Raw genomic sequence first — 129142 nt, forward strand, 5'->3', positions numbered from 1 at the left:
GGTACTTCTAGAGAGTTTGTCATCACTGAAGAGGATTGTGGGTAAAATAAGTGATATTAACATGAAGAAACTGTGGGAAAATATCTTCCTATGGAAAAAGGATGTTGCCCTTAGGTAGGGCTATGGAAAGTCCGGAGCTCAATTTTTGTAATGTTTCAATCACAATTCAGTCACTGTCCTTTTTTTTAGGTTATACATGTGCATTTATGCAAAACACTTTCATAGTAGACATGTTGTGAAAAACTAACTCTATTTCCCTTAATCCTATCCTGCCCCCCCATTTATTCTATTCTTTCTTTTGACCCTGTCTCTCCTCAGAAGTATTTGCTTCAGATTACCCCCTTTCCCAATCTGCCCTCCTTTCTGTCATCCCGCTACTCTCTTGTCCCCTTCCCCTCCTATTTTCCTGTAGGGTAAGACAGATTTCTGTACCCAATTGAGTATGTATGTTATACCCTCCTTAAGTCAAATCCTATGAGAATGGGATTCACTCATTCCCTCTCACCTTCCCCCATTTCCCCTCTACTGTAAGAGCCTTTTCTTTTCTGTTTTTTTGTGAGATAATTTACCCAGTTCTACCTTTCCTTTTCTCCTTCTCCTAGTATAATCCTCTCTCACCCCTTAATTTTATTCTCCAGATATGACCCCTTCATCTTCAACTCACCCTGTGCCCTCTATCTATCTATCTATCTATTTATCTATCTATCCATTTATCTATCTATCTATCTATACATACATATAATTTTTTCCCTCCAACTACCCTAATACTGACAAAGGTCTCATGAGTTACAAATATCATCTTTCCATGCAGGAATATAAACAGTTCAACCTTAATAAGTCTCTTATGATTTCTCTTTCCTGTTTACCTCTTCATGTTCCACTTAAGTCTTGTATTGGAAAGTCAAATTTTCTATTCAGCTTTTGTAATGTTTCAATCACAATTCAGTTACTGTTCTTCTAACTAAACCTTTATTAGTCTCCTAACATTTTACTTCACTCTCACAGCTTTGTACAAACCCCCTTTGTCTTCATAAACTCCACCTCCCCCAATTTATTCTTTCTCTTCTCAACTGAGTTGTAAATTGATACACTTCACTCGGTTGGATGGAACACGGCTCTGAGATGTGCTTGCAAGTCTATGTTCTAATTCTCCCCTTCTATACACAAGTAATAAATATGTCTTGGCTAAGCCAGAAAAATTCAAAGTCCTGAGTTAATTCTCAACATCATGCTCCATTTTCTTCTCCTTTGCTCCAGCCTTGGAGAAAGAGGTGGCTTTTCTCCTCACCAGTGTCAACCCCTTAGTTTGTCTCCTTGATCTTATCCCCTTTCGTCTGGAAGCTTGCCTCTATGATCCTTAATTTTGTCCCTGTAATCTTTCTTTATTTAATTTTCCATGTCTCCTCATCTTCTTATTTCTTCCCTGATGCCTATAAGTATGCTTAATCTTCCCCATCATCGAAAAAAACATTCACTTTACTGCCTCTGATACTGTCATCCTATATCTCTCCTCTCTTTCACAGCCAAATCCTTTTATTTTTTTGAAGGTTGTCTGCATTCCTTGCTTCCACTTTCTCAACCTCTGGCAGTCTGGCTTCTGTCCTTCTCACTGTCCCCACTGACTCTCTCCAAGATCATCACTGATATCTTTATAGCTAAAATCTGGTGAACTTTTCTCAGTCTTTGTTGATCCCTCTAGCAGTGGTTGATACCATCAACTACTCTGTCCTTCCTGGATTGTCACAACACTGATCTCTCTTGGTTTTCCTACTACTTGTCTGACCACTCTTCAGTCTCCTCTGCAGGATCATTATCCTGCTCCTTATCATGGAGGAATCCCAGGGCCCTGTCCTGAGTCCTCTCCTTTGTACAAATTCTGCCTTGGTGATCTCATTAACTCTCATAGGTTCAACTGGCGTCTCTATACAGCCCTCTTTGAGTTCCTGGCAGTCAGTCTCCCATCTTCAGCTGGGCCTGTTTGGTAGCTTATATGACCTATGAGTATCTTGACCCCAACATACCCAAAGCCAAACTTAATATTTTTCTTCCAAGGCCACTGTTTCCCTTGACCTTCCTTTTTCTATCATGGCACTACCTTCCAGTCACTCAGATTTACAACCCACCAGTCATTCTCGACTCTTTTGTCTAACCTCCTTCCCCTAAATATGTAGTCAATTTCTTTTTTTTCTTTTTTTTATTAATTTCTTTTGATTTATCAATAATCACTTCCATATGCTTTTGAGTTTAAAATTTTTCTCCCCCTTCCTCCCCATCACTGTCCCCAAGATGGCGCACAATCTGATATAGGCTATACATTTACATTCCTATTAAACATATTTTCACATTAGTGATGTTGTAAGTAACAATTAAAACCAATAGGAGGAGCCATCAGAAAGAGGAAACAAAACTCAACAGAAGAGAAAAAAAATAGCACTTCAACTTCCATAGTTCTTTCTTTGGATATGGATAGCATTTTTCATCACGGGGCCTCTGGAGATGTCTTAGATCCTTGTATTGATAAGAAGGGTTAAGTTTGTCAATATTAGTCATCGCACAATGTGGCTGTTATCGTGTACAACATTCTCTTGGTTCTGCTTACTTCACTCAGCATCAGATCATATAAGTCTTTACAGGTTTTCCTGAAGTCAGCCTGTTCATCATTTCTTATAGCACAATAGTATTCCATCACATTCATATACCACAACTTGCTTAGCCATTCCCTAATTGATAGCCATCCTCTCAATTTCCAATTCTTTGCCACCACAAGTCAATTTCAAACCTATTATACCACTTCCACACTGTCTACTATAATGGTCTCTTAGTTGGTCTGCTGGCCTTTCCCATCTCTAGTCCATCCTTCACATAGTTTCCAAGCTGATATTCGTAAACCGTGGGTCTGACCTTGTCACTCACCTACTCGGGGATCTCCAGTGGCTACCTATGGCCTTAGTATAAAACCTAAACTCTCCTGTTTGACGTTTAAAGCTCTGCACACTCTGGCTGTCTTGTGTCTTTCCAGGCAGATTAGACATTTCTTCTCTTCACATGTCTTTCATTTACTTAGCTATAGACATGTTGTTTCCCACCTAATTGGCAGGAATTGTCTCATTTTTGTGCCTGGAACATAGTAGGCATTTCATAAATACTTGATTGTTTATTTCTGAACTTTGGCCTATTTACCTCTAGGTGCTTGTTAAATATTTATTGAATTGAAGTGAATTAGCCTGCCTGACACTATAACAAGAATTTTCCATTCATTTATCTCTTTCCTTGGTTATGCTTATCTTTCTTTTCTTGTGTGTGTGTGTCCTTATAAATCTGAGCTCATTCATTTGGGGAAATGGATACTATATAGCTTTAAAAGACACTTATAAAGCAACATGAACAAACAAACTAATATGCTAATTCTTAGGTTAGAGACTGTTTTAAGATTAGAAGAAAAGAGTGATCAGCAATTTGGGGTTAATGCAGGTGTATGATACCATTTTAGTTGCTTATGTTACATATTAAAAATAGACCTTGTTTACTTCCTTCCAGGAGTCCCATAATCTAATTGAGACAGGATAGACTAACATATAATCAACAGAAAAATATAAATACAGTCAGTGTCTGACTTAAAAACACCCACTTTCCTAGTCTGAGACATCAAAGAATTTCTGGCCATAATGCCTGCAACACAGGCAGTAGCCAACTTATAAACAGGCTTTTGACCTCATTTTCTTCTAAGAGCTTATATGTACATGTGTGTGTACACACATAGACACCCCAGTACATTCCCAACTCTCTTCACAAGGACTGCATAATAATGACTGAGAGGTCCATCTGTAGTAACCCAAGTGTGGTGCACTGGCCCTGGTTTCTATTCTAATCCCAGGTACAATATTCAAAGGATATTCTCCAGTAAGAGTGCTGGCTCCAGACTCAGGCAACCAAACCCCAGCTCTGTTACCAAGTCCATAAGATAGTTACTTCATCTCATTAGGTCTCAGTTTCCTCATCTTTAAAATGAGTAGACCAGAGGTGAGACTTGAAACCAGGTCTCCTACCTCCATGACACCATGCTTCCTCCCGATAAAAAGCCCTTTTAAGGATTACCTCAGACCCATACAGTGCTAGCTTTAGGATAGTTGTACACACTTCTTTAAGTTACTGAAGTATAAGAGCATTCTAGATAAGTCATTTCTTGTACACTACTGAAATCCTACTAATTTTTCAAACTTCAGGTATGAACTCTGACCTACTCCCCATCAGTTCACTTCTGTAATTGTAGTAAAGACTGTCCCCAGCTACAAATGGATTGATCCCAAAAGTTTGTTATGTAACTTAAGTTATTTGTTTTGGCATATCAATAGACTTCTCCCTTGTTACAAAAAGCCTGGTTAGACAGAACAAACCTAATATTAATTATGTCTTTCAGCTAATAGTACTATAGATTTAGAACTGGAAGGGGAATTAGAGGTAATCTCATCCAATGCCCTCATTTCCCAGATGAAGAAACTGAATCCCGGAGAGGTTAAGCTGCTCATCTGAGGAGGGGCACACGTTTCCCTGGCACCCTTCTGAGGTCAGGCTTGGCCTCTGCGTTGATCAGAGTGCTGTGTGGACTTGGAGTGTTGTATTTGAAATGTATTTTCCCCTGGGGATAATATTCTCTTCTATTGGTTTGGTTTGGTTGGATTTTTTAAACTAGTTTTTTCCAGTGGATTTTTTGCTCTCAATTTTGTTCTTTGATTTTCAGGATTTCTGTTTTGATGTTTAATTGATAGCTTGTAATTTGTCAGTTTTCCAGTGTTTTTAGTTGTATGCCTATGTCATTGATCTGCGTTCTCTCAATTTCTCTGTGTCTGTCTTTCCGCCTCCCAATCCCCTTGTCTCTCAATGAGGGTGTTCAGAGATACAAACATTCCCCTAAGAAACTGTTTTGGCCGCATCCTAAAAATTTTGGTGTGTTGTCTCATTGTTATCATTATCTTTCATGAAATTATTGATTGATTTTATGATTTTTCTTTGATTGCTTTTATGATTATGATTGACCCTCCTATTCTTTAGTATTAAGTTAGACTCCAATTAATTTTCATTCCTTGCCTCAAAGGCTCTTTTATTGAATATAATTCTATTGCATTATGGTCCATAAAAGATGCATCGAATATTTCCACTTTTCTGCATTTGTTTGTGAGGGTTTTGTGCATGAACTCATGATCAGTTTTTGTGAAGGTACCACGTACAACTAGCAGGAGAAGCACTCCTTTCTTTTCTTGTTCAATAATCTCGAGAGGCCTAGACCAAGTATTTTAAATGGTGGTTACATTTCCAAGGCAGCACACAAAAAAGCCTGTTTAACCCATAATGTATGTAGCTGAATAGTACTTATGGTACTAGCCTAAATTATAGGTCATATGAACAGGAAGTCATGCAAGGCAGAAGAGACTTTATAGTCATACTTTTGTATTGTTAACAAGCATCCAGTTAAAACAAACAAACGTGTTCTTGGAAGACAAGAAGTTCCATAAAAACTTAAATAGGGAGTAGACAGGAGAGTTGTATGTTATCAGTCAACCAACAGATGTTTACTGAGTGCCTATTATGTGAAGTATAAAACATGGTCCCTGACTTTAATGAGTTTTAATTTAATTGTAATGGTTAAGGGAGGGTGCCCTGCTGTGTTCCTGTGGACTTTTCCATTGTGCTCTCAGGAACCTCATCATCCTGCAACAGTCCAACAGCCTTGGTACCCACCCCTCACCAGAAGCCTTTGCTTCTCCAGTTGGGAGCTGAAGGGCAGAGCTAAGAGCTCCTCCCAGAACCTCCATTAAGGAGAGCACCCATGCCAGCCATCTCATCTCTTCCTTACCTGTCTGGCTGCCCTTCTTTGAATTCTTCATCCTGCCTTCCATGCAGGTACCTTCTCAGCTTGCCTTTGTGTGTCATCTTCCTCCATTGGATTGTAAGCTTCTGAAGGCAGGGACTGCCTATCTTTTTTGTATTCCTGTCTCCAGCACTTAGCACAGGGCTGGCACATAGTAGACAGCTAATAGATGTTTATTGACTGACAAAATTCACACATGCTTGCACACACACATGTCAGGGGTTTCTTGTATTTGTAACTAACCAAGGAGTTTGCACAAAATTTATAGTCAGCTGCAAGGGGAACTTAAAGGTCTTGTTGTCCAACTCCCTTGCCAGAAGGAGGAATACTTTGTCTAGATCAAATAGGAATTACTCAATGATGTTCCAGTGCAATATTAGCCAACCTTGGATTGATGGGCAGGGCCTTTCCGTGAGGCATTTAGCCATTAGGTTTCTCTGTTATCATAGTCCTCCCTACTGTGGAGGCAGTAGAGAACTTGTATCACTGCCAACCAAATTGGAAATACTTTGGGCCATTAAGCGACTTTCAACTGGTAGTGCTGTTGATCAGTGATTACTGATCTGTAATCATTTGAATTAATTAGTACTATCTGTTAAATAGTACTATTAATACTATTTTACAGTATGTAGAAAGGATATGTTCTGTAGGATTTTAGAGATCTCTAAGCCTTCTGCTTTTGTTAACATAAGAGATTAGGCGTGTGATGAAATCATTAGGAATGGCTTTCAACCATATTAAACATATTAGTCATATAAATCAGTAACTCAAGTGTCCCAGTTCCCTAGTTACTGTTGCTCTGTGCTAGTCACAGCCATGGATTTAGATAAGAAGGGATGGGGAACAGTACATGTCATCATTTTCCTTAGGGAAAGCTATAAGGGAAGGGCCAAGAACAGATTCGTGGTTTATGTGTTGTGTTTATGCATTTGGCTGATTAATCAAGTAGCTGTAAAGGAAGTCTTATGAAAGATTACCTATCCCAAGAAATGTATTTTGAGAGTATTTGCTTATTCTGTGAGGGAAAGATGACAAAAGTTCCAGGTACAGGAGAATTGTGAAATTCATTTAATGTGGCTTAACAGCACTAAATCAAGCACATTCCCTCCCCAAGTTGCAGGTTAAATTTATATGTTTAAAAAAGGAAAATAATTTATATCAAATAGGGATTGTTTTTGTATTCCTGTTGCCTAGCCTAATGCCTGATGCATAGTAATCATTTAGTAAGTGTTTATGCATTATCTAGTACAGTGTATTGCAGTTATCCAGTGTGTAAGTTCCATTTGAGCAAGGGCTTTGTATTTTCTGACACCCAGCACAGAAATCTTTGTAAATAAGCTCTTAATAAATGTTTGTCAATTCCCATCCTCGTCTCAAAGATTGTTCCTACTTCCATTGCTTCCTTAATCATTTTTTAAAGGGAGAATACTTTATGTTTGTCAAAAACAGCAGATTGAATGTAAATGTTCATGACATTAGCCTGACTAGCATGTAATAGGTAGGCATCCAAGTTACTATTTTTGAAGGCACTTGTGAAATGCAGATGATAAATAGCAGTGGTTCAAAAGTATATATTGGTACACAGTGCATATTCAAAGTACACTAATATTTTGGTCACTTGGGAAGCTAGGCTTTCACTTATCAAAGGCTAGATATTAAGTATACTTTTGTTGACCAGTCCATTTTCCCAAGTTTATTGCATAGCTTTTCTTTTTAAAACAATCTCTGCCCTCAGAAGGCTTACATTCTAGTAGGGGAAACAGGAGAGTAGATAACAGAACATATATAAAGTAAATAAAAAGTAATTTGGGGGAGAAAGGTGGTAGCAGCAACTGGTAGAATCAGGAAAGGCCTCATGGAGAAGGTAGCATTTGAACTGAGCTTGGAAGGAAGTTAGGCATTCTTAGAGGAGGGAGACCATTCCAGCCTTGTGCAAAAGCATACAGATGGGAAGTGGTATGTTGTATATGAGGAAAAGTAAGAAGGCCAGTTTGGACTGCAGAGAGCATGGCAGGGGTCATAATTTGTAATAAAGCTTCAAAAGTAGGTTGGAACAAGAGTATAAAGATATTTAAAGACCAAATAGAAGAGTTTCTTTTGGATCATAGAGGCAATAGGTAGCCATTGGAGCTTCTTGGGCAGGGCAATGATTTATAGTTGGACTTGTCCTTTAGAAATATCACTTTAATATTATTAATTTCAGTATTAGCACAATGTCTTGCAAGTGTTGATGGAATCAATGTACTATTTAAATTCAACTGGATGAAATATTAAATAAACTCAGATTGAAATGAAAAAAAAAAGAAAGAAAGAAATATCACTTTGGCAACTCTGTGGAGGAATGGACAGAAAGGAGAGAATCTAGGGGCAGCGACAGGTAGATTACAAGCATTTAGCAAGTGTTTACTACGTGCCAGGCACTATACTAGCACTGAGCAAGCAAAGCAAAAAGAAAGGCAGTTTCTGCCCTCAAATCACTTACGTTCCAGTTGGAGAAGACAATACTTTAGGGGGAGTGGGAAGGATAGGTATGGGTACCTGGGCAAAGGGTATGGTGGCAAAGTCATTCAGGTCAGAAGCTCAACTGAGAGAAGAATGGAGCATGGCTACTCTGGGCTTGTTTCCAAAATGGAGTCCAGGAAAAGAGCTCATGCATGGCACATAGGAGCTTGGCGTGGCAGAATGATATTGGAGGGTGATAAGGCCCCAGGTGATAAGTGAATTTCTGGAGTGAGTCACGGTGACAAAGTGGTTAGAGTCAAAAGCACAGCCAGGAGGGGGAAGGGAGACCTTTTTTTAGGCAATTGGGGTTAAGTGACTTGTGCAGGGTCACATAGCTAGTAAGTATCAAGTGTTTGATCTGAGGTCTGATTTGAACTCAGGTCCTCCTGACTTTAGGGCTGGTGCTCTATCTACTGCACCACCTAGCTGCCCAAAAACAGGTGATTAGGAACCTGAATTACATAGTAGTGTGTGACAGTAGAGAAAAAGGAACAGACATGAGCAGTAGGAGGTAACATGGGATAAGGGATAAAAAAGCCAATCTCAGATTCAAGAAAGCCAGAGTCCAACTCCACCCATCTCTACATATACTGACTAGTCACTTAACCTCAGGGCCCTAGGCAACTCTGTAAAAGTATATATTGCTTAACATTTGCCAGCCTGTTAGTGGAGGAGGTTTATTCATGAGGAATTCTCTGCATCAGTAAAATCCCAGGTATAGATGCCTTGTCTCCCCCAAATTATGTGATAAACAAATATACAAGTTGCAGAACAAATTTCTTTGTAAGGTCCAAGGTAGAAGGTTATTTCCTGACTGGGAAAGGGGAGGTTGACAAGTATGAATGAACAGGTAAACATTCTGAATGTTTTAAAGATTGTTTTTGTATTTGTTCAAACTTCTGGAGTCAAGGGTCATGGACATTACTCCAGTACAGTAATGAATTGTTTAGTAAAAACCTTTTTTTTTTCTTCCAGACAAAAATTAGTACCCTTGACAAGGACGTGGGTATGCAAGAGTTTAATTTGGAAAAGGTATGCACTTGAAGATACTCTGAAGAGATTTCAGAGGATAAGTGGACATTAATGTTGGGCAAATCCTGAATTTTATTCCTAGGCCTCTCATTGATTTATGAGGTAGCTGCCCTTTGCCTTATCCTACCCTTATAAATGAATAAATAGTCCTTGCAGGAATAGGGACATGGGAAGATTTGAGATGGTGGTTTCCTGTATGCTTTTATACTGCTCTTTGGAGTGACTAGAATTCTTTTCTGTGGTTGGAAAGGAAAGCATACTAGGGAGAAAATTTCTAACATCACTAAAGCCCCTTGACTTAATAAAACATAGCATGAAAGAATTATTTCTAATAGGTTAGTAACATTAATAGTAGGGAATTCTAGTTGTAAGAGTACAGACATAGTTAGCTTTTAGTGCAGCCTCTCTAAAATGCACTGTTCATTGGGATGGCATGCTGTCTTTAGGGCAATTAGAATGGGTGATTAATGATTAATGTTGCTTTGTGTTCCCAGGCCCGTTTGGAAGTGCATCGGTTTGGGATCACTGGTTATGGGAAGGGGAAAGAACGGATTCTGGAACAAGAGAGAGCCATCATGCTGGGTGCTAAGGTCAGGTGCTCCTTTCTGCCTTCCTGTGCCACTTAGGGGGTAATGGGGAAAGATTGACTTTGAGGGGGACTTAAGGGAAAATACATTGGGAGTTGTCTAAAAATTGCCATTGAGTTAAGGTCAGTAATGTATGTCCTCCAAAAAATTTCATTGCAGCCTCCAAAAAATAATTACGTGAATTACAAGGTTTTGCAGGAGCAGATCAAAGAAAAAAAGGCAGCAAAGGAAGAAGAGAAAAGAATGGTGGGTATGATCTTTTTCCTTTATTGATTTTTATACCTTGAAAAGATTTCGTGTGTTTAAGTCACCATAGCCTACCAATTTAGCTCTGAATGAGAAGTCTTATCAAGTTAACAAGCATTTATTAAGCACTAACTATGTGCTAGGCACTGTTTTAAATACTGGGGACACAAAGGCAAAACATAGTCCCTGTTCCCAAAGAGCTCCCAGTCTAATGAAGGTGACAAAATGTAAATAACTGTGTACAAATGATATGTCCAGGATAAATTGGGGGTGATTTTAGAGGGAAGGCACTAAGATGATGATGATGACAGTGACTCACATTTATTTAGCGCTTGCAATGTGGCAGGCACTGTGCTGAGCACTTTGACAATTATTATCTCATTTGAGCCTCACAGCTACTCTGGGAGATAGGTTCTTTTATCATTATTATTATTATTATTATCATTGTTGTTGTTGTTGTTATTTTTTTTAATAAATGAGGAAACTGAGGCAAACAGCATAAGTAACTTGTCCTTTCTCCAGTAGACAGGAATCTATTTTGTTTTCAGTTCTTTGCTACCATGAAAAGTACTACTATAAATATTTTGGTGTATTTGGAGCCTTTCTATTTGGTAGTGATCTCTTTGGGTTAAATGCTTAGCAGCAGAATACCTGGGCAAAAGAGTGTGGACGTTGTAATAATTTTATTTAAAATTACAAATTACCAGAATGGTTGTGCCTATTCACAGCTTCATCAGTGGTGCATTTGTGTGCCTATCTTTCCACAGTGTTCCCAACATTTACTATTTACTATCTTTGCCAATTTGCTAGTTGTGAGGTGCAATCAAAGAGTTGCCTTAATTTACATTTCCCATTATTAGTAAGATGGAACATTATTCTATATGGTTGTTAATCATTTGACCACTTCTCTATGTAGAGCAGCTTTTTTTTTTTTTGTGAGGCAATTGGGGTTAAGTGACTTGCCCAGGGTCACACAGCTAGTCAGTGTCAAATGTCTGAGGCCGGATTTTAATTCAGGGCCTCCTAACTCTAGTGCTCTATCCACAAGGCTTTTGTTCTTACACGTTTCCATTTGAGGCCAATATGTCTTGGATATCAAACCCTTATCAGAGATAGTTGATAGAAAGATTTTTTTCCCTAGTCAACTGCTTCCCTTCTTAGCCCAGATGAAACAATTTTGTTGTTAATGTAAAAGCTCTATAATTTCATGTCATCAAAATTATCTATTTTGTCTTTTCTAAATATCTCTGTCGCTTTATTTGGTTAAGCATTAATCTATCCACAGCTGAAAAAAGTATATGATCTACTTCAATTTTCATTTTTTATAGCATGATCTTTCACATATTTAAGTCATTTATGCATTTTGAATTTGTTGTGGAATATGGTGTAACATGTTTGTTAAAACCTAATTTCTCTACTTTTCCTAGCAGTTCTTATCAAATAAACACTTCTTTCCTTTGTAATTTATTTTCCAGTTTTCTGGATTATTGAGTTCAGTTATTTCTTATTCTTCCTTGTCTAGTCTGTTCCACTGATTTACTTTCATAATTTTTGTGTGTGTGTGTGAGGCAGTCGGGGGTTAAGTGACTTGCCCAAGGCCATACAGCTAGTACGTGTCAAGTGTTTGGTCTGAGGCTGGATTTGAACTCAGGTCTTCCTGACTTAAGGCTGGTGCTCTATCCACTGCACCACCTAGCTGCCCCCCATAGTTTTTTTCAGCCAATAGATAGAGCATTGATTGTTTTATTATGTGCCAGGTACCATGCTGAGAGTGGCAGATAAAGGCAAGCAAGACTGCTCTCATAGTTTACATTCTAAAAAGCTTACATTGTTTAAGAAAACAATACATAAAGGGGAAATAGAAAGAAGAGTGGGGGGGGGCCTGTGACCTCAATGGCGTGGTTTGGAGCCGGTAATTGGAAAGCATAGTGGAGGCTTGATATCTGGGCAACATAAGATAAGAACCCAGGATGGTTCATTGGGGTACAGGTTCCCCTGAGGAGCAGATTAGGATGAAAGCCTGAGTGGAAGTGGCATAATTTGGAGCTGGTGACTATGAAATATGGTGGAGGCTCAGTTTCCAGCAAGATAGGGGAAAAGTTCAAAGTTCAGGGTGGTTCTCAGAGTTGGAGTTCTAGTTTAGGGGGAGGAGGAGGTGGGAAAGGTCAGAGGGGAGTTAGCATGATTTGCAGCTGGTTGCTAGGAAATACCAAGAGGTTTTGATTATGGCTGCTTCATTGTAAGAATTTGAGGTCTGGAAGTGCTATTTCCCTTTTAATTCCTACCTTTTTCTTATTTCTCTTGATACTAGCTCTTCTGCTGAATTTTATAAAGTAACTTTACACTGTAGATTCTTAATATATATTTGTTGAATTGAATGACCCATTAGAAATGAACTGTGGATGTCTTTGTGAGAATCGGTGTTTTGTAGGGACATTGGAACATGAAGCCATCTACTTTAACATTTCTTTGAAATTCTGAAATTAGGCCCAGGTCACAGACACTCTCAGAAAAAAGAAGAGAAAAGGTTCAGAGGATAATCGGTGAGTGATAACCTTTGTTTCAAAAAGTCAGTACTTAAATCCCTATTTATGAGTCATAACAAAATCTTGCCACTAATATATTATTTTTTACTTCCCCAATTATAATTCTACCTCGTCTGGTTTTGTCTTCATGATAACCTTATTGGAAGTATAGGTAGGGTAATTATGTAATGCCCAGTTTATATGCAGAGTTAGAGAAGGAACTTCCCCCAGACAACGTATTTATCCCATTTCCATCAAGCTGTACCCCTTCTTAGATTCCCTGATTCACAGATAGTAACTGTAGACAGTCTCATGAACCTTTGAAATTAGCCCTTGGGCATACATAGCAGTCTAAGATAGACATAGACCCAGATTGGCATTTCCAAACTCAGGACTAATTTCAGAGGGAAAAATAAGGTAAATTATTAGCAAATTTTGTTACTATCTGTAACAGCACAAGACTAGAACTTCTAGAATCCTTTCCTCCACATCCTTTGCCTGAATCCCAAACAATTCACTGTTTTATTGAGACTGTCTTGTTAATAAGGTCTTGTCTAAGACCTTGTTAACCTGCCATGGTTGTGTGTTTATCCTCTTCAGTTTTATGTTTCCCAGACTGTTTCAACCTGACTCAAAAGAAGACCGTGACCATTTCTTTCTTTGTTTTTGAAATGGAATAAGCATTTATTAAGCATCTACTGTAAGCACCTTCTATGTGCCAGTCACTATGCTAAGCTCTTTACAATTATTATCTCATTTGATTCTCACAACAATCCTGGGAGGTAGGTGCTATTATCATCCCCATTTTCAAATAAGGAAACTGAGGCAAACAAGGATTAAACGACTTGCCAGAGTCACACAGTTATTAAGTGTAAGATTTGAACTAGGGTGTTCCTGACTCAAGGTGCAGTGCTCTGTCCACAATATCACCTGCCTGGCTCTGCCATGTCTATGTGGTCCTGGACAAGTCACCAAACCTCTGGGCGTCTCAGTTTCCTCATTTGCAAAATGAAAGGTGACTGTTTCTTTAAAGAAAAATATATTTTATTGATGCCCTTTTTCTTTATATCACACTTATCTCAATTCCACCCCCGACCCCTACCAGTAAACTCCCTTGTAAGAAAGAAAACCAATTAGGAAAAAAAACCTGATACAGTGACCACATCTGACAATATATCCAGTACTATGTCTTTGTGGTCTGTTATTGCTCTTCCATTAAAGGAGAAATATGTTTCAGTATCTTTTCTTTGGGATTTTTTATGATCTTGAGCACACAAACCTTTCCATTTTCTTTGACAGAATACCATGCAATATAGAACATCAATAATTTTCAGTAATTTCATTGTGTTACCTTTTGCTCTGATTTTCATCATCTCAGTAACCTTTTATTCAAAATAGTCTTTTCTCATTTATGTGCATGTTAAGATAAAACTTTGGCTCCCCTTGAGTTAGGACCATTGATAGGTGCTTTGTGTGCCTTCTTCACTCGTCTTAATTATATCCTCTTTCCTCTTTTTTTAAACATAGGAAATCCCAAAGGAAGAAATTGGCTCCCAATATTTTGTCAACAGGATCAGCGGGACAAATTGGAAAATTCAAAAATGGGACCTTGATTCTGAGTAGTGTGGATATTAAGAAAATAAATTCTTCAAAAGTGACTAAATGAAGCTTATGCTGAATTAGCTAAAAAGATAAGAGAAACTGAGATAAGCCCCATTGTCTTAAAAGAGTACATAAATTCATTCAGAAATTTCCTTTTCACATTTTTGTTTGGGCTTTTTTTTTTTTTTTAAATTTTTATTGGTATCTTTTGTTATTCCGTAATCTCCATTATATCCTTCCTTCCTCCCAAAGAGTTATGCCTTCTGACAAAAGGAAACAAAAAAGAGGAAAAGAGAATTCATTTAAACTAAGGAACAAACCAGAAGTCCAGTGTTGTGTTCTGTGCTCCACAACCAACGTCTTCCAATTCTGTCTGCAAAGAAAGAGGGGAAGTGCCTTCTTCTACCTCTTCTCTGAAGCCAAACTCAGTCATTATCATTTTCAATGTTTCCATTTCTATTGTTTTATTGTTGCTCTTTCCATTTCCAATGAATGTTATTTTCCTGGTTCTGTTTTACTCGGTATCAATTTATATAAATCTTAGCACGTGTCTTCATCATTTCTTTCAGACTTGTACCGTAGTTTCTTTAGCTATTAACCCACCACTGCAAAAAGTGCTACTGAAAAAAACATAAGACATCAAGTGTGTATGTGACCTTTTTATCATTGACTTGGGACTGGAGGAAATGGGAGGTGGTATATGCCTAGCTATGTGATCTCTGCATTTTCTGAGACTTTTTTACCTTTTAAGGAAAGAAAAATCATCTAATCATTCATGTCACATTTCAGAGTAGTGAGACTATGGTGGTCAAAGTCCAGAAACGGCCAGTGGTACTAGTCCTGAAAGACTAATAATGCATGTTAGTTTCTTAAGTGTTTTATAGAAAGGGTATGTTGAATGTTAGAGCTTAGAAGGACCTTAGTGATTATCTAATTCAGTCTGTTTATTTTATAGATGAGAATACTGAGGCTCAAGAGGAAAAGCAACTTGCTCAAGATTACATAGGCAGTAAGGGACAACGTTAAGGATTCAAACCTAGGTCATCTTACTCCAAATCTAATTCTCTTTCCCCGCTATATCATCATTTTCTTTCTCTTCTAGGTTATGAAGTATAAATTGGCCTTAAGAAAGCTCCCAAAAGCTTTTACCTAGTTAGCATGATATTTTAATTTTTTAAATTTTGAATTCATACATCCAAAAAACAATGAGCATTCCCACGTATATAGTAGTAATAATAGCTAACAGGGGCTATGCTAATCACTTTACAAATACTTTCTCATTTGATCCTCATAGTCACCCTGAGAAGTAAGTGTTATTATTATCATCACCATTTTACATATGGGGAAACTGATGCAAACAGAGGTGAAGTGACATGCTCAGGGTCACACAGCTAGTATGGATCTGAGGCCAGAATTGAGCGTAAGTCTCCCTGACTCCAAGCACTGTGCCACCAGCTGTATATATACAGGGCAGAGGATTGTATGTGAAACCATGAAGCTCCATTTCAAACCTCTTACTCTTCAAGAAAGCAATCAAGTACATTACTTTCAAAAGTTCCCTGCATATCTGTGTTTCTTCTGAATGTTGTTTTGTTCTTATTTACATTTTTTTTTTAATATTGAATTACACAGGGCTAGGGCTGGTGACCTGGTTGCTAAACTCTGCCTGCTTACCTGTGCAGCATATGTCAGTGCAGTGATCTGTGATTAAAGGCTTTAAGAGTAGATTTCTGTCCAGTACAGCTTATCTTTGAATCATGAGTGTCTCAGTTGTTCCCAGTTTCAGTAGGGCGTTGGATGACCTGACAGATAGGTTGACCTTATTTGCACTGCTACAGGTCAAGTAGATTGTTCATCTCTCAGTTCCTCGACTGTTTCATAAGACAAGGAGATTATATATATTGTATACAGTATCATATATGTATATTTTTGTTATGTACCAGGGTGTGTGTGTGTGTGTGTGTGTACATCACCATTCTCCACACATGTAGTGGCTCCTTGGTTTTCAGAACCCCTCACCTCTGAGTTCCATGGGAACATACCTGTCACTAGAACATTCTCCAACTGGGAAACTCAAAGGAACCCTTCAGAGCTAATGATTTAGGCTAGACTAAGCTGGAGAATGATTGGTGGTGGCAGCCTTTTACATAGTTGGCATGATGGGTCAGTTAAAGCACCAAAAATCAGCCCAATAATAATTAGGCATTATAGTGTAAACAGACCATAAAGGCTCACACAATTACATAGGATAAATTAGTCAAGGCATATAATAATTCACATCCTCAAAACAGTAGCACTTTGTATAATTTGCATGGATTTCCAAAGATGTAGTCTAGCAAAATCCTGCCCCCTATACTGGTACACCATATTACTGTGCTTGCATCCAGCACCTGGGGATTAGTGGGGTGGTATAACACTTAGGAAAGTAACTCCAGGAGCTAAGTCCTTTTGAATGAATGAATAATGCCTTTATTAAGCGTTTATTATGTGCAAAGCACCGTAGCAAGTTCTGGGGATACAAATTGAAAACTAAGACATTTCTTGCTCTCAAGAAGCTCACATTCAAGTGGGGAGAAAAACAGTTTTAGCTACTGGTCAGGTGGAAATGTTTTCTGATGTTGAACAATTTGATAGTGCCGAGATGGCAACAGCTTCCCTTTGTGAATCTTCAGTAGTCACAGCTGGAGCACCTACAGGAGTGGCTGCCAGGCTGCATCTCCACAGGTGATGTTTTCTTTTCTTTTTTTTTTCTTCTGTATACTTTTATTTATTTATTTATTTTTCGGTTTCAGCATTCACTTCCACAAGATTTTGAGTTCCGGATTTTCTCCCCATCTCATCCCTTCCCCCACCCCAAGATGGCATGCATTCTGTATACTCCTTCCCCTAATCTGTCCTCCCTTCTATCTCACCCCCTCTTCTCTTATCCCCTTTCCCTTCTGTTTTCCTGTAGGGCAGGATAGATATCTATAGCCCATTTCCTGTATTTCATAGTTCCCAGTTGCATGTGGAAACAATTTTTTTTAAAAAAGTGTTTTTAAAACTTTGAGTTCCAAATTTTCTCCCTTCCTCCCTCCTCACCCACCCTCATTGAAAAGGCAAGCAACTCAATACAGGTTATACATGTGTAGTCATCAGGTGATGTTTTCTAGGATAGTGGCTGAAGGCACTGAGCTGGAAGCATTGCTGTTCCCAAGGCTCTTGGATTTAGGTCCAGGTTTCTGATCTGTCTACAGTAGAGGATGAAGGGAGATGGTGGACAAGGCGTTGGTAGTGGTTTGACTTGCCTGGCATATGCTGTTTGCTGTCTCGCAGAGTGCCCAGTTGCTTAAGCCAGGTGGACATTGTCCCACTAGGTGGTGCGATGGATGGAGCCCTCAGCCTGGAGTCAGGAAGACTCATCTTTCTGAGTTCAAATTTGGCCTCAGACACTTACTAGCTGTGTGACCCTGAGTGAGTCATTTAACCCTATTTGTCTCGGTTTCCTCGTCTGTAAAATGAGCTGGAGAAGGAAATAGCAAATCACTCCAGTATCTTTGCCAAGAAAACCCCAAATGGAGTCCTGAAGAGTCTGAAATGACTGAACAACAGCAAAGGTGGGCTTTACCTGCACTGTCAGTGGTAGTTGGTTGTCATTTACTGGGGAAAACTGGTTACTTCTCCACAGGAACTGCTTCCCCAGGTGATGTCTGTACAGACTGGGCTGGCAGCAGGACAGGGTGCTGCCACTCCCAGGGCTCATCTGTTGATGGCAGTTGGTCAGCACTTATGGCTGGTGATGATGAGCACCATAGGTGCCTTCTCCACAATGATTTCTCCCCTCAATGGTAGCTACAAGAGCTGACCTGGAAGAAAATCTGGACCTTGCAATGAGGTCACCACATGCAGTTGACGTTGGCTACTTCACAAAAGTCAGTAATTCTGTCCTTGCCTGTTTTTCAGGGGAAGCAGTCTAGAGAGATGCTAGCTTTTTCTGGGGCAGGTGCCATCTAGTGTTTAGGAAATGGCCCCACAAATTTACAACTGGGCAGGTTTGAATTGCCTTTTAATTAAGATGATGAGAGGGGATGTGTTGGGTAGAGCAGTGCCCTTGATGAGAGGATAGCCTATTGCTGGAGAAAATCTGAGTTTTGAGTTATGGTTATCTTCACAGGACAAAGGAGGCTACAGCTTCAATGCTAGCAGGGGCAAGATGCTTGAGATAAACCGTGAGAATGGGAGAAATGGGCAAGTGACTGGACATTTTATTAAGAGCAATTTTGGGCCAAGGGAAAAGAGTTTGAGCAAAAATTTCACTTAAGGATTTCAGTGATGAATTCCAATTTTGCCTGGAAGAGCACTTTGCCCTAGGCAATCAAACAGGTAGGATGAACATGCAACAAGATTTATTCAGTATCTAATATGACCAAGTCCTGTGCTAGGTGCTGTTACAGAGACAATAGCAAAAACCCTTTCCTCAAGGAGCTTACTTTCTATTTATGTACATAAGTATATACAGAACAGGTGCAGTACTCTGCTCTCTCTGGTACAAAACAGGTAGAAAGGCAGATGTGAGGAAAACAAAAAGTCTCCTGCCAAAGCCAAGTTCTTGAGCCTAGTCTTATAGAGAACCCGTGATACCACAACATGGTGGTGAGATGGCAGTGCACTCCCGGCAATGGAAACAGTGAGTACAAATGTATGTTAATGCAATATGGAGTGTGATGCATGAGGAACACCAAGAAAACAAGTTTAGCTGGGCCGCAGAGTCCACAGAAGGGAATAATACGTGATAAGCCTGGGAAGGTAGGACAGAGCCTGGTTATAAATGCCAAATAGGAATTTAGATTTGATCCTAAAGCTGATAGTGTGAAAATGCATTAAAAACTTTTCAGTTTCTCTAGAAATATTAAGAAATCATATTTCTCTACTCTAAAAAGCCTTTTCTGGGAAAGCCTCTTAGAAAACAAGGGTGAGGGGTCTAAGACAAAAAGGTTCTTAGGAATGTGGATTCAGAGTGATGACCGAATTGGATTCTCCTTCTTGGGCTCCCGACCCACTTGAAGTAGTGGCTAGGATCCACCCTTCTCTTTTGAGAAAGGATTTCTTTACTACAAGAGACAGGAGTTGCCCAGGCGGGAATGGACTTGGTTACTAAACAATTCCAGAATGTTAACCCAAACTGTATTGTGATCTTTCCTTGTTCAAGATGCCTATAACTTACCTGATGTCTTCGTGGGCCAGAGAAGATAATGTTAGACACATAAATAGCTATGCCAGTTTGGACATGTCTCTCTCCAAGCTAGAAGTTATGTTTGTGTATACATACAGATTATAGATCATAAATTATTTATAAAGATTTTATAGAGATTTAGCATTAACTAAATTAAGTAAATTTGTAAAAAAAAAAGTACATTAAGTAAAATTTCTAGTCTAAATGTTGAGCCTAGAGTATATATAGTATTAGTATTAGTATTTTTTTTCATTGACGTTAGGGGAACTGTTACAGTTTACTAGAGCTCAGAAGGGTAACATGGTCAGAATTATGTTGTAGGAAAATCACTAATGGCTATGTGGAGGCTAGATTCGTGTAAAGAAACTTGAGTCGGGGAAGTAAATTTTAAGAGGCTGTTCCAGTAATACATTTGAAATATAATGAGGACCTGAACTAGTATGGTGGGCATGTGGACAGTGAGTCGTGAAGGGATGTGCTAGATGTTGAAGTAGAAAGAAAAGGATTTGGCAAGTAATTAGATAGGTAGGGTTGAGTGAGAGTGAGGAGTTAAGGATGACACCAAGGTTACAAACCGGGATGACTGGAAGGATGCGGAACAGAGCTTTGTAGTGATTGGGAGAAGATAAGGGATAGTTTTTGAGAAAATAGTATACAGTTTTGGACCTGTTGAGTGTGAGATGTGTATGGGGCTTACAGTTCAAACTATTCAACATGCAGATTGTGATACAAGACTGGAATTTGGGAGAGACTTAAGTTTGAGAGTCATCTGCACAGAGATGATCGTTAAATACAGGAAAGTCCCTTGGTTCAATGACAATCTCTCCAAGTGAAAGAGTATAGGGAGAAAAGAGAAGAGGTTCTAGGAGCTTTGTACAGTCACGATTAGGGGGAGCAATATGGATGATAATTTAGCAAGAGAAGCTGAGTAGGGGTTGGACAGTTAGGAGGAGAAGCAAGGAAGAATGGGGTCATGAAAACTCACCAGGGAGAGAGTGCCCAGTGTGACAGGGTGGTCAACAATGTCACATACTGCAGAGAGATCAAGAAGGATGAGAACTGAAAAGAGGTCATTAGATTGGGTGTTTAAGAGATCATGGGTTACACTGGAAGGTGCATTTTCCATTTCCTGATAACGTCAGAAGCCAGATTGCACTGGATGTAGAAGAGTAAGAGGAAATGAAATAGGAGTAATGAACATAACTTTTTGTGGACAGGACACGGCACTAAGTTCTGAACACAACTGCAAGCAAGACAATCCCTGCCCACATTCTAATGGGGGGAGGGGAAGCATAAAGGAGAACTGGAAGTGAGAGGATAGTGCATGCTATGGAGGTGTTTGGGAAGTGGTACTGGGACTTGGTTTGGGACAAGATGAGATGAAAGCTCACCTACAGAATCCAGCTTCCCAGGGGCAGAATCCAAGATTCCCATGAGAAGGAAATGAGGATGATGACTGCCAGAGTACAGGCAGCATGATATAGAAAGCTTACTTAACAGAGAGAGTCTAGCTTCCTGGGGCAGAATGCAAGATTCCAGTGGGAAAAATGAAAGTTCCAGACCATTTTTTCCTTTAAACATTATTAGACTGCCTATTCACAGTTTACAAAGCACTCTTGCATTGTCCCATTTAATCCTCACAGACTTGGTAGAACAGTTATTGCTCCCATTAGAGAGGAAGCATGTGCATATTACAGTGATTTTTTTTTTCCTATCAAGGCTAGTAAGTGATACAGCAGGGTCTTTTCACCCTTTCAAGGAATCTTGAATGATTTTGATGTGTAGAGAAGAGTCTGTGCAGTATTTTTGTTCTAAGGAAAAGGTTTTTTTGTTTTTGTTTTGTTTGTTTTTTTGGAGGCAGCTAGGTAGCATAGTGGATAGCGTGCTGGACTTATTATTTTCCTTGGTTAAGCTTCTGGATAAAATTATTGTAACCCTTGGCTCAAAGGGTCATTTGCATGGGATTATCCTCATTGCTGAAGATTGATTGCTCAATGCTCAGTGTCTATGTGAGTGGAAGAAAGGAGAGATCCTGGTCTTCTTTAGACTTCCAACTAACTGAAGTGTACAGCTCCTCTATGTGTCAACTTCTATCTAGAACCTTTCTTTCCCTTCAGGAACCTGAAGAAAGTCTAGAACTTCATGCTTTCTTCTCTCAACAGCTGGTGCAAACTCTCGACTCCTCACTCCTGGAATATTGCAATATGCTACTGGTGGGTCTGCTTGCTTCCAGTCTCTCCCCACTCCAATTCATCCACCAAAGTGATTGTCCTAAAGCTCAGATTCTATCATGTCACCCCCCTGTTCAGTAAACTCAAATGGCTCCCTATCACCTCCTGGATAAAATATAAAATCTTGTTTGGCATCCAAAACACTCCATGAACTATCCCTCTCTTACCTTTCCAGTTTTCTTATATTTTACTCCTCACCATGTACTGTTTGATTCAATGACACTGGCCTCCTTGCTGTTCCACAAACAAGACAGTCCACCTGTCTAGACTCTGAACATTTTCCTGGTTGACCCCCATGCCTGGAATGTTCTCCCCCATCTCTATCCAATTAGCTTCCCTGGCTTCCTCTATGTCCCAACTAAAATCCTATCTTTTATAGCAATGGTGTCAAAGCCAAATAGAAAGAGGGCCACTAAACCATATTCAAAGATCCAAGAGGACCAATGATATCACAAATGTCGTCTTGACTTGTCTGCATAAATTGGATTTAAGTGAGAAAGAATTGCACAAAGTCATCAGCCTCATTCTCTCTTCCAGAGTCATGGCAATTCAGTGTTAGGACAAAAGTTGGAAAGACTGGTGATGCCTACAGATGCAGTGGATGACCTTGGTATCTTTAATGTCTGACCAAACTCTAATCATGCCACATCACCTGCTTCAGCTGCCTTCATGGCCATCGGAGCAAATTGTTCTCATCTGTCCATTCTGCTAGGGAAAGTTTTCACATGCTGGGGTAGACACCCCTCAGCTCACTGACAGTTTTGAGGTCTGTCTGTTACCCCCAGCCTGGTTTAACCAGTCTGCTGAGACGGTTTACTAGGGTGTGGCCACTGTGCATGCCATAGCTTCTTGGAGCCACAGGTGAGAGTTGGGTGAATCAGGTGGACACCGAAGGTAGATGAGCAGCCCTGAAAAGGGCTTGGCAGGCCCTTGCACCTGAGGTGCTACCTGAACACCCCATTTTGATGTATATATACTAGGCATGTGCCAGAAGTACAGAAGTAGCTTTCCCACCTCCCCAGTGTGGCTTGGAGAAAAGTCAAAAGTCATGTGCATAAGAAAGAGAAAGACAACTTCTGGGTATAGTGGCTGCAATAAACATCCTGGAAAAGCAACTCCACTGGCATGTGCCAGGAAGTTCCAGATCCAAGACAAGAAGTCCAGGTGGAGACACAAAGATAAAAGGTTTGGGAGTGATGCAAGACATATGAAAATGGGATCAAGAGAGCAAGCAGCCTCCAAGGGGAATCAGACAAGCAGTGAGATCCCATGAGTGGATTCCACACACATTACTGGGATCCTCCATCAAAGTCTGAACAATGATTGATAATGGGGGAGGTGGAGGTAGGCCTGTAAGGGTCATCCCATGTAACACATACTGAGATACCCTAGCTGCTTTAGGGCAGCTAGGTGGTAAAATGAATAGAATGCCAGCTCTGGAGTCAGGAGGACCTGAGTTCAAATTTGGCTTCAGATACATGTGTGACATTGGGCAAATCACTTAACCCATTTTGCCTGAGATTCCTTATCTGTAAAATGAGTTGGAGAAGAAAATGGCAAACCAGTCTAGTGTCTTTGCCAAGAAAACCCCAAATGGGGTCAAGAAGAATCAGATTCCACCAAACAAAAACAACAGCAGCTGCTTCTAGCCAACTATGAGTGAGAAAAGTTTTATTGCTTTGGATTAACAAGGAAATCCCTTTATTAACCCCTTAGTCCTGTGATAGCAGCAAAGGTTCAGCATCAAGGGCATAGTCTGCTGAGCCAGGAAAAGATACCCACTTGTAAAACGGAAAATAGGTCCATGGACACATTGCCACATATATTTGATGAACTAGACCTATACAACAATACTGTGTTGATGGAAAAAATATAGACAACAAAAATGTAAAGTGACATCTTTGAGGAAGATCCAAGTGTATCCCCTCTTTGTCTAAGATGCAATTTCCAGCATTTCTAGATCTCCTTGATATGGTCGGGAGAAAAAGTGGAAAAGATGAGGGTGGGTGGGATATAAGCATAGCAATTATAGAATTTTAATAAGGGCTTGAAATGTTAAGTAAAAACTCTAGAATGTTTCCCTTCCATCCTAGGGGGTAGGATCTTCCCTGTCTGTTTTCCTTCACCTTTCACTCTTGTGCCACTGCCCCTCTGCAGCGCCCACCATGATAACAAACCCCTCTCAGAGGGCAGGAATAGTACAAAGGAGAAGATCAAAGGGGAAGAAAGGTAACAAAGGGGAGAGAGGAGGGCAGAAAGGACTGGTGAGTTTTTCTGGAGAGATTCTCTTCTCCTCAAAAGAAGTTAAATTATGAAAGCCATCCAAAAGAACTGGAAGGTCCTTCTACTTTAAACCTCTCCACCTTAATATTTAATTTGAAAAGTTTTTAAGTATCCAAATGGATTGCATCATTTATGCAAAAGCATTCTGTTTTAGGTACACATTTCTCCTGGGTACATCAGAACCAGTTCCTTATGTCTAAAGGGACGCTAGTCTCCCGCAGCTACTGAGGCAAGCCAGGTTTCTGTGAGAATGCAAGAAGATGGAAGTACGAGAGATTTAAAGTCACAGGGGTGGTGAGGTCAGCTCCAATAACTGGGGAGAGCTAATTGTTAAATTTTCAATGTGAACACATCATCTCAGAAATTAGCAAATGCCATAAATCAAGGCTTGGCTTATTGTCTTGCTGATTATTTAGAGTTAAGAAAATGATGGAGAAACTATTAATAATACAGATTAAATTTAAAAGCATGCTGAATGTACGTTTCTCCCCCTCCCCCAGCAAGTCAGTTGTTAAATATTTGCCAGCCCATCCCTGTCTAAAGAGGGAAGGGAGGTTTTGTTTTTAAATAATAGAATGGTGTTCAGGAGGGCCATGACAGATATTCTCAGTGTCCTGTGGAATTCTGATGAGCAGGGGGCATTAAAAGTCACTGTCAACAAGTACTGTTTATATTAAGAAATAGAATAATGTGAGAATGGCCTATCACCAGGGAAATCAGCTGAATAGCTGACATATTCCTTCCCCCAAAGTGAGTGCTTCTGTCTAATAACCTGGCACGAAAGCATCAGAAGGGAAGATCAAGGGGCAGCTAGGTGTCATAGTGGATAGAGCACCGGCCCTGGAGTCAGGAGGACCTGAGTTCAAATCTGGATTCAGACACTTGACATTTATTGGTTGTGTGACCCTGGGCAAGTCACTTAATCCCATTGCCTAGCCAAAAGCAAAGGGAAAAAATAAAGAAAGAAATGGGAAGATCAAGGTAGGCAGAACATCCAGGAAATAAAGCTAGTAATGGCTTATTCTAGGGCCAAACAACATCTCTTCTCCCTACGATGTTAGTTTCAGAAAACTAAGAGGAAAAAAACCAGTGTGCTTGCTGGTCATGTTTTGGCACCCCCTTTGCTCTTATTAGGGAGAGGGTTTATTATTTAGAAAGTTGACTGTGCATCTCTGTTTTGGTGGCTTATCACTCAGCTTTATCTTGGCACAAAGATCCCAGGTGAAAGCAATTAAAATAATAACTTGTATTAATCTAATGCCTTTCCCAGAAGAGCTTTGCACTGTAAGAGCAAAATCCAATTGGAGGAAGGATTAGTATGCTTTTATTGCCTCTGGAAAACATCTTTGTAACTCCTACCCTGGAGCCCAGCTACCTTGCTTGCTGAATGAGTGCAAATTTACCTAACCTACTCAATCTAGCTGGCCAGTGGGCCCAGACCCTAGACCTTATGTCACCTTCAAATTTGATCCAGCTATCTCCCAGGCCATCTTGGAATCTATCTGCTACTGCCGCTTAACCACTTCTTCCCACTAAGATTAACATCCTCAACAGACCTGCAGAATATGTACTCTGAGCTGCTATGGAAATTAATCCAGCCCTCAATGAGCTTACATTCTAACGGGGGAGACAACATATATATATACATGTAAGTATATACAGAATATGAATGTGACAGCTGTTTGGAAGTAATCTTCCAAGTGCAAGAAAGGACCTACACTGAGAATTCTGATGCTTATAACATTTGCTTCTTTTCGTACCCCTGCAAAATATGGAAAGAGTATCACATTACTTGGTATTGAACTGTGGCCGATTATGGAAGCCTTGTAGAAGGCTTGCATGGAGGTGTTTGGTGAGAATTGATGCCATAGATGTAGTGGAAAAGAATGTGACAGAGGCAGCAGCAATGGGCTCAACACCAGAGTGACCAAGATTTTTGTCCCCTGCAGGCATGACGGTGCTGCCCCAACCCCCACAATCCAGGTGGCTGAGAGTGTCTCCTCCTCTCTTTCCACTTTCCCTTCTTCTCTTCTTGTCCCTTTGAGAAGACAGAGATCAAAATGAAAAGTTTCCTATTTCCCTTTTAAGCTCATCTTTACTATTTGGATAACTTTTTGGTCTGATTTTTTCATCAGGAGTGGGGAATCTGCGGCTTCAAGGTCACACATGGCCCTCTAGGTCCTCAAGTGCAGCCCTTTGGCTGAATCCAAACTTCACAGAACAAATCCCTTTAATAAAAGGATTTATTCTGTAAAACTTGGACTCAGTCAAAAGGCCACACCTAAGGACCTAGAAGGTCTCATGTGGTCTCAAGGCTGCAGGTTCCCCACCCCTAGAGTCTATCTAGAATCTAGATAAATGATAGGATGGATTTCAATTATTCAAGGTGTTATGTTTCTGTGATTGGAGACTGAAAATGAGATAACTTAGTGTTGTAGCTATAGAGAACTAAGTGGCTGCAAAGTTGCTTGGTTTTGTGGCTGAGTGCTATCTAGTATGTTTATTAACAACACTATGAACTCCCCCAAGAAGTGAGGGAATAAACAGTTATATAAAGCCTACTATGTGTCAGGTACTGTGCAAAGTGCTTTAAAAACGTTATCTGATTTGATCCTCACAACAACCTTGTGAGGAAGATACTATTATTACCTCCATTTTAGAGTTGAGAAAACTGAGGCAGACAGAGGTTAAGTAACTAGTAAGTGACTAAGTTCATATCTGAACTCAGGTCTTCTTGATTTCAGACCCAGCGCTCTATCCACTAGAGCTACCAATTGCCTCTTTAGACAAAAGAGAAAGGAGTCTATGTGAATCTGGGACCATCATTGCTTCTGGATAGAAGTGAGCCTATTGTTTTTGTAGCCATAGGTGTCCCAAAGCTAAGGAATTCTCCTTTCTCATGATTTCAAAGAAAGTTAAAGGAGAGAGGGGAGAATGAGACAGGGGCCAAGAGGGAAAGTCTCCTCCTGAGCCTGCACCAAAGGGTAGAGAAATCTGGGAGGATTCTGTTCCTGCCCCTATCCTAGAGATGGTTAGTGAGAAATGAGTTGCCAGCTAATGAGTTTTGTTCTCCACGTTGACACCGAATAGTTATATATACAAAATTAATAGAAGATAATTTACATGTAAAAATTGTTTAAAATGTTTTAACATTAATTTTTTACAATTTTGAGTTCAATTCTCTCCTCTCTCCTGCCCCTCCCCCACCCCCTGAGAAGGCAAGCAATATTATGTTGATTATACAAGTGAAATCATACAAAACATTTTCATATTAGCCATGTTGCAAAAGAAAAAAAAACACAAAAAAGCAAGAAAAATAAAGTTTAAAAAGTATCCTTCAATCTGTACTCAGAAATCATCAGTTCTCTCTCTCTGGAGGTGGATAGCATTTTTCATCATGGGTCCTTTAGAACTGTCTTGGATCATTGTCTTGATCAGAGGCTAAGTCTTTCACAGTTGGTCATCCTTACAATATTGCTGTTGCTGTGTACAATGTTCTAGGAGTTTACAGTCCGATAGGGAGAGAAAACACAAATAGGGGAGTCCCAGCAAGGATGGAGTATTGTGTTTTGGAAAGTTATCAGGATGGTGAATAAAGTCATCAAACAGTAGATTAATTTTCCCTTTAGAATAGCAATGGCCTAGAACTGGAAAGTATGAGAGGGGTGGACAGGCAGGAAGATCTCATGGTATCTACACAGCAGCAATTTGTAGCAAGACAAAAGTCAATATGAATGGAGATGGCTCTGGATGCAGTGGATGGCCTTGGCATCTTTGATAATCTGACCAAGCTCTAAATGCTCCACAGCACCTACTTCAGCTGCCTTCACAGCTGTTGGAATAAATTGTTCTCATCTGCCCTTTCTGCTGGGGAAAGTCTTCACATGCTTGGGGTAGACACTGCCCTAACTAACCAAAGGGTTTGAAACCTCTTGTTTACCTTCAACCTGGTTGACCCCATCTGCCCAAGACAGTTTTACTAGGTGTGGCTACTATGAATGGTACAGCTTCTTGGAGTGACAGATGAGAACTGGATGGTAGGTCAATACAAAAGGTGAATGAACAGCCCTGGAAAATGTTCAGCAGCCCTCACACCAAATGTAATTGTCTTCCTGGAATCCTTCATGCACCCCAATACTTCTGCCAACTTTTCTACTCCAAACCTGGAGACATAATAGTTTGGGGTTATTGGTATATAGGCAGAAAGGGGGTGGCAACCAGTTTCAAGATCTGTCAGGAAGTAGAGCTATTGATGGGTGCCCTGAGCCTAGAAGCAATAAGAAACCACTATAGTTTATTGAGAAGGGGGTCAATTGAGATGATCAGATCCTCACTTCAGTAAAATCACTTTAGGAATCATGTGGAGTATGGATTGGAATTGAAGGAATCTTGAGGCAGGGTCACCAAATTGTCCAGGCAAGAGGTAATGAGGACATGAATTAAGAGTGGTGGTTGTATGAGTGGAGAGAAGGGGATATATCTGAAAGAAGGTAGAAACAATAAGATTTGACAATGGATTGGCTATGTAGGGGTGAGTGTAATAAGGAGTTGAGAATGTAGTATCACAGTTGCAAGCCTGGATGACTGGAAGTATAGTGGTGACAGTAAAAGTAAAATTTGGAAAAGGGTTGGTTTTAGGGGGGAGATAATGAGTTGTTTGTTATATGTTCAGTTGGAGATGCCTGTGGGACATCCAATTTGAAATGTCCAGAAGCTGTTGTAGGACTAGAGCTCACAAGGGACTAGACAATTATATAGATCTGGGGGCCATCTATGTAGAGATAATAATTGAGCTCATGGTAGCTGATGAAATCAATAAGGGAGAGTGTAGAGGACATATTTTAGGGCACTGTCATATTTATGGGATTGCCTTGGATTCAACACAGGAGACTGGGCAGGTAAAAAGAACCAAGAGAGTTTGGTATCAGGAAAATCCAAAAAGAAGAATTTCCAGGAGAAGAAGGTAGCCAGCAGTGTCAGATGTTACGAAGAGGTCAAGAAGGATGAAGACTGAGATTAAGAGATCATTGCTAAATTTGGAGAGAGTAGTTGCAGTTAAATGATAAAATTTGAAGCCAGATTGCAGAGGGCTAAAAAGGAGTGGTGGAGGCACCAATCACAGGTGACTTTTTCAAAGAATTTGGCTGAGAAAGGGAGGGGATGATAGTAGTGATGGTAGGCTTGAATGGGGATTTTTTGAAGGATGAGGGTGACTTAGGCATGTTTATAGAGACAAAACCAGGAAATAGGGACAGTTTGGAGATTGTAAGGGGGAGATAGTAAAAGGAATCTTCAGGAGAAGACTGGTAGAGATGGAATCAAGGGTGAATGTAGGAGATGGAACCAAGATGGTGGAGTAGATGGAGGTACAGTGAGTTCCCCCCTCCAAAAGCTCCTCCAAACAGATCTAGAAAATACACCAGACTAAATATGGTTGGGAAATCCAAGAAAAAAATCACGAGTCATTTTTTTTTAGCTGAGGTTGGTATAGAAAGAAAGACAGCAAGTTATATAAACACTGGGGATAGGGTATGGCCATGAACATATGCCAAAGAACTCATTATCCTCCCCCCAAACCAACCCTTTTCCAAATTTTCCCTTTACTGCCACCACCATGCTTCCAGTCATCCAGGTTTATAACTGTGGTACCACGCTCTCAACTCCTTATTACACTCACCCCTACATATCCAATCCATTGTCAAATCTCACTGTTTTTACCTTCACAGCATCGCTCAGATATATCCCCTTCTCTCCACTCATACAGCCACCACCCTAATTCAGGTCTATATATCATATGTGAATAAAGAATTTTTAAATGTTTATATGAATAAAATGAAAGTGCTAGAAGAATGGTAAATTCCCAGGGTGACAGTTTGGTGACCTCCCATGTTTAGAATCACAAAGATAATATTGTGAAAGAACTTTGGATTATCAATATGAAGTGAGGTATAACATAGGTGGATATATGCTCATCAAAAATGTCCTGACCGTGACATAAAGACCATTAAGAAAGTCCATCAGTGCAATGATCTTGGACAAATACTGCAGATAGACAATGATCTGGGTCCAGAATTGAACAAGAAGAGAAAAATGGGATGATTTGAAAAATTGACTGGCACATTCAATAATTTTAAGCTATACACACAGACTCAAACACACACGCACACACACATACAGTCACAATCTTTTTTTTTCTATTCATTGTTAAAACATTTTTATTTAGAGTTTTAAGTTCCAAATTCTATACCTCTGTCCCTCCCTCCCCTCCCCTTCCCCCTCCCTGAGATGGTAAACAATCAGATATAGGTTATACATGTGCAATTATGTAAAATATTTCCACGTTAATCGTTTTGTACAAGAAGACTCGAATAAAAGGAAAAAAAATGGAAGAAAGTGAAAAATAGCTTACTTCAATAATATCAGTTTTTTCTCTGGAGGCAGATGGTATGCCTCATCACCTTTGAAATTGTCTTGGATCATTGTATTTTTTTTTTTTTAGGCAATTGGGGTTAAGTGACTTACCCAAGGTCACCCAGCTAGTAAGTGTCAAGTGTTTTGGTCTGAGGTCATATTTGAACTCAGGTCCTCCTGACTTCAGGGCCAGTGCTCTATCCACTGCGCCACCTAGCTGCCCCTTGGATCATTGTATTGCTGAGAATAGATAAGTCATTCACGGTTGACCATTTTAAAATATTGTTGTCCTCCTACTGTGTCCTCCTAGTTCTGTTCACTTCACTATACATCAGTTCATGTAAGTCTTTCCAAGTTTTTCTGAAATCATCCTGCTTGTCATTTCTTATAGCACAATAATATTCCATTGGAATCATATACCACAGCTTGTTTAGCTGTTTCCCAATTGATAGGTATCCCTTCGATTTCCAATTCTTGGCTACCACAAAAACAGCTGCTGTAAATATTTTTGTACAAATAGATCCTTTTCCCTTTTTTTGGATGTCTTTGGGACATAGACCTAGCAAGTGGTATTGCTGGATCAAAGAGTATGCACAGTTTTATAGCCCTTTGGGCATAGTTCCAAATTGATTTCCAGAATGGTTGGATCAGTTCACAGCTCCACCAACAGTGCATTAGTGTCCCAGTTTTCCCACATCCCCTCTGACATCCAACATTTTCCTTTTTTGTCATATTAGTCAATTTGCTAGATGTGAGTTGGTACTCCAGAACTGTTTTAATTTGCATTTCTCTAATCAATAGTGATTGAGAGCATTTTTCCATATGCTAGAGATAGTTTTTATTTATTTGTCTGAAAACTGCCTGTTCATATCCTTTGACCATTTATCAATTGGGGAATGACTTGTATTTTTATAAATTTGACTCAATTCTCTATATATTTACCAGAGATACTTGTTGCAAAAATTTTCCCCCCAGTTTTCTGCTTTCCTTATAATTTTGGTTGCATTGGTTTTGTTTGTGCAAAAACTTTTAAATTTTATATAATCAAAATTATCTAGTTTACATTTTGTAATGCTCTCTATATCTTCTTGTGTCCTAAATTCTTTCCTTGCCTGTAAATCTGACAGATAAATTATTCCATGCTCTCTTAATTGGCTTGTGGTATTACCCTTTATGTGTAAATCATGTACCCAGTTTGACCTTATCTTGGTATACGGTGTGAGTTGTTGGTCTATACCTACTTTCTACCATATTGTTTTCCAGTTTTCCCAGCAGTTTTTGTCAAATAATGAATTTTTGTTCCGAAAGTTTGGATCTTTGGGTTTATCATGTACTTGATCACTTACTATAATGTAATTTATACCTAATCTATTCCACTGATCCACCACTCTATTTCTTAGCCAGTACCAGATTGTTTAGATAATTATCATTTTATAATACAGTTTGAGATCTGATATGGCTAGACTACCTTCTTTCACATTTTTTTTCATTGATTCCCTTGATATCCTTGAGCTTTTGTTCTCCCGGATGAATTTTATTATTTTTTCTAGCTATATGAAATAATTTTTATATAGTTTGATAGGTATGGCACTGAATAAACAGATCAATTTAGGTAGAGTTATCATTTTTATTATATAGGCTTGGACTACCCATGAGCAATTAATATTTTTCCAATTATTTAGATCTGACTTTATTTGTATGAAAAGTGTTTTATAATTGTGTTCATATGGTCCTTGAGTTTGTCTTTGCAGGTAGATTCCCAAGTATTTCATATCATCTACAGTTATTTTAAATGGAATTTCTCTTCTATCTCTCGCTGCTGGATTTTGTTGGTAATATATAGAAATGCTGATGTTTTATGTGGGTTTGTTTTGAATCTTGCAACTGCTAAAGTTGTTAATAATTTCAAGTAGTTTTTTAGTTGATTCTCTAGGATTTTCTAAGTATAACATCATGTCACCTGCAAAGAGTGATAGTTTTGTTTCCTCATTGCCTATTCTAATTCCTTTAGTTTCTTTTTCTTCCCTTATTGCTAAAGCTAACATTTTTAGTACAATATTAAATAATAGAGGTAATAATGGACATTCTTGCTTCACCCCTGATGGTATTAGGAAGACTTCAAGTTTGTCCCCATTATAGATAGTGCTTACTGATGGTTTTAGATAAATATTATTTATCATTTTAAGGAAAACTCCATTTATTCCTATGCTTTCTGGTGTTTGTTATAGGAATATATTTTGTCAAAAGCTTTTTCTGCATCTATTGAAGTAATCATATGATTTCTGTTGGTTTTGTTATTGATATGGTGAATTATGCTAATAGTTTTCCTAATATTGAACCAGCCCTGAATTCCTGGTATAAATCTCACTTAGTCATAGTGTATGATCCTTGTGACATATTGCTGTGATCTCTTTGCTAGTATTTTATTTAAAAATTTTGCGTCAATATTCATTAGGGAAATTGGTCTATAATTTTCCTTTTCTGTTTTGGCTCTTCCTGGTTTAGGTATCAGCACTGTATTTGTGTCATAGAAAGAATTTGGCAGGATTCCTTCTTCGCCTATTTTTCCAAATAGTTTGTATAGTGTTGGGATTAATTGTCTTTAAATGTTTGGTAGAATTTACTTGTGAATTCATCTGGTCCTGGAGACTTTTTCTTTTTTTTTCTTTTTTTTTTTTGTTGTTTTTTTTGTTTGTTTGTTTGTTATTGTTGTTTTTTTTTTTAGCTAGGCAATGGGGTTAAGTGACTTGCCCAGGGTCACACAACTAGTAAGTGTTATGTGTCTGAGGCCGGATTTGAACTCAGGTCGTCCTGAATCCAGGGCTGGTGCTCTATCCACTATGCCACGTAGCTGCCCCAAGATTTTTTCTTAGGGAGTTAATCGATGGCTTGTTCAATTTCTTTTTCTAATACTGGGTTATTTAAGCATTTTATTTCTTATTCTGTTAATCTGGATAATTTATATTTTTGTAGATATTTATCCATTTCATCTAGATGGTCAAATTATTGGCATATAATTGGGCAAAATAGCTCCTAACATTTGTCTTAATTTCTTCTTCATTGGTGTTGAATTCACTCTTTTGTTTTGGATATTAGTAATTTGGTTTTCTTCTTTCCTTTTTTTAAATCAAATTAACCAATGGTTTATCTATTTTATTGTTGTTGTTTTTTTTATAAAACCAGCTTGTAGTTTTATTTATTAGTCCAATGATTTTCTTACTTTCAATTTTATTAATCTCTCCTTTGATTTTCAGGATTTTCAATTTGGTGTTTAATTAGGGATTTTTAATTTGTTCTTTTTCTAGTTTTTTAGTTGCATGCCCAATTCATTGATCCGTTTTTTCTCTGTTATTGATGTAAGCAATTTGAGATATAAATTTACCCCTAAGTACTACTTTGGCTGCATCTCATAAATTTTGGTATGTTGTCTCATTGTTTGTAATTTTCTTTAATGAAATTATTGATTATTTTTATGATTTGTTCTTTGACCCATTTACTTTTTAGGATTAGATTATTTAATTTCCAATTAATTTTTCATCTCTCTTTCCATTGTCCATTATTGAATGTAATTTTTATTGCATCATGATCTGAAAAGGATGCATTTACTATTTCTGCCTTTCTACATATTGTTGTGAGGTTTTCACAGTATTTTTTTTAACATGGTATTCTTTTAACATGGTCATGAGTCACAGAACACTGTAATCTTCAAAGAATCAAAATTTCCAGGGATCCTAAGGACTACAGTGTGATGCATGGTGGGTCTTAATAGGTCCATCATCCAAAGACAATTACATGCAATAGATGGTGTAAAAGATATTACTCCTGAAATGTACAATTGGAAAAGGTGAGCTAGCCATGTAGCAAGAATAATAGATTGATAGTCTGATTGTTGCATTGATAATCACAGAATTTTAAAACCAACATCACCTAGGTAAGCCAGCCTAGCCGAAGTAGCAAGGCACTGTGAGAGAAAGACAGAATATGCATACGCCAGGCAAGTCAAACCATCTTGAACACCACCTCCCTTCAGACCCTTGTGGAGATAGGACAGGACCCTGAGCCCAAAGACCACAGAATAGCAGTGCCCTTCAACCCTCCAGTCCTTCTTCAAGCTTGGTCCTTGATGCCACCATCAAGATGAGCAACTCTTGTGGACATGCAACCTGATGACTGTCCCAGCAGGGTCTGCAGCTCCTGCTTCTTCCACAACCACAGATACTGAAGACCCAGACAAGGATGTTCTCTAAATTCTTTGTTGTAGGGAAAAGAAACATTGACCCCAAGGATTTAACAATTAAAACAACAGCAACTCCAAACACTAACAGAAAAACTTATCTCGGCTGTATTTGGGAACAGAGTACCGTTCTTCTTTCATCAATCTGGTGATCTATGGAACTGACTGGTAGAAAGAGTTCAAACCAAAGCGAAACCAGAGATCTGGAGATGAGTAATAATCACAGACCACATCTTCCTACACGTTGTTGGCAGTGTCAAAAGAATTTATTTCAAATCTGGTTAAGACAGTGGTAAAACTTAGGTTTTCCAAAAAGTAATACATAAAGTTCAACCAGATCCCAAAAGACCAAAAAACACTTGTGTTTCCAATTCAAAAAATACAAATGCTTGCAGCTACCAATACAAAAATTAGAAAAAAGTTTTCTTTCCTTTCCTCCTGTCTCCAGTAACACATGAGCACAGATGTGACCAACAACTGTCACTAACTCCCAACAATGAACAACAGAAAATGACCACACTACAGGAGGAACGAGGATGGGTAAAGAGACGTGGAAATTTTTTTTAACAACCAAACAAGACACAAATTTTTTTCATACTTTTAAAGTTCCTTTGCCAACATTTAAACTAACATCTTTCATGCGTCATACAATAGTTTGGTGCAAAGGCAGCAATTCTATTTCATGCATTTTAACACTCCTGCTTTGCCCCATGGTGCCTCTTGGCTGTGCTTCCATTCACTGCTGATTGAGAAAGCCTGGTGTGTAGTTATTTTTAGCCACAATGTTGAGGGGAAGGGTTCGAGTCCATAGCCACCATTTTTTCTCTTCCCTCCACCTCAAATCCCACTCACTCCTTCCCCCACCCCTAACACTGAGGTGGCCCCTATCTTGTTCATGCTTAAACACCTACCAGAAATATCTTTCCTGAGACTGATGCTTATCCTGGGACTCAGCCTCATGGTTTTATCCTCAAGTGTATCATGCAACATCCACAGGTGATGAACTTTGACTGTTTGGGAAAATACAAATAGATGCCCACAGAAGAAACCACACTGTGACTAATCTCCCAATTCCATATCTACCTAAAAATAGTTTAATTCATTTAAAGGGCTAGTAAACTCCCATTGGAGATGGTTCAAGGGAAGTCCAGGCATTTATCAATTACCTAGAAACATCTTAATACTCTTAAAGTTACTGCCTTTTAGATCTGAGTTTGGTTTGTATCTTGTCATATGTCCAGACACGCATATGTAAGGATGCTCATGGTGGGTGAGGCCCTCAGTCATAAAAACAGCATGCTATCTGATGAGTGATTGTGTGTGTGTGTGTGTGTGTGTGTGTGTGTGTGTGTGTGTGTGTATGAGCACCAATCTTGAATGAGGAGGCAGAAGCCCTGACCCATCTCTTCGCCTGGTCTATAAGGGTTTCTGCCCATTTGATGCCTTGATTACTAACAATGAGAACACTGACACTTATAACACTTGCATAAGGTGACTCATTAAAACTAGCCCCACTTAAAGCTAGAGCACTTGGGATTTTTTAGTAGTCAAAATAGGCCTGTTTTCAGTGCCTATTTATGCCCCTAATCAGGCCAGCCATCCTGCCAATATACACTGATGATCACCAAAGATGCAGGAGAGTAGATCAGTGAAAAACCCCTGTACAATCAACTATTCTATAGATAGGGTTCATTAGCAAAGGTTTCAGAGATGATGGCTGCTTTTTTTTTTTTTTTAAGGCTTCTTGCTGTTCCTTGGAGAAGACGCTCCATCTCCAGACTTCTGGCATTTTCACTGACTTTCCCATGCCTGGAATGCTCTCCCTTATCCTCCCCCCCCCACTTCCCTATCTTCCTTCAGGTACTAGCTCAAATCCCATCTCCTTCAGGAAGCCTCTCCAAATTCCCCTTAATTCTAGTGCTTTTCTTCTGTTGATTATCTCCAATTATTCTCCATATAGCTTGTTTGTACATAGCTGTTTACATGCTGTCTCCCCTACCAGACTGTAAGTTTCTTGAAAGCAGGGTTTGCCTTTTACTTTTCTTTATATCCCTAGTATTTCAGAAGTGCCTGGCACATAATAATTGCTTAATACTCATTAATTGACTGACCATGCATTTTCACAACAGCCAGTAGAGGTAGGTTACACTGTGATAATAGTAATTGTCCCATTTTACAGATGGGGAGGCTGAGGCACAGAGAGATTAAGTAATTTGCATGGGACCACACAGTGAGTCAGTAACAGAGCCAGAGTAAAAAGTTTCAACTTCAGAAGCCTGCAGTCAGGACCTGGTAGTTTGGACAATAAATACTACTACTTCATATCTTCTTTCAGTTCCTTTCCAGTTTGAACTGCTTTGATTTTTTTTTTAATACCCAAAAAGTAATCCTTAAGGGATACTATCACTGCAAGAAAAAAAAAAACAAAAACAAAAACAAACCCCAAACAAACAGAACCAAAATTAGCTACTTTTAGAAAAGAGAAATCCTGAGGATAATATAGTCCTTTTATTTGCTGTTTGTCTTCTAACCAAGTTTGAGAATGTTCCTTCCTAACCAGTTAAAGCCCCTATGTCATTGACCTCTCTTTTCTGAGAAGACTGAGAACTCTGTTTTCATTCTAAAGGCAACGGCTCAATTTTTTATGGATGGTGGGGTAGACAGGGAGCATCTCCTGAGGTGAGTATAGGTGTGGGAGTCTAACATTGTCCCTTTTGTTTAGGGTTAGATATCACTAGATCTGCCTCACTAAGTTATTTCCCCTAGAGTTAATGAAATGCAGTCAAAAACTCCATTTTGATGCTGGTGTTGGAGGAAAAAACACATTACAGCTGTTGCAGATTATGCTTCCTGGGTTACTATGGAAGAAATGGCTGATTCATCACTTTGCATGTGAAGCAGCATGGTTAGAGAGTATCTAGATAAGAGTGTCTATATAAGTTGTATTGCAAGGCGCCTAATAATTTTGTTTTTACAGTATTCACAAATTCTACTTCCAAAGAGCATTTTATCCACCACCCCTATTCATGAGAATCTGGGAAGAGGAAGCAGATGGTTCGGTATTAGAGCCAGTCTTATGATGCATTAGCTACAGGATGAGTGACAAATTTTGATCTTTTTTTAAGGGCAGGCTTTAGTAAAGCAGAGGGCACAGAGTACTTGGAGGGGGAGAAAATTATGTTTAGTTGTTTTTCAGTCGTGTTTTTCCAGACTCTTTGTGACCCCTTTTGGGGTTTTCTTGGCAAAGATACTGAAGTGGTTTGCCGTTTCCTTCTCCAGCTCATTTTATAGATGAAGAAACTGAGTGACTCAAAACTTAAGCAACTTGCATAGGGTCACACAGCTAGTGTCTGAGACTGGATTTGAACTCAGGAAGATAAGTCCACACCCAGCACTCTATCCATTGTGCCAACTAGCTGCCCGAAGAGAGGGATAGGGAACATTGTAGAGTGGGACAAAGGGCCTTGCCTCCCAGAAATAGTCCCAGGTCTCTTGTAAGGCATATTGCCCAGAGGAACTTGGAGGCTCACAGGTTCAGGTAGCATCTCGATACACATTTCTAAAATGTTTATATCAGTTACATTGTGGTCTAGTTACCTTTGCCTATATTCTCTATATGTTGGACTTAGAGGTTTTCCAAACATCAGAACACAAAAGTGAATAAGGTAAAGCAAGATTATATATGATGTTTCACCTTGTCCTAGATCAAGCTCTAGGAATCTCTGCTCTGAAGTTCTCTTGGATACTTTAAAGAGATGTAAAAAAAAAAAAAAAGAAAAGAAAAACACCAAACTGTATCACCACTGAATAATGTACAAGAACTACTTTAGGATAACATTATTTACAATGGAACGAGATCCTTAATATTTCAAACTACTTCACATTTCATCCTTTCTCACTAAACTTGCTTGATAAAATTAATCAAGCAAATTTCATAGCTGGCCTATTATAAACTCTTGATAAGTTTTTTTTTTTTTAAATGTACAAAGGATGACATTACCATATAGTAACACAATAGAGACTCTGATGAGAGACAATAACTCTGTACTATTCCATCCTGAGTCCTAGGAGCCCAGTATTTGCGGAAATGACTCAATCTTTTTTTTTTTTAATGCCCCAGAGACAAAGGTGAGTTTGTGCAGGCTTGCCCCTCCCTCTGACATCTGTCTGTGGTCTCAGTAAACTGGACATTGCTTTGAACTAACACAGAGGAAAGAATGAGGAAGTACAGCTCCATCCAATTTGTAGGAGTTTTCATTTTAAGGTGTTGATTATGGAAGGTTGGATTATCGACTGCCTTCCACACCGTCTATACTTAAGTAGTGGGTGCTGAGAGGAAAAAAGCAGAGGGAAGTCTTTCCCAAAGGTCACATTTTAGTCACTAGTTTCTCTTCAGCCTCCACATAATCAAGGCCACCTGAAACCTTAGGTGTTTTCAGCTTCCTATTGGAAACAGACATAAGTTGTTTTAGGGGGAGAGGTGGATTTAGTATTTCTGGGTGCTGCAAAGAGTCTTCTCTTCCCTCCTTTTCTGTTCCCAGTCTACAAATCAGTACAAACTTCTCTGAATCCTCCGTACCTCTCTTCTCCTCCATCTCTGGGAAGTCAGATACTATGGGCCTCTATTTACTTGAGCATGGGTTAAAGAAAGCTGGGAGAGAGGGGTTTTAGCCTACCTCTTCCTATTACTCTAAGCAGGAATTGTCTGCATCCCCTAATGCCACATCCTGGGTGGAAAAGATTTTTCGTTTTGGAAGGTTGAACAATCCCAATAGATGTTCTGGCAGGTCTTACCATACTAGAAAGATGTCCAATACAGGCTTTTCTATGGACAACAGACTGCCTATTGCCCGAGGTTTAGACCAAGGGCAGAAAGGCTCTTCACCACAAGTTGGCCAGCAGATAATGTTGTTTTTTGTTTTGTTTTGTTCACAGTAATTCACAAGGACTGTTTCTAAGGCATGATAAGGTTGTAATCTGCACCCAAACGAATAACATCAAGGATTTTCTTTTTAGTATTGAAGGAGCTCCAAGGAGCTGATTTCTACCTCATTCTCCTTTCCTTCAAGCCACAGATTTTAAGACTCTATGTGGGAAGTTGTCACAGGTCCCAAGGTCCATTCTGGCCCTTAGCCAGCTCTCACAAATAACAATAGTTTACAAAGCGCTTCGCATACATTATTATTTCACTTGATTAAATGCCATCACTATTTTCAAAAGTAGAGAATTATCCCAAGCTCATTGAAGTGATCTAGCTTAATTGCTGTCATTGACTGACTCTAGAAACTTAATATCTTTTAAGTCTTGGACATCTTGGACATTCTGTTTGGCTTCTTTCCGGTCACAGTTTAGGGAAAGAAGAAAGCCTCTGTGGCATCATATGCTTCTTTTCGTTTGTTTCAGATGCCTCTGGAGACAAATCAGTCCCTAGCAGTTTGACCTCATCTTTTTCTTTTCTTTTTTTTTTTTAAAGGCAATTGGGGTTAAGTGACTTGCCCACACAGTGTCACACAGCTAGTCAGTATCAAGTATCTGCTGAGACCGGATTTGAACTCAGGTCCTCCTGACTTCAGGGCCAGTGCTCTATCCTCTGAGCCACCTAGCTGCCCCTTTGACCTCATCTTTTTCAAAAGAAGCTGTGTGTCTCTCTCTTACAGCAGTGGAAACTGCTGGTCAAAACACCTGAGGTGGGAATGTAGAATCTGTCATTACCTCCATCTCCTGATACCACAAAAAAAAATTCTTGGGTTCATCTCCACTGGTTCTTCCTGGAAAATCAACCCAGAGTCATGATCCTCAGAAACAATTTGCAAGAAGAGACAACAAAGTCCCTACTTGAACAACGGGAGAGAGAGAGAGATGGAGTTAAATCCACATAGGCAGTGGCAAAGTTCCCTCTGTTTGACATTCTCTTGAAGGTTCTGGCAGGAAACAGACCTACTCAGAAACCGTCGAAGGAAGAACTGCCTTCCTCCTTCTTGGAAACTGCTGCACTCAGAAGTCAAGTCTGGAAGAGGATATTTTCTAGGACAAAGTTCAGTGGTAGTTTAGTCACAACAATCCCATGCAATGCCTATTCCACTCTCCCTCTTCCTGGAGAAAGCAGGATGAGAGGGTTCCCCAGGATATTCAAGATCTGGAAGCATGAGATCTGAGGTAGGCTTGTTGGATCCACTGAATAAAAGATCAAAACCTGCACAGCATCGACCGGTGCTTAGTAAGAAACCTAATATATAAAGAAGACTCTAGAACCTAAGAAAAACACAGTTGGTTTCGGCTCACAGATGAAAGTAAGAAGAGATTCAGCAGGTAGGTTAGCCCTCAATCTCAAAAGTAAGAGGCCTGATAAAACATATTCTTCAAGAAAAGGAAAGAGAAATCACTTGTTGCTATCAGATGGAATTGCTTATTTATGTTGCTTCCTTCATTTCATTCTTGATACAAAAGTGTATGTCTCTGTTGGATGGTAGGGTGGGAACTGGGAAGAAGTCTGGATGATCACAGGTAAGCCAGGGAAACTGAAGACAGGAGTCTTAGCATGCTTCACTTCTCAGACATACCTATTGTGCCATCTCCTCCTTTCCAAAGGTCCTGGTGTCACTACAAATTTCCTCTGTCTTGACTGCTGCTTTTGAGCCCTCAATGGTCTTCTTGTCCACATAATGAGCAGATGAAGTATGCTTTCCAAGCTGGTGTCCAACTGCTGCCAACCCATATAAGCAAAGGAGATTACAGTGTGACTCCAATCTACAGACTTAACTCTGGGCACAAGCCTATGGACTGGTTTGGTTGTGTATCTTGAAAAAAAATAGCATGCCAATTCACAAGCTGTGCTTCTGGATGAATGAGTATGCAGGCAAAAAATGAGAACTATGCAGCTGTGCACATAGTTCTATACCCAGAAAATCTGGCCCATGGAAAGGGCAGAAGTGTTAGATATAGTGTTGCCCTCCAGAGCTACCCGTATCATCTACTGTTGGCATAAGTCTCGTTAAGTCCTGGCCACCTTGACCAAATTCAACTGTGAATTGTGTGGATGATACTGAGGTGTAGCATTTACTTTTTGTGTGGTGCCTCTGAGAACATCCTCTCTGGTGATGGTATCTGAGGTGGGCAGGGCAGAGGCAAATGTTCTGAGAAAAAAACGTGTCCAATGGGATTGCAAGTTTGACTTAGGGCAGGCTCATAGTGGTCTGGGGATCCTGGAGTGAGTCACCTCCAGCAGTTACAGAATCCCCAAAGTTAGGCCAGTATTGGGATTCCCTGGTGAAGGGTATGAAACAGCACTTACCATGGCATCTGACTAACTGGGATGTCTTGATCATGTTCAACTTTGTGGTACTGGAAGACAGGGTGCAATCCCAGAGCTTTGTTTGCTTCTTTTGCAATGACTGGGTACACCATGGATCTCAAACACCATCAAGGTCCCAGTTCAGCGGTAAGCACAAGGTATTACTGACCCATTTCCTACCCTCACCAGTAGACCAACCATTATAAAATTCACACTACCTACCCACCCCTGAGACCCCAGGGCAGAATTTTCATTGACTTCATTGGCATTTTTGCTCACAGATTTAGGTTTTGAGGCAAATGGGTATGGGGAGTAAGAAGTCCTATTATGACTACTTACTTGCTTGTGACTCTGAGACTGACAATGCTAGGAAGGGCAACTCCAAGGCCAACAACTCTCCAGTCACCTCTTTCTTAGGTTCTTTGTAAGTCAGCCTTACAAGTAAGGCTCAAACAGTATTTTCCCAGCCTGCTCTCCTCCAAGGAGAAACATGAGTAGCCAGAACAGTGGTATCTTTTTTTTTTTTAGCTAGGATAGAGGACTACTGGTGATCAATCAATTATCAAGAATTTATTAAGCACCCACTATGTGCTAGCCCCTGGCAGTTCCAAATGAGGAACAGAAGGATTCCTTGCAAAAGAACATGGAGATCATTTCTGCTCTATCGGAACTAGGGATGAAAATTGATTGTTAAGCTTTTAGTGAGCATTTATACTTTAGAAATCAGCAAATGCTACAAATCAAGGCTTGACTTATTGTTTTGTTGATTGTCTAGACTTAAAGTGATGGAGAAAATGTTAATGATTAAGACTAAACTTAAAAGTGTTTTGTGCATGTATTTTCCCCCAGAGAGCTGGTTGTTAGCCATTGACCAGCAAATCATTAATTGGAAGTCAGTTTCCAGGAAGGGATATGCCACCTGGGGATAGGTTGTGATTTGCTCAATAGATTTTCAGGAAAACTCTAGTATTTGCATTAGAGCATTTAGGTAGATGTGTATATTTGTGTGTGTGCATTTGTGTGTCTGTTTTAAGGTAGATCTTAGTTAAGGAAGGAGAAGGGAATTGCTGGACTACAATACAGATGAGTCAGATATTGCAAGTTCTAGGAAAGCCATTCTGTGAAGTCCAGAACAAATCAATGGAAAAGCTGGAATCCAGGATCCATTCATTTCTCTATGTCCTGGATTACTTCATGTGCAGGGATTAATGCTATGCAAACAGTAGGTGCTTAATAAATGTTTTTTTTAAATTGCATTCTTAAACTAGACTGATACCAGCAGGCACCAGGTAGCAGACTATAGACTCCTGAGGGAAGAAATTGGAGATGTTAGTGATAAGGAATGAGTTTCCTGTCCCAAGAGGAGAGTCTAGCAATCTTAAGACTGCAAAGAAGTAGGGGAATCTCAGAAAGAAGGCAAAACACACAGCATACTCCATTTAGTACTGAGAATTAAACATCTGTCTTTGCCCTTTCTGGAAGTGTCATTCTCAGGATCAAGAAATGGAAACCCAAAAAACTAATTCCCATTTTAAAATGAGTTATAAGAAACCTACACATACCACCTAGACTTGCTATCTCACTCACCTGTTAAAACTCCCTTTCTCGCGATTAGGGGAAGGAACTCTGACTTCTGAGGTTCTCAGAGCTTAATCTCAAGCTACCCCAATCTCCCACCCCATCCTAAAGAGCTCTGCTGTGGAAAAGTGAGGCTATGAGGATAAAATGTACAGATCATACACCCACATCTGTATGTGAAAAGGGACTTGTGATGAGGAGACCCATTCCTGATTCTCCATAGGAAAAGTTTTTTACATGGTCTTCAGTGGCTACTGGGCTGCCCTCCTCATTTGACCATTTTGTGTTACTCAGAACAGATTCTGTGCTAAATTTGAAGAGAGGGATGGCTGGGCTTCTCTCAGGGAGGATCTTCTCACTGAAGATCATCAATGTCTGTGATTTCAGTTGCCAGACAGTTTTTGCTGCCTGGTATTCAGCGGCACCTCTAGTCCTGTGTGCAGAGTGACCTGAAGAAAGAAGAGGGGATAGCTATGGGTTATCCTGTTGTCCCAAATAGGATATTTAAAACAGCCTAGAAACCACATGGATAGTGGCTGTGGTGATTTGTGACACAGGCCCAGAAAGCACTCTCATTCCTTCCTTCTGAAATCACCTTCCATTTACACCACATATATCTTGCCAGACAATTATTTCCATATTGCCTTCCCCATTAGACATTCCCCATTAGACATTAGACAATGTGAGTTCCTTGAGAATAGAAACTTTTTGCTTTTCTATGTTATCTCCAGCCTCAACAGATAATAAGCCCTTAATGAATGCTTGTTGGCCAACTGACTGCTGTGTATGCAGAAGACCCAAGCATGAGAGGCAGTTCTACTCTAACTGTGGGCAGCATTACAGAATTTGAGAGGTGGAAGGGACCCCATTGAGCATGTAGTCCAACATATACATACATGAGAAGAATCCTCATTATAACCTACCTGACCAGTGTTTATCCAGTCTCTGTTTGAAGACCTCTAAGGTTTGGACAGCTCCAATTGTTAGCAAGCTTTTTCTGATATTTAAACTATTTGCTTCTTTGCAATGTCCAATCATTGTTCCTGGCTCTGTCCTCCAGGGCCAAACAGAACAAGTCTAATCCCTCTGTAAGGCTGCCTTTTGGGGCATCTAGGTAGTGCAATGGATAGAGCGCTGCCCTGGAGTCAGGAGGACCTGAGTTCAAATCTAGTCTCAGACACTTAGCAACTATGTGGTCCTGGGCAAGTCACTTAACCCTCATTGCCTTTAAAAAAAAGAACTGCCCTTCAAGTACTTGAAAACAATCATCATGTCTCCTCCTCTATACTCCCCCTCCAAGTCTTCTCTTCTCCAGGGAGGTCAACATGCCCAGGTTCTGGTCCTTCACTGTATTGGTTGCTTTCCTCTGGGCACTCTCCACTTAACCATGTCAAGTCAGCAAACTTAAATATGTGAAGCACTTATCATATATCAGGCACTGTGCTAAGCAGTGGGGATAACAAGAATGAACATGTGGTGCCCAGAATTGAGTCCTAGAGAGAGGTACTAAACATAGCACTCCAGGTGAGACATGAGCAGAACAGAGAGTAGGCCTCTCTTTTCCTGGAAGATATGTCTCTCTTCATGCTGTCCAGGACTGAAGCAGAATTTTTGGCTGCCACATTATTCTGCTGACTCTTCTCGACGCTTTGGTACAATAAAACACCTATATCCTTTTCAGAGCAATTACTGTTTAACCGTGCCTCCCCTACATTGTACTTGCAATGTTGATTTTTCCTCCACTTGAATATAAGACTTTACCATTTTCCCTATTGAATTTTATCTTATTAGAGTCAACCCAATGCTCTAGCCTGACAGTATCCTTTTGGATCCTAACTCTCATCTTGTGTTTTAGCTATTCCATCCAAACTGGGTCAGCTGCAAATTTCGTGAGCCTACTACTTATGCCTTTATCCAGGTCATTGATAACAATTTTAACACCTGGGGCCAAACAGAGACCTCTGAGGCACTGCAATGGAGATCAGCCACATTGACATTGAACCACCAAAAACTGCTCTTTAAGTCTGGCTCCGACTCCATCGCTCAACCAGCTCTGACTCCATCTAATAATGATATCATCCAATCCATATCTCTCTATCTTCTCCACAAGATTAGCATGAAATGTAGTAGGAGTTGTGCTAAAATCTAGGTAAAGGTTGGGCTCACACCCATATGTTTTACTTCTACCTCCTCTGCCTCACTGACATTTTGAGGAAATGCGTCTAACCTTGTACCTGATGGGCTTTGGCTTCCACATGTCATCGTCATTAATCTGAGGCTTACATTCAACCCTGGCGATCTCCAAAGAAAGATTCTCCTCCTAGTCCATGTGAGAGCCGTAGGAAAGGTAGTAGGGGAGGAGGACACTAGGGAAGACCTCCATCTGTTCAAATAATCTCCTATAATTATTTTCTTCTGTACATCATTCTCAAAGGGCAGGCACATGAAATAGCATATCAGCACATCTGAGACATACAATTAAAAATCAGTACTCAGGAAGGTCTCCATAACCAGGGAGGTAGTACGTATGATATAGTCTTAGAAGGGGAAACACTATTACTTGCTCCAACTTTTCCATCTCAACTTCCCCGGGTCGGTAGCTTCAGTGAGCTAAAACACCACTGTGTTAACACAGTGTTTAGAACTCTAACAGCTGTTTAGAAACACCTATTTCCTTCCTCTCTTGGTGTAAAAAACCAGAATGTGTGTTGGGCATCATTCCTTCCATCGTCAACAACCTCCAAGAGGCAGGATGGGTTTCAAAGACCACTGTGTAAGCTGGAGCAATGTAGGACTTTATTTATAGGTAGGCTCCCTGAGCTGAGTCTCCAGACCAGTTTGGGACCCAAGGAATTCACTGTACCTGAACATTCCGATTGAGGCTGACAGCTGGCATGAAGACCCCATCCACATGGTCAAAGGCAGTAGGACCTTGTTGTTGCCCATTGATATAGAAGGTCAGAGTATGCTTATTCAGATCCAGAAGTACACCAACTGCAGACCCTTTAAATACACCACCTTCAGTCCTAGGAGAAACCCAGCAAAACCCAGTTACCAATGCTGACCTTAGACTGTTGGTGAAATAGGTGATCACAGAATCATAGATTTAAGGCTGGAAGGGACCTCAGAATCCATCTGTAACTTACTCATTTTACAGATCAGAAACTGAGACCCAGAGTTAAGTGACTCTGCATTGTTTATAAAGCAGTACAGGAGTGTGCTGGTCAATGTTTAATAATTGGCCTGCAGAAGGTGGGGGGAATGCATGCACAAACCTTCAATTTTAATATGTATTTAACACTTTCTTAAATCTAGACAATCAATAAAACAATAATCAAGCCCTGATTTGTGGCATTTACCAATTCCAAAGTGTAAATGCCTACACTGAAAATTTCACAATCAGCTTTAGCAAGTCAGTTAGTAAACCCCTGATGAAATCTCAGCATTAGAGATTCAATCATTTGGCTTTGTTCAATTGAAATCAATTCAACTAACCTTTAAGTACCTACTGTACATAAAGCTTGGTGCTAGGCAATGGGATTAAAAGATTTTTTTTTTTAAAGTCACAGTCCTGGGGCAGCTAGGTGGAACAAGGATAGAGCACCGGCTCTGGAGTCAGCAGGACCTGAGTTCAAATCCAGCCTCAGACACTGGACACTTACTAGCTGTGTGACCCTGGGCAGGTCACTTAACCCAAATTGCCTTGGAAAAAAAAAGTCACAGTCTCTGTCCTCCAGGAGTCAAAAATCAGGTGAATGACCAGATGTAGTCACAAATAAACATTATCTATTAAAATATAATTAAGGAAAAGGCAGTGTGGTACAGTAAAAAGAGTCCTGGATTTGGAGTCAGAGGATGTAGGTATAAATCACACTACTCTGCCCCTTATTGCCCATGTGACCTTGAGCATGTTACTTAATTTCTGTGGACCTCAGTTCCTCAACTGTAAATCTCCACTCCCAAGTACACTCTGTGTACCTGTAACATGGGTGGGCAAGGAGTGGTCCAAATCAAGTAATAGGCCCAAGAAATTCAAGGAGGAAGGGATCACTTTTAATTGGGAGAAAGGGAGAACCACAGAAGTCTTGAAGGAGGTGGTGCCTAACCTTGGGCTTTTAAGAATGAGAATTTCAACAGGTAGCAGTGGGAAGTTACTTCAAGTATGGTGTTAGCAAATCTACAGAGATACAAGAGTGAGCAGATGAAATCAGTAAGAAACAAATAGTAACTTGGCTAGAGCATAGACTATGTGAAAGGGAGCAGTGTAACATAAAGCTGGAAAGCCAGGTTGGAGCCAGGCTGTTGAAGAGCTTGAAAAACAGGCTAAGGAGTTTATATTTCATTTTAAAGCACTAATGAATTACTGAAGGTTTTTTGCTGAGGAGCTTGACTTTATGATACCTACGAATTAGAACAATTACTTTGGTGATTCTGTGAAGGATGGAGTGGTAAAGGTAAAGGACTGGAGTCAGAAAGGTCATTGAGGAAGCCATTATAGTCTAGGAAACAGCATAGTCCAAGTAACAAGAGCTAGAACTAGGGTATTGACAATGTGAGTAAAGAGAAAGGCATAGGGTATGAAAGATGTTGTAGAGCAGAGGTGTCAAACTGTGGGAAACATATTAAAATGTATTTGGGAAACGTTTAACAAAATAGATTAAAATATAATAAAATATATATAATGTTAATATGCCCCTCCTGGATCATTGCCTTGTTGGTAAAGGGGCTTATGTAGCTCAAATTAAACTATGAGCTATGCCAGGCAGGGTTCCCAAGATGGATAAGTCATAGTTGAAAGTCCTGACAAAAGATGATCCACTAGAGAAGGAAATGGCAAATCACTCCAGTGTCTTTGCCAAAAAACCCCCATGGACAATATTAAAATGATAAAAGGTATGATACCAGAAGATGAGCCCCTCAGGCGGGAAGGTGTCCTGCACGTCACTGGGGAAGAAGGGAGGACAACTACAAGAAGCTCCAGAAAGAATGAAGCAGCTGGGTCAAAGCTGAAAAGAAACTCAGCTGCAGATGTGTCTGGTGACTGAAGAAAGTCTGATGCTATAAAGATCAATATTGCATAGGAACCTGGTAACAGCTATGAACCAAGGTAAGCTGGATGTGGTCAATAGGTAATGGAAAGATTAAATATCGGCATCTTGGATGTCAGTGAACTTAAATGGATGGGAATGGGTGAATTTAATTCAGGTGATCATTACATATACAACTGTGGGCAAGAATCCCTTAGAAGAAATGAAGGAGCCCTCACAGTCAATAAAAGGGTGAGAAAAGCAGTACTGGGCTATAATCTCAAAAATGGCAGAATGATATCTGTTTGAGTCCAAGGCAAACCATTCAACATCACAGTAATAAAGTCTATGCTCCAACCACTGATGCCAAAAAGGCCAAAGTTGATCAATTCTATAAAGACCTACAACATCTTCTAGAAATTACACCAAAAAAAGATGTCACATTTGTCATAGTGGATTGGAATACTGAAGTAGGAAATCAAAAGATAATTGTAAAAACAGGCAAGTTTGGCCTTGGAGTACAAAATGAAGCAGCGCAGATACTAAGAATTTTGTCAAGAGAACTCACTAGTCATAGCAAACATTCTTTTTCAACAGCACCAAAGGCATCTCTACACATGGAAATCACCAGATGGTCAATATTGAAATCAGATTGACAATATACTTTGCAGCCAAAGGTGAAGAAGCTCTATACAATCAGTTAAAACAAGATCTGGAGCTGACTGTGGCTCTGATTATGAACTTCTTATTGCAAAATTCACACTTAAATTGAAGTAGGGAAAACCATCAGACCGTTTAGGTATGGCCTAAACAATATCCCTTATGAATACGAAGTGGAAATGATGACTAGATTTAAGGGCAGATCTGGTAGATAAGAGTACCTGGAGAACTATGGACAGAGATTGACAATATTGTACAGAAGGCAACAACAAAAACTTTCCAAAGAAGAAAGAAAAGCAAGAAAGCAAAATGGCTGTCTGATGAAGTTTTACAAATAGTTGAAGAAAGAAGGCAAGTGAAAAGTAATGCAGAAAGGAAAAGATGCAGAATTCCAGAGACTAGCAAGGAGAGATAAGAAAGTTTTCTTAAGTGAGCAATGCAAAGAAATAGAAGAAAGCAATAGGATGGGAAAGACGAGATCTCTTCAAGAAAATTAGAGATATTAAGGTATATTTTCATGCGAAAATGGGCGTGATAAGACAAAAATGGTAGGGAATTAACAGAAATATAAGAGATTAAGAAGAGGTGGCAAGAATACACAAAACAAGTATAGAAAAAAGATGTTAACATCACTGATAAACTGTGGTGTGATAACTGATCTGGAGCCATATAAATGAGAGAATGAAGTCAAGTGGGCCTTAGGAAGCATTACTAACAATAAGGCTAGTAAAGGTAACAGACTTCCAGCTGAGCTATTTAAAGTACTAAAAGATGATGCTGTTAAAGTGTTGTACTCAATATGCCAGCAAATTTGGAAAACTCAACAGTGGCCACCAGATTGGAAAAGATCAGTTTATGTCTTAATCCTAAGAAGGGCAATGCCAAAGAATGTTAAAATTACCAAATAATTGTGCTCTTTTCACATGCCAGCTTAAGATTCTGCAAGCTAAGCTTCAGCAATATATGAACTGAGAATTGCTACAACAGGTAAGCTTCAGCAATATATGAACTGAGAATTGCTACAACAGGTGGTTTTTTGAAGAGGCAGAGGCCTTTGAAGAGGAACTAGATACTGAATTGCCAAATTGCTGGATTATGGAGAAAGCAAGGGAGTTCCAGAAAAACTTCTGCTTCTTTGACTGCACTAAAGCCTTTGACTGTGTGGATCACAACAAAATGTGGCAAGTCCTCAAAGAGACGGGAGCACCAGATCATCTTACTTGTCTCCTGAGGAACCTGTGTGTGGGCCAAGAGGCAACATGGAACAACTGATTGGTTTAAGATTGGTAAAGGAGAATGATAAGGCTGTATATTGTCACATTATTTAACTTATATGCAGAGTATATTGTGCAAAATGCCAGGCTGAATGAATTAAAAGACAGAATTATGATTGCTAGGAGAAATATCAACAATCTAAAAAAATTTAAGGCCAATTTCTCAGATAAAGGTCTCATATCTCAAACATATAGAGAACTTTGCCAAGTTTATAAGAATGCAAGTCATTCCTCAATTGATAAGTGATCAAAGGATATAAAGAGGCAGTTTTTTGATGAAGAAATTAAAACTGTATGTAGTCATATGAAAAGATGCTCTAAATCATTATTAACTGGAGAAATGTAAATTAAAGCAACTTTGAGACATCATTTTATACCTACCAGATTGGCTAAAATGATAGAAGTGAAAAATGACAAATGTTAGAAGGGGTATAGAAAAATTGAGACACTCTTGGTGGAACTGTGAACTAATCCTACCATTTTGGACAGCAATTTGAATTAATGCCCAAAGAGTTATAAAACTGTGTGTGTATATACCTTTTGACCAAGCAATACCACTATTAGGTCTGTTTCCCAAGTTGATCAGGGAAAAAGGAAAAGAACTTATGTGTTCTAAAACATTCATAGCAGCTCTCTTTGTGGTGGCAAAGAACTGGAAATTGAGGGAATGCCCATCAAGTGGGGAATGACTAAACAAGTGTGGTATATGATTGTGATGGAACACTACTTTGCTTTGAGAAATGAGCAGGTTGAGGTTAGAAAAAAACATGGAAAGACTTGCATGAAAAAATAAAGAATGAAATGAACAGAAATAAGACTGTTGTAAACAGTAACAACAATTGTTCAAAGAATAACTGAACAACTAAGTTATTCTGAGTATTATAAATACTTAAATCAACTATAAAAGAGCTGTAAAGGAAGATACTACCCACCTCCAGAGAAAGAACTAATAAGTAGAAGTATGCATAGTATGGTTTTATATATATTTTTATATACATACATATGTGTGTATATCTATATCTATGTCAAATAGTGGCCTTCTCTAGTGTAGGGTGGAGAGAGAGGGAGAGAGACAGTTTGGAACTTAAAGTGTAACAAAAAAAATGAAATTTATAAAAAGAAAAAATAAACCAAAACAAAAAGAAATATCAGAAATCTCAGATATACAGATGATACCATTCTGATGGCATAAAATGAAGAATTAAGAAGACTCTTAATGAGGGTGAAAGAGGAGAGTATAAAATTTGGCTTGAAGCTTAACATCAAAAAAACTAAAATCTTGGCAACTAGTTCCATCACTTCCTGGCAAACAGAGGGAAAAGAAATGGAAGCAGTGTCAGATTTTACATTCTTGGGCTAGAAAATCACTGCAGACGGTGACGATAGCCATGAAATTAAAAAATGATTGCTCCTTGGGAAAAAAGCTATGGCAAATCTGGACAGCATACTAAAAAACAAAGACATCATCTTGCAGACAAAGGTCCTTGTGGTCAAAGCTATGGCTTTTCCAGTAGTATGAGAGTTGGACTATAAGGAAAGCCACATGCCACAGAATCTACATTTTAAAATTGTGGTGCTGAAGAAGAATTTTGAGAGTCCCTTGAACAACAAGGAGATCAAATCAGTCGATACTTTAAACAAATTAATTCAAACTATTCACTGGAAGGTCAAATCCTGAAACAGAAACTTAAATACTTTGGCCACATGGTGAGAAGACAGGACTCATTGGAAAAGAGACTGATGTTGGGAAAGATTAAAGGCAAAAGGAAAAGGGGATGGCAGAGAATGAGATGCATGGATAGTGCCATGAAAGCAATGAACATGAGCTTGGACAGACTTCGGGAGATGGTGAAGGATAGAACCGCTTGGTGTGCTGTAATCCATAGGGTCACGAAGAGTCGGACATGACTAAATGATTGAACAATAACAAATGTTAATATGTAGTTTTCTAAGTTGACTTACCAGCTCAAGGGATCCTTATGTATGGTTTGGTGGCCCTCTTTCTATTTGCCTTTGACACCACTGCTGTAGAGTCAATAGGACTTAGCAAGTGATTAGACTTGGAGAGGGAGAAGGAGAGAAGGAGCCAAGATAATTCCCAGGTTTTGACACTGGATGTTTGGGAGAGTAGGGAAGCAATTTAGAGATGATAGATGTGAAGTTCAACTTGCGACATAAGGAGTCTGAGGTCGGAGCATATAGGCACAGATGTTTCCTGGGCAGCTATAAATTCAGTGTTGATCTAGTGGTCTGGTTTAAGAAGTTCAAAACACTTTTATGTACATTATCTTGTTTGACCTTCATAAACACCTTGTAATTTGGTGGTGCAGTGGGTAAGTAAGAGTGCTGGAATTGGAGGCAGAGAACCTTTGAATCCCAGTTGAATCTCCCCTCTGCTACTACTGCATGTGGATCCTTGAGCAAGTCACAATCTCTCTAGGTCTCAGTTTCCTCCTCTTTAAAATGAGAGAGCTTAGACCTGATGATCTCTAAAGTGCCTTTCAGTTCTAAATTTATGACCTCTATCAGCTCTATCAGCCCGGCCTTCACAGTAGTTCTGTAATCTTCCTTTTTCAGATAAGGAAAGTTTAGAGAGGTTATGACTTGCCCAAGGTCACTCAGTTACACAATGACAGAGTTAACACTCAAACCCAAACCTCTAAGCCCACTACTCATTTTCCTATGGCATGTTGTCTCTCACAAATAAATTCCTTTTAAAATGTAAGTACCCCTGGCAAAGTGAACACAGTAAGTGGTTAGCCCACCTCTTAGTGGGAGTCACCTTATTTGGACATTTTCTTCTTCCTAATTAACTGGGATCAAAGTACTGAGGAGCTCAGAATTTTTATGGGAGAGATTATATTTTGAGCTAGGCCCTCCCTAATTAGGGCAGGTCTCAGTGGGAAGCTGCATAAGGCAGCATGAGGTTACTGAGTATGCCAGGTGGGCAAGTATGTCAGCAAAGTGGGAACAGTGCAGTCAATAGAACTTAAACAACTTTACACTTTTGCCTAGAAATGACTTTACTCCTCACAAAAAATGCTAAAAGAGAGAATTGTAATTAATAGCATAACTTAAAATTCTAGGCCTCTCAGCTCTTTGTTAAAGTATTCAAAGAAGCCAAAGATGGAAAATTGTTCCCTCTAGTCTAGCCTCTTAACAGGATAAATTCAAGATAATCCAGGATAAATTCAAGATAATCAACACAGTGGCAGGGGTGGTGGTGGGGTGAAGAGAAGCAACAGCATTAAGGGACATAGTGGAAAGCTATGGGATTTTAGGAAGGGTCAGATTTTAGGTGGTACTTGAAGGAAGCAAGGGAAGCCAGGAGGCACAGGTGAGGAGGGAGAGATGAAATGCCTTGTATGCTATTCCTAACAGCAAGGAGGACATTATCACTGCATCACAGAGTATGTAGGGGAGCATAGGGAGTAAGAACTTACTATGTGCCTGGCACATAGTAGGTGCTTAATAAATTCTTTTTTTTTTTTTTTTCATTCATTCATCTGGGCCTTGTCTCATTTCCTTTGAGAGAAACTGACATTTCCTCCATGGCAACTACATTCCCAGTCAAAACTGCCAAGGTTCTTTACTCAACTCATAACTACTTCTGTCTGAGCACCTAAGCTCTTTCCTCCCCAGTTGAGTTTAAACTCTAGACCAGGAAACTTCAAAATCCAAACTTCAAATGAAGGGAATTGGAATTCAGTTTGGATTCAGTCAAAGGGCAGCACTTGAGGACCTAGAGGACCACATGTGGTCTCAAGGCCGCAGGTTCCCCACCCCTGCTAGACAGACCCTTGTCAGAGTAGTCAAGGGTCATGTTTTATGTTAACTAACTTTTTCTATCAGTAGTTCATTAAGATGTGAGCTCCTGAGGGCAGGGGCTGTGTTTTTGCCTTTTTTTTTTTTTTAATATCCCTAGCACTTAGCATAATACCTTGAACACAGTAAGAGTTTAATAAATCTTTGTTGACTGACTGAGTAGTCCAAAATAAATCTTCCTTTCAGCCTAACTTCCACTGATGGTACGATCTAAGGCTCTCATTTAGAAAAAAAAAATCCTGCCCATCAACTCATCCTGGTGCTTAAAAACATATTAGAGCTATTTCAGCCTTGGTATCTACTAAAAATTCAAATCCTTTTCTGAGAGGTGATATTTTAAATATCTATGCCTTAGGACAAATGAGTTCATCCCTTATCTGAAAGATTTTTTAATTTGGTTGGAGTAGGAACAGGAAAGAGGAATGAATTTAGGTTATAATGAAGGGGGAGAGAAAGCTTTGAAAGGGGAATTGGAGACACTGAAGATAGCCCTTGTCTTTTCACAATTTTTTTCCCTAATACTGGCTGTGGAAAGGCTCCTTCAACAGTGCAGAGCAAGGATGTGTTTGGGGCTGGGGATTTGGGGTCCTGCACCAAATGTTGGGAACAGAATGGCAAGGCTTGAGCCTGCCATAGACAATCAGAGCTAGTGCTGTTCTGAGAGAGACCACAGTGTGGCAGTACAGGATAGGGAAGTGGTTGATAGCATGGCGACAAAGATGCCATCCTCTGGTAGGTGAAGCCAGCCTTTGTCTTGAACAGATTCAAACATCCTTCTTCCCCAAATTTAACTGTCTCCATACCTACCCCTCCTAGTCTCCTTACTGTTGCCTGAAAGCCTTCTCCAGCAGTATCTTCTATAAGCCTGTGAGCCCCAGATACTGAAGAAATCCAGACTGCCTCCCTCCCTCTGCCTTCTCCCATGGCCTTTCAGTACACATGCTGCCAATGACTCTAAGCCCATCCTCACAGCTTAAACATCTCGAGAAGTGAGAAACTGAAATCAGGGGTGCTCATGAGGTTGTTAGGTTCTCTGAAAATTCTAGTCCCATAAGTTTCCCAGTCTCCATTTCCTTACTAAAGGCTAACTGAGGGCCTCACTGGACAGATCTCTCCTATCTACAGAAAACAGGGAAGAAAGTGACATGGCCTTAAGAATCTGGGCCAGAAGATGGTCACCTATGTTGTAGGGCGTGGGCCAGAGGGTATAGACTGAATTGAGATCCCTCTCCCCTAAAAACAGCCATATACATGCCATTAGGAAAAATACAGTTCTACCCAAAGGAGGTTGAGGAGGGGGTTGGTTTTCAGTTCTTCTCTGGGACCATTTCCCAATAAGAAAAAGATGACTCCTTTCAGAAATATCTGATTGCTATTTCTAAAGAGTTTGCCAGGATGAGCCAAGCAAGACAGAGGAAACCAAAAAATTTCCTTTTGCAGACTCAGTTTCCAGCCTTGCCCTTGAGATTTCTCTAACCCTCTCTGTCCTTTCTGGTTGAAGAGAGAGAATAGCATATGGAAAATCTAGAAGCAAAGTGTGGCTTGGGGCCTTCTCCCTCTCTATTTCTAGGTTTCTCGGCCAGAGGAGAGCGCAGTGACTGATTTCAGTGATTTTCCATTCCTTGTATACCCTGGCAGAGGGTAAAGACGAAATCTCTCTAGAGAAACAGAAAGAGGGCGCTGAGTAGAGAAGGGAGGAGTCAGGCTGGTGCTGTTGCATTCACTGTGGTTAAGGAGAGTGACCAAGGTGACCATGAAATACTGGAGTGAGTCCAGGCATTGCAGATACGTCTCTCCAACCAGGCTAAACAGAACACCATTCTCCCCTGCTGCAACCTACCTTAGGTTGGTCCGGTCTTAGTCAGCCCTCCCCTGGACTCAGGAGGTTACGATAAACCTGTTAACTTAATTCACATAATCTTTTTTAAAAATTCTTTTCTTTCACTCATTTGATTCCAACACTATTTATTGAGAGCTTGCTGTTTATTTTGTGCATATAGTGTGCATATACTCAGTGTGAAGGGATACATAAAGATAAATAAAACATGGTTCTTTTTAGGTATTTTTATCTCCTGTAATTTACTTCTGTTGCCTTATACTCAAGCAAAAGCAGGCAGATAGACAGCAATGTGGTACAGTGGAAAAAACATTCTCTCTGAAGTCATAAGACCTGGGTTCAAATCCTGCCTGTCACACTTACTATCTCTGCGATCTTAGATACATCACCTAACTGAGCAGTCTCAGTTTCCTCGTATGTAAAAGGAGGAGGTTACAGATGGCTTCTGAAGTCTATTCCAGCACTACCTCAATGATTTAGGAGGTACTATGTGCGTGTTTGCAAAGTGAAAAGAAATGGAACCCACTTTCCCCTGAGTAATCCCTGCTAAAATAAGCATGAAAACGGAGTTTAGAACGCAATGAATGCTGGGCAAAGCATGCACACCACAAAGCCAGGGAGGAAAACTATCCTCAATAAGATAGAGGCATAAAACCCCAAAGAACAGGAACCAACTAGTGTCTAATGGCACTTGGCTGTGGTAGCCATTTGATTAAAGAAGAACTGTGAATTTGAGGGAAGTGAGTTTTGGGTTAAAGTGAAAAGCTTCAAGAAATGAGGAAGTTCAATTCACAAGAGACTTTTTTAAAGCTAGGGCACAAATCCTTGTCATGGTTGACTCTGAGGGAGATGGACTGAATAGGAACTAATAAAGGAAGACGTCTGTCATTGTTGCTGCTTTTTCTCAACTTAACTCTTGATCCTAGTACCATTTCGTACTGAGCCAAGTAATCACTTCCTCCTACGTGTGCTCTGGGCCACTTTTCCCTCTTGAAAATAGGGACCAAGAATAACTAAAATGTTTCCCAACATCCCAGATGATGATGATTATAGAACAGAAGAAGAGAAGGACACCACTCACATGGAAATGTTCATTCAGAGAGCCCCAGTGAGCCCAGATCATAAGGGAGAGCATTAATAATAGTCAAGCCCAAGACCACTCACCGGTTGGTGTGGGAGTTGCAGTGCATGAACCAGCTTCGGTTATTGTCCACGTACATGGCCCAGGCCTTGTCATCCTTGCCCAGCATCATATCCTTGACCACATTAACTCTGGCTACACCAAAAGCTGGATCCGGATGGTTGTCGTATCGGTCCACGTGGAATTCCCAGTAATGGACTCCCTTGGAAAAAGCTGCTGTGCCCAGCACTACCCGGTCATCATAACTGCTACATGTAGCTGTCTGGTTGTCATTTGATAGGACGATGTCCCGGTGGCCAGAGTTGGGATCGAATGTGAACCAGGCCACTGTACCAGAAAGAGATGAGAGAGAGAGAGAGAGACAGAGAGAGAGAGACAGAGACAGAGACAGAGACAGAGACAGAGACAGAGAGAGAGAGACAGAGAGACAGAGAGAGACAGAGAGACAGAGACAGAGAGAGAGAGAGAGAACTTAAATAGCATAGAGTTGGTGGCACAGTGGATAGTACACTGAGCCTAGAATCAGAAAGACCCGAGTTCAAATTCACACTCAGACATTTACTTGCTGGGTGACCCTGGGCAAGATATGTAACCTCTGTTTGCCTAAGTTTCCTCAACTGGGAAATGGGGTTAATAATAGCACCTACCTCAACAGGGTTGCTGTGATGATAAAATGAGATAATAATTATAGAAGGGTCTAAGCTCAGTACCTGGCACAAAGCAGGTACTATATAAATACTTTTTCCCTTCTCAGTCTGACAGAAAAAGGGCTCCGCACAGCTACCAAAGTGATTATTCCTAAAATATTGATCTGACCATGTCACTCCCCTACTCAGTAAAATCCAGTGGCTCCCTATTAGTTCTAGAATCAATTATGAACTCTTCTGTTTATCAGTCCCCACCTGGTCCCAACCTACCTTTCCAGCCTCTTACACATTACTCTCTATCACATGCCCCATTGTCCAGCTGTGCTGGACTGTAACTTGCTGCATATTTGACTCTTTGTCTTGTCTTTACATATCCTTACACTGGCTGACCCCTATACCTGGAAGGCATTCCTTCCTCATCTTTGCCTCCTGGCAAAGGTTTAGGTTACTGAAGTCCACTGCTGCGAAGTGTGCCATGCTGCCAGCATCATAGAATTTAAAGTTGCAAGGGAATCTACTTCAATCGTCATTTTATAGATGAGGAAACCGAGACACAGAGAGGTTACTCCATTTGCCCAACTTTACACAGTGAGGAACAGAATCTATCCACGAGGGTGAGGGAGGCTGGGGAACATTTTTAGAGTTGTCTAGCGGTTTTGTAAGCTGGAATATTTTAAATATGTACCTAGCAGGCAGATCTACTATTACCTCTGATACATTTTGACTGTGTGACCTCAGCAAGACATTTAACTGCTGAGTACCTTGGGGCAGGTTCCCCACCCCAGAGTATAACGCTATACATTGCAGAGAAGGTGTCAAAGTTTATGCACTGATTGAGATAGTTTGTGGGAAAAAAAATACTGACCAGCTTCCCATTTTATTGCTGCTGCTTCTTAGGCTCTTATGCTCCCCTGGGAGCATGGTCACCTGGGTTACAATCTGGAACTCCTGGTTCTTTATGAACAGTAAGCAGTGAATGAGTAATAGGGAGTAGCGCACTGTGGGGCAAGGAAGGGACAGCAGCTGGGGAAAAGGGAAAGCTGTGGCCTTGATCTAGCAGAGGCAAAATATCCATGGATTTTGATTCTCTGTCCCTGGTATTGTTCCCATCTACTGGCATGGAAAATCAAGATCTGATTATCTATAAATGTACTCACACGACCTAAAAACCAGATGGGTGTTTAGGGTAAATAAAGCCAGCTGTCACATCTGAGCTCTTTTCACTTTGTTTTTGATGAATGTGTTAGTGCGAGGAGAAAGGGCTAAAGCCCTAGAGACTGAAACCCATTCAACCTTATAATATCAAACGCCATTCAGGGGTCATCACATGCAGCAACCACAACCCTACCGCCCAGGCTGCTCCATGCCTAGCCCACTAACATGGCTTGGACATCAAGGGAATCTTCCCAACCTTCTAGGACTGCTGGATTTTTAGTCTCTCACACAGGTGACTAAAGAATAGCTGTTCTAGTTGCTGTATGGGGTCAGGTATAGATGAGGAGGAATATTTCTGTGTTCTTAGGACAGGATGAGGTAGGCATCTTGTTATCTTATGTCAAAGCAAGGAATATAACAACATATTAGTTCTGTGTTCTAAGCTACTGATGTTTCCCTTGCAATGTGTGTTTGCTGCTATCAGGCCATCCCACCCTCAAGATGAAATGCAGTCCAGGTTTGCATCCTTAGGGAAACAAATATTCCAGAGGAAACCGGGGACATATATGGCCATATCTGTCATCTTCTGAAGAAAAATGTAAACAAGACTCACCATCAGATGTCTGGAGAACAACAGTCTTGCTGTAAGGCCCAACTCCAGAGGAATTAAAAGCCTTGACTCTTGCATTGTATGTACTATTGAAATGAAGGCCATCAATGGTGCAGAGGGTTTCCTTGCCAACATAGACTTCCTAAATGAGAAGCAAGATTGTTAAGTTTTTTTTTCCCCCATTTGTACGTCTCAATTAGGAAATGGCACAAAAGCAATAAGTAGATAATAATTCAGTAACTTAAGACTTTCCTTGGGGGTAGGGAGTAGGAGTAGGATCTAATCATATCTAAATTCACTTTCAGCTATAAGCCTTATGATCTCAAGATTTTCATAGAACTTCGTAATGGCTATTGTTGGAGTAAAAATCATAATAATCAATGATCTCTTTTTGCCCTGGGTCACCTCAAATCAGAGGATCGGCCCAATATTAAAACTGGTCATGAATTCAGAGTACTTAGTAATATCAAGCTGGCTGACCTACATTGACTTGATAACCTCCTCTGGCTAATAGTATCTGTCATCTAATTCAATTCAATTCAACCCAACAATAATTTATTAATCACCTGCCATGTACCAGGCACTATGCTAGGCATTGGGAATAGGACAAAAAATTTTGCTAAAAGATTCTGCCCCTTATATATGTGAATATGTTGTAACTGAAAGGGGCAGAAAAAGAATACTGCTTTGGTAAGGAAAACTAATAAAATCAGTTTGAAGAAGAAAATTGCCTCTCAGATAAAATGTTGAGAGGAGATTCAGATGTTCCTGAGGATCTGAGAGAGAATTGCCCCTCAGATAAATGTACTGGGAAGAACTATTTGAAAGCAGATCATTGACTGAGATAATTGGATTCAGGCCACTATGGTCTATTAGCTCATTTGTATATTACTATTTTCAGTGCTTTCAAAGATGTAGTTGATAAATTATAAATCAAATAACTGGGGGATATGAGACAGTCATATGAGAGCTTTTGAGGTCAAAACTGGGAGAAAAGTACAATTCTTGATTTCACATCATAAGTTGCAAATTGATCTTTTTTATGAGTACTTATTTGAGGGATTAGAAGCTAGGAAGAAGAAGGAGCTAAAAAAAGGAGAAAGAGATGATCAGGTAAAGATAGAAGTAGGAGAGTCAGAGACAGAAGATACAGAAGGCTACAAGAGTAGCTGCTTGTAGAAAGCAGAGTACAGGAGCTGACAGAAGCTGATCAAGGTTTATAGGAAGGATCTACAGCTGTTTTGTTGGGAATTGTGCTGATTAGAAGAGAAAAGCTGCTTTGCTGAGAGTTGATTGGTTGAAGAAATGCAGTATTATCCTCTAGCATCATCTACAGCCTGAGAAAAGGGAAATTTCTCAAGTGTTTGCCTGCATTACCTTTTATTTTCCTCTGTTCTCTGTTTAAACAGAGTGAGAAAGGCAGGATTTGCATCTTCTTTGCTTTGAAAAGAGGTGGAACTTTGTTGAGAGATGATTGGATAAAACAAAATTCCCTGCTATTTGAGGAGCTGGCTGGGTTAAGGGTGCATGGCCCTGTTGCTATCTACAACTTGAGAGGGAGAAACTCCACAGAGCTGACCTCAGAGAGCTTAGTAGTTCTCCAGTTTAAGGTAATTGCTTGCCACTAAAAGAGCATAATACTTTTCAGCACCCTGTGAAGGTTGGCTATTGGAGGTTGGAGCTTATCATCTCTTTAACATCCCAAGAGCAGCCCAGAATCAACTTTGTCCAGCAAGAAAGCTGTGAGGACAAGAAGGAAAGCAGTTATCAGAAAAGCAGTTTTGCCCAGAAGGTGACTAGTGTCACAGATATTCTCCAAAGAAACCAAGGACAAAGCAGACATCTCAAATTATGAAGTGCCCTGGCTACCTGGGGTTCCCTAGTTATGTGCCTCTCTGCTAGGTTTCTGTGTTATTCTGTGGCTTGAAATTATACGGTATCACCAAAATAATACCGAAGTTTAAAAAAACGAGCCTTTGTCTCAGGGAGAAGCCCGAGTTCATTAAAAACATTGTTTGATCGCCCAAAGCAATCCAGCCTAATTTCATCCTCCTTGTCAATTCTGGGGCTAGTTCATTGTCCATATGCTGTACCTATCCAGATATATGCACTGGTAGACCAGATCTGTGACTTATACATCTAAATGCATATAATAGTCTGAACAACTTGTTTTTTTCCTGTTTGAATTTGTGGGTCAACCTTTTGATTGAGTAGAGATCTCAACAGGAAATTCAGCAGTGTTTCAGGGCTTAATATAACTAGTACAGTGTGATCTGAAAAGAGAAGAATCTGGGGAACCTCACCATCTATAAAGAATCCTTCTTTAATTTGATCTCTTATTCAGACCTCCTCCGTGTCAGTGGTAGTGATATTTAGTGAGCATACATTTCCTGATTTTATGCTTCTTTTGGATTAATTATCAGGAAGTTATTGAACAAAGTTACCTGTTATTCTTTCTTTCTTAGACTCCAATATAATTTTGATTTATGCATGGCAGTTGCCTTGTTGAAGGAAAGCCTTTAAAGTGGCATTTTACTTTATAGTATAACATTTTTAATAGTCAGCCAACAATAAGCATAATGGGATCATGTATTCTTTGCACATTTTCATCCAGTCATTATGTGACTGAAAAGATGTAGCCTAAAGCAGGATACAATTTGTGAAAATCTGCCTATTCCCTTCTCAAGCTTTCATCAAGGATATTCTCAATGCATGTGTATATTATTATTATAAAAACACATTTAAAAAACTCTGTGGGGATGGAAAGATAGGTTTATGGAATGGTAGTTGTTGATACTTTCTTAATTGCTTTTTTGGGGTAATAATAAAATATAGGTTTTTTTTTCTATAAGTGATTGGTATCTTTCCTTTTTTTAGATAATCTAAGAATTAATCTCTCAAGTCCTCTACATTGTGTTGCTTCCAGCACAGATCTCTGTGTATACTTGGTCTAGTTTAACTGTTCTTCCTTTCTTTTTTTCGTGACTTCTTGTACAGTACACCCGTGACTGTGATATAATGATTCAAGTGTGAAAACATCTGTCACTTATGGAGAAAACAGTTCATTATAGAAACCCCCAGAACTCAAGCTCCCATCCATGTGACTGACTTCTGATTGGTGAGCATTGCCTGTTACCTTATCTTATTGCCTTATTGCCTTATCTTGCCTATTCTCAGGCCCATCACATCACTTCTCAGAATCTCTATGCCATGCCTCTGTATTCTCCACTCCAAATTCTCAGTCCCACCTTCCAATTCTATCAATGAGAACAGTAGTCAAGTGAACACTATCATTCCTGGAAAGGATATGTCAGTCATTTGACTCATAGTAGCTCTATCATCATTCTTCTGACTTCCTGGTCCAAAACATTCCTCCCTGGCCACTATTCTCTTTCATGTGTTGTCTTCTTTTATTAAAATGTAAACTCCAGGGAAGAGACTTGCTTGTTTGTATTCCCAGTGCTTAACACAATGTCTGGCATTGTAAGCATTTAAACTCTTTTTCATTCATTCATATTGATATTTTCCATTCTCTCTCTCTCTGTCTCCATCTCCATCTCCATCTCCATCTCCATCGCCTTCTCTCCCCATCTTGACTGGATCTCTCTATCTCTCTATCTTGCCTAGGTTGGATGTGCAATGATCATTCACATTACCCAATACCACTACTAATAGGGAGGGAAGCTTTGATCTGTTCCATTTTTGACCTCGGTTGATTTGTCCCTCCTTTGGCTGTGTGGTGTTCCCCTCTCCCTGCCATCTTCTTTGGAGATCACCTTATTGATGCTAGACTTAGTGCAGACATTTAATTGGCTTCAGCCCTAATACATCTCAGAGTTCCAGAACTTAAGCAATCTCCCAGTTTCATCTTCCTCTAACAGTATGGATTATAGGACTGTACTACCATACCCAGCCTTTTGTCCATTTTCCATCTGTTCATTGTCCTATATCCAGTTTCACCTCTAAATGTCTTTGGGATGCTGTGGCTTAATTGGTCCTCTTGACAAACAACCTTTCTGTAAACTTTCCTTTTGATCTACTGCTTCTTGATAATTTATAAGGCAATTCTGCTCATAATCTTCTATTATCTTTTTCTGTAAGATTTAAAAAATGAGTTTATATACTAAGCCATGGTTGTTCCACTTGCCATCTGTTGATTTGAGAAGGAAATCAAGTGTTTTCTGGCTTACATAGAATCTATGCTTTTAAAATTCCCCTGTTATGGTCATTGATTTATATCAGTTAAACTCCACTAGGAAATGGTGATAGTCTATGTAGATATCTATTTTTTATCCATTTCCTAGTTAACAGCTTGCTTCAACAGTTCAGATTGGAGTAGCCTCAATTGTGTATCCTTTCTTCTAATTTGGAATTGATTTTGATCTTTGCATTAACAAGTTGTTGGTCTGACTGTACATAGAAGGGACCAGTGAAATAGTTTTTGTCCTGTCTTTGAATTCCTAGTACCCACCACAGCTTCTTGCATATAGAATGCCTTCAATAAATGCTTTTTGGGGACAGCTAAGTGGTACAGTGAATAGAGCACTGGCCCTGGAGTCAGGAGGACCTGAGTTCAAATCCAGACACATAACACTTACTAACTGTGTGACCCTGGGCAAGTCACTTAATCCCTTTGCCTAGCCAAAAAAATTTTAAAAAAGGCTTTTTGGAATGGAGTGGACAATGACTCTTAAATTGGTAGCCAGTCATTTCCTGTGTGTCAAAATATAAACAATTTCATTTTTTGATGATACTTAGCATTCTCCATGTCCTAAATATTCTGACTCTCTTATTAAAAAAGTATTCATGATATGCAGGCATGAGGCTTCTTCTCTATTCTTCTCTAACCTCTAACAAGCCTCTAACCCCTCATATCTTACTTCTAAAGCCATCTTTTCCAAGACACTTTTCACTGTCTTTCTCTATGCCTACCTTTGCAGTGAAGTCATGGAGTACCAAATTATATGTTGATTCAAATTGGAAGGGTCATAATGAATTACTTGTAGAATTTGTTTCCTTATTCCTTGCAAAAAAATTTGTCACATAAACTGCAATTACCTTCATAATAGCCTTTTTGCATATGTTTGCCATGAGCACTGCAATAAGAAATAACCAAAATTCCTGTGAAATGCTGTCTCTTTTTGCCTTTGGATGTACTTCCAAGTCTATACTGCCAGCTCCTTCATTTACCTTTCCAAAGAGAATTTGTGATCTATTTTGCCATTTAGCTACAACTTATTCCGGACTTCTGGTTTCATTTGGATTAGGAATATCAACAATCTTATAATTCAGTTTCTTCATTACTATGTATCAACTGCTAAGTATGTGTCTGGAGAGTCTCAAAACTTTGTGATTCCTGGCATATTCTACACCCTTTTAAGGGGCTTGCTCAGATGTGAGATTTGAACACAGGTATTCCTGATTCTGTGTCAAGCAAGCACTCTATCCACTACACCATGCTATCTTCCCTGGACAATATGAATAGTACATACAATAAATGCTGCAGATTCAGAAGAGGATGCTATTTAAGTGGACTGGCAAAGGTGACACTCCATAGGGGCAGCATTTGGATAAATAGAGAGAAACTTAGAATTCTGCATATGCAAATGACATCCTCATAGACCTGATACTTTTCTGGGTTCTGTGCTACTTCTTAAAATGATCCTGAACGCCACACTCTATTCGGTTCTTCCCTGCTCTAAGCCATATATTAATCAGAAACCAGTTTTCCTTAGTCAGATACTGCCTTGGTATTAGTATTCACCCTATTTCTAAGATCTCAGATTAGTTTCCTTTGGCTTTAGAGTAAGGATAGGATCATAGGTCATTTAGTTCAATCCCAATTGCACAGATAATGAAACTGAGGCTATCCAAAGAGGTTAAGTAAGTTGTTCAATGTCCTAGCTAGGTAGTATCAGAGCTGAGATCAGAACCTGTGACTCCTGACTTCCAAAAGCTGAATCCAGGGAGAAGTTCCTGGAAAAAATCTTGCTTTGCTGCCACAGAGAGGAAAGTTATCTAGATTATCATCATCACCATCACCACCCCCACCACCACCACCATCACCACCATCATCTCCATGCCGTTCAGACTCCTAGAACAGATGAGCTCACCCGAAACTGCCCACCGTCCCCATCATCCAGCTCCAGGACATAGCCTTCCACAGGGCTATGGATAAAAGGCGGCATTCTCCATGCAAGGGTGACACTGTTATTGCGGGTGCAGCACTTTTCCAGCTGTAGTAAGGGGACGGGAGGCACTGCGACAGGAACTGAGCACAGGTTAGTGTAAACCCTATCCTTCCCCATCTGACATCCAAAGGGGTCATCCAAAAATCATCCCTTCCCCTTATCCAAGTGATAACTATAACCACTGTGAGTCACGGCCACAGGAAACTTATTTGGGTTTTTAATCTCTCCTTGACAGTCTCCAAGTTAGCAACCTCAAGGACTCTGTCAAGAATCCCAAATCTATACACACCTTTGGTCAGGCCCTTCATATCAGAACTTGAAGGGACTTTAAGGTTTATGTGTTCCAACATCCATGTTTTAAAGATGAAGAAATTGAGGATCAGAAAGATTAGATGACTTCCCCAAAGTCAAATAAGAATTAAATGGCAGAGCTGGAATTAGAACCCAAGTCTTCCAACTCATAGTCTAGGTCTTTCCAGGATTCCATTCAGAAATTTATTAATTTGAAAACATTCAAAGTAGCCTTAAGGCAGAAGCTTGATCATACGGATGGTGAACTAAGTATAGAAACAGCAGTCATAACTAGGAATTCTGGTGGCTAAGGCAAATTCAGTTAGGATCAATGGTGATAGATCATGGTTAGGGGACTAATATCCTGGGGCTGCCCTGGAGCTGTGCTCCCCCTCTCCCCAGCCTGAAACCCATTTTCCACCCCCCCAGCATAGATAGAACCTGCTAGATCCTTGTCTTGAGAGGACCAGAGGCCCTGAAGTTCTCCTTCTCCAAGGATGATCATGGTCAGAGGGACTTCTTACCACCCAAACACTTTCCCCTGAGGCTGTCCGGGAGCTGCATTGCTCCTTTGTCTGGGAGCAGTTTTATCAGGCCCCTAGAGTAACCTTCCTTCATGGAGAAGGGAGGTACCTGAAGGGCCCCTTTTCTCAGATAGAAAGTAGTCCAAAGAATCCTACTGTTGTCTGCCACTTATCCTCAGTCTGCCTAGGGATATGCTATCCTTCTGCCAGTGGATCAGCCCATATCAGGAATCAGCCTCATCTTTCCAGGAGATGCTGTCTCTACTCACTCCTTTTCTCAGGACCAACCTGCCTTAGTCTTGACAAATCAGAGTGCTTTAGAATCAAGCATGGGAATGTGATCCCCTCAGGTATGACTGAGAGTATATTTTGATTTTTCCCTCCAATTCAGTTAAGTTTTTTTTTTAAAAGAAAATACACAGATTCTAACAGGTTAAAGCTACTTCATTGGGAAGTTGATTGATTGAAACCTTTAGCTCAGGTTCAGGTTTTTCAGTTTGGGGGTCATGGTTTGGTCAGTTTAAAATTGATTTGGAATACAGTTGAACCATGAGTTCAGGGACAAGTAGACATAGACTGACACCTCTAGTCCCTCATTTAAAAACTAAATAAAATCTCCATTTTGCATTTTATTTCTTCATCCTGTGGCTATTTCTCTGCTTTTTTTTTCTTTAAAAAAAAATCAATTTCTCACTGTCATTTGCCCTCTCCTTTTGGAGACAGTGGTTGGACCAATCAATACAGAACCCCTTGCCTTCACCAAGTCTTTTGGGAAGGTTGAAGTAGACTCCCATCTTTATAATATCAGTCCCAGGGTCCCATAGGTGAAGGAGGATGTTGAGCTTTTATTGGTGCCCTCTCTCCAACTCTCTGAGCCAAGGCTCTGAAGCAACGATCAGTATTGCTCCAAGTAGCTTCATTTATATCGACACAGCAGCATTTCCAAACTGTGTCTCCAGATGAGCTTAAAAGTTCTTCCAGCATCAAACTATGAAAGTGGGCATAAGCCTGGGAATAGGTTCATGGGAAGGGTGAGGGTATTTCTTCAGAGTCTCTCTTTCTTTAAAAAGGATATAGGTGAATGCCTCCAAGGCAAAAATCTGAAGTGTCTCAGCTTCCATAGAAATAATCCAACTCTTTGGTGCTTTACTGACTAAAATTCATTATTCATTCTTCCAAACACACAACTGGAATAGCATGCAGATTGGACTGAATAGGAGTGGTCCTCCTTCTTTTCCTCATTACATGATAACTAGGCCTTTGGGGAAGAAAGATATTCCCTTGAAACTTCCAGTGACCTTTCTCTGAAGATCAGAGGCAGTAGAGAACTCCACTAGGGACTTCTGCTGCATTCCTTACTACATAGTACTATTTCCATGGATTCTCTGGGCATCTCTATTAAGGTATCCTATTGAATTTATGAGATTAAGTTTTCTTTGCTTACTAATCCAAAGTCAGCAATGCACTATGTCTCTCTCCTTGGAAATAATCTTTCATCCTGATTGAATCCAGTGGTATATCCCTATCCCCTAGCCACTCCAACCATACTTTTTTTTTTTAAACAGGAGACCTTGGACCTTAGAGAACTGGGCTTGGTCATTACTATTGCACTGGATATCACCTACAGTGCTGTTACAAAACAAATGTTCACCAAAAGAAGCATTGAACACATGCCCAACCAAAGCTCACCCCTACATTTCATCTGGATGAAGTCCAGCTGATGGATAGCCTGCAGCAGAGGCTCACTGTCCAAGGTCAAGTCAAACTCTGCAGACACCTTGGGCTCCAAAGCTCCTTTGACCCACTGCTCTTGAGACACCTGGACACGCTTGATCAGAGCATCTGAAATCTTAAAGAAACCATTAGGTTTGGGCTATGAATCTTCAAAGGGAAGGATAAATAGAGAGTTGAGAAGACAGGTTTATATTCAGCCTTCAGGGATCAAGGACAGGATACCATCAAGTGATTTGTTTAGGCTAATGCATCCTAGATACTTGAGAGAGAGAGAGAGAGAGAGAGAGAGAGAGAGAGAGAGAGAGAGAGAGAGAGGGAGGGAGCCAGTCAGAGGCAGAGACTTCAACTTTGTTTCTGACTACCTCACTTCATGAGTCTCATGAGAAAATGTAGCAGCCAGGTGGCACAATGGAGAGAAAGCTGCACTTTGATTTGAGCCAGGAGGACTGAGTTCAAATCGTATCTCAGAGATTTACTAGCTCTGTGACCTTAGGCAAATCAATTAACCAAGTCTGCCTCAGTTTCCTCATCTATAAAATTGAGATAATAATAGCACCCATCTCACAGAGTTGTTATGAGGATCAAATGAGACAACATGTAAAGCTCATTGCAAACTCTAAAGTACTATGCAAATGCTACCTAATATTATTTTGTAAAAATTTATTTTGAAAATGAAATCACATTTGAAATGTGACATTTGGTATTTAAAGGAACCCTGCAGTGAATCCTTCTGGGAAATAAAATGTCTATTATAGCAAGGGTAATACTTATTTCAATTTTTTTAATTAGTTGAATGTTTTGTAGAGTAAGGAACAACCATGTTTTATCCAGTAGATTCTTAAGAGCAAAAGAAAATAATTACTGAGTCGCTGAAAATCACTTATATCTCATTTTACTTGGTTGGTTTTCTCAAGGTTGTTCCATACTCTGTCCTCTCAACCCCATTAGCATCATGTTCACAGCACTACCCAGTTTACCATTCAACCAAACTGGACTTCACACGTGACATCCCATCTCCTATCTCTGTTCCTTTGCATGGGCTGTCTCCCATGCTTAGAATGTACTCCTTCACTTCCTACCTCTTAGAATTACCAGTTCCTTTAAATGTCACCTGATTCATTACCTCTTACATGAGGCCTTTCCTGATGTCCCCTAGCTGCTAGTGCCATCCTCCCAAAAGTTAGCTTATATTACTTTGTGTATATTATGAATTTTTACATTCATACATAATTTTCTTCATTTGCTTGAGGACCTTCATTTGTATTTCTATTTCTTCAGTTCTTAGTTCAGTAGATGGTAGGTAGTAGGTCACTAATAAATGCTTATTGATTGATGCCAGGAAAAGTTTTAGTTTAAATTCCAAGGGAGGAATACCTATACAGTGTGGTGCTCCTCAGTCTCAATGAAAGAGGTCTTATTTTTGACAGAAGGAAACATTCTACTCTATTTTGAAAATAATACTACTCTTTAATACTACTCTACAATCAAAACCACTATTCAATTTGCCCTCCCAATATGAGGCCTGGGAAGAGGGTCATCATGAAATGGGAGGCAGAGCACTAAAAGATTGTTTTGATTTCTTTGTCTAAAAACTGCCTGTTCATATCCTTTGACCATTTATCATTTAGGGAATGACTCATATTCTTATAGATTTTACAAAGTTCTTTATATGTTTGAGATATGAGACGTTTATCTGAGAAACTGTCTATAAAAATTTCCCCCCAATTGCCTGCTTTCCTTCTGATCTTGGCTACATTTGTTTTATTTGTACAAAACCTTTTTAATTTAATGTAACTGAAATTATCCATTTTATATCTGACTCTGCTCTCTATGAAAAAAGTGAATCTTGACTTAATTCTTTTTGATTAATTAGGTATTTATTAAATGTCAAAGTACATTAAAGGAACCCTGCAGTAAATCCATCTGTGAAATAAAAAAAAATGTTTTTTATAGCAACAGTAATCCTTATTTCAATTTTTTAAAATTAGTTGAGTGTTTTACAGAGTGGGAAACAACCATGTTTTATCAAGTCGTAAGTGTCAAGTGTCTAAGGCTGGATTGATAGATTCTTAAGAGCAAAAGAAAATAAACTGAGTTCCTGAAAATAGCTTATATCTCATTTTATTTAGTTCGTTTTCTCAAGGCTGTTCCATACTCTGTCCTCTCAACCCCATTAGCATCATGTTCACAGCACTACCCGATTTACCATTCAGCCAAACGGGACTTCTTTTTCTCACATATGACATCCCATCTTCTATCTCTGTTCCTTTGCATGGGCTGTCTCCCATGCTTACAATCTACTCCTTCACTCCTACCTCTTAGAATTACTAGTTCCTTTAAATGTTAGAGGCATCTAGGTGGTACAGAGGATAGGGCAATAGACCTTGAGTCAGGAATATCTGAATTCAAATCTTGCCTCTGACATTTACCAGCTATGTGACCTCTAACCTCTGTCTACCTCAGTTTCCTCAATTGTAAAATGGGTGCAATAATAGGACCTACCTCATAGGGTTGTTGTGAGGATCAAGTTAACATAATGACTGGTACATAGTTCAGTCATTTTTCAGTCATGTTTGACTCTTTGTGACATTTGGGTCTTCTTGGCAAAGATACAGGAGTAGTTTGCCATTTCCTTCTGCAGTTCATTTTATAGATGAGGAAACTGAGGCAAACAGGGTCAAGTGACTTGCCCAGGATTGACCTAATTTTTAAAAAATGATGGGCTTAACAATTACCAATGAATATAAACATTTCAGTGTTCAAAAAACATTTTGTATAAAATTATGAACTTCTATAAATATAATTTGTCTTTTTAAAGTGTATATAAATTTAACTTGATAGTAATAAACTCGTCCTGTTTATTTCCGTCAATAAATCAATAAACATGAATTTATTAACTTCCTACTGTGTACCAGGTACTATGTCCTTTTGGAAATTCTTGTTTTTCTTCTGTTCTGTGTTCTTTAAAATGTTTTATTGATTCCCTTTTCTTTCCTTTTTTTTTGCATTCCTATTACCATCCACTAACTTACCTTCCCACTTCTCCATAGAAACCCTTCCTTGACAATAAATATAGCCAAGAAAAACAATTAACCACATTGGCCACATCTTAAAATGTCTTGTTCTACAGTCCTAATCCATCATCTCTGTGCCAAGAAGCAGGCGGCTCTTACCTAAGGCCAGGATAAGATTGTCGGAATCTTTGGTTCCTGGTAACATGGGCAAGACATGGGTAGCTCTTAGTAACTTTCAGTTGTCTCTGCAGAGTCCTTAGGGAATAATCAAGGTAATTCCTCATTCCCTCTACAGAAAGAGGGTCACACTTAGATCTGCATCACTGTTTTATTTCAGAAACTTCTGAACTGGTCTGCTATGCTAGGGATCAAATTCTAAATAAGGCTGGATTACCCCAGAGGACAACTGGAAATTTGTTCTGTCCTGTGGGAACTTGCACTTTTGAATGTGAGAAGAAATGACAGCATTGGCTTGCCATCAGTGGACACTCTGTTAAGTAGCCTGATATCACTGGACTGTGCCCAACTTGCTGCACAGAGGTCACTTTATCCTGATTCTTGGCTTTTCTACAGGGGATTAGGCAAAAGAGTAGAAGTATGGTTACCAAAACACAAAAATGTAGAATCATACAATGTCAGAGTTGGGACGAAACTTAAAAACAGTACAACCCCCATTTCACAGATAAGAAAACTGAGGCCTACAGAGGTTGAGTGACTTGCTTATACTCTCTAGCTATCACAAAAGTCAAAACAAGTACCCAGCTCATTTGACATCTAGGCCAGTGTTCTTTTCACCATTATGAAGGAGGAGAAGGGAATAAGCATTTATATAGCACCTACTATGGGCCAGGCACTATGCTAAGCACTTTAAAAATATCTCATTTGATTCTCACAACAATCCACAAGGTAAATGCTGTTATTATCTACAGTTTATATTTGAGGGAACTGAGTCAAATAGAGGCTAAGTGACTTGCCCAGGGTCATATAGATATAAAGTGTCTGAGGCTGGATTTGAATTCAGATCTTCCAGACTCCAGACGAAGTCCTCTATCTACTTCACCACCTTGCTACTTCTAAAATATTATTCTATAACGTTCTTCTAATAACAAGCAAAAGGGAATCAACATAATTCCAAATCCGTGGGAAGGGTTTTATTTTTAATTACAAAGTGTGAGTGGGGGCAGTGCTGATAGAAAAGAGATAAAAAACACCCTCCTTCCCATAGCAAAGATCATGAAGAAGACACTTACCTGCAAAAACCCAGAGGGGTCATTTTCTTTGATCACCTCTAGGCAGTATTCCATTAGGCCTGTTGACTGGCGTAACTTTAATGTACAATGGTTGATCTGGTCCCAAACCACCTGCGAAGAGAAGAGTTCACACTGGGGTATCACCCTGGCTTTCTGCCTTTTGAAGAGAATTAAACAAAGGGCTGGAGGGGCAGAAAAGTGGCAAAGTGGATAGAGAGCCGGACCTGAAGTCAGGAAGACTCATCTTCCTGAGTTCAAATCCAGCCTCAGACATTTATTAGCTGTATGACCCTGGACAAATCACTTAACCCTGTTTGCCTCCATTTCCTCATCTGGAGAAGGAAATAGCAAACCACTCGAATATCATTACCAAGAAAATCCCAAATGGGGTCACAAAGAGGCAGACATGACTGAAATGACTGGACAACAACACAAACAAAGGGCTATGATAGGAACAGTAATAATAGCAACTTAAAAAAGATAAGTAGAGATAGCTGCCTGGCATTCTTCTCTGTACCTGAATTCTGCATGCCGTCTGTGGTGGGAAACAATGTTGAACCTTTCCCCAATGATCTTGAATTAGACACCCAAATATACCTTCCTAAACCCTGAATATAGAAAAAGCAAAATTGAGATGGTCCCAAGCAGGCAGTGATTGGCTCCCTATGTGACCCATGGGTAGCTCAATGCACTTTGGTTTCTTCACATATGCATAGACTTACAATAGGCTTATAAAACCCCAAAAAGATTTTCAGAAATTATTTACTCTATTTTTCTCCAACTAATTTAGTCACAGGATCCTTTTGGTTTTGAAACACTGGCAAAACCCAGTCTACAAAACTGGGGTTTTGGAATACCACAAAGAAAGAGAAGTAGGAAATTTTCAAGCAAAGAAGAAAAATGAAGTTGATTTTTATACTGAAAAATTCTGGAAATAATGAACATTGTGTTTTTGCTAGGCAATGGGGTTGACTTGCCCACAGCACTTACTAAGTGTCAAGTGTCTGAAGCTGGATTTGAACTCAGGTCCTCCTGACTCCAGGGCCAGTGCTCTATCCACTGAGCCACCTAGATGCCCCAATAATGAGTATTTTGATATAAATATAATTTGTGTTCAATATTTTAGGAAAAACTATAATTCGCATTTATACTTTCTTATGTGATTCTATTGGCATTACAGGCAACATCAGGGCTGTGGAATACTGTGTGGGAAGTGTTGATCTAGCCCAACCTCTTCATTTTATGGATTAGCAGACTAAAGCCCAGAGATATGAAATAACTTGACCAAGGTCCCATGGGAAAACCAAACATTGAACTCAGGTATACATCTGGCCAAGCAGGCCAAAGCTGAACTTATAAGAAAAATGCTATGGGGACAGGTAGGTGGCACAGTGGATAGAGCACCGGCCCTGGATTCAGGAGGACCTGAGTTCAAATCTGGTCTCAGACACATAACACTTACTAGCTGTGTGACCCTGGGCAAGTCACTTAACCCCATTGCCCAACCAAAACAAAAAAAAAAGAAAAAAGAAAAATACTTTGTCAGAACAGCCCCATACTTGAGGGTGACTCTTGTGTCTTTGCATCTATCTGTTACATCTTTTTCGTCTTTTGATAAAACTTTATTCTGTAATATTGCACACTATGTGGATATGAGTGGGAAGTCAGCTGAAGTCTCATGTTATGTTTATTATCCCATGTTCCCTGGGTGGATCCTAGGAGTCAACAAAATGGGAAAATCCCCATTGTGTCCCTAACTCCTTTGTGTCATCAGTGAAGTCTCCACCACAAAGCCTATACATATTAAAAGCAGACCCAAATCACACTGTCAAGGAGCTTGCATTAAATAGTCAAGATGTGAGACTTCTTTGTAATGAATAGAAGTATAGGTAAATGCAGTAACTGCAAGAAAGAGTTGGAATTATGTGTATATTTATAGACTGTAATGTGGCAGGTGAGTTTGACAAGAAGTGAAAGCTTCCTAGATGACATGAGCCTGAAGCATGTGGGCTCTAAAAAGGGAGAGATGTACCTCTGGTATACCCTCATGAATGTTTCTGTAGAAAGGGCAAGGGGTTGATGTGATATTTTCTGATTTGCTAAGAACATTCAATTGCAGAAAGACATGGCAAACCACTCCAGTATCTTTGCCAAGAAAACCCCAAATGGGGTCATGAAGAGTCGGACACAACTGAAATGACTGAACAACAACAAAGAACATTAAAATTCTTTGTTCCCTGGAGACTGTGAATGTGTACTGAAAAACAGATTTCTTCTAGTTGACAGCTCCCAAGGAAACAGGCCCCCAGTTACTTACCTTCAATTTGTGTTCTCGCTCTTTAGTGACCTTGGTGAGTAATTTGGCTTTCTGTCGAGTTAAAGCATCAACCAGGGCATCGCACTGAGCAACCAAGCAGGCCTCGTAGTCTAGCCCGTTTTCCTGGAGGAAATCAAGGTTTACCAAGGACAAAAGTTAAAGTGAAATACTGTTACTGTGAGGTTTTATCTCTATCAGTTCCCTCATATCTTCAGCATCTAAGTAGATTCTCAATGTCATGTTTCTTTGTGTTTCCTCCCCATCCTCCTTTTTAACCTGTGGCCTGAAACACTTCATGACTACCTACTTCAGCTTGTTAAGAGGGCTAGTCTTTAGTGAATCTCTAACAACTCAATGGTCCTATGATTTATTCCTTTTTGAAAGCTTAACAAGAATCATGATCTTTTTACACAAACATGACTATAAATATGTTGGAGGAAGCTGTGATGTAGTGGAAAGATCAATGAACTCCAAGTCAGAGGACCAGCCACTTACTAGCCCCTTGATCTTGAATAAATTCCTTACTAGCTATGTGACCCTGGTTAATCTGCTTAATCTCTCTAAGGAAAGTGCTTCATATAATTAGAAAAATACAAATATATTACGTTATGCATGCAATTATATAACAGAACATATTAAAGTATCCTTTAAATGTGAATTGTAATTATTGTGCCTTTTGTTTATTTGGACCTTTGATTTCACAGGTATAGGGAACTATAGTATGGAAACTGCTTCCACTGTTGTAGACTGGTGACTATTCATGAATTATAGTCTAAGAAAGTTTCCTTGAGCGCTGAGAGATTAAGTGACTTGCACATGGTCATACAGTCAATATTGTAGCAGAGGCAGGAATGGAACCCAGGTATTCCTGAGCCCTATGCTGGACCTCTATCCATCATGTCATGTGGCTTTTCAATGTGCATATGCTGTGTTCAGAATATATACACATATACATATAAATATGAAACATGATATAGGGGAAAGAACACTGCCTCTGAAGCCAGAGGATGTGGGTTCAAATCTTGCCTCTGATACTTATTACCCATGAGACTTTGGGCAAGTCTCTCTCAGGTTCTCCATCTTTTCATCTATAAAATGAGAGAGTTGGATTAGTTGGTTTCTAAAGTTCCTTGCAGTTCTCTCTCTCTCTCTCTCTCCCTCTCTCTCTCTCTCTCTTTCCCTCCCTCCCTCCCTCCCTTCCCTCCCCTCTCCCCTCCTCTTCTTCTCTCTCTGTCTCTGTATGTATGGATATATGTGTATATGTATATGTGTGTGAGAGTGTGTGTGTGTGAGTGAGTGTGTGTGTGTGTGTGTGTAATCTTATCATAAAGGGGTGGTACTGAGTCAGTCACCTTACTTCTCTTATCCCTGATTATCAGGTGAGAACATATCTTGATATAAGTAATCAATCAGAAGATAGATACCCCTTGAATCACTCATTCAATAAAAGGAATTTCAACTAGGTATGACAGGAAGTCTATTTGGATTTATTGAGAGACTTGGTAATATTCTATGGGATTTTTATAAAATCATCAAGCTAATTTGTAATCAAGGAATTGAGTATCTAGCTGTTCAGTATTGAAAATCTTTCAACGAAGCCCCTGAAAAAGGAATAATCTGATAGGGAGGAGAGTTCTTGGTCTCCTACCCACTCCCCACCTTGGTTAGAGGAAAACCTTGGGAACTTCAGAATGTCAGAATATTTGGACTTTTATTGGTATCTGAGCAGTGTTCCTGGAGTAACCAATGGCAGTGTCTACATCAGAATCCAAGAACAGATTGAATTCAAGGAGAAAAGGCCAAGCAGCCCAAACAGAAAAGTTTTATCATACTATGCTTATACCCTAAAAGGAACATCATGAGGACGCCACAAAAAGGAAAAAAGGACTTTCAGAATCTGTGAGTTATTCTATTTGTGTTCCAAGCTTGAGTACACTTTCCCTTGGATTCTGTATGTACTTGTGGTACAGTGTCGTAGACTTTGGGGAAGGGGAGTGTTTTGTACCAATTATGGTATTATAGTAAACAACCATTTCTAAAAGCTACTCAAGTTTGACTAACTCATATCAATTGGTAATCAGGTGAAACACACTGGTGGGGGCTCATGGGTAATGACATTAAAACCCCCACTCCATTCAGGTTAACTCTAGAGCAGGGTTCAGCAAACTATAACCAGAATGCTAAACCTGGTCAGTCTTTGTTTTTGTACAGTCAGTCAACTAAGAATGGTTTCTACATTTTAAAATACAATACAACTTTTTTTTAAAGATGTAAAAACCATTCTTAGCTCACAGGTGGTAGATGTCAGCAATAGTTTGCCATCCCCTTTTCTACAGCCCTGAGGGGATGTAGTAGCCACCGTCTGGGGACATAGTATTGCAGCATGAGTAAGGGCTGAGAAATTCACTCCAGAACATGTGCCACACTATTATATACCACATATTTGCCACTAAAGTCCTGTCTGACCACTTCTTTTGGAATAAAGATGTTTTTGAGTTGTGAGATAGTGGAATGTAAGCATGGGCAGGTCTTTTCAAGCTGGAAAAGCCTCAAGTACAAGCCTTCTGACAAACTATGTGCCTGCTATTTAAGAACCAGCCTAGCTAAATTTAGAGAACCTTATCACCAAAATGTTGGTTGCCAGTAGAGGAATTTTTTGGCCCTAGAAAGCCATGAAATCTGTGTCAATGGAGTAAGTCTTATAATCTACAGAATGACAGATCTTCTCAACTACTGAAGAAAAATGTATCATATATAATCTCTCTTTCTCTGAAAATAAGGGAGTTAGGTGAGATGCTTTCATTGTACTAGCCAAGTCCTAATTAGCGTAAATAACGAATCCTGGGAGGTGGTTGTAAGTATTAAAATTTATACAGTTCAAACAGGGGTAGGGAACATGCAGCCTTGAGGCCACATGTGGCCCTCTAGGTCCTCAAGTGTGGCCCTTTGACTGAATCTAAACTTTACATTATAATTGTATAAACTATGGTAATCGCAAATTTGAATAATGCTACCACTTTACAGAATTCATTATTTATAGCACTCTCAGCCTAGCTGTATTTATGTCATCCTTGAGACGAAAAGAAATTTAAAGGTCATTTAACCTAATCCCCTCATCTTACAGATAAATAATTTAAGGTCTAAAGGTTCTTTCCAGCTTTAATATTCTAATCGATCAAAGATCTAGGGTTGGAGGGGACATTAGAGGTCATCTCATATAACTCCCTAATTTTACAAATGAGGAACCTGAGGCTCTATTAAGTGAAATGACTTGTCAGCCTCAGAGACAGCACTTGAAAGCAGATCCTCTGCCCTGCTCCTTCCACCTGCCTCCTTATGACAGTCATAATACTTTATGTTAGTTTTTATTTAACTAAACTCCCTTTCTTTTCTTAGCTGTCAGGTAGTTGTCAACATCTCGCTTTCTTCATGTTTCCAAGGGTCTAGGCTGGAGCTTCATTTTATAACCAATACGGTCCTCTAAAATGAACCTGTTATTTTATTGCTGACTCATCACTTAACATTTCCCTCCCAGGAGAGGGTTTGAGGGGAGCTATCCTCAAATGGCCCCAGGACATCCTTACCTGGATCTGCTGAAGTATGTTCTTGAGCTGAACTAGGAACTCTTTAGCCTCCTTTGCTTTATCAGAAACACCATTCAATGCTTGAGATAGCTGCGCCTAAACCATAATATACAGATATGGAAGAAAGAAAAATTAGAAATAAAGCAGAGGGCAAAATTTACATTTAATAAGAAATCCTTTCATTTAAAGAGCACATCTCTCTGCAGAGCTCAGACAATATTGTAGGCAGAATCATACTAACAACAGTTGATCTTTATATAGCACTTTAGAGTTTGTAAAGACCTTGACATACATTATCTCATTCAGAGCCACAGAAGTCCTGTGAGGGAAGTTCAACTTCTGTTTTTCATATAGATGAGGAACCTGAAGGTCCTAGAGACTAGGGAACTTGTCCATGATCAAATGACATTTGAACCTAAGTACTTAAGCTACTTACAAGGTGATTGGGTATGTGGGTAGGAATGTGTTAAAAGCCTTAAAGCTTTATAAAAACACTATTCATCATTTCTCATATGGTCACATCTATGATGTTCACTAGTCACTGTAGGGGACATAGAGATAAACAGGCTGTGGTCCCTGCTTTCAAGGAGCTTGCAGTCTAACAGGAGGTATACGACATGTACACAAATGTCAAATAGATATAATACAAATAAAGAGAGTGGATATTATAAATTTAATAAAAATTGGTAGTCAGAAGGGGGAAAGGCTAGGGGACCTATTTGGCTATGCTACAGCTCTCTCATCCTGTTCTTTTCAGCTGTCCTTCCCCCAGGACTCTAAGAGGCATGGCTTATGCACAGTGGAAGCATGCAGCACCGGCTGCTTGTCAATTTGTTGCCAATCTTTCTGATTCTTATTAGTCTTGTGGAAGAATAAAATTAAGAATAATAGAGTCTTAACATTGGAAGGGACTAGAGGTCAGCAAGTGCAGGACTGTGAGTGCTCTTCATGGTTATTTATACTTAATCCATGCTTCTCTAAAACAGATATTACAGAGCAAATTAATAGCAACAGTTTTTGTGGTAGAAAATTGGGGACAAAGTGAGTTACTGTAGATTGAGGAATGACTAAACAAACTGTGGTACATGAATATAATAGAATATTATTGCATAATAAAAACATAATAAACATGAGGAATTTAGAGGAACATGTAAGATTCATAAATTGACATAGTAGAGGGAGGAAAGCAGAACCAGGAAAACAATATATAAAATTACTGGCTGAACCAAATGTGTTATATGATTGTAAGCTCCTTGAGGACAAGAATTGTCTTTTGCTTCTTTTTATCTCCCCAGCACTTGGCACAGTGCCTGGCACATAGTAGGTGCTTAATAAATGTTAATTGAATTGAAAATTTGAATACAAATGTGAGAGAATACTACTATGCACTACTGTGTACTATTGTGAATTGAGGAAATGGATGCTTTCAAAGAAGTGTGGAAAAACTTTGGTGAATTGCTACAGAATGAAGTAAACAGAATCAGAAGAATAATTTATACTATGATATCAATATTATGAAAACAAATAATTTTGAAGGCTTTTATACATGATGAATAAAATTTATAAATTTATTTATTTATAAGTATGATGAAGAATGAAATGAGCAGATCTAGAGAATAATTTATCCAATAACAACAACACTTAAAAACAAACAACTTTGAAAGCTTCAAGAGCTATGATCAATGCAATGACCATCCAGGATTCTGGAGGACCAATGATGAAGTACATCACTACCTCCTCACACAGAGATTATAGACTTAGGGTGCAGAATGAGACATGTTTTTTTGAACACAGTCAATGAGGCAATTTGTTTTATTTGATTATGAATATTTATTATAAGAAACTTATTTTTATTTTTTCAATGGGGTGGGGGATGAGAAAAAGAGAAAATAGATTTCTTTTAATGAAAAATATAATATAAATATAAATATAAATATAAAAAACAACAACAAGAAGATAAACTTGGGAGGTGGTGGTGGTAATACCCTGACAAGTGTCTGGCTGTTAAGATTTGAAGGCAACTTCATAGCTCAATAGGCACTCTCCTGCTAGTTACAATCTTACAGTCTGATTTGTTAGTTACACTTGTTAGTGCCAGTTTGAGGTTGAAAGGTGGCTCTCAAGCTCTAATGAATCTAAAAACCAACTCCTTTTTTTTTAAAGTGAGGTAATTGGGGTTAAGTGACTTGCCCAGGGTCACACAGCTAGGAAGTATTATGTGTCTGAGGCCATATTTGAACTCAGGTCCTCCTGACTCCAGGGCCCATGCTTTATCCACTGCACCACCTAGCTGCCCCTTAAAAACCAGCTTCTTGAACATCATAACATATGTGCCCTGGATAGCTTGAACTCCTCACTGATGATCAAGAGGAAGAGAGGTAGTATATAAAGGGAGCCCTTGCCTGGAAGTGGGAAAATCTTGGCTCTTTTTCCAGCCTGAGAAGTCATTTTCACCTCTTTCCATCAGTGTAGGTTCAAGAGCCACAAAAATACCAGCCAATATGGTAAAGTTATAGGGAAAACAATGGATTTGGAGTCAGAAAACCTGGGATTGTATTCTGATATTTATTGTCTGTGTGACCATGGTCAAGTCACTTGACTTTTCTGGGCCACAGTTTTCTTATCTGTAAAATCAGGGGATTAGATTTTATTTCTAAGGTCTTGGACAAATCCTATGATAATCTAACAAAATGTCAAGTGCATTGAACTCATGGAACAAGGAAACAGAGAAACACAGATGACATTTATGTGGATGTGACTGCATTATAAAGCTATGCTTAAGAAAAGAGGCCACATCTCTTCTTCACCTTGCCTGAGGTAAGTCAGGTCAAGAATTGAGTTCTAACTGAGAGTCCTCAGGGTGACATATGGAATAGAGGAACATAAGAATTGTCACACAAGGTCAAACCAAGGATGTATTTAGCCCAGGCTTCAGTTTCTGGCAATGGCCCAGAGGAACAGTTTGTTTGATAGTACGGTCTCTGTCTGATGTAACATTATCCTCCTAGCTTAGCAACCTACATAGACCAGTCCTAGGTCTCCTTTTAATAACTCTTGATAGATTAATCAACTGTAAATTTTGTGATATCTTTCTGGAACTTCTTGCCTCCTGTATATCTGCATGGTGAAATGAATAGCATTGTAGACTTAAAGTCAATAATTTGAATCCTTCCTAATTGTGTGTCCATGGTTAATCACTTAATCTCCCTGAGCCTTATTTTTCTTCATCTGTAAAATTGGAATAATAGCATCAACAAGCATTTATTAAGTACTTACTTTGTGCCAGGCACTGTCCCAGGTGCTGGAGATACAAACACAGCAGTTTCTCTGCTCTTTTAGAGCTTAATATTCTATTGCTGCTGGTGATACGGTGGGAGGTGGGGGAAACATGTAAAATGACAAGTAAATAAAAGATAATTTTGGGAGAAGAGATGCCATCAGCTTAGAGGATCAGGACAGGCCTCATTTGTGAAGTGGTATTAGAGCTGGGCTTTTAAGGAAACTAGCAATTCTAAGAGGTGGAGGAGAGGAAGGAATGCCCCCCAAGCACAGAGGATAGTCTGTGCAAAGATGGAACATCATATTTAGGGCATAGCCATAAGGCCATTTTGGTTAGATTATAGAGTGTGGGAAGCAGAGTAATAAGTAAAATGCTCTGAAAGGTGGGTTGGAGGTTTTAAATGTTAAGCAGAAGAGTTTGTATTTGGTCCTATAGATAATTGAGAGTCACTTGAGTTTATTGAGCAAGGCAGTCACTAGGAAAGGCTTCTTGTAGAAGGTGGGATTTTAATGGACACTTAAAAGAAGCCAGGGAAGGTGGGACATAGAAATAAGGAGGGACAGTATTCCAGACATGGGGAACAGCCAACGAATGCACGTGGAGTCAGGAGATGGAGCATTTTGTGTAAAGAATAGCCAGAAGGCAATGTCACTGGGGTCAGCTAGGTAGCACAGTGGATAAAGTGCTGGGTCTGAAGTCAGGAAGACTCATCTTCCTGAGTTCTAATCCAACGTCAGACATTTACTAGCTGTTTGACCCTGGGCAAGTCACTTAATCCTGTTGGCTTCTGTTTCCTTATCTGTAAAATGAGCTGGAGAAAGAAACAGCAAACCATTCCAGTATCTTTGCCAAGAAAACCCCAAATGGGGTTACAAAGAATTGTGCACAACTGAAATGACTGAACAACAATAAATGTTGCTGGATTTTAGATTTCGTGGCAGGTAGTAAAGTGTAAGAAGACTGAAAAGGTAGGAAGGGGACAGGTAATGAAGGGCTTTACAAGTCAAATCAAGGATTTCATATTTGATATTAGAGGCAATATGGGAATGATGAAGTTATTTGAGTAGGAGGAGATGACATGGTCAGACTGACAATTTAGGAAGTTTACTTTGGCAGCTGAGTGGAAGATGGACTGTAGTGGGGAAGAGACTTGAGGCAGGGAGATCAACTGGAAGACTATTGCAATAATCCAGGTATAAGGTGATGAGAGTCTGCATCAGGGTGGTGGCAGTGGGGAGAAGGGAGTGTTACAAGAGATACCATAAAGGTAAGGCTGATAGGACTTGGCAGCAGATTGGATGTGGGGTGTGAGAGAGAGAGAGAAGTGAAGAGTCAAGGGTGTCAGTAAGGTTTTGAACCTAGATGATTGGGAAGATGGTGATGTAACAGTAACAGAAAAGTTGGGAAGAGGGCAGGGTTTAGGGGGAAAGATAAGGAGTTCAGTTTTAGACATGCTGAATTTAAGATGTCTATATGTCCAATAAGCAGTTAGAGATGTAAGACTGGAGATCAGGAGAGAGTTGGAAAAACAGGCCTGAGAATCATCTGCAGAGAGATAATAATTGAACACACCAAAGTTAATGAGATCATCAAGTGAAATAATGTAGAGGAAAAAGAAAAGAGGGTCTAGGACAGAGCTTTAAGGAACACCAATAGTTAGTAGGCTCGACCTGGATAAATACCCAGCAAAGGAGACTGAGGAGTAATCAAATAGATAGCAGGAGGGAACAATGTCACAAAAACCTAAAAAGAAGAGAAGAATAGGGTGATTAACAATGTGAGAGGCTAAGAAGGATGAGGATTGAGAAAGGCCGTTAAATTTCCAAATTGGTAATTTTGGGAAAGAGCAATTTGAGCTGAAATACGAGGTTGAAGCCAGACTGAAGAGAGTTTATAAGAGAATGAGAAGGAAGATAGCTTTCTCAAGAAGTTCAGCATGAAAGGGAGCTAATGATTGAGAGAGAGAGGGAGAGAGAGAGAGAGAGAGAGAGAGAGAGAGAGAGAGAGAGAGAGGGAGAGAGAGAGAGAGATGGAATCTGGGCACCTTAAAAACTATCTTTCATAAATCCACTGTCCATAGGTAAGGTTTTCATTGTTACAAAATATGCATGTTAATGCAATCTCCAACAATTTGAATGAATTCATAGTCATTTAATTATATTTGTGGGATAGAGATATGAGCAGAGAAGGCAAGAGTTGTATTCTTTAGAACATTTTTCTTGTGTTCAAAAGAATAATTCTCTTTGACTTTATAGCTTATAGGTGAAATGAAATTTTAGGGAGTCCTTCAAGGAATTATTGATTTCCTTCGGAAGCAGAAATAATGGTACTGGGAGTGAAGAAACTTGCATTCAGGATGTACCATCTATTTGCTCCAGATTTTGCCTAATTAGCTCCCTTAAGGTTCCATCCCTCCAAAGCATACACACTGGACGTTGTATGAATGGCCATCTGACTTCACGCAACTCAACTTTTCTAGGACATAGAAAGCATGTACGGGAACCAAATTCAAGTCCTGTTAGCATACACTAATACACAACAGAGAAATATTGTAAGTTAGAAAGAACATTGAACTAGGAATCAGAAAGCTTGGATTCTAGTCCCAGCTTTGCTACTAGCTGGCCCTGTGACCAATTGTTTAACCTCTCTCATCCTCAGACTCCTCATCTGTAAAAGTGAAATGAAGATATTAAATTAGATTAGATATCCTTAAGGTCTCTTCAGCTCTAGAATTTTATGTTTCAATTCACAAGATCAAAGAATCATGAGTTTATAGCTAGAAGGGACCTTAAAGGTCACATCCCCTCACGAGGAAACTGGAATCTAGAAAGATGCAGTGAATTCAATTCAGTTCACTCTCAATTAAATTTAATAAAGGTTCACACCTCTATCACATCTTGCCTAGACTATTGCAATAGCTTCTTAACTGGTCTTTCTACCCCATATTTTTTTCTTCTCCAATCCATCCTCCACACAACCACCAAAATTATATTTCTAAAATGTGGATATGACTATGTCACTCCCTTACTCAAGAAGCATCAGTGGCTCCTTATTCCCTCAAGGATGAAAATCAAACTCTTCTCTTTGTTTTTTTTCAAGCATTCACAATCTGACTGCAGCCTACCCCTTGGGCTTATTTCATATTATTCCCCTTCGTGCACTCTGTGTTCTAGTCAAACTGGCCCACTTGATGTTTCTTGTACAGATCATTCCCTTTCATATTTCCATAACTTCCATACTTAGAATATAGTCTCTCCTAATCTCAGCCTTTTGGAACCCTTGGTTTCTTTCAAGTCAGCTTATCAAATCCCCATGGGTAGGGTTTTTCATTGTTAGGAAATATGCATGTTAATACAATCTCCAACAATTTGAATAAACCAAAGGGCTATAAAACTGTGTATACTCTTTGACCCAGCAATATCAATGTCTGTATCCCAAAGAGATTTTTAAAATATTTAATATTTACTTATTTATTTATTTAAAAGATTTCCTGGGGCAGCTAGGTGGTGCACTGGATAGAGCACTGGCCCTGAAATCAGAAGGATCTGAGTTCAGATCTGACCTCAGACCAAACACTCGATACTTACTAGCTGTGTAACCCGGGGGCAAGTCACTTAACCCCAACTGCCAAAAAATTTAAAAAAATTTGCATGCAAAAACAATTTTAACATTCATTTTTAAAACTTTGAATTCCAAATTCTCTCCTTTCCTCCCTCCCCACCCCACTCCCATTGAGAAGGCAAGTAGTTTGATATCGGTTATACATGTGTAGTATAACATATATGTAGTAAAATGTATCCATAATAGTCATTTTAGGGGCAGCTAGGTGGTACAGTGGATAGAGCACTGGCCCTGAACTCAGGAAGATGTGAGTTCAAATACAATCTCAGACACTTGACACTTACTAGCTATGTGATTCTGGGCAAGTCACTTAACCCGATTGCCTAGCAAAACAAAACAAAACAAAACAAAAAAAAACCCCACCAAAACATAATAGTCATTTTGTGAAAGAAAACAGACAAAAAAACTCAAGAAAAATAAATAAAGTTTAAAAAAAGTATGCTTTAATCTGTATTCAGGCATCATCAGTTCTTTTCCTGGGGATGGATAGCATTTTTCATCATAAGTTCTTCAGAGTTGTCTTGAATTGTTGTATTGCTGAGAATAAGTCATTCATAGCTGATCATCTTACAATATTCCTGTTACTTTGTATATAGTACATTTCATTTTGCATCAGCCTATGCAAATCTTTCCAGGTTTTTCTGAGAGCATCCTGCTCATCATTTCTTATAGTACAATAGTATTCCATCATAATCACATACCATAACTTGTTCAGCTATTCCCCAATTGATGAGTATCCCCTCAATTTCTATCACCAGAAAAGAGCTGCTATAAATATTTTTGTGCATATAGATCCTTTTCCTTTTTGTTTTTTATCTCTTTTGGGATGCAGACCTAGTAGTGGTATTGCTAGGTCAAAAGGTATGCATGGTTTATAACCCTTTGGTCATAGTTCCAAATTGCTCTACAGAGTGGTTGAATCAGTTCACAACTCCACCAACAGTGCATTAATATCTCATTTTTTCCACACCCCCACCAACATTTGCTATTTAGCTTTTCTGTCCTGTTAGCCAATCTAATATGTATGAGGTAGTACCTCAGAATTGTTTAAATTTGCATTTCTCCAAACAATAGAGAGTTAGAGTATTTTTTTTATATGGCTATAGATAGCTTCATCTGAAAACTGATCATATTTTTCAATCATTTATCAATAGGGAAAGGCTCTTGTTTTTATAAATTTGACTCAGTTCCCTATATGTTTGAGAAATGAGGCCTTTATCAAAGAAACTTGCTTCAAAATTTTTTTCACAGTTACTATTGTTAACTTCATTTCCCTCCATCCTATTCTCCTACCCTTGTTTGTTCTATTCTCTCTCTCCTTTCATCATGTCCCTCCTCAAAAGTGTTTTGCATCTTACTCCCCCTATCTGCTCTCCCTTCTATCACCACCCCCTTCTCTTATCCCCTTCCCTTCCTACTTTCCTGTAGGGTAAGATAGATTTCTATACCCAATTGAGTGTGTATGTTATTCCCTCCAAATAATTTTTTTTTAAAAAGGAAAAGGACCTATATTGTACAGATATATTTATAGCAGCTCTTTTTATGGTGACAAAGAATTGGAAATTAAGGGAATGCTCATCAATTGGGGAATGACTGAACAAGTTATCGCATATGATTGTGATGGAATACTATCATGCTATAAAAAATAAGTAGATGCTCTCAGAAAAACCTGGAAAGGCTTACATGAACTGATGCAAAGTGAAGTGAGTAGAACCAAGAGAATATTGTACACAATAACAGCAATATTGTAAAATGATCAACTGTGAATGGTTTAGCATTTCTCAGCAAAACAAAGATCCAAGGTAATTCCAAAGGATATGATGAAAAATGTTATCCATCTCCAGATGAAGAATTTATGGAGTCTGAAGGCAGATGAAAGCATACTATTTTTTACTTTCATTATTTAAAAAAATTTCTTTGGTCTGTGTTTTCTCTCATAGCATGACTAATATGGAAATATGTTTTACATGACTACAAATGTATAACCTATATCAAATTGCCTGCCTTCTCAATGAAGGGGGGAAATGAGGGAGGGAAAGAGAGAATTTGGTACTAAAATTATTAAAAAATGAATGTTAAAATTGTTTTTCCATGTAATTGGAAAAAATAAAATTTTTAAAATTGAAAAAAATAAGTCAGTTCAAGTGCCACTTCTACAAGAAGCTTATTTTCGTCTCTCTGATTGTGCAAGCTTCCTCCCCCTTCCCCAGAAATTACTCTGCATATATTTTGTATTTGATTTTCTGTATACATATTGTTTCCTCACACTAGAGGATAGGCTCCTTCAGGGCAAGAGGTGTTTGCTTTTGTCTTTTCATCATGAGTACCTGTTTACAGTGCCTGGTACTTAGTAAGTGCCTAATAAATGCTTGTTAGATGGTGAATGCTTACTTTCTTCTGGGTGAGATAGGTCTTGGGACATACTTCACAGAGAGGTTGGCAACTGAATTGAGACAAACTAAGAGAGGCATTTCATTAAGAAGAGATGGGGATTGGGGTAAAGAAAGCATAAAAGGTTCATTTCCAGAAAGTGAGACAACACGGATGAGGGCAAGATGGGAACAATGATTAGTCTAATTTGGCAGGAATAGTTGAAGGAGAGTCTATCCCTTTTATGACCTTTTGGGGGTTTATCATTCCCAGAGGAGTTGCTGGGGCTAAAGAGTTCAAAGCTCAACCCTAAGTCAAAGAACCTATGCTCCCTTCTTACTCTTCATTTGAACCCATGGAACTAAATGATAACCCCTTAGTAGTTCCCCATTGTTTCTTTCTGGGGCAACTTGCCTATAGTTAGCAAAGCTCTTCCTGTAGGAAGCTCAGGTTTCATTTCCCAGTGTCTCTGAACTGGCAAGCCAGCTGGGGAACTGATCTTTTTAAGGATTCAAGAACCTAGTAACCAAAAATTATGTAACAGTTCTATTTAGTTTCACATAGCTTGACAGTGATCTTTTAATAGCCATTACTACTGATGGAGATCCAACGACAGACAACAACAGACTTCTGAATACGGAAAACAAAATAGTACTCTACAGGACTCATTGAAGATGGCTCACTGGAAACTGGGAGAGGGAGGTATTTATGGAGGTTGTGGGAGCCCAGGGAAGGAGTAGGTACTGAAGTCTCCATTGTTCAAATAGAAAAAAAATCAAGGCACCAAGTGGGGTCATGACTCAGTCACACATGGCATTGTCATGCCTCCCTAATTCCCAAGCTTAAGTCATCTCAGCAGCATAGCATTTTCCCCTAAGTGATCTCCCAGGACCCCTGGGATAAGAGGGATGAGAAACTGAGAAGGAAAGGAAGTAAACACTGCACTAGTGAAAAGAATTAATGATGATTATTATCAAAAGTTCATATTTTGTTGTGTGGCTTCAAGCCATGGAATGCTATAGTCTCTGTAGAATTAAAAATAAGTATTAGTCCATTTATTGTGGGCTTCCCTTTTCTCTTCTTCATTCCCAACCCCCTTGACATCATCCCCCATTCTCCTCCCCCTTCTGCCTCCCTCTCAGCTGAAAATCTTGCCTCTTTACTGAAAAAAAGAGGCTACCTGATGAGCTCCTTGTCCCATTTTTTTTTCATTTCAAAACTTCTTGACATCATTTCCCACTCTTTCCTCCATTCCCCCAGTCTCTGACAAAGAGGTGGCTCTTCTTGCCAAGGTGAACTCCTCTACATATGCTCTTGATCCTCTCCCCTCCCACCTTCTCTTGCATATTGCACTTCAACCATCTTCCTTTTTCTAATTTTCAATCTCTCCTCATGTACTTATTCCTTTTCTACAAGCTTCAAACAATCCCTAGTCTTCCCATCTTGAAAAAAAAAACTTCACTAGACCTTACCATCCCCTCAAGCTACCATCCTATGTCTTTCCTCAATTTCTCAAACTCCTAGAAAAATATGTCTACAATCCATTAATCCACTTCCTCTTCTCTCATTCCTCAACCCTTTGAAATCTAGCTTCTGTCCTTATCACTCCATTGAAACTGCTGTCTTCAAAATTATCAGTGATCTGCCCAAGGTGCCCCCACTGTGGAGGAAGAAGTATGTTCAGTCTTACAGTTTCCTAATTTAACTAATAATTCTTTCCAATGAGGTGCTAAGCTCATTTTTTCCATGCTGCTGAAGCACTGTAAGTATTATCAATACCCAATCAATTTTGGTGCTCTTGGGCAAAGCCCTGTCCTATTTATGACTCTGCTAAATATATTGTTTCCTCAGTTAACTCAGGAAACCAGGTATACATGGAAAAGGCCAGTGTTTCCATGTTATCTTTCTCAGCAACATACACATATCTGACTATTGCCTTATATTTGAAAGGCACTCAAATATGTATTGAATAAAAACAACTGGTAACAATATATTACCATACAGAAGATGTAGTAATATGTACTGACCAGTCAGAGTAAAAGTTGGGTGATGGCAAGAGTGCTAAATTTTGAGTTAGAACACCTGGGTTCAGGCCTTATGTAAGTCAAGCAACTTGACTTCTCTGGGCCTCAGTTTCTTCATTTGTAAAAAGAAATTGAACTAGATTTTGCCTAAGATTCCCTGGACTCTAAAATGCTATGATTTTCGAGATCAGTTCTATACATAGGCAGAGTAATAGTGCCTAGCTCAATTTAAGGAACACTGCCTAAAGGTCCTTCTCAAAAATATCTTCATAGACAAAAGCTTATTTCCTTCGAGTTAGGGTATGTATTGCTGTAGTGCTTTAATCTTCTTTCAAAATGCAAATATGCTGGGAAGAGGAACATATTAAGCAATTAACATTTTAATGACAAATGGGCTAATGTATGCAAAGCTCTAGTAATCCTAGATACATGGGAGTTATTACTACTACTAAATCATTTCTTAGATCATGATAAAATAATGCCATTCATTAAAAAAAATTTACCAGTTATCTTTGAATTTTCAAATCCATTGACCTTTTTTTTCAGTTCTTTTCTTTTTTTTAACCTCTTGGCAGCATTCAATACTGTTGTCCACTTTCTCCTCTTGTATACTCCTTGTCTGGGTTTTGGTGATATTTCTCTGTCCTAATTCCCTTCTTCCTTTTCATGATAATTATTGAATTATCACCCATAACATGCCTCCTAACAGTTGGGGTCCCTTGGAGCTATCTTGGACCCTCTTCTTTCTGTGACCTCATCAGTTACCATGGATTTAATTATCAAATTAAATGACATATAGATCTTTATATCCAGCTCCAGTGTCTCTCCTGAGTTCCAGTCCTTCATTACCAACTCCCTTTTACCAACATATAATCAGGCAAAACAATTTCTAATAATTTTCTTTATTTGTTTTTCATATCTTGTAAGTTCTTTTTTCCATCTTTGATACTGATAATCTGGTTTTCCTCTCTTTTTATAAAATTGAATTAACTAATGGCATATCTTTTTTACTATTTTAAAAAATCTAGTTTTACTTATTTTATGTTTTTTCAATTTTGTTACTCTGATTTTCAGAACTTCAACTTTTTGTTTAATTCAGGGTTTGAATTAGTTGGTTTTCTAATTTTTTTAATTATATGCCCAATTTGTTGATCTATTCTTTCTCTTTCATTTATAAATTTGTTTAGATCTATTCATTTCCCCTTAAGTATTGTTTTAACCCAATCCCTAAAAGTTTAGTATGTTGTCTCATTAGTGTCATTTTCTTTGATAAAATTATCTATTGTTTCTATGATTTGTCTTTTAACCCTTCTTCTATTTAGGATTAAGTTATTTAGTCATCAATTAATTTTAAATTGTTTCTTTAGTAGCCTTTATTGACTATAACTTTTTATTACATTATCATCAGCAAAAGATGTATTTAATATTTAGTATTTCTGCTTTTCTAAATTTATTTGTGGGGTTTTCATGCCCTAATACTTGGTCAGTTTTGCATAGGTGTTACAAATATCTGAGAAATATGTATACTTCATTCTAGTGCTACTTAGCAATTGCAAGACATTTATTACATTTGACATTTCTAAAATTCTATTCATGTCCTTAACCTCTTTTTTGTTTATGTTTTTGTTAGATTTGGCTAGCTCCATAGTGGTACATTAAGGTCACCCACTATTACAGTTTTATTATTTATTTCTTCCTATAATTCATTTAGTTTTTCTTTTAAGTATTTAGATGCCATGCCACTTGGTGAACATATGTTTAGTATTAATTGTCAATGATACCCTTCAGCATATTATAATTTCCTTATTTATCTTTTAATCAAGTTTACTTGTGCTATTGTCTTTTCTGAAATCAAAATGTCCACCTATGGCTTCTTTACTTTAGTACAAGTTTGGTAGATTTTGCTCTAGCTTCTTATTTGAACACTAAGTGAATCTTTATGTTTCAAGTATGTTTCTTGCAAACAACATATTGTTGGATTCTGCTTTCTTATCTAGTATGCTATCCTCTTACATTTTATGGGTGAGTTAATTCCATTCACATTCACAATTAGTATCAGTAATTGTATATTCCCCTCCAACCTATTCTATTTTTCATCCTTTCTGCCTCCACTTTATAATGAAGGAATGGGTAGTGGTGAGGGGTGTGCTTAGCATTAGTGCTTGATGCAATCTGTTTCCACTCCTCTTACCCTCTTCTCTTTTTTTAACTCAAACCCCAACCACAAGTTCTTTTCTTTTTTTTCCTTTTAAATCCTTCTAGGTGGTCCATTCTCCATGGATATTTTTCTCTGTTTATGATTAATCTTTTCCTGAATATACCTTCCCTCTTATTCTTCCCTTCTGGCTCTCTCTCCATTCCCTTTTATTTCTTTGTTGAATGAAATGTATTTTTTTTCAGTTAATTCTCTAGTCTTCTTTGACCTGTTCAGATGAAGTAAAGCTTGAGTGTTGTCTACTTTCCCATCCCTACCTCCTTGTCAGTCAGTCAGCTAGCATTTATTAAGTGCCTACCAAGTCCGAAACTTTGTGCTGGAGATAAAAAGAAAGGCAAAAACCATTCTTGCTCTCAAAGAGCTCGCTCTAATGGGGGAGACAACATGCTTATTATTTTTTATGGTCTTCTATTTCTACTCTTCTACTTTTAACTCAGTCTGGTGCTTTTCTATGTCATTGTGCAGTAGTTGTCAGGGTGGGGAAGTAGGGGGAATGGACTGTACTGCTTCCTCTTACTCCATCACCTTGGCAAGTCTTTCCTCTAACCTCTTCATTTTAAAGATAAAGAAACTGAGGTCCAGAAAAGTTATCCAAGCTTTGATGCAAGGTAATACATTTAACAACAAATAGAGTCAGGATTCGAACATAGGTCCTCTGACTCCAAATACAGCACTTTTGCCACAGCACTACAACTATCCCCTTCCAGATCCAGCTCCTAGGAATGTGCCTGTTTTGTTCCCTGGGAGGCATTACCTAATTCCCATAGGGATTTCTTGGATCATTGCTCTGCCTTGGATATTCTCTCCCTGAGGAGAAAGGGTTTAAACTCATTGGAGGAGGTAAAGGAGAAACAAGTTGGAAAGCCTACGTACAATGATGCCAACTCTAAATCTCCCTCCATATCACAACCCTTTCCCAGATTATTGAATGGGAGCAATTCACTGTAGCAATTTTGACTAAAATAGGAACAGGATAATGAAAACTAAGTCTGAGGGATAAGTGGAAAAGGAGGCACAAAAATAGAGGGCCAGAGAATTCTTAATTTAGACTCAATCAATAATGGGCATTTATTGAGCACCTATGTGCCAGGCATAATGCTTGGCTCTGTGGATACTATGACAAAAGTGCCATGGTCCCCTTCTTTTCAAGGAGCTTACATTCTAATGGAAAACCTGAATTTGAGTTCTAACAACTGGACAGCTGAGTCATCTTGAGCAAGTCATTCCATCTTTCTAAGGTTTAATTTCCCTTAGGGATGATATGATAATTGTCTTCAAGTATTTGAAGGGAAGTCAAGTAGAAGGAGGATTAACTTTGTTCTATTTGGCCTCTGAAGGCATACCCAGGCGCAAGAACAATAAGTTCTAAAGAGAGGAAGATTTAGAATCTCCCAAGAGAGCTGTACAAAGGTGGAATGGCCTGCCTTGGGAGATAGTGAGTTCCTCATTTCTGAAGATATTCAAGTAGAGAGTGGATGATTATTTGCTAGCAATATTAGAAAAAGGATTCCTGTTCAAAAAAGGGTTAGATTCAAATGAGGGTAGGAGGTGGTGTTCAACATCTGCTGCTTAACTGGATTTGAGTAATAAAACATAGTTGTCCAAAGGGTACACTCAACTTTCCTAAATTGCAATGAAGGAAAGAAAATAAAAGATGTGAATAGCTATTGAGGTGGGGGGGGGAGTGGAGAGAGGAGAAGGAGTGTGCAAAAAGAAGCAAGAAAGACCTTGCTTTCAGCTATGAATGACACAGCCAATAATAATTTGTTTTTAGCTGAACTCCCCTAATTTTTTAATCCCTACTGATTTTCAATTTGGAAGTATTAAATACTTGCCTGCATGAAGTATTACATAAAATGTGCTAGCCTGCAGGGAGTTTCCAAACTAAGATGAATGAGAAAAAAGGAACATACAGAAAGAGGATTCAAACACCTAAACAAATGTTAACAGATAAATTAAGGCAAGCATATGAAATTCTATAGAAATAGAAGGGGAAATACCTGCCATGATGGGGTGAGTAAGGAGAATCTCTCTAGTTAGGTTGGACCCATTGGGAGCTTCAGCCACCCCTTTACCCTAGGGGTTGTCCATAATTATCAACAAAAGTATAATAATAGCTCACATTGGCAAAGCATATTATATACAATGTCTCAGTAGACCTCTCAACAACTCTTTAAAATAGATATTAGTATTACCCTCCTTTTATAGATGAGGAAAAGAATTAGAGAAGTCGAGGGCCGTGCCTGTGGTCACATAGCTAAGTATCCAAGGCAGAATTTGAAGCTAGATTCTCCTCATTCTAAATCCAGTCCTCTATCTCCTATGCCACCTTGCCTTGGAAGTAGCGATTGGACATTTTTTTTAAAGTATCAACTGACTGCAAATTCCCATATGAATCTCTTAATAGAATTAGAATGGGTTTTCTCATTTACAGAATGGCACCTTGTATTCCCAGCATATAGCTCTGTGTTCCACACATTTTTTTTTTAAATCCTGACTTGTGACTTCATTGTTACATTAAGCATCAAAATGAGGAAACTCCCTCAACCAATGCATACTGTTCTGCAACCTATTTTCTTAGACAGTTGCCTTGGGCATTTAAAGGTTAAGTGACTTGCCTAAGGTCACACAGAGAGTATGTGTCAGAGATAGGTATTGAATCTAGGCCTTCCTGATTTTGAAACTGGTCCTCTACCCAATATGCCATGCTGACTCTGCTTTCCACATAATAAATGTACAAAAAACTTACTGTTTGTTGAATGACATGATGGGGGTGGGGGTGGGGGTGGGGATTATGCATGAAGAACAATAGTAGTTCCTGGACATGTTTTCCACACACCTGTTGTGACTATACTTTATTCCCAAATAACAGTGAATGAAATTGTTGAAAAACTATAGGGTGCTGACTGAGGCCAACTACTTCTTCTCCCTGTTCTGAAAGCCAAACAATCCTGGCATAAAGGATTACTTTTGTGTGTGTTTCTCTGTTTGGTATTGGGGGAGTGGGTGAAGGGGAATTGTGGGAAGGGAGAGTTGGAAAGCTTTTATCATCCTCCTTCCCAATGAACCACATATGCCTTAGGGAGGCAGAGGTAGGACCACAACAGTTTCCTTCCTTGAATTCCAATTCAGGGTCCCTCCTGCAGTGTAGGAGATGGTGGACAAAGCAGCTGAAACATGAACAATCAACACAGCTGGGATCCCCTTTCCACTGTCTGGCTGCCTGGGTAGCCTCTGGGCTTTCTGTTCTGAGATTTATCTTCTGTTCAAGATTTATATGCCATGAAAGATTAGCATCCTTTTTAGCCTAACTACTCTATGGCAGATTGGAGACCATGGGTGTTATGGAAATTTGTAGATTAAAAAGACCTCAGCAGGATAGAAACAATTCAAAGAAAGAGTATGAGCATTTATGTCTCTTCACCCAAGCTTTCCTTTTATATTCCTGGTTTCACCTTCCTTTGTATCCCTAGTGCTTAGCACAGTGCCTGGCACATAGTAGGAGCTTAATAAATGCTTGTTGACTGATTGATGTTGAGGGATGAGAAATTGTGTGAGGGCTTTTGAGCTCTGAGAGGCACAACTCAGATGATTTCTGTGTCCTGGACTTGCTCTAAGGGCAGGACTTGAAGAAAAATGGCCAGGTGTCCCATAGATAGAATAGATCTTGAATTATACTTCTTGTAGGGTTTGGCATTGTGGTCTCTCATTAATTCCTTTTGTCTTCACTGGAATATATTCCTGTCATTTCTATTCCCTAATCTCTTCCTTTCCTACCTTAGGGTTGTGGGGCTGCAATCCCTACATGTCAATGTGGTATTATAGCATGTTAGAGGAGAGTGGTATGTGAAAACAGGGATAATAGCCAAAGGTTGGGGACTCAGCTTCTTGGTGGCACTTCCGTAACCTCCAGCCTTTGACTCTTTTCAGGATTTGGGGCTAAGTCACAGCTTTAATAAATATATTTGTATGTATACATGTATTTCCATGATATATAACTATGCATTTTAAATATATACATATATTAAGCAAACATATGTGTGTGTATTTGTGTGTATATTGTTGTTCAGTCATTTCAGGTGTGTCTAACTCTTCATGACCCCATTTGGAGCTTTTTTGGCAAAAAATACTGGAGTGGTTTGCCATATCCTTCTCCAACTTATTTTACAGATGAGGAAACTTAGGCAAACAGGGTTAAGTGAATGACCCAAGGTCACACAGAAAGTAAGTGTCTGAGGTCAGGTTTGAACTCAGAAAGATGAGTCTTCCTGACTCCAGGACTGGTGTATTCCTTGATGTAGCCATGGAGACAACTTTCTTTAATATTTCTCTGATTATCAACATCAAGCAAGGCATAAATCTGAGAAAGAGTTGCCAGAGATGTGCATCACTGTCATGGAGGATGTCCTGAGCGAGTCCAAATGGAAGAAAAATTCTCTGTAGGTAGCAAAGTGTTCTAGATGTTCACTTTTCTGGATGACTTAGTGCTTATTGCACCAATGTCCAGTATACTATAGAACTTCTTTCATGAGATCTATGGCCACTCAGAAGAGATCAGCCACAATGGAAAATCTCAAAGGATATAAAGAATGAGTGTTGCTCATACTCTGACATATAGTTTCATGGGCAATCCATTGAGTTAATCCATCAGTACATTTATCTTAGACAGGCACTGTAGATAGACAATGAATAGTGCTTAGAATTGAATAAAAGAGCAGGCTAGACTGAATTTAGGAAATTCAGTGTCTTTAGCAACCCTAAGCTTTTAAAATTGCATGTTGTAACAATATCTTACATCATATGCCACAATCAACTGAAAATAGATATGTTATCTGAGTATTAATGGTCACACTATAAAAGATTTAGAAGAAATTTAAATAAGGTACCTTTCACAATTATGGTTAGTGGAGAAACAAAGGATAGAGGCTATCACAAAAGATAAAATAGATCATTTTGATTATATGATTAAAAAGATTTTTACAAAAACAAGATTAATACACCTAGATAAGGAGTCAATGTAGAAAAAATATATTTGCATCAAACATATCCAAAAAGACTCTAGAACCAAAGATATACATGGAACCATTAATAAATCAACAAGCATTTATTAAATGCTTACTACATGCCAGGAACTGTGCTATTTGCTTGAAAACTAAACTAAAACAAATTTATAAGAACCAAAGGGATTCCTCAATAGATAGGTGACAAAAGGATTTGACTAAAAGTTCTCAAAATAACTTTGGACTATTAACAACCATATGAAAGATTGTTCCCAATCACTAAGAGAAGTGAAAATCAAAATAACTATGATATTTCACCTCACACTCAGCAAATTGGCAAAGATGGCAAAAGAAGGAAATAATCAATGTTGAAGAGCTGTGAAAAGACTGGAACACTACTGATACACTGTTGGCAGAATCATGAATTGGTCCAGTCATTCTGGAAGGAAACATAGAATTATGTTAAGAAAATGACTAAAATATCCATAGGCTTTGTTCTGGAGATCTTATAGTTAGACAGATATCCCAAAGAGGTCAATTATGAAAAAGAAAGGTCTTATACACACCAAAGTATTAATAGCATCATTTTTTGTTGTATCAAAGAACTGAAAACAAAGTAAATACCCAGGAATTGGGAAATGGATAAACAAATTGTGGTTTGCCAATGTAATAGGTATTACTGTACTATAATAAATTATCAATATGATGAAGGACTGGGAAAATCTATATGAATTGATGCAAAGTGAAGTAAGCAGATCCAAGAAATAACACAATGATACTGTTGTTACTCAGTCGTTTCAGTCATATCTGACTCTGTAACCTCATTAGGGGTTTTCTTGGCAAAGATACTGAAGTGGTTTGCCATTTCCTTTTGCAACTCATTTTACAGTTGAAGAAACTGAGGCAAACAGGGTTAAGTGACTTGTCCAGAGTCATGGAACTAGTAAGTGTCTGAGGCCAGATTTGAACTCAGGAAGATAAGTCTTCTTACTCCAGGCCCAGAACTCTATCCATTGCACCACCTACTATGCAAATAGAGGAATAGCCACAACAAAACAATCAAAAATAGGATACTGAAGTCATTCCCTAATTCACAAATGGTCAAAGGATATAAACAGGCAGTTTTCAGATGAAGAAATTAAAGCTATCTATAGTCATATGAAAAATGCTCTAAATCACTATTAGAGAAATGCAAATCAAAACAACTTTGAAGGTCAATATTGTTGAATTGTAGAGAGTGCAGTAAAATGTAAGAAGACTGGAAAGGAATACCTATCAGATTGGCTAACATGACAAAACAGAAAATTGATAAATGCTGGAAAAGACGTGGGAAAAATTGGAACACTAATGCATTGTTGGTGGAGTTGTGAACTGATCCAACCATTCTAGAGAGCAATTTGGAACTATGCCCAAAGAGCTATAAAATTGTGCATACCCTTTCACCCAGCAATACCCTTTCTAGGTCTAGATTTGAATGAGTTGATGCTGAGTGAAGGGAGCAGAACCGGGAGAACATTGTACACAGTAATAACCACAATATGTGATGACTAACTTTGATAGACTCGTCTCTTCTTAGCAATGCAAGGATCTAAGACAACTCTGAAAGACTCATGATGGAAAATGCTGTCCACATCCAGAAAAAGAACTATGGAGTCTGAATGCAGATGAAAACATATTATTTGTCCTCCTTTTTTTTTCTTTTTTTCTTTTTTGCTTGTTTCTTCTTTCTCATGGTTTCTCCCTTCAGTTCTAATTCTTCTCTGCAACGTGACTAATGTGAAAATAGATTCAATATGAATGTATATGTAGAGCCTATATGAAACTGCATGCTGTTTTGGGGTGGGGGGAGAGGAGAGATGGGGAGAAAATTTGGAACTCAAAATCTTATGGAAGTGAATGTTGAAAACTAAAAATAAATAAATAAAATAGGATGCTGTATAATTACAAATTTTAACCTCCAAGAAGAGATATGAAAATGTAATTCTCATTATTTTTTACAGAAGTAATGACCCATTATGAGTCATTACTGAAGATAATTTCATACATGGTTGATATGTTGACTGCTTTTGTGAACTGTTGGTGTCTTCTTTAATTTTTTTATTCTTAGTTACATGGGATGGCTCTGGGAGGGAAAAGAGGAATGATATGTTGGGAAATGAAAGTGATATTTTTAAAAGATGTCAAGAAAAATAAATAAAAATAAAGTTCACTAAGACAAAATAAAAGACTGCATGTTGCTATACCATTTATGAGAGTGACCTACAAATATATCAGAGGCATCTTTCATGTTGCCTGACACAAAAACCCATTTTAAAAAAATCAATATTCTTCTGGTGATGTTATATAGCTATGAGTAAAGAAACACTGCAATTATCAAAGAATTAAAGTAACGGGTCACCCAAAAGACAATGAAGAGATTGACTTTCTCTCCAAAAAGAAGGGTTTTCATTTGAAAGAGTAGGGGGCAGAAAAAGGTATGTAGGCTGAGGTGTATTATCTGGGATTACTAATGCATGAGAAAGGATGTGAAAAATATAATTCAGGAAATATATTATCAGAAAAGTGCTGATCATTTGGTGAGAATGAGGAATAACAAAACAAAAAAGAGCCTGAATGCTGCTCTGGTGATACCCAAAGATTAAAAGACCTAGAGGAAGGCCTCTTGCATACTGAATATGTCCTTTATGGAAAATTGATGGGGGCACATGAACAAGAAGTGAACAAGATGAAAAGATGTGGATGGGCTGTGATCTGAACTGGTGAAAAGACTATCCATATTGATGAAATTACAATGCTTTAAAGTGTTCATTTTGGCAAATCCTATGCTTTTTTGTGGTAAAAAAAAAAGCAGGAAATTTGGCTCTTATATTCCTTATATCAGACTAGTAGGTGGTGCAGTGGATAGAGTGCTGAGCCTGGAGTCAGGAACACTCATCTTCCTGAGTTCAAATTCAGCCTCAGGCACTTACTAGCTCTATGACCCTGGACAAGTCATTTAATCCTATTTGTCTCACCTGTAAAATGAACTGAGGAAGGAAACGGCAAACCACTCCAGCATCTTTGCAAGAAAACTCAGATGGGGTCACAGAGAGTCAGACATGACTAAAACAACTGAATAACAAAAAAAAACCCAAACAAACAGAATTCCCTATATCTCTCTGCCAATTGTGTGACTATGAAGGTTGCTCTACTGTAGAGAATCATATACAAAAGCTGACAGGTTCTCATCCATAGTTTCATCAAGGACACCCTCAATATATGCATAGACCAGTCTTATAAAGATTTTATAGTAATGAGAAAATTATCATGCCAACCAATATTTAACCATTTCTTCCTGTTTGCCATTTGGGGGTAACAATATTGTCCATGAACTCTTCTATTGTTTTAGAATGTTTCTTCCTCCTTAAGACATCTTGAAAACTGATTTTTCAGTGTCTTTACAGTCTTTACTAGCACTAATTCTGTCCATATGTCTTTGATTAGATCTAGTTACTTCTCTCAAGATTACAACTTTATGCTTATTATATGTCAGGCATCATAAGTACTTGGGATACAAAGAAAGGTGAAAACCCAGTCCCTTCCCCCAAAGAGCTTATATTCTAATGGGGAAGATGTTCTGCAAATAGCAATGTACTATACACACACACACACATATAAACACACACACATACACACATCTATACACTGTAAAAAAGGAAGTAAACTCAGTTGGGGCTCATGAGCTCATAGCATTAGACAATCTCTCCACTTAGCAGTAGAAGGGACCAGAAAAGGTCTTCTGCAAAAGGTCTGATATGAACTGTCTTGAAGGAAGATAGGAAAGCCAGAGGGAGAATATTCCAGGCATGGGGGACAGCCAGTAAAAAGGAAATCTGGGAGATGGAATTGTGCTTGAGGAACAGTAAGAAGGTCAATGTTGTTGAACTGTAGATAGGGCATGTAAGAAGACTGGAAAGGAAGAAAGGGATTGAGTTGTGAAAAGCTTTAAAAGCCAGAGAGAGGGTTTTATATTTGATCCTAGAGGTAATATTCACTAGAGTTGGTTGAGTTTTAAAAGCTTTTGCATGCACAAGATCAATAATGATATCATTAGATGAGGGGAAAAAAAGATTACAACTTTACTGGCACAGCTTTCAAGAACCCAGATTCCCCATCAAGAGCCACCAATAGTACAGTGGAAGCAGGAGTGGGGAACCTGCAGCCTCAACACTACATGTGGCCCTCTAAGTCCTCAAGTGTGGCCTTTTGACTGAATCCAAACTTCACAGAACAAATCGCTTTAATAAAAGGATTTGTTCTATAAAACTTGAACTCAGTCAAAAGGCTGCCCCCAGGACCTAAGAGGTCACATGTGGCCTCAAGGCCACAGGTTCCCCACCCCTGAAAAAGTCTTGCATTTAGAACCAGAAGATCTACATTTGAATCATGACTTTGCCACTCACCACTTATATGACCTGGGGCAAGTCATTTCATCTCTTTGGACCTCATTATCTTCATCTGTAAAATAAGGGCATTTAACTAGATGGCCTCTAGCATTCCTTTCAGATTTACATCTGTGATCCAGTTATGAGTCATTGGAGTAGGAGAACTGTTCCTAGTTAATGGAAGCATGCTATTAATAAGTTGATTTGTTTGGTGCATCTTTCAATTTTTACAGAATCACAGAACCTCAGGGTCTGAAGGTTACCTAGTCCCAATCATTTGAAATAGGTATGTTCTCTACAATGAAACCTGGTCATTCAGCCTCTACTTCAAGACCTCTAGGGATAGGTAACTCACTACCTCCAAAGTCAGTCCATTCACTTTTGGACATCATTTTAGGAAGACCAGTTTCAAGACTATATTTCAGTTTCAAATCCCATTCTGTCACTCAACTCATCCAGGCCATCTCACCTTCTTCCTTTTGCCACTGACCTGGTCTTCCCTATCTGGTCCCACATCCTCCTCACCAAACTAAATTCCTGGATCTCCGTTCTTGGGTCTTTCTGAATCATGTGTTAGTCCCTGGGGAAATTAATCCACATATCTTCAGAATTCCCTCCTAAAGACCCCACCCAGCCAACTGGTAAACAATTGTGTGCAAACTAGACCACTTAGCTCATTATATCTCCTGATTGATCACTGAGATTTTAGATTATGCTTCAGCTTCCTATCCCATACAGCCACTTAGGCCATTTATGACTCCTCCTCCTCCTCCTTTCTAGTTAGCTCTGGTTATCTCTCTTCTAATGTATTGTCCTATCTTCTCCTATTACATTGTAAGCTCCTAGAGGGCAGGAACTGCTGTTTTTTTACTCTCTATATCTTGAGTTTTTAGCATAGTGCCTGGCATATAGCATGCACTTCAATAAATATTTTTTAAAATTCATTTGTTCATTCATTTTTCTCATATCAAGCTTAAATTTCTCTCTATTACAACTGATACCCAGTTTTTCTAGTGCTGACCTCTGGATCCCAGAAGAACAAATCTATTTTCTCTTTCCCATAACCACCCTTCAAACACTTGAAAAGACCTATCATGTTTCCTAAATCTTCTCTCTTCAAGGAGAAACATCCCCAGTTCCTTCAGATGATCTTCAAATGCATGGTCTCTAGTGGTTTAGTTCTCTCCAGGAGTGTATCAATTATCATTCAGGTAGGGGAGTATCATCATGCCCCTTACCATTTAGGATGGCTTTTGACTCTTTACCAGTTGGTCACTGCCAGAGGGAACAGAAACCACATCTGGCACTTCTTCTCCCCAGAAGCCTCCAAGTTAGTGGCAATTTCAGCTTCCCAATAATTCAGGTTCTTGGTTCAGAAGAAATTGTTGCATCCCTAGGTCTGTCCTGCTACATTCCCTCATCATTTTCCAGAGAGGTTGCCACTCAGAATACAGTCCCTCCCAGCATTTATAAGCCCCAGTACTCAGTGGGTACAGGAACAGCTGTATCATACTTTATGTTTATTGTTGACTCTTGAAATGTCCCTGTGGAGATAGCAAGTGGTAAGAATAACTTTCTTGTTTTCCTACTAATTACTCAGTAGGGGATCTCCTGGGTCTTCTCCAGTTCTAATTTCTGTGATTTTCAGAGTAGCTGTCCCCAGTAAGTTGGTACCCTCCACATGTGCATGGTGACAGTCTGGTCTGTCAATGTTTATTTTCAAGCTGTTAATATTGCTGTGTTGGAGCCAGCAACCATTCTCAGTCTGAACTTAATGGTGGGGTGGAAAATGAAAGTAGACAGGCTTAATAGGAACTACAGCCAGGAACTAGGTTCTGATCATTAGACACACACACCAGGGCACTCTGATTCTTTTCCATTGTGTCAATTTGGGACAGTTACTGCTAATAGTCCAAGGCACATGGATGATGGCAGGGATGATGGCGTATCATATTTATCCTTGTATTTTCTCCCTTTTGCCCTCTCCCCACTCCTGATCTAGTACTGGATCTCACATACAGTAGGTGCTAAATAAATGTTATTGAATGAATATGTATGAGTTATATATAGAACAAATAAACAATCTACCACCTCCAGAACTTAAACCATTCCCATAGCTGATCACCATATGAATGTAATGATCCCTATATTTTACAAAACTAAGTGCTTACTCTGTCCCTACAAAAAAGAGGACTAGCTCCAAGCTGGCTCTGTTTCAAGGTCAGGGGGCTATAACAGATTAAAGAGAGGCCTAACCTTCCTAAGGATAACTTTTTGAGCCTTTTTACTTGATGGAGGTCCAATTGCTCCATGGTAAATGAAGGTAAAAGAAATTAATTCTTCTAAGGTAGGGCTCTTTGCACATTCATTCCAGATTGGCCATCTAGAGGAAACATTTATTTCCCAATTTGACCACAGTAGGATTTGGCATTTCAGGGCTAGTACCAGGGGTTGAGAGACTAATTCAATCTTTCTTTCTCCTAGTGTCCACACATGCTACTTTCTAACATGCTAGAGATTTTGTTCTTCCTTATCTAGTGAGATCCCACCTAATTAATTCCCCAGACACACTGGGCAAGATGCTAGTCATGTTGTTATACTACTTTTGAGTATAAATCAAGTCCCTAAGTCTAACTAAAGTCCATTGCTACTTATCCCACCACTTTATAAATGATGTGGTCAAGATATTCAGGTCAATATGGTGGTCTTTGTTGTTCAACCTTCGTTTTTGGAAAGGACCAATGACTTCATGGAGTGATGTCGTGATTTGCATGTGAATTGGACTTAAGTGAGGCAGAGTTGCACAAAGTTGTTAGCCTCATTCTCTCTTTCAAAGTCATCACAGTCCAGTGGCAAGGCAAAAGTCAGGATGACTGGGATGGCCTGGGATGCAGTGAATGACTTCGGTGTTTTAGATGTCTGACCAACCTCTAAACACTCCACAGCACATGCTTCAGCCACCTTCAAGGCCATCAGAACAAATTGCTCTCATTCACCCATTCAACTGGGGGAAATCTTCACGTGCTTCTGGTAGACATTACCCTGACTTACAGATGTGTTTGAGGTCTGTCAGTTACTCTCAACTGGGTTTAATCCATCTGCCAAGATGGTTTTTACCAGGGTGTGGCTGCTTCACGTGCTACAGTTTCTTAGAGCCACAGGTGAGAGTTGAGTGATAGGTGGACACCAAAGTTGGATTAACAGACCATGATGCCCAAGGGAAAAAATGCCTTATTTATCTTTCTTTTGTCTACTGTGCTATTTCCTATATTCTTTCCTGCCTATCTTAATCCTTTCTAATTTCAAGGCAAATATAATTTCATTTATGAACTTAACTGGAGTACTTCATTACCAAAACATTCATTTATGAAAATTCAAAATGAACGAGGCATTGGACAAACATGCCCATGTGGCACTAGAAAGCCTCCCCCCCCCCCCCCCCCACCGAACATAGAAGGTTTTGAGTTAGCAGGAACTTCCAAGGTCATCTCATTTTACCTCTTATTTATTTATTTATTTATTTATCTATCTATCTATCTATTTATTTATTTATTTATTCATTCATTTATCTATCTATTCATTTATTCATTCATTCATTCACTTATTGATTCACTAATTCATTCATTCATTCATTTATTTGATAGGCAATGCGGTTAAGTGACTTGGCCAGGGTCAAACAGCTAGTAAGTGTCAAGTGTCTGAGACCAGATTTGAACTAAGGTCCTCCTGACTCCAAGGCCGGTGCTCTATCCACACTGTGCCACCTTAGCTGCCTCTATCTATTAATTTATGAATGAAGAAACTGAGGCTCAGAGAGATAAAATGATTTGTTGAAGGTTAAACAGATAAAAGTGACAGAACCAGAACTCAAATCTATACCCTCTAACTCTATGTCAGTATGTATTTCTAAAAATCAAAGATCATCTATCTCTGTGTCCATTCAGATTATCCTTAAGAAGATTAACCATTTACCAATGATAGCCTAAGACACCCTAACCCAAACAGGAAGTTTAAAAACTCCACCTCAGTCCCAGTGAAGCATTATCTGAATTTTGAATAACAAAAACTACTTGAGAAGCAGTCTGGTTCTTCCATAATGCCTTGTCAGATTATTCTGTTCTGATTGGTTTCCTTCTCCAAATCTTTCCTGCTCCCAGTCCATCCTCCACACAACTATCAAGTTACTCTTCCTAACATGAATGTCTGACCATGTCATCCTACCTACTGAAGTAACTCCATTATTTCCTTATTTCCTCCAGGATGTAATAGAAAATCCTTTATTTGGCTTTTAAAGCCCTTTATAACCCGGATTCTTTCTGCCTTTCCAGTCTTACACTAATCCCCTTGAGGACCATCTCCAGTTGTCCTGATCTATATCTTGCCAGTGGACCCAGATGCTCCAGAGGGCTGGTGACTTTGCACAGCCCCCTCTCACTTAAATCCAATTCACTTGCATGTCATGGCATCAACCTCCCTGAGGTCATGGTCATCTTCAAGAATGAAGGACAAACAACAACAACAATCCCCTCCACCTACTTTGATTTAATAACACTATTCTTCTTGCTATTCATCACTCCGACACTTCCATTCCCTGATGCTGTACTTTTTCATTGGTTGTCCTCATTCTTGGAATGCTTTCTCTTCTCACTTCATGTCCTAGATTCCTTAGCTTTTTCTTTTCTTTCTTTTTTTTTTTTGGTAAGGCAATTGGGGTTAAGTGACTTGCCCAGGGTCACAACAGCTAGTAAGTATCATGTGTCTGAGACCAGATTTGAACCCAGTCCTCCTGACTTTAGGACCAGTGCTCTATCCACTGCACCATCTAGCTGCCTCCCTTAGCTTTTTCTAGATTCAGCTCAAGTCCCAGCATCGACATGAGGTCTTTCTTATATCCTATTAGTATATTACTTCCAAGATTACCTCCTTTTTGCATCATATATATCTTGCATTAACATAACTGTTTGCATGTTGTCTTCCTCATTAGAATGTGAGGTCTTTTAGGTCCAGGACCCTGTTTTTCACTTTCTTTGTATCCTCAGCTCTTAGCACAATGCCCAGTACATAGTAAGTGTTTAATAAATACTTGTTGACTGACTGCCTTGACTGTGTCTTCTCTTCAGCACCCTTGAATTCTTGATATTATTACAGTGGACACATTATGGGGATAGAGCTTTGTCAGAGTGGACCATTTGTTAATGCCAGTATGCCAACCCAAATAAGAAGTTAGAGAAACTAATGTCAAGGATTTGTCTAATCACACCCTAAAACAGCTTCTTAGCTGGTCTGATAGGATGTGATTGGTGTGGCCATGAAAGGTCCTTTGCCCCCTTGTCCTATCACCCCCTTGCCAACTCCCTAAACTGAATCACTACTACGATCTACATCCCTTAATCTTATTCATTTCCTATTCTGCAGAGCTAAAGGAACAATGCTGATTGAGTTTATTGTAAATTTATTTATTTAGTTAGTTTATTTTAAATTTATACTCTCTAATCTCAACTAGGCAATTATCATCATTACCACAGCAAAGCAAACATTCTATTTCCCCTTAATCAATTTGCTATCTCAATCTCCAAAGCAGTGGTCCCAAACTTTGCTTTCATAAAACCTCCCACAGTACTCCCTCTCCTCACCCTCCCAGCTGAAGATCTTATGCATGTGCTTTACTGAAAAAAAAAAAAAAATAGAAGACATTTGCTGAGAGCTCCCCCTTCTCTCCTTTCCATCATCTCACATTACTAGAACATCTTCCACCACTACCTCCTCCTTTACACTTATATTACTTGAAGAGGTGGTTCTTCTCTTAGCTTGAAGCCAATCCCTCCACATGCACCCTTGATCTCACCCTTCCCTGATTTTCTAATAGATTACCCTACCATCTCTCTTATTTTCAATCTCTCCCTAGCTACTAGTCCTGCCTACAAATATGCCCATGTCTTCCCCATCCTTAAAAAATCCTCATTTGATCTTACCACCCCTACTAGCTAATATCCTATGTCTCTTCTCCCTTTCCTAACTAAACTTGAGAAAACCAACTATAAACTACAACTAGGTATTTTCATTTCCTCTCCTGTCATTCTCTTCTAAGTCATCTACATTCTGATTTCTGACCCTATCATTAAAATGACCGTTCTCTCCAGATTTGGGTGATTTCTTCACCGCCACCGCTGATAGCTTTTCTTATTCCTCATCCATCCTAACCCTCTGCATTCAAAGTGCTGATCACCCTATCCTCCAATATACTGCCTCCTCTCTGGGCTTTTGTGATGCTGCTTTCTCCTGATTCTCCTTTTAGCTGGTCAATCACTCCTCAATCTCCATAGATGATTCTTTATCTTCCATACCCAATAACTATACGTGTCTTATAAGGTTCTATCCTGGGCTCACTTTGATTCTCTATATATACTCTCTTGCTTCTTGATCTCCTCAGCCTCCATAGGTTCATGAATCATCTCTATGTAAATGTCTTCCAGATCTCTATATCCAGTCCTAGTCTCTTCCCTAAGTCACAGGCATGTGTTTCCAAGTGCCTTTTGGACATCTTAAACTGGATGACCATAAATATTTCAAGCACAACATGTCCAAAATGGAGTTCATTAGCTTTTCTCCCAGATACTCCTTCCTTCCCATCTTCTAGATTATTGTTGATGGCACCAGTATCCTCCCAGGGAGCCATGTTTGCAGTTTTGGTGTCACCCTTGACTCCTTGCTCTCATTTATTTCCCATATTTAATCTGTTCGCCAAATCTTATCATTTCTAGCTTAACACTATCTATCTATCTATCTATCTATCTATGTATCTATCTCATCCTTTCTCCATTCACAAACTACCACTCTCATTGAGACCTTCATCACCTCTCTCCTGGACTCCTGCAATAGGTTTCTAACTGGTTTCCCTATCTCAAGTGTCTTCTCACACCAATCTATCCTTCACTCAGCACTGCCAAAGTGATTTTTTCTGAAGTGTAGGTCTTGCCATCTGTCTGTCTGTCTGTCTGTCTGTCTGTCTCACACACACAAACAGCAAGCCATAGTAGCTCCTTATTACCTTCAGGAATACCTTTGGCATTTAAAACTCTTCATAACTTGTTCTCTTCCCATCTTTTCAGTCTTCTTATACTTTACTCTCATCCACACACTGTATTCCAGCAACATTGACTTACTTGTAGTTCCTGGAATTTGACATTCTATCTCCTCTCTGTGCCTTTGTACTGGCTTTCCACCATACTCTCATATCCACCTTATATTTTCCTAGACTTCCTTCAAGATTTAGCTCAAATCCCATCTATTATAGAAGGTTATCTCTGTTCCCCCAGATACTAATACCTTTTCCTTTCAGATTGCCTTTTGTCTATTCTCTGTCTACATATGTCTTGTATGAACCTAATTATCTACATGTTCTCTCCCTCATTAAAATGAGAGCACCTTGCGTTTTTACATTTCTTTGTATCCCTAGTGCTTAATATGGTCCCTGGCACATAGTACATATTTAATACATGTATATTGGCTTGAAAGAAGGAAGAATGGTTGTCCAAATTGGACAAAGTCTTATCTTTATTTTATTAGCTGTGTGGGGATGATCAGGTCCTTAGCACACCTTAACATCATTGGGGGAGGGATTGAATTCTCTTGAGGTCTCTGTTTTGGACTTGTTGAGTTTGAAATACTTATGGGACATCCATTTTAGGATGTCCAAGAAGCAGTTGGAGATGTGTGACTGTGGCTCAGGAAAGAGATTTGGGCTGGATATATAGATCAGGGAATCTTTCACATGGAGATGATAATTGAACCCATGAAAGCTGGTAAGATTAATAGCTCAAGAAGTTCTATACCCTAGTCAGAACATTTCAGTATAATACCCCATTATAGTAATTAGCTTGTTTTAAACCAAGGGGCTCTGCCTCTTGCTACCTGTGTGTCCTTAGGAATGTAATCTCACCTCTCACCTCAGTGTACTCATTTGAAAAAATCCAAATCCTGGCAGAAATGTTGTACCTGTCACCATGTCATTCTCCCTCCTTTCTCAAGGAGTTCAGCACCTGGATCACCATTTTCCTCCTCCTCATCTTCTGCCTTTAAACTAAGAGTCTTCAGCATCCATGTTGATCCTTTCTCATATTTCCTACCCTCCCAATTCCTCAATCCTTAAACCTGTTGTGATAGCTACTAAGATTATAAAGAGAACTTTGTTTTAATATACATTGTTAATATGCATGTGTGATAGGATTTAAACAGTTTTGGACAAGGAATGATGTGGTGTAGATGTGAGAACGCAAGTCTCTTTCAGCAATGCAGAATGATGCTATGATTGTATTGAAATAGTTTAATGTTATAAAGAGGCAGAGAAAGATCTTTTATTTGTTTTTAAAAACTAGAAAAATTTGAGTGCAAAGAAACATAGTTTAAAGGGCACCAAAGTGGCAAAGGACCCTATTTAACTTCAGAGCTGCAAAGCATGATGGGTAATAACTAATTTGCACATGTTTTATGATGAAAATCAGTAAAACTAAAAATGAGAAATCAAAAGAAAAATGTAGGCTAAGGTATGATTTTAAAAGGACCTTTGATTTGATGGGGAAATGTAAGGAGTTGTGACTTTTTAAGTAAGAAAAAAAATAATAAAATAAATAATGTCCCTGAGAGTCAGGAGACTCTCATTTAAGTATAGGAATTTAAGAAAAAATATTAGAGAAAACTGAAAGAAGAACCTAAAGAGAAGACCTGGAGAACAGAAGGGGGAGAAGGGCATGAAAGGAAGCTTTGTCAGGTTTGTGGTTGTTAGAAGCATTTAGCTGACAGACATCAAGTGAGTTATTCTTGACTGGTTGGAAAGAGAACTGACTTCATTGGCCAAGAGCACCAGTGATGCTATGCCATTCATCACCACATAGATTAAGAGATGAAGCTTCTCATAAGGGCTTGTTTCTCCCTGCTGCCTTACTTGGTTTAAGAAGGAAAGGCAGAGGTGGCTTTGTAATTGCTTTTGGTATCGTGGTGGGCTTGCTTAAAGAGTCAACCTGAACTGTGTAGCTGTTAGCTCTCTACTGATTGGACAAAACAACCAAGTGAATGAATGACTAGCTGGGCCAGGACTGGCTGTAGAGCAAAGAGAGCCAGTTTGATGAACTTTACGGTTGTCTGTTACTTACATTAAGAACTATAAGACTTTTAAATACTCATTTAAGGGTAATGGCTAATGAAAGAGGTTGAAAATGCTACGTTAAAGTATGGAAGAGAATTTTCCCAGGTAAAAGATGGCAAGAAGTCAAGTGGTAAGCAGATAAGCAGTTTCAGGTGATGCAGGTATTCCTGAATGTACTGATAACATTGAAGACTGTAGTTCAGAGTTATGAGTTACTCTAAACACATAAGTGTTTCTCCCTCATATGTTTCCCTGTCAGGTTCCTGTAGGTGTATGTTTGTTTATCATTATAGATCCTGAGTACATTGGTAGGAGAATGTGATCTGTGTTCCAATGTATTTTATTATTTATCCATTGGCTTAATCTGTTCATATCTACAACTCTTTGTTTTGTTAAGTAAATGATTATATTTAAGCTCTAACAGTGCCATTATTATGAGTGGCTGTTTGTATAAATATCATACACTATGTAGATGCATTACCTTTTGAGTGGCTACTTATATACATAAAAAAGCTAACAAACATTTATTAATCCCTTACTACATCAGATGAGACTCAAGAACTAGAGGAGTAAGTAGGAGAAATGTATCTCTCTTAAACAGGATTACCCCTAGATCTTTAGAGGATTTAAATATGTGTGGAGGTGGTCTGTCTATGGAAACTTAATGGGGTGATTGAACCAAACTCAGAAAGTGGGGCTTAGACTCACTATTTGAGGGGTTATAGAACTAGATATGTCTTATGTAACATTGTGAAGAAGTTTATATTCCACTTTTTAGCTTCACTGTAATGCCACATTCTATTGCTATGTTATGACACCTTTGGTCCACATCAGGGGAAAGGGGATAAACATTTATTAAGTGCCTACAATGTGCCAAGCACTGTACTAAGTGCTTTACAAGTATTATCTCATTTAATCCTCACAACAACCTTGAAAAGAAAGTGCTGTTATTATTCATATTTTACTATTGGGGAAACTGAGACAGATAGAGGTTAAGTGACTTGGCCAAGGCTCAAATTAGCTAGTAAGTGTCTGAGACCACATCTGAACTCAGGTCGTCCTAATTCCAGGTCCAGAACTCTAACCACTGCAACATCCAGCTGCCTGTAATTATCAGGCTCTTAGGAATGGTCATACCTTGGATATCATCATTTCCATAAGCGTTCCATTCCTTAATTAGAAACTCTAACATTGCTGTATCTGACCATATCCTTCTCTCATTCTATCTCTCCCTCTGCCTCACCTCTCCTAAACATATTCTCGACTTTTATTTAATCTCCCCATCTATTATTTAGTATTTTCTTAGCCTGTTCTGACTTCACTTTCCTCCTTCCCCTATTGTTAATCAACTAAATCCTATACTGCCATCTACTCCTGAATCCCTGGGCTCATTGTTCCATCAAAGCTCATCCTTTGCCAATCTACCCCAAATTTTTTCACCATGTACCACTTCTGATCCTACCCGCATGATGCTGAATAGAGCTGCAGGAAGTCACACAGCTAGGCTGCCTAGTTTCACTATAAATTCATATTACACAACTTCAATTGGGCACTTGCTGCAACAAAGCAATCGTTTTATTCCTCCATCATTGATTCCTTATCTGATTCCCCACAGAAACTATTACAAATCTTTTCTTCTCACCTCAAGCCTCCCACATCTCTGCTTCTCACATTCTCTCAGAGGGAGACCTCACCTCTTACTTTTCTGAGAAAATTGAGACCATTTGCTCTTCTCCCTTTCTCTTCAAAATCCCTTGACATCATCCCCCACTCTTTCCTTCTTACTTCCAGTCTCTGAAAATGAGATGGCCTTTTTCCTTACTAAGGTTAGCCCTTTACATGTGCCATTGATCTCGTCCTATCTTGCCTTTTCCAGAAGACTATTCCTTTTTTTTTTAACCGTCAACCTCTCCCAATTTGTTAATTTCTTCCTTTACTGCCTTCAAACATGCCCTAGTCCAGGGGTGGGGAATCTGCGGCTTTGAGGCCACCTGTGGCCTTGTAGGTCCTTGGGTGCAGCCTTTTGACTGAGTCCAAGTTTTACAGAACAAATGCTTTCATTAAAGAGATTTGTTCTGTGAAGTTTGGATTCAGTGAAAGGGCCGCACTTGAGGACCTAGGGGGCTACACATGGCCTTAAGGCTTCAGGTTCTCCACTCCTGCTCTAGTCTCACTCATTTCTAAAAAAAACCTCAAAGATTTTTAATAATCTACCATTCCCCTCAAGCTATTGTCCTATATCTTTCTTCCCTTTCTCAGATAAACTGGTAGAAAAAGTTGTCTATACTCACTGACTCTACTTCCTCTCATTTCACTCCTCAGTGCTTTACATTCTAACTTTCAACCTTATCACTCAACTGAAACTGTTCTGTCTAAAGGTAGCAATGATCTCTGGATTGCCAAATTGGATGGTTTTTCCTCAATCCTCATCTTCCTTTAGCTCTGTGCTGTATTTGAGATGTTGACTACCCTCTCTACTGGATAATCTTTCTTTTTAACTTTTTGTGACCCTAATTTCTCTGAGTTCCCTTCCTATTTGACTGACAGTTCCTTCTCAATTTCCTTTGCTGGTACATTATCTGTAGTATATCCCCTAACTGTCAATGATCCCCCAGGCTCTATTCTAGGCCTCCTACTCTTCTCTCTATATATTCTCTTTCTTAGTGACCTCATTAGTTCCTATGGGTTTTAATTATCATCTCCATGCAGATGGTTGCCAGATCTAGATATTCAGTCCCAATCTCCTCTGAGTTTCTTTCCACATCACCATTTGCCTATTGGCCATTTCAAACTGAATATTTTGGAGACATCTTTAACTCAATATGTCCAAAACAGAATTCATTATCTTTTCTCCTAAACCCATTCTTCTGCCAAACTTTCCTATTTCTGTTGAAGGTACCATCATTCTTCTAGTCTTTCAGATTTGTAGAGTTGGCATTTACCTCAACTCCTCACCCTCCCTCATACCACATACTCAATCAATTGTTAATTCATTTTTTTACTTCCTCTACAATATCTCTTTCATCTAACCTCTTCTTCCTACTCATACAGCGACCACCTGGGTTTGGACCTTCATTATCTCTTGCCCAGGTTATTGCCATGGTCACTTAATTGGTCCCCTTGCCTCAAGTCTATCAATTTCAGCCCATTTTCCACATCACTGCTGCCAAAGTGATTTTCCTTAAGTGCATATCTGACCATGACACTTACATGCTCAGTAAATTCCAGTGAGTCCCTATTGCCTCTGTGATAAGGTATAAACTCCTATGTGTAGTTTTTACAACCTATCCTTGACTCATTTTTCCAGCCTCATTGTTAAGTTACTCTGTCTTCTATATTTTGAGATCTAGAACTGGTCTTCTCTCTGTTTCTCACAAATGATACTTCATTTCCCTCCTCAGAACTGGCTAGCTCCCATCCCTACAATGTGCTCATCATCTCTGCCTCATAGAATCCCTGTCTTCCTTCAAGACACAGTTCAAACACCACCTTTCTACATGAAGCATGGTAAATAGAGTTCTATGCCTGACATATAGCAGATACTTAATAAATGTTTATTGATGAATTAAAAGGAGTTGGACTAGGAGATCTCTATGGTCTGGGTTCAACAACCTTTCAGTTGTATCCAGAGTACAGGTATGTTTGCATGTAGTTGATCCCAAAATTCTCCTCTCTATAAGAGTATAAATATACCTTTCACAATTCATTACCCATCACAAATGTGACTTAAGGGCCTTGTGACTCATGTAGTGAGGGCAGGGTTAAGGTGCCTTGAAATAGAGCTGCAGTGTGTGTGTGTGTGTGTGTGTGAGAGAGAGAGAGAGAGAGAGAGAGAGGAGAGAGGAGAGAGAAACAAAAAAAGGAAGGAAAGAAAGAAGGAAGAAAGGAAGAGAAAGAAATAGAAAAAGGAAAAGGAAGGAAAGTAAATTAAAAGAAATATCACATCTTAATCCATGGTTGGTCTATTCAGCTCATCTTTAGCTAATTTATCCTTAACTCTCAGTCAATGACAGATTGAATAGAAGCTACTTTGAGCACTCTGCTTCCCAGAAACCTCAAAGTTGGTATATATGTATATATATGTATATATATATATGTATGTGTATATATATATGTATATATATATATATAAATCAGCTTCACATTTATTCAAGCTCTCAGCTTAAAAAATTGCAATATCCTTAGATCTGCCCTGCCACATGCTCTTGAAAGCCCAGACAGGTTTCTGCCTAATGATATGGTACTTACAGCTGACATCTGAAGTAATGTGAAGCAATCATTGTGGTAGGACAAAATTCTAAATCCCTCAGCAAAATTGCAAAATGAATGTGTCTTTTTATTCCTCTGAGAAATACCCTTTGCTATGTGCCTAAAGTCTCAACTTTTTCACGACCTGTAAGACCTGCAGGTGCTGCCAGACAGTAATTGTGCCCATGAAAGGAACTTTTACATGGCTCCTGGGAGTCCAGCCCAAGCACTAGTAAATCCATGAATCCAGGTACAAATTAATAACTCCATTGTAGCTCATAATAGTATTCTCAGGGACTTTAAAGATTATTACCACATCCCTTTTAACAGAGGAGGCAACAGGAGTGCAGAGGCCAAAAACCCTCAGGCATAGTATCAAAACAAATCTGTGGCAGAGGTCCTGTCTCTCTAGATCCTGGTTTTCTAGGATATGTACTCTTTTGTATCTGTACTGGCTCATTGGGAGCAGCAGTTCCAGGGCTGTGAGATGGCAATTAAAAAATATACCATCTGCTATTCTCAACATATTCCAAAGAAGCATTCATCTAGAATTTTGTAACTATGTTTCAGAGATTAATTCCTATCTCCTTCAATTCAGGGTCAAATTACCTCTACCCAGCAGACCAGGCACAATGCCAAGATGCCAAGTGCTTGGGTGAATTATAAGGGAATTTATGATATTCTGTGAGATATCACAACAGGGCTGGAGGTCACTAAGTACTTCTCTTGAACCCTCTGGTTTCCAGTGCTATCCCAGTACTGATGAAATCACTTTTATATTGTTTTTATTTGTTTCTATGTGCCCATGTTCTCCCTCCTTAGTCCCTCCTCACTTCACTCCCCCCCATTAGAATTCAAGTTCCTTGAAGTCAAGGATTTTTTTTTCTATCCCTAGTGCCTATCAGAGTGCCTGGTTTAGAGTCTATACTTAATAAAAGCTTGTTGCATGAATAAATCAGTGCTCATCCTTACCATCATAAAAATGGGGTTTCATATCCAAATGTGCTCTGAAGTGGTTTGTTCCTTCAATCCTATTTTTTTGTGCAATTTTAATTTTCTTTAAGTCAGAAGCGTTCACTGGAACTGTTAAGCCTTTTCCAATGTGAAAAGGTGTTTGTTGAGATCAGCAGCTTTTCCCACTTCTTTGGAAAATGTGCTAAGCAATTTTTCCTCAAAATAGATACAAGTGTCAAACATGAACCTCATCTGTAACCTCAGGAATATAGTGATCAGAGTCAAGTTCAGTGAAATCTGAGTAGTACCAAAGCCAAAGCCTGATGAAAGCTTAATATGACAGATAATTGAGGACTGCCCAGGGTTTCAATATTCTACCACTTAAACCTATAGAGGCAGATATGGGATAATTAGGTTTAGTATAATTTTAGTGGTGACTCTGAAGGTTTTTTTTAAGACTGTGGTAGAAGAACCTACTACAAGAGACTAAGCTTTTCTAAAGAACTAACCTTTCACAATGGATATCTGGTTGGAGTTCTGTCTTCCAGTATGCATTTCAAGAGAAGACATCCTTTCAGCTAAGAACTAAATTATGTATACTCATATACAAAACAAATAAAGGCAGTTGTCAAAGTGTCCAGCAATAATTTTTCATTATGGAAAAGGCATGTTTTCACTAATGCAATTAATATGATCCTTTTTTCCTATTTAGAGTGATTAATCAGCTCCATGAGGCAGTAGGTAAGGCATCAAAACATCATTTCCTGCCCTGTCAGTGCTTCGTCTTAAGGAAGTGACCTTGGGTTCTTTTTTGAGAAGAATTTGAGCTCTAGAAGGTATATCAAAATGAAAAGATTTCTACAGATATGGCAAAGGACCATATGTCAATCATGCAAGGACCTAGCCAAGTTTATAGTCACAATGTTGGCCACAAAGTACTGAATTTGTTTTGGCTACAGTAATTTATGAAGGCAATTTACTAACATATAATGGGATTGTGATCTGCATTAAGGGAGGGAATACTTGTGCTAATGGAAACTCAATTCCTCAATGTACTGGAGAGCATGACAGAATTTTCTTACTTAGGTTTAACAAGTATTTTCTTACTTAGGTTTAACAAGTATTTTCCATTTGTCCTTATAGTTCTGACAGGAAAGTAGGAGCTATCAGATCCATATAATCAACAAGAAAACTGAGGTAAGGAATTGAAATAGCTTTCCCCAGGACACGGAAGCTTCTCAAACCATGTTTTATGAAATAATTCATGAGTCATTTGAAAGACCTTGAAATCTTTATAAAATTTTGATCACCTCTTCTTTCCCCTTTCCCTCCCACCATTTTTTAGAAGACAACATTCAGATTTATTTCTAGAAGGGAATATGAATTTTACACTCTCTAATAGATGTTGGATTTAGAATTCATATTTCCTGGGCTACTAAATCCAGAAAGTCGACATACCTAATCATGTGTCATCTAATCATAGTCTTATCTGCTTGCTGTTTCTTATTTGTAATAGGGAGAAGAGAGTTTTGGCCACTTATCTTCAAGAAGATGATGGCCCTCAACCATTCCTGATCATATGTAATTCTTTCCTTTTTCATTTGCCTCCTGATTCTCTTTTCTACTGCTGCCCTCTAACTCTTTTTTTCTTTCTCTTCTTTTTCCCTTTGTTTTTCCTATTCCCACTTTCCATGTCTTTCCCCTCTCTCATTCTTCCTTTACTCTGCCCCCTTCTCATATGCCTCTCTCTCATGTCGCTGCTACTCAGTGGCACCCACAGATGGTTTTAACCCTGTTTGCAGAGCAATTAAAAGTTATTGTCTAAACCAAATAAATAAACAAATATGTAAGTAAAATGAAAACAAGAAGATCAGTTCAGATAAATTAGTAATTAGAAAGTAGTAATTAGTAACAATTATGGTGAAATATTCTGCTTCTAAAACACAAATTCACTGTGGTCTAGTGTAGATGTTTCACCTAACACAAAGCTATTTTAGCACTACTTAGATAAGTATGCTAAAATTTACCAGCTTGTTCTTTCCCTAGGCTACATGATCAATTAATTAAAGAAGTATTTTTGCCTCTGACCCATGGTTATCTGTAAGTCTGGCACTATCATCTTTGGGAATACCATTGATGTAGTTAAACCAGATATTAGCAAAATATTCAACAAAGTCTTTCAAGGCACTGGGATTACACAAACAAAAGCATTATTCTTGTGAAAAATATGGAAAGAAGTACAATTAGGTGGGTTCAAAACTTGGTGAATGGTTGCTGACTCAAAAAATACTAATTTCTACAATAATTTCAAGGAATTCTTTAGGGGAGGGCCCCATGGATCTGTCCTTGGCCCTGTTCAATTCAATATCAGTAGCTTGGATAAAGACATAAATCACATGATTATCAAATTTCAAGATGGCACAACGCTGGGAGGGATAAATTGAGTGACAAAGTCAAAACTCCAAATGAGCTTAGGCTAAATCACTACATTGAATCAAGTAAGGTGATATTTAGTAGAGATAAGTGTAAAATCTTAATTTGAATGCAACCAATTAATTTCACAAGCATACTACGGGGAAGTGGCTAGAGGCAGTTCATCTAAAAATATATGGAGTTGCAATATGTCACAGTAGAAAAAATTCTGGTTCTAGAGTCAGAGAATCTGAGTTCAAATCCCCTTTCTGATACTCCCTATGTGACTTTGAGCAAGTCACTTAATATTTCTAGGCTTCACATTCCTCATCTGTCAAATGACTGGCTTAGATTAGAGGGCCTCTAAGGTCTGTTGTAGCTCTCAATCTATGATCTTTGTGTACTTTGTAGGCTGCAAGCTCAATAAGAGTTAATATATGATATGGAAATCAAAAAAGCTATGACAATCTTAGGTTGCATTGATAGGCATAGAGTTCAAGACTAGGAAGGTAATAATTTCACTGCACTCCCTGCTCCTCAACCTCACCAAATCCTAAGAGCAACCTTATTCAGATTGGTCATGGGATTTGGAGGAAAAACCTGGAAAAAGTCTTTTTCTTTAATAAATATTAGAAGATCCAATCATATTTTTTTTTAAAAGAAGAAGGCATTTCCCTGGCTGGTTTTAATTGATCCAAAAAGCATTTATTAAGCATATCTACTATGTACCAAGCACTGTGCAATGCTTGAGGAAAATACAAAGTTTAGATAAGACATGGTTACTACCCTCATGGAACTTATTATCTAATAGGAGATTGAGATACAAACAGAGATAACAATAATAAGTAGTATTACATTCTGTATAATACTGAATTACGGAGTTCAAAAAACAAAATGCTATGTGAATTGTGAGCAGTAAGGTCATTACCAATAGGATGATTAAGGGAGGGCTCATGGAAGTGGCTTTTGAATTGGGTTTTTAAGGAAGTATAGAACTTGAGTTTTTAAAGAGTGTTTAATTTTTTTTTTTTACTGGTATATACCCTTTCTTGTCATTGGACAGTGAACTCATTTTTTTTTAAATGGTCTGTTCCTGTGATTTCATTACAGTTTGGAAAACTCCTGATTTGTAAATTTCCCTCACTGGTGTATATTGGCAACTAATTTACATTGTGCTCTTAGAGAACTGACTGGAGCCCCCAGAGGTTAAGCAGCTCCACATACTATACAACTATTATGTATTAGAGGTAGGGCTTGAACCTTACTCATTCTGACTGCAAGTTGGTCCTTTACCTGCTAAACAATAATACTTCTTGAGCTCATCAATGACTAAAACATTTTATTCGCTCCCATTAGATGTCTGGAACTCCATCACACTAGTTACTCTCCCTTTAGTTTTGTGTTGTGGGAACCACATATCATCCAAGTAGGTGTCTCTTTAGAAAGTCAGCAAGGAATTAGCTATCATCTTATTTTAAAAGCATACCCTGTACAGTCCTTTTCACCCAGCCTTCCTCTCACACTGTCCAGAATTACTAGGGTAAAGAAATGGGTAATACTTGAGAAACTAACATCCCACTGGAGAAGGGATTAGGCATTCAAAGTTCAATAATGGACTTGTGATAATGACTTTCCAAGACCCATGAGAAAATGGCTCTTCAGAAATTCTAGGATAAGAAACTTACTAGCAGTAATGAAATGCAGAATGCAAGTATAAGATGAAGGCAAAAACTACATAGAGAGCAAGTTGGAGGGTAGTGTTCTTCGTGTAGCAAAAGGAGTTTACCTGATGGGCCTATAGTTTGAGGAAAAGCTAAGGAATATTTTCCACCCATGGGAGTAGGGAGAAATTAAGCATTTTCTTGGTGCTATATGAGGAAACTTGAATTTGGTGACCCAAGGAAGATGTTGCCATTGGGTCATTATCACAGAAATTTGGGAATCAGATTTGGGTGCGAAAGTCCTTTCTTTGCTTGAACTAGCTTTCTGTGGAGGGTGTGAATCTGTCTACACTCCTTACTTCATTCTTGTAAGAAGTGAAGATATTCCTCCCAGGGTTAGCGTTCCACCCCTCCGAAACTCTCTTTTTCAGAACTCTTAGCTGTATATTTACCCCTAATATATTTCTATTTGCGGCTCACCTTGTGCAGTTTCCACATGGCCCCTAGAGGTTTGACTTCATGCTTGCCGTGTCTGCCCTCCTCCAGACACTGGTAGCAGACAGGGGTACGACAGCTCACACAGTACATGCTGTAGTTCTCCAGCTCATGATCCGTACACGTGGGAAACTTACGGACCCCGGTCCCCCCGGCTGCTCCCGCCCCAGGGCCTGGGCTTTTGCTGCTGCCGCCGCTGCTACCGCTGGGGGCTCCTTGGGCAGCACCTAGAGGTGCAGAGGCCGCTGGCTGTGGCGGCGGCGGTTGCACCAAGCGGTGCTTGGCAAACGGTCCTCTGGACGGATGGCATTTGATCTGGCATGCAGAGCAATAGAGTACATCGCATTGCTCACAGAGCGTAGCTGCTGGCTCCGGAGGGGTGCGGTCGCAGAGCTGGCAATGGGCAACGACAGCTGCTGCGGCTGCTCCAGTCCCAGAACCCCGGCTCTGTTGATAGCGATGTACAATGGCCTCCAGCAGTCGATTGCGCTGGAAGCCACGGAGGCCGCGGTGGTCCAAAGAGGCGCTGCGGTGGCATTGAGGGCAGGTGATGGAGCTGGAGGAAGAAGAGGACAGGGACGAACAGGCGGCTCCCCGGGCAGCGGCAGCTGAGGAGCCTGGGGGTGCGGGCACCATGGGTAGTACTCGCACTCCATTAGGGGACTTAAGGCTGGGAGTGTAGGAGCCATAACCGCTGTCCGTCTCGCTATGCAGGCTCAGCTTGTCAGCATGATCCCCTCCCCCAACGACACCACCTATACCGCCGCCGCCGCCACTACTGCTGGTGCCTCCACCACTACAGGCTGGTCCGGTCCCAGTTTCATATTCTGGTGGAGGACCTGCAGTTGAGCTGGTGGGCAACGACGGGCCCCGAGTGTGCAAGAGAGGCGGAGGCAGGTGTTGCTCGCTGTCGGGAGTCTGTACAGCTATGGTGCGGGCACAAGGCAAGCAGACATTGTGAGAACAGGGCAAGATGATGGGCTCTCGGAACAAGGACCCACACACTGGGCACTTCAGCTCCTCTTCCATCGCGGCTCGGGCAGCGTCGGTTGCTCAGAGGCTGGCGGGAAGGCTTGAAGCCCTGGGAGTTGAGGGGAGCGAGATAGTGATTAGCACGGTGTAGCTACGAAGGTAACTGACATCAAAGAGGCATGGTTTCCCGCCCCGCCCCCACTTTGTGGTGCACACTTCTTTCTATTCTTTTTCTGTGACCGCCCTTACGCTTAGGGCTCCTGCACCCGGCTACTTTCAATCCCACTGCCCAGGCCTGGAGTGAGTTCCTCGATGTTCTCGGGGGTAAAAGCCTCCAAGTAATATGTGATGAATCAGCAAGAGCGCCTCTCGGTGTTGCAGAGCTTGCTTTTCAACACCCGGGCTAGGGGAGCAGGCAGCCTGTCTCTCCTCGCTCTCCCTCTTTTGCTGCAGCCCCTTGACTCCTGTAGGTAGCTGTCAGGGCCACCTCACCGAGAGGAAGTGGAAGGTATACGGAGTTAGACTTGCCTTGAGGCAGAGCTGGATTCAGCACCAGGACCCTGTTGGACAGCGCCCTACTAGCAGAAAATGCCTCTATCCTTTGGAGATAAACGAGGAGCTGTCTGGGAGGTGGAAGGCGGGCAGAACTACTGGTGCTGCTGCTGCTGCTGCTGCTGTTCCCGACCGATAGAGCGCTGCTTGGGTGGGGATGATCCGGCTACGCCTCATAGGATTGCTGCGGCTGCCACTGCTGTCGCCGTCAATCCCACGCTAGGCAGGACAAGCTACCTCGGTTTTCCACTGCTACTCCCGAAGCGCGGCTGACCTTGGTCTAGCCGAGGATGGCAGCCGGCTGGCTGAGGGCGTGATCCCAGATTGCACGGGAATTCCCCCCCTTCCGCCTCCTCCCTCCTCCTGGTCTAGGTGCTGGTGCGTGGTGGAGTTGTAATTTTCATAGCAGAGCGTAATAGGGAGGGGGGAAGGGAAGAGAGAATCTGCTTAGCAAATAAATGCTTGCTTCACATGGCCGGCAGGGCAAAGGGAAAATTTAAAGGGATTCGCGGAAATTGGATCATTATAAATTACAATCCATTATTTAGAGGGAGAACACATTTCGGAAGGAGCACCGACCTATCCTCCCATCATCCCCACACCTCTTTTCCCTGCTTCCTCCCCCAAAATAAACAAATGAGGAAAAATAGGGCTGTCAAAAATCTGTAGCTTAAAAATGTATTGGAGACACAGGCTGAGGGTTTCTTTTCAAATCTATGATGGAGTTAAAATGCTGGTCACAAAATGTCGGACAGCATTAAACCAAAGGATGACACTTTATTAAATTATTTAATATAAGACGTTTTGTCTCTCTATTATACACGTCGCCTCTGAGCCATGGCCTAATAACATAGATTAGCCTTGTAAATAGCGTGGATTTCGGGGTTGAAAAGGAGGAAGTCCTAGTGACCAGTGAAATGTAAAAAAAAAAAAAAAAACCCACTAAATTAACCACTATCAAGAATTAAGCACCAAGACCATGTATCGGCTGCAGCAGAGAGGGAACCAAGGTTACTGGAGGTGTCCAGGGAGAGCAGGGGGCAGGATTGTAAGTTTTGTGAATGGAAATTTCATCACACCCTTAAATGCAAGCCACTCGCAGCGGGAACAGCCTACCCACGCAACCCTCGAATCTCAGTCTGCTCTGCAGATCTCTCGGATTTCTATGTATTGTGGTGCAGACAGTAGGGAAGAGATCACAAATAGGAAACAGTCTGCCTACGGAAGTTTCTCGGTAGCATGAATCAGAAAAATATTTAGATACTATTTATTTAGAAGCTACATGAATATCCAATTCCCTCCTTCCCATCTCTTCCTGGATATGCAGAAACAAAAGGCTATAAAGATAGAGTAATTGTACACAGCATTTAAATCATCAGTACCTTAGTGTCAGTGGAGAAGGTGGTTGTGCTATTTCGACTCATCAGCAGAAAAAGGAATTGGTTTCTTCAACCATCACTATGACATTCCAGCCCTCTGCCACCCACCCCGCCCCCTTTCCCCTTTGGCTTTCCACAAGGCAGCTTGTTTAGGAGAAAAGGGAGATCTGAGAATGAACGGGTAAAGAGCAGGTAGAAGGTATCTCTCCTCAAACCTCACTTCAATGGTTAAAAAAATACACCTGTGGATTAATTATCAAGGGTGAGACCTGACATTTGAAAGCTCTGTTTTATTCATTGCTTATCTGTCTGCCCGGTTTGCTTGATACATCTGCTATAAAAAGAGAAATGGTGGGGGATGCCTTCAATGGACTTTATACAATTAAATTCAACAAACATGAATCTAAGCTGTATTCAGAATAAAGTGCTAGGCTAGGTGCTAGGGGAGAGAGGAGGTGGAGAAGCGGAGATGAATTTAATTGAGACAACATACAAGCAGATAAGTATAATACATAGTGTTAGTAAAATGCCTAAACAAGTGATATTTCAAATCAGAGTAGATAAGTGTTCCTTACAGAGGATATCAAAGAAGGCTTCATGAAAGAGATTTTTTTTTTGAGTTAAGAATTAAAGAATGAGTAGGAATTTGTCAATCAATGAGTGAGGACATTCCAGTTGCAAAGAAAAGTGCAAAGGTAAAGAAATAGGAAAGAGAAGGGTTAGTGGTCTACCACATCAATGAGCAATCCAGTTTGTTTGGAACCTTTCAAATGTGGAGGGGAGTGATATGAGACATGATATGAGATAGGACTGGAAAGTGGTGTCAGATTGTAGAGGGCTTTGAAGATCAGGCAAAAGAATCTGAGTGTGAACTTGACTCATAAGGCCATAGGGAGCCACTGAAATTTTTTTGAGCAAAGAAGTGACATGGCTAGATCCTAAAGATTCTTCTGGCAGTGGTAGAAACTGATAAGGATCTAATCTTTAAATGAAAACTTAGGCAACAATACTTATTGTAAGTAGATGACCTTTATTACACAAATGAATTTACTCAAAAATTGTGAATTTTATTCCAATTGTAGAAAAAGATCTGGAATTAAATGGGTAGATATACTAAGCAATTAATTTAAAATTGTTTAAAATTGTATACAAAGAACAGTGCATATCAAATGAGTTGTCTATAGCAAAACATGCTTATACTTCAGGACATGCTTAATGCACAGGTGGTAATTCCAAATTAAATGATAAACCTAAGTAAAATTGGATTTCCCTTTAAGGTAACATTAGATAGTCCATAAGTTACTGTTCTCAAAGATAACTTTAAATAAAACAGAGATTTTTCTGACAATCTTACCAATTAATAGATTTGTATCTGCATCATTGTCTAATTACTTCCATATCATCCTAAAAAATTTAAAGAATTTATCTTATACATGAATATAGCTATAAACAGGCAGATGATGAGCCCAAAGATCCATCTACCCAGTTTTTCAGGATATTGGTATAACTATAATCTCAGAGTTAAAACAGTAAGAGTTGCTAGGGTATTGCAGCAACAAGATTCATTATAAAAAGCATAGCTTAACTTGCCCTTGTTAGAGAGATTTGCTAAGAAAGGAAGAAACAGGGACATGCTTATAACAGCATCAATACCTATCCTCCAGGCCTAAACCTAAGGGCACAGAATGACTAAATACAAATATAATATGTAAAGCATCCTTAGTTTCATTTCATTGCAGGTAAGAAATAGTATAAGCAACCAAGTGTATGACAGGATACCACAGCCAACTTCAGAATTAGTGATGTGGAAAGATTTCTTGTATGGGAAACTGAGTCAAGAGGGTCCTACCTTAGTCTTCCCAAGGTTGTTCCACCCCCCCAACCTTTTTTCTAGGGACAGATGTTTACTGGCCATAGATCACAGACCTCAATCCCATTGAGCTGCTAGCATTTTTCTGGAAGTGGTAAAACCTTGGCTCAAGTACGCAACAAACCTGAAAATGAAGCTGAAAAAGAAAAATCATGGTTCAGAAAGGTTTCACCACAACCAGCAAAGTCTCACTAAATCACAGTAGTGCTGGACACAATTGTTATCAACTGCTCTTATGTTGTTGCAATAAATTAACTAGAAAATGAAAAGTTATCAGTCCATCTTTTTAAAAAAATCATATTTATATAACATTCTTTTTACATAATATTCTTTTCTTCTATTATTTCCCTTTCTCAAATATAGCTTAAAATTCATCCTGTTTTAAAAGGTGAACATCAGATTTTAAAAAAGCAATCATATTACATAAATTCACATAGATAGTGAATATATAATAGTTTACTTAAAAAGAGTCTCTCAGAATACATTGGCTAATTGTTTCTAGTCTCCTGACTAGCAGTTATCAGTTTCCTAAGGTATTGTATACCAGCCTCTAAAACAAAGTAAAATCTTTAAGACTGGGGTCTGTTAAGACAAAGTTGGTTAAAGATGTAACTTCAGTACAGACCATTCCAGATATAACTTCATAATTCACATAAAACAGCTCTATAATTGAACAAATTCTTAATTACTTCCCCCTTTCATCAAGGAGTGTTTGTGATGGGGAATGGAGATCCTGTTCCCTAAATAAACAAATTTACAAATTCTTTCATGGAACTGATAAGGTTTCCATGACCTTGCTCAAGAAACTTGGAAGGTTAGCAAATAAAAAAAATTTTTTTACAAGGTCTTTCTCTCACTCTCCTTTTCTTTTTGCAAAAAGTAAACAATTATTATTCTTCCCTTTTAAAATATACCCAATTAAATCCTTCGTATATTTTAACATACTGACAACAGTCTCTAATAATTCAATTAATATCCCACAGTATTCAAATTAAAAGGAATTAATTCTCCAGTGATATAATATTACCATTCCCTTAAAAGCATTTCTCAATCAATGGTTTCCAACAACTTATAATATTGGAAAATTTAGAAATATGATCATAACATTTACAGCATCATGAATTTAAAACATGAAACCAAACTCCATACTAATCAGATAATCTTAATTCAATCAAATGCATATACAAATCACTTTTATACAGAAAATTTCTCATCCTGCCACAAGTTTTAAATTCACAATAAGCTTTTAAATTCACAATCTTTACAGTTTGAAAGCAACATTTCATTAAAGACCTAGCTGGCAAAACTATAAAATATACATCTACCAAATGAGATCATATAAGACAAATGAATCTCACTATAAAATTACTAGGAGGTACATATAAAGCTTTACCAGTTTAAATTTACAACTGTTATTGTTAGGTCAGTTCACAACATGAATTAGAAGCAATTGTTGTTAAAAATTCCTTACTCTATTTAGAAGGCTTATAGAATCTTAGAACTCTTCATTTCACAAATGAAGACATCTTAAAGATATTGCTGTCATATAAAATTCACAGTAAAAAATATTAATATCTATTGTATTACTAAATGAACAGTTTTAAACAATTTAAATCATTCTTTTAACAATTGAATCTGTAACCCCAAAGAACCCAGAATAAAAAGAATTTACCATTTTAACAATATTTCTAATATAATAAATTATCAAGTTAATGTTAGGTATTATCTTTATCCATATTACACATTGATAAATTAAGGTAACTTGTCTTAAGGTCAAACAATTAACAAATTTCCTAAATCATGAACTTTCCCAACACTTTGTCTTAATGCCAAATAGTAGAATAAATTCTAACTTATCACAAGTGTCTTATTAAGAGAGACACATGTCAGTTAAAATGAGACCAGAATAAGTTCATTTACACCTTAGTCCATTTTTCCCAGTGGTATCACACATAATCTCAATTTTACAAGGGTCATTTATTCCAAGCATTTCGTATTATGGGGCCCACTATTTCCAGCTAATCCACTGCCAAAAATATAAAAGTGGCAATCTAATATTAAGTTCCACTCCCCCTAAATTATCCCAAAAGGGAAGCACGCTTAAAAGCACATTTTAATTGAATTCAAATCTGGATTTTGTAATTACTAATGGCAACATTTAAAATCTCAGAAAGAACCCGTTGCTATTAGTTTACTTCTAGTTCTTTATAAATTTTTTCTATTTACTTTCAAATCAAGTTTCAATTTGTATTGCTGCAGTTTCTAGAAAGTAAACACATAAAGTTTCTCACATCTTTCTTGCTTTAACAAAGCCAAAATAACCCTCAAACCCTTCTTTCCACGTGCTTAACTTTCTCACATTTCTCTGTATATACCTCCAGTGGTCTTAAAAAAAAAACCACACACCTTTTTCATTCCCTCCATGTTCTTCTCTTAACCTTCTTTCATTTTGTTCACTCCCTGAATTCTCCTTCATGTTCCAATTGTATTCTCAGAATACTCTAATTCTCTAATCCTTCCTTCACTTAATTCCTTCCCTTTAAGTTTAGCATACATTGTTGTCAAGCAAGATCAATGACTTACTAAAGAATTTTATTCTTAAGGTACAATATTGACAATATACCTCTAATAATTACTCTTTTGAATTATGGTCAATCAGTTACAATTCTGTTATTCTTTAAGAAATGGAAGTTCCCCAAATCTTTTAAGATGTTCTTAGCAATTATAAAAATCTTCAACACCTCACAAAAGTTTAGTCTATTCAAATAATAATTAAGTCCTGTTACATTATTAAATGAGTAGAAATCTCATATAATCTATAGCAAAATTTCTAACTTCAAAATACACACACACTAATTCAAAAAATTATTTCTAAATTGATCAATACCTAATATTAATTGGTAAAACTGCTAGGCATGTAATTAAACATTCTAATAAAGTTTCCCTGCCTAATTTAAACATAATTTTCTCTTCTCCATGAGCCAGGATATTTTAAACATGAGCTTCAGTCTATTTTTTTTTTCACTTTGAAACTTTACTGAAAACCCTCCAAGCAAGCTGCTCCCTAATCAGGAAAATGACCTTCTTCTCTTAGCTGCAAAACAATAAATTTGCCAGTTGGCAGACAAAGAGTGATAAGAAAACCTAAATGTTACTTTCCTTATACCTTTTACAATTGTATTCTCAACAATTCTAAAATAATTCTAAAGAACGTTAACCCAAAACTCACTAAAATATTCCAACACTTATAAAAACCTTTAACTACATTTTGGAAATCCACAGCAGAGAACTTACATTTTTAGTCACAAACTGGATTTCTAATTAGTTTACAATGTCATAAATTTCTATGGCCTGAGGGAAAAGATTCCCTTAATTCTTATTTGTCTTTCCTCTTATACTCTCAAAACTTAACTGGAGTTTAGGATTGTAAAGAAGAGAGACTTTCCTTAAGGTTTAGAGAATAAAAGAAATCAGATCACAAGATAGAGAGATCTTTCCTTCTAAGGTTCATGCCCACAATATTCTATAAGGGATCTTAATAAAATGGCAGAGATAGACCATATAAAGACAGTTGTAGATGCTCACACACTGACAAACAAACAGACAGCTATGAGAGATATTGGGCTTAGTATTTCCTTATTGTGGAGGCTGTAGTTACCAGCCTTCTGAATATTTACTTCTACTGATAATTTACTTTCTGTGCTCAAGGAAATCTTTTACTGGTTCAATTTCACTAAATGCCACTGACTATCTTTACATTTTGCCTCACTGGTTTGGTTGCCAGAGACCATTCTTTCTCTCTCTCTCTCTCTCTCTCTCTCTCTCTCTCTCTCTCTCTCTCT

At 39.1% G+C, this 129142-nt stretch overlaps 3 protein-coding genes across 4 annotated transcripts in view; 1 reads left to right on the plus strand and 2 right to left on the minus strand.

The window, feature by feature from the left end:
* GNPAT (glyceronephosphate O-acyltransferase) overlaps positions 1-5897 on the minus strand; it is a 65457-nt gene extending 59560 nt beyond the window's left edge. The window contains exon 1 of the mRNA XM_027859187.1: positions 5852-5897. Within this exon, the coding sequence (XP_027714988.1) occupies positions 5852-5894 (43 nt within the window). The 5' untranslated portion in view covers positions 5895-5897. The remainder of the gene's footprint in view (positions 1-5851) is intronic.
* The window catches only part of CUNH1orf131 (chromosome unknown C1orf131 homolog), a 26452-nt gene extending 11933 nt beyond the window's left edge, over positions 1-14519 (plus strand). The window contains exons 3-7 of the mRNA XM_027859188.1: positions 9344-9400; positions 9895-9990; positions 10147-10233; positions 12721-12776; positions 14286-14519. Of these exons, the coding sequence (XP_027714989.1) occupies positions 9344-9400; positions 9895-9990; positions 10147-10233; positions 12721-12776; positions 14286-14424 (435 nt within the window). The 3' untranslated portion in view covers positions 14425-14519. The remainder of the gene's footprint in view (positions 1-9343; positions 9401-9894; positions 9991-10146; positions 10234-12720; positions 12777-14285) is intronic.
* A 29464-nt stretch (positions 14520-43983) lies between these two features.
* On the minus strand, positions 43984-121556 carry TRIM67 (tripartite motif containing 67). 2 transcript variants are annotated; one of them, XM_027859193.1, is made up of 11 exons: positions 121432-121556; positions 120513-121308; positions 78682-78777; positions 75098-75220; positions 72781-72891; positions 68472-68631; positions 65890-66035; positions 59780-59918; positions 57388-57691; positions 46464-46626; positions 43984-44049 (listed from the first exon to the last, which is right to left on the minus strand). In XM_027859193.1, the coding sequence occupies exons 1-11, from the start codon at positions 121554-121556 to the stop codon at positions 43984-43986; spliced, it is 2229 nt and encodes a 742-aa protein (XP_027714994.1). The 2 variants fall into 2 exon arrangements, with proteins under 2 accessions (XP_027714994.1, XP_027714993.1); XM_027859192.1 differs by having other exon boundaries at positions 120513-121556.
* Between the last annotated feature and the right edge of the window lie 7586 nt (positions 121557-129142).

This window comes from Vombatus ursinus, unplaced genomic scaffold, assembly GCF_900497805.2.
Source record: "Vombatus ursinus unplaced genomic scaffold, bare-nosed wombat genome assembly UNPS02014160.1, whole genome shotgun sequence".
In the NCBI taxonomy this organism is placed as follows: Eukaryota; Metazoa; Chordata; class Mammalia; order Diprotodontia; family Vombatidae; genus Vombatus; species Vombatus ursinus.

What these genes read in the sequence shown, in the direction of transcription:
- TRIM67 (XM_027859192.1), bottom strand. Translation starts at nt 121,556, where the DNA reads ATGGAAGAGGAGCTGAAGTGCCCAGTGTGTGGGTCCTTGTTCCGAGAG. An exon ending in CATCCAGATGAAATGTAGGG is followed by an intron (nt 66,036 to 68,471) that starts GTGAGCTTTGGT and finishes TTCCTGTCGCAG; the next exon opens with TGCCTCCCGTCCCCTTACTA. An exon ending in GGGACGGTGGGCAGTTTCGG is followed by an intron (nt 59,919 to 65,889) that starts GTGAGCTCATCT and finishes CTTCTCATTTAG; the next exon opens with GAAGTCTATGTTGGCAAGGA.